General features: G+C 42.2%; 9 protein-coding genes across 9 annotated transcripts in view; 4 read left to right on the plus strand and 5 right to left on the minus strand.

Annotated features, from left to right (window-relative positions):
* Positions 1 to 2,984, minus strand: part of LOC115400239 (caspase-1-like) — a 9,831-nt gene extending 6,847 nt beyond the window's left edge. The window contains exon 1 of the mRNA XM_030107985.1: positions 2,897 to 2,984. Coding sequence (XP_029963845.1) covers positions 2,897 to 2,903 — 7 coding nt within the window. The 5' untranslated portion in view covers positions 2,904 to 2,984. The remainder of the gene's footprint in view (positions 1 to 2,896) is intronic.
* Positions 2,985 to 12,610: 9,626 nt separating this feature from the next.
* Positions 12,611 to 16,649, minus strand: LOC115400240 (caspase-1-like). The gene is made up of 8 exons (XM_030107986.1): positions 16,546 to 16,649; positions 14,824 to 15,138; positions 14,621 to 14,703; positions 14,246 to 14,422; positions 13,922 to 14,162; positions 13,679 to 13,825; positions 13,304 to 13,413; positions 12,611 to 13,154 (listed from the first exon to the last, which is right to left on the minus strand). The coding sequence occupies exons 1-8, from the start codon at positions 16,550 to 16,552 to the stop codon at positions 13,050 to 13,052; spliced, it is 1,185 nt and encodes a 394-aa protein (XP_029963846.1). The 5' UTR covers positions 16,553 to 16,649; the 3' UTR covers positions 12,611 to 13,049.
* A 1,472-nt stretch (positions 16,650 to 18,121) lies between these two features.
* On the plus strand, positions 18,122 to 26,113 carry rabgef1l (RAB guanine nucleotide exchange factor (GEF) 1, like). Its single transcript, XM_030107983.1, has 9 exons — positions 18,122 to 18,259; positions 18,819 to 19,007; positions 19,166 to 19,338; positions 19,939 to 20,114; positions 20,814 to 20,895; positions 20,994 to 21,126; positions 21,204 to 21,295; positions 21,860 to 22,116; positions 22,951 to 26,113. The coding sequence occupies exons 2-9, from the start codon at positions 18,835 to 18,837 to the stop codon at positions 23,395 to 23,397; spliced, it is 1,533 nt and encodes a 510-aa protein (XP_029963843.1). The 5' UTR covers positions 18,122 to 18,259; positions 18,819 to 18,834; the 3' UTR covers positions 23,398 to 26,113.
* A 1,072-nt stretch (positions 26,114 to 27,185) lies between these two features.
* Positions 27,186 to 29,352, plus strand: LOC115400844 (low affinity immunoglobulin gamma Fc region receptor III-B-like). The gene is made up of 6 exons (XM_030108893.1): positions 27,186 to 27,289; positions 27,393 to 27,422; positions 27,794 to 28,075; positions 28,241 to 28,513; positions 28,729 to 28,865; positions 28,937 to 29,352. The coding sequence occupies exons 1-6, from the start codon at positions 27,223 to 27,225 to the stop codon at positions 29,075 to 29,077; spliced, it is 930 nt and encodes a 309-aa protein (XP_029964753.1). The 5' UTR covers positions 27,186 to 27,222; the 3' UTR covers positions 29,078 to 29,352.
* A 904-nt stretch (positions 29,353 to 30,256) lies between these two features.
* otol1b (otolin 1b) lies at positions 30,257 to 32,928 on the minus strand. The gene is made up of 4 exons (XM_030108945.1): positions 32,538 to 32,928; positions 32,370 to 32,459; positions 31,233 to 31,304; positions 30,257 to 31,155 (listed from the first exon to the last, which is right to left on the minus strand). The coding sequence occupies exons 1-4, from the start codon at positions 32,926 to 32,928 to the stop codon at positions 30,257 to 30,259; spliced, it is 1,452 nt and encodes a 483-aa protein (XP_029964805.1).
* Positions 32,929 to 42,826: 9,898 nt separating this feature from the next.
* sptssb (serine palmitoyltransferase, small subunit B) lies at positions 42,827 to 47,507 on the minus strand. The gene is made up of 2 exons (XM_030109428.1): positions 47,370 to 47,507; positions 42,827 to 45,665 (listed from the first exon to the last, which is right to left on the minus strand). Exon 2 carries the CDS (start codon positions 45,655 to 45,657, stop codon positions 45,415 to 45,417), a length of 243 nt encoding a protein of 80 aa, XP_029965288.1. The 5' UTR covers positions 45,658 to 45,665; positions 47,370 to 47,507; the 3' UTR covers positions 42,827 to 45,414.
* Positions 47,508 to 50,909: 3,402 nt separating this feature from the next.
* nmd3 (NMD3 ribosome export adaptor) lies at positions 50,910 to 63,066 on the minus strand. The gene is made up of 16 exons (XM_030108488.1): positions 62,979 to 63,066; positions 62,515 to 62,594; positions 61,311 to 61,445; positions 61,123 to 61,219; positions 60,580 to 60,660; positions 59,956 to 60,084; positions 57,554 to 57,644; positions 56,797 to 56,875; positions 56,221 to 56,317; positions 55,016 to 55,133; positions 53,449 to 53,594; positions 53,086 to 53,198; positions 52,923 to 52,995; positions 52,615 to 52,721; positions 51,375 to 51,445; positions 50,910 to 51,182 (listed from the first exon to the last, which is right to left on the minus strand). Exons 2-16 carry the CDS (start codon positions 62,556 to 62,558, stop codon positions 51,049 to 51,051), a joined length of 1,515 nt encoding a protein of 504 aa, XP_029964348.1. The 5' UTR covers positions 62,559 to 62,594; positions 62,979 to 63,066; the 3' UTR covers positions 50,910 to 51,048.
* A 1,211-nt stretch (positions 63,067 to 64,277) lies between these two features.
* Positions 64,278 to 111,834, plus strand: ppm1lb (protein phosphatase, Mg2+/Mn2+ dependent, 1Lb). Its single transcript, XM_030108070.1, has 4 exons — positions 64,278 to 65,173; positions 101,215 to 101,431; positions 109,976 to 110,137; positions 111,370 to 111,834. Exons 1-4 carry the CDS (start codon positions 64,775 to 64,777, stop codon positions 111,708 to 111,710), a joined length of 1,119 nt encoding a protein of 372 aa, XP_029963930.1. The 5' UTR covers positions 64,278 to 64,774; the 3' UTR covers positions 111,711 to 111,834.
* Positions 111,835 to 118,240: 6,406 nt separating this feature from the next.
* LOC115400289 (ADP-ribosylation factor-like protein 14) lies at positions 118,241 to 120,810 on the plus strand. Its single transcript, XM_030108071.1, has 2 exons — positions 118,241 to 118,596; positions 120,026 to 120,810. The coding sequence occupies exons 1-2, from the start codon at positions 118,282 to 118,284 to the stop codon at positions 120,332 to 120,334; spliced, it is 624 nt and encodes a 207-aa protein (XP_029963931.1). The 5' UTR covers positions 118,241 to 118,281; the 3' UTR covers positions 120,335 to 120,810.
* The last annotated feature ends 1,086 nt before the right edge of the window (positions 120,811 to 121,896 follow it).

Below are 121,896 nucleotides of genomic sequence, written 5' to 3' on the forward strand. Positions count from 1 at the left end.
AAAGCGACACTAAGGAACTTTTCAACCTTAATGAAACATTTTAACATCTTTTGTGATGATACATCGACTTACAACTAGTTGAATGACCCCTCTGTCACGGCCTGAGGGCGTCAGTATTGCTTTTACTTGGACTAAGCAACTGTGAGGAGGGTGGTAGGAACCCTGCACACTTATACCCCTTTCCCACTGCAACTAGCGGGTCGACCCATGTCTGCGACCCGCTAACTATCGCCTTTTTAGACCCGTTTCCCACTGCCAGCAGACCCGCGTCTCACCTCCTGCTGGCGAGCCGCGTCGCTGCGTTTTCCCGCACTGAGGGTGTCCCACGTTGATGACATCATCAGCGCGACGGAGCAAAACGAAAGTAAACAATGCAGCGGAAAACAGTCCCTGTTACCTGCAGACGAATCTCCTCTTCCCCACGGATCAGGGGAAGCTCTCTGGTCTCGCTATCTTGCCAATGCTGGGTCATGTTGACGACGGAAATCTCACGCTGTGTCCAGAAACAACAACTAGTGCGCTAACGTAGCCGCGTTACGTCGACGTCATCATGTAAGTTCCCGGATGTGTCCCTCCCACTAAAAGCCACTACAAACTCACCCGGGAAATTACCGGGTCGATTGCAAGGTCAGCGACCCGGGTCGAAATGCCGGGTCAAACCCTTTCCCACTGCCATGAATTAGCGGGTTTAAACAGGTTTTTTGGCCAGTGGGAAAGAAAAAAATAAAAAACTCCAAATGTGCGGACTGCTTTACGGCACGTGTCACTTCCACCAAATGTAGGCGAGCTCAGTCCGACAGCATGCGACCGGGAGCAGCATTTTTCAACGCCACGCGCTAGTCCTCATGGGAACTGTGGTATTCCTTCAGGCAAAACACTACCGCTTTTGTCCACTGGCACCGCCAAAATCAATGAAAACTGAAAGTTCCTTAGTGTCAAGGAAAAAGGTATGAGATCAATGCATTCCCACTGTTTACAACACTATTTATGGAGAACTGATGAATTCCTTCTCTACTTAAAGCTCGTGTCCGGAGTTTTCGTTCGTTTCCAATGTGTATCATTTTTTAATTATTTTTAATGAAGTGTTATTCTGGTTCGATACTGTAATATAATATTAGCGTAAAACAATATAAAAATGTAGTTATGAGCTCCGCCTTCGTCTCATAGACCCCCATGTTATCCGAAAAAGCGCCGGTCAGCGTCAGCCAATAGATTTCGAGCTTCCGCCTTGTCATGCCATCAATCAACTTGTGCCAGAGAGCACGTGCACTCGCCCAGGCAGAGGTCAGTTAGCTACACAGCAGCCAGCCCGCTTACCTCGGATATATCCATGGTCTGCTGAACATCCACCGTAAACAGCTAAACATGTAGGATGCTGTAGGAGTCAGAGGCTCTCATTTTCACTGGACAGATAATGCGCGTGCACAATTAAAGGGGCGTGGCTTGGTCGCTCATGAAAGCAGAGGGAGGGTGGAACCTCCAGACATTGGATTAAAAAAAACTCCCTCTTTCAAAACTCCGGACCGAGTTTTCATTGGACAGCGGAGCACTTAAAATGCCTAAGCTTAAAGCTAGGGTTGGCGATCTTGGAAAACTAGCATGTAGCACGAATGTAGCATCTCCCCAAGGCTCCGCCCAGCTCCCACCCCATTGGAGGAGCTCCGTTGGGAGCGGAGACGCAGAGACGTTCCGCGCGGGCAGTGCGCGCAGCACTTCCGCGTCCAGTGCGTTCCTGGCGTAACCTGTCCTCAGCGCTTCGTTTCTTCGTTTTTCTTTATTTGCACGATGCCAAGTATGGCGCACTCACCGGTAAGTAAAGCCCCAAACATTCTTCTCCGCCATTCTGCAACGACGCTCCGTCCTTCTACGCGCGCACTGAATCAGGGTCAGTGCACGCCATTGACATGTACGCGCAGGGGGCAGGTCGAACGGCGAAGGGATTTGATTGGTTTAAAAAAAGGTGTCCCGTCAAGACTATTGGTTGCTGTTTTTCCCGTTTTACTCCTGCTGTAGATAGCGGATATTTTCCAAACTACTTTAAGAACACGCTATGAATTGTTTCCCATCGGGTCATAAAGATCATTTTAACCAGTATTTAAAAAAATGTATCTCATTCAAATCGCCAACCCCAGCTTTAAGAGCACCTTCTCAGGAGAACTGCAAAAAAAATTTCCAACATACTGAGATGAAAAATAGAATGTAGAAGAAAAGCAGGAACAAGAAAACAACTAAAGATTAAAAGAATATATCCTTTTTGTTAGTTTAGTTAGTATTTTCGTGAGACCCTTATATTCTTCTAACTTATTACAGTTATTTAGAAATACATTGTTTAAGCTGGATTTTTGACAGAAGAGTTCATATTTACAACATTAATATTTGTAAAGAGTCTAAGAGAGCTATTATTTTGTTACAACTTTTTACACTTCATGCTATTTTGTGAAAGAAGTTAATTTCGCATCATTGAAGCATAACAAAAGGATGTTCCTCAACCTCCGAGAAGCCTAGCATTATCTGAATTTGTGTCTGGAGCACCCCTCCCCTCCCACCCCCACCCACCCGACCCCACCCCACCCCCGCCGGTCCTCTTTTTTGCAATTCAGAATATGGTCACCCTACCTGGTATCTTATATAATGTTATATAAGTGCTGCTGGCTGCTGTTGATGCTGCTGCGGCTGCAGAAAAAATAACTTTTGACCCGTACGTCGTCCGCTTTAACGCAAAGAATCAACCGAGCTGGAAAATCTCCAAAAGTGAAAGTAAAAGTTTAGCTACAAATCTACAAAACTATTGACACTGCTGGCACAACAAACCTCCCGTCATCCGCAAGATTATCCAACATACGATTAACTATAAAATTTTATAACCGATTAATACAATAAATGTGACATATCTTACCAGCCATGGCTCAGGTCTGCTCAGTCTCCTCTCACAAACTAACGGATTTCCCTCTCTCTCTCTCTCTCTCTCTCTCTCTCTCTCTCTCTCTCTCTCTCTCTCTCTCTCTCTCTCTCTCTCTCTCTCTCTCTCTCTCTCTCTCTCTCTCTACATTCACATTGCCAAAGCGTTACATAAAAAAGCACACAATATAAGCAGTTTATCACACTTCACTGTAATGCAAAACAGTGCAAGACAGTGCAAATACTATAAAATAAGAATGAAAATTAAATAGAATAAAAATATACTGTCTCTTGGGAAAATTAATAAAAATATATTATATATATATATATATATATATATATATATATATATATATATATATATATATATATACACACACACACACTCACTGTCTCTTTGTACTTTAAGTGTTGAAGTACAAGTGTGCAGTAGGGCTGTAAAGCGTTGTCGGTGTTATTTTTGTATACACGTGCAGGACCAGTTCCATATGCTTGCAAACAGCTTCATTCACAGAATGGAGGTGGTCTTGGTTCTGGTCCCGGTCTGTCCTCCTGCTCGGATTCATGGAGGTTTCAGTTTTTCAGTTCGTCTCCTGTCGCAGCCGTGTACGAACCTGGCTGCCGTGTTTGCACACTGCTGTATGTCCCCGAGCAGGTGGCAGTTTGAGCATGTCAGGCATGCTCTGAAAGTCAGTGTGAGTAATGAGGGGGAAGTACACAGCAAAATCAGCATACCCAAATTAACACTGTCAGATTTGATTTTAACACTTTTAAAGTGTCTATATGGGTCCACACCCATAGTGTTACTTTAACTCTTTTTTGAGTGTTGGTACTTTAACACTAATTAGGTGTAATTATTGACTCTGTCTGGAGTTAAAATTTAACACTTAACACCGTTAAGAGTTAGATTTTAGATGACTCTTTTAGGTGTTAGACATTAACTCTCACTTAGTTCTTATATCAACTCTTCAAGTGTTACCTTCATATTAACTCTATCAGATATAAAAGCAAGATTTTCTTAAAATAACAAGGCCATGCTTATTTGAAACATGTTTATTTAGCTGGTGTACCACAGAAAAAACATTTTTTTAAACACAACAGTATGGAAAAATGTATCCATTCTCATTGTCATTTCAATAATTTTTGTCAAAAGGCTTAAAGTAAACAAGTCTGTCAGTACAAATCACAGCATATTCATTATTTTGCTCTTCTATACAGTACATGTGAAAATATTCATCAAAGTACATTTCCAACATCGATGTTGTAGACCATGGTTTGAATGATTGTATAGAAACTGGAGAGAGCTTCATCATAAGAGAGACTGAAAACAAAGTCAGCTTTGAATAGTCCAAAAGCAGCCAGTGATGTCAGAGCGCTGCATGGGAGAGCTTTGGTCCACAATGATGAAGAATTTTTGGATGTTGGTCTTTTGCTCACCAACGCAGAGGAGGAAGTACGGTGGCCGACAGGTGCAAACGCGCTGCAAACACAGAAAACACATGCAAGAAAGAAACGCTGCAAGAAAAAAAATGCTGCAAGAGAAAAAAATGCCGCAAACACAGAAAACACCTGCAAGAGAAAAATGCTGCAATCACAGAAAACACATGCGAGAAAAAAAAACACTTGCAAGAAAAAAAACACTTGCAAGAAAAAAAAAAAACGCTGCAAGAGAAAAAACCGCTGCAAACACAGAAAACACTTGCAAGAGAAAAATGCTGCAAATTCAATCCACAACGGAAGTGCGCCAGCTCGCTCCAAGAAGAAGAAGAAGAAGAAAAAAGTACGGAAGCCCTACAAGGACATTGTTAAATACTTTTTTTTTATTTCCTCCGCTTTGCCGTGATAACGAGTTAATTTCAGTGGTTTATCGAGAAGTCGACTTATTTTTCCACGTTGTCTCGATAAAACGACAATACGGTGAACCGGGAGTCCCAGTCTTTCACCAGACAGCGACGCTCCGCTGCCACGGACCACAGACAGAGGTGAGTTCAGCCTGTTTATGAGTTTTTTGTACTGTTACTCATTTCTGAATAACTTATATGATGCACGCAAATCAAACAACTGTCTGTCCAGCATTTGCACAGTGGAACTGCGATATTCAGCCTCCTAATGCAGGACCTGTGTGTTTTCTAGTGTCTGACCCAGACTGTGTCTGTTCTGGAGCAGCTCAAAGAACTGCAACAACCTCACCAGATTCACCAGGTCAGCTTTCTGTACTTATGTAATAATCAAAAACTGCTGTTTCCCTGCTTCCCATCCTGACAACTGTACTGTTTTGGTGTTTTTTCAGTTATATACATATAGCAGAACAGCCACTTTGGCTATAGCCATACGTTCATTACAGAAAAAAAGTCGTTTCAAATGAGTCGATGTTGACAGAATAATCAGTCACAGGTAAAGTTGAGTGACAAGAGCAAGGTGGCTGTAACTTGCTTGATAAACTTTAGATGTATTTGGAAGTCTCAAACATCCAAATAAAATAGAATACATTTACTAATGTTTTGTCTGAATTCATAGTGAAGCAAAAACGGCAAACTTTTTTTGTTTGTTTTTTCACAAAATGAAATTAAAATGAATCAATTATGGGACAGTAAATTAGAAATTGGGACTTGAAATGAACCAGAGTGAAATTTAAGTTTTTCCTGAATTGGGAAAAAAAAAAAAAACGTATTGGACTGGATGCTGACTGCAGGAAGGTTCTGCTGTGTTCCAGCTTTCCAGGTGTTATCCTATTGATGACAAGTAATGCAGCCAAGAATGCTTCCTGATTATATATGTTTTTTTTCTTTTGTAACTTCAGTTTTTGTTTTTACTGTGGCAGGTGGACAGAGATGCTGGTGGGATGAAGGATGAGGAAGCCCTGTCAAAGTCTCTTCCTCATCTGGAGCCGTGTGGAGGCCATCTTTACACTTTCTGCTCTTGCTCAGTTTCATGCCGTTTTATTTTCATGACAAAATCTTGTCAGATCCTCAATAATTTTATTGTAGAATATCATTGTCAACAAATATTCTATTTTTGTATTAAACTGTTTGAAATTCAATCCAGTTTTTTGTAATGTCTTCGAGTCAAATTTTTTTGGTTCCTATCTATGATTTTATGAATCACAGCTGTGCTCCTGAGCCTACATGAGTGTCATGCATGAGGACATTGTCAAAAATGTTTGAGTACATCAGCCTCCATTTGAGGGTATAAATGCATATATATAGAACAATTAAACAGTCTTTTCTGGACAATTTCATCTTTATAAAGAGATACTCTTCATAAAATCTGACTGACTCAACAAATCAGTCAAAACAAGAGATTCAATTCACACAAATTTATAGATCTTAACTGAAATGTGGCCGTGGTGTAAATTTGGCTGTACCATAAACTGAAATGCCTGGTTTTAGGTTTGAAGTTAACCATTTGTTCCATCACACTGTTGTCACACAGGTGTAAGATTCAGATAAACCAGCTGACATCAACCTTTATTAGGCTACATGTCTGACATCTTGGTTGCTTTGATGTGTAAATAAAAATATCTACAAAAATGATAAACATTCAAGCATTTTTTTGAGACTGTCCTATAAAATTAAATTAACATGACCTAATGATGGTTTGACCTTTCAAAATAAACAAGCACGCATGGATCTCGAGTGTTACTTCAGTATTAAAGAACGCCACAGCTGATCCCAGCAGTGTAAGTTAAGCATATACAATGGATTTTTTCTTTAAGAAAATGGATATTTGTGAAGCATAGCTGGACTTAGAGGACATGCAAACATCCCACATTAAAACTGAACACATTTATTTGTTTCAGTGCATCCATGATATGTTTCATACAAACTAACACTGTAAAAAATGAAAAAAAATCAGAAAACAGGGGTGTATAAAACACTGGAAATGGAAGTGTGCTCAAAGCGGTAGGCTAAAGTTTTTAATATCGGCTGTTGTGGCAACAGTTTCGGTAGGTGGGGGTTAATCTGACTGACAGCTGTGTTCTCATTAAGTCTTCGGCTGTCTGTACAGTCTGGTTGCCTCAGCAGCATCATGACCTGCCTCAAGATTCAGTTTATTTATGACCACAAGGCAGAGCTGGTGAAGATCTGGATCACAGACAAAGTCAGTTTTCCAAAGACAGATGTCCTCTTCCAAGACAATGTTCCCTCTGTCCACTGGCTGGAGGTCGTCCTGTGCTCGGTAAAGTTCTGGTACGTGATACAGAGGAAAGGTTTTCCATGGAAGGGATCGTATCTTTTAGTGCCTGGCTGGATCCCGGTGTTCCACATTGTCATCACGACGTCCAGCTCCTTCTGTAAAATAAAAAAGACACAAGGCATCGGTCAGTAAAAGTGAATAAGTGAGTAAATGAAAGTGAGTTAGTGAGCATGTGAGTGAGTTAATGAAAAGAGATGTTACAGCAGAACTGGGCATGACATTCAAACTACTACTATTTTCTTTCTCGCCATTATCAGTGTTCTGTGCATGCCACTTGGTTTTGTGTGTGTGTGTACATGTATGTGCATATATGAGTCATTTGGTGCAGGTCTACCAGGTGTGAATGGGTGTGTTTGTGTTTTGAGCTTTGTTCTTATGCTATCTTTTGTTTATCTTTCACTATAAAACTTGAAAATCAATAAAAGTATTGTGGGAAAAAATGAAACAAAGCAGAACTGAATGAGACCCTTATCAACCACGTCCCCGCTGACGTTTTACACTGATTAGAACTCCTGCAACAGGTTTCTCCAGCAGTCTGCTTGCTGTCCTTGATTTTGTCGCCATCCACTTTTAACTCACTGCTCCACTATTTTTCTTACAAGTCACATGTCTGTCTGCATGAAGCAGCATGGAAAAGCTGACCTGGTGAATTTGGTGAGGTTGTTGCAGTTCTTTGAGCTGCTCCAGAACAGACACAGTCTGGGTCAGACACTAGAAAACACACAGGTCCTGCATCAGGAGGCTGAATATCGCAGTTCCACTGTGCAAATGCTGGACAGACAGTTGTTTGATTTGCGTGCATCATATAAGTTATTCAGAAATGAGTAACAGTACAAAAAACTCATAAACAGGCTGAACTCACCTCTGTCTGTGGTCCGTGGCAGCGGAGCGTCGCTGTCTGGTGAAAGACTGGGACTCCCGCGGTTCACCGTATTGTCGTTTTATCGAGACAACGTGGAAAAATAAGTCGACTTCTCGATAAACCACTGAAATTAACTTGTTATCACAGCAAAGCGGAGGAAATTTAAAAAAAAGTATTTAACCATGTCCTTGTAGGGCTTCCGTACTTTTTTCTTCTTCTTCTTCTTCTTGGAGCGAGCTGGCGCACTTCCGTTGTGGATTGAATTTGCAGCATTTTTCTCTTGCAAGTGTTTTCTGTGTTTGCAGCGGTTTTTTCTCTTGCAGCGTTTTTTTTTTCTTGCAGGTGTTTTTTTTTTTCTCGCATGTGTTTTCTGTGATTGCAGCATTTTTCTCTTGCAGGTGTTTTCTGTGTTTGCGGCATTTTTTTCTCTTGCAGCATTTTTTTTCTTGCAGCGTTTCTTTCTTGCATGTGTTTTCTGTGTTTGCAGCGCGTTTGCACCTGTCGGCCACCGTAAGGAAGTGCTGTGTGGCATCAATTTTCTTCTGGAATGCAGTGAGGCTGGCTCCTTGCTGTAGGTAGAATGACACAAATACATGTACACAGTACAGTTAGCATAACATACCAGATGAGTAGAGCTCATTTCAGCCAGTTTGAGCCAGTATCACTTAAAGCACATATACCTTAACACAAGACGTGTCGGGAGAGGATATTGCAGCATCCGTTTCTGAGGAGAACCTAAGACATGGAGAGGTTGTGGTTATTTATTTATTTTTATTATACAGGTCACCTACATTTGCAGTTGCTACAGTAAAAATCACTCATAACTATAAATGCACATACAATGAATGCAAATAAAGTACAAAAAAAGGCAGTACATCAACAATCAAATTAAATAAAAAACTGCCTTACATTTTAATTTATATTGTAAGTTGAACTTCATGAATAACGGGGCGAATTCTGATGGAAACTGAAGATACATGGAGAAAACCACTAACAAATCAACGTCGGGAGGCCACTTCTCTCTGTTTAGATGTAGTTTGGTGAATCTAAGAGACAGGCCTTATTTTAAATGTGAATTGTATGAAATAAAGTTGATGACATTGTCTGACCGATTAAAAGAGTAAGCGCCATCAACGCATCATGTCCCGGTCTTAGCATCAGCTATGACTCATTCGCAAGAAAGTCCAGGCTTTCAGGATACCGAGAGCTCGCTCGTGGTTGGCGGTCACCATGTTCAGACTGCTGGGTTTTCATCCCACGAGGTTCAGCTTTAGCCACTGCTGAAACGAGCTCCCGACACCGCTCAGTTCGTGTTAGCTAGCTTCTCTGCATAAACAGCATAGCAGGAAAAGTGCCTCAAACCTTTACCTCAACAGATACAATCTTTAAGAACAAACATAAAGCTTTAGCGAACTGTGGAGGCTAACGAAGAAACATCACACTGACAGGACAGTGTAGCAGTGGCTGCGCCTTAAAAACAGATCATATGCCAGAGAGGAGACGACATTTCAAAACATAACGTTGTCAGAAGTTTTATTTACTTACCGAATAATGTGGACTGAACGGAGTAATCCGCAGATTTCCAGGAGCTCTTCAGTCCGTGTCTGACCGCTGTAGCTGCTGCTGGCACAGTACGGGGGCGGGGCCAATTAACACCTGAAGGGTCAGGTGCAGGTTTGGAGTTAAATGGTTCAGAGTTGATGTTAGTGCAATAACACTGACAGATTTGATTTGAAAACACTTTGCTTTGACTCTTTGTTTTTACACCAACGTTTTGTACACTTGGAGTTAAATATAACTGATCTGACTCTGTTTAGAGTAGAATTAACTCTGCTTTTCCTAAGATTTCAGTTACACCGAAAATATAACTCCCCTCAATTTGCTGTGTAGGTGTTCCTGAGGTCCTGGTACAGGGGGCAGGCGGTCAGGAAGTGCAGTTCTGTCTTTAGCGTTTTCCCTGAAAACTTTGGTTTTCACTTTTTTTCTTTCTCACGGATGATTTTTCTCACAACTTTGTTTCTCCTTGTCACAACTGTTGTAAAGAACTATTGTGTCGAGGAAAACCCTGATTTTGACTCATTCTCATCTGATTAGCATGCAAGTGTTGACCCTCCCGTTTGCATTCAACCAGCACAAACGATCCCCTCCAAAAATGGAAAAAATATCCTTTATCCACCTGAACAGAAGGGTAGACTGAGGGCAGCCAGTGTTATAAAGATGGTTCCAGGCCCAATAGATAAGCTGTCAGTCGTGTTGATGACATCAAGTCATCATTTCAGCTCTTCATAATGCCACCAATTCAAAATATTGTTCTTGTGATGATGAATTTAGAGGGGAACCGTGTGTATAGGGACACTTGGGAAGACCTCTATGGGGTAAACTTGGAAGCCTACACTGACCTGATAATTTTAGCGGGAGTTTACAAGTCTAAAGGTGAGGCAGCAATTAATGAATCACGATGGTTCATTCTGTGAGAATCATGAATGCGCCCCCCAAATTACAAAAGATTTGGATGAAAGATTTTCAAGATAAATTATTTGTAATTCAAAAGTTTGGCCTGATGGTGGCGCTAGAGGAGGGATCCAGGTTTCATGATCAGGTGGTTATTTATGTATTCAACAAACAAACAATGTGCCTGACACAAAAAATTGGTCAACAATTTCCTGTAAATCATTTTGTGGGGTCAAATTGACCCCAAGGGCGAAATGTGTGAGTAACATTTGAGGGTAATAGGAGGGTTGAACTTGTCTCTGAGTGTTTTTCTGATTTTGTGAATGACAGAAACATTTTTTTTAGAACTCAGAATCTGCATAACTTCCATCTTCCAAAACAATCTTGAAGTTACATTTACCTCAATTGCCTTCAGCTGCATTAGTTTTAACAATGCATTAGCACTTTGCCCTTGATCCAGTTCATAGACGTATTCTATATCATATATCTATATCAAATCGATGTCAAACTTTGTCACGCCGGCTAACTTCTAAATGAATCTCACACAGATGGATATAAAGTTCGCCGACACTGCCACTGCGTTCTAATAAGCTGTTTAAATGGAGTCCAGTGTGGTTGGATTGATAAATCTGGTCTGTGACAAAATCTTGTTGATATATGTCTTTGTTTCCCACAAACCCCAAGCTTTAAACAGCGCACACTTCTCGTCGAGCTATTCTCTCTTCATTGTCACGAGTGAAACAGAATTCTTCAAGGAAAGCTTCAGCATGAAGCCAGTTTCCCCATCAAAAAAGACTTTCACACCGGTTTTTGGGGACAGGCCAAACGTGCTACCATGTTGCCATGTTTATAAACGTACATTTTCATTTGTGTGTCTGTAATTTGTTTTGTGTGTGTCTTGAAATTGAAGTCTGTCAGACGTGGAGGTGAAGACAAAGACAATCACAGAACAGTGTAGGTCGACACACAAAACACACACAAACGTGTTCACACAAAAGGGGACGCCCGAGGGTCGGCCAGCTCCAAGGATGTCCATATTACATTTGAAAATGTCAAAAAACCCAGACACAGCTAATTAAAGATTTTCTGTATAACAGACTAAAAAGCTGTAGTCGTTCAAAAAGAAACTTTGATTGCAGGTTTTTCTTCTTTCATGATTGATTTTTGTTCCACTTATCGATTTCGAAGCAGACTCATGATGAAAGATTCTGGATTCAGAATAAAATGAACAAAATCCTGTTAAAGAGTGTTGTAAAATTTTATTCTGCACTGGAGTGACACAAAAGACTAAGCCCCTACAATAAAAGCAAATCACAAATCCCACGATTACAACATTAGAAAAATAAATGATGGAAAATAAATGATTAAATAATATCAAAACATGCATAATAATCCTAAAGCTGAAATCAAAACATCCTTCTCATTACATGATAGTTCCTGAGAAAGAATTAAAAAAAAAAAAGTTGTTCCCCAAAGGGTCTCATGATTACATTATCTGTAATATGGACAGTGATGGGTGGATTCAAATGGTTTTAATGTGCATAAAACAACAATAATTATGTTGTTGCAGCTGAGGATCAGGAAACAGGATGTGGAAGCTGCAGTTCATGTGACAGTGGTTCAATCCCCACCTCCACCTCTGGATATGTTCAACTGTTCTTTTAAAAGGACAGGTTAAAAAAGCCCAAATTATTTAAAAGTAGTAAACTTAATTTCCAGGAAAGACTGGAAACTTTTGTGAATACAAGGTTCATTTTCTGTAGCTTATGTCATTAATGTCAGGTCATTTTACACACCTGTCGGCCATTTTTCCATCTCTGGTGGAATTTGGAATCATTTTATACTGGAGTCCATTGATTTTTTTGGCAGAGCCACTATCTGTGGCTATTTAAAACTTTGAAGTTTTTCGGGACAATGTGTCTTCTTGAACAGACCCTGAATTAAAGTTCCAATAAAACTTTAAGCCTATGGACTGGCTCAGGTCAGCCAGGAGTATTTTCTTCGATGAGCTGCAACAGGTTTGACCTGCTGAGATGAAAATGCAGTGATTTCCCCCTTCTTGTCAGTTTCCCTGTATATACAGGACTGTCTCAGAAAATTAGAATATTGTGATCAAGTTCATTATTTTCTGAAATGCAATTAAGAAAACAAAAATGTCATACATTCTGGATTCATTACAAATCAACTGAAATATTTCAAGCCTTTTATTATTTTAATATTGCTGATTATGGCTTACAGCTTAAGAAAACTCAAAAGTCATATTGTATTGCATTTCAGAAAATAAAGAACTTTATCACAATATTCTAATTTTCTGAGACAGTCCTGTATATGTCTGTATATATATGTCAGCATTGCATAGCATATTTTTATGTGTCTCCGAGACGTATACCCCTGCTGGTACATCAAACTGTGCTGCTAAATGCTGCAGAGTTGTTGTCACTGGTCCCCTCAGCTCGTGCTTTGTTGATTATGTTTCTGCAGGTTGTTCTCTCTCCTGCTCTTTTGAGGTAGATGTTCTTCACCTTTCAATCTGGTCCTTTTGAATGAACCTTCTACAAAAACAGTTTTGATTTTAGGCACAGAATGATTTTCGTAACCCCCCTTTAACCTCTGTGCTGGACAACGGTGACAACTGGACAACTTAGATGCCTGGAAAGAGGTAGAAGCGTCTCATCAGCGAGCATCTGTCTGTGATCGCAATCTGCATTTTATTGCCATGTTGGAATTTTTCAGATTGCTTCGAGACCTGCAAGATTGAAACAAACAGTGGATATAAATAAACCAGGAAACTAGAACATCTTATTTACTGCCTTTGCTCCCACAGTGTTTAGCTTTTCACAAAACAACAACAATGTAACCTTTTCTGCATTGTCACGGCCCTTTCACCAAGCTTACTTTTCTGAACAGCTCCTTGATGTCATCTTTATGAGCGTCAGTGTTGAACACCTGAACAACGTACTGGATGAGCAGAGAGCCATGATCCGGCTGTCGGTACGACACAGTATCTGCATGACAAACATTCAGAGACAGAAAAAATAGTGAGGGATGACAACGGCGTGAGACAGACTAGTTTTATCCCACTGATGTGTTGGTGCAATAGTTATCTCAGCGATTCTTGGCTGTTTTCACTGAAGAAGAATGATGTCAGTACGGCCCTATGATTTCTGTGATGTGAAAACCAGAAACCCATTCACATGTAAATAAGGAATCATGTGTTTCACTGTGTTTTGAGCTTGAAAGGAGGTCTGGTGATATCTTAGAGAAACTGACTGGGGGTGCAGGACAAAAGGAAGATGAAGTCTTTCTCTTGGTGCACAAATCGCAGGGCATCATCTTCGAGGTTTACTGAATCTGACTGAAAGGCATCGGCCGCAGCTTGGTTTACACCGTCCCAAACAGGCAGAGATCCATGGTCCTCTGAAAAATAAATGAGACATGTTAGAAATACAAAAGTAAAACTTGAAGTCAAGACTAGGTTTGTGCTCCGGACACTTTGCTGTGGATGAGAATCACCTCCTCTGCAGGCCTGTATGATGATGACCTTTGGTTTGTCCTCCAGGGCACGACATGCCAAGTGTTTGCAAATGTTGTCTATTGGGAACTCATCTGGTTTCTCATTGGCACATACATCCTCTCTATAGTTAACACCGAGAACAAAATCTCGTTTCCCGTGAGACATGATGACCACGAACACACTATCAGTGTCCGTGAGTTTTGGATGTTTTGAGAACTTGATGATAGCTTCATCGATCTCCTGTGAAAGCAAAGAATATCCATCACTGTATGATTAGCTGAACCAATCATGTTTTTGTTGACTTCTCTTCCAATTAAAAATACCTTTGCAGTGAGGTCGGTGTATTTCACCACCTCGTAGCCCAGAGCTGAGAGCAGCTTCTCCATGTTTCTCTCGTCTTTATCAGCTCCTCTTCTGTTGCGCCGCTCATCTTGAAACTTTATGTTAGTGATCAGCAGGGCAACACGCTGTTTTTTGGCAGGTTTGAACACAGGGTAAACCTTTGGAAACAAAATTGAAGGAAAAAAGTTCAAGAATTTTACTTTAACTCTTTAAAAAAATTAATTTTAACAAACTGAACAACATAGGAAACATTTGATTCTCTCTTTGTAAGAGCTCCACTCTTACAATGATTGCAAAATGTTTCTAATGAGTGTATATTCTATGTTTTGTTTTGTTTTTTTTTGCGAATTTCTTACATCGTCATCCATTTGCTGCTGTCTCCAGAATGCCTCAGTGGTTGGAATGAGTTTGTCAGAGAACTCAGAGGGTGGGGCGGGAGCTAAGAACAACAAAGCACAACAGTAATGACTTTCATTTTACTGAACACATCTGTGATCTCAACAAATCACTGTGTCATAAATTATTTTTTAAAACAAAGATGATTGCGAAATTCACTCACCTGCTTGAGCACCTTGAGTGCCCTGAGGACCCTGAGCACCTTGAGTACTCTGTGGGAAAAGCTCATCATAAAGATTACCATCCAAATTCTTAATGTGGTCGATCATCATCCCACTGGCTCTGTCTCCTTTCTTCCTCACTACGTCAATGAGGCTTCGTGCGGCGTCAGCATCGTTGCTGTTCATTAATTTGTGTATTGGGTTTTTCTCTTGATCATTCAGAACTTCGTCCTCCAGAAGCTTGTCGAGGATCTGTTTCAGAAGTTCAGGGTTCACCTGATCCACAAATTTGCTCCTGGCCTTCAAGAGCAGCTTCGCTAGAAAAAGACAGAAGAAACACTGCATGATTGTCACAATCCACAGTTTCTATCGGTCCTCAGCTGAAACAGCCACACCTGTTGCCACGAGCCGAGTCTCATCACCACTTCATAAGCAGCTCTGACCTGCCAGCGGTCAGTAATGTTTGCAAAACTCGGGGTTGACTCCACTCATCTCAGATCCTCCTTTCTCCTCTCTGGCCCAGTAATCGACCCAGCCTTCTGTTCCTGATCACAACCTTGCATGTTTTATTCTTTTCTTTCTTTTTCTTTTTTTTTTTTACCCCTGTCTTTTCATGGCTATTGAAAATTATTCCTCTCAATTAGTGTGGTTATATGGTGTTTTCAATCCAGAATTGAGAACACTGCCAGAACTGAAAACATTGAATTAAGTAATTCAGAATTATATTCCAGAGCGTCATGTTAACATGGGAAAAACGAAGAATTAAAGCTCGGGTAGGCGATGTTGTCCAAAAGCACTTTATGTCATACTGAATGAAATGCTCCTTGCCTCCTGGGAGAAGTCAATACATTATGTGTACGGAAAAAGGTGCGGGAAAAATCTGACAACTGTAGCGGCCACAGGATTGTAAAAACTCTAACCAATCGTGAGGCGCGGACTGCCTTACAAAGGAGAATAAATCTGCCGGTCTATTTGGGTTTAAACTTAATCCTGAATCAAGTTTTCAGGCATTGACATGGTCGCTTTGGAGCGAAATTAGGCTTTATTCGGATTTATAGAGGAATAAAAAGTCTCATGTAAACAAACGGAATGTGATTTCAATAAAGGTACAATATAATTGTGGGAATGCAGTCGGGTGAATAACATCCCCGTCAAGTAAAAATAAGGTGCTTTTATTTCAAAGTTACAGGATTGAATAAAATATACAGCAGTGTGTAACTGTGACCTCAGTTTTATCAAAACTCCTACAACTGTTGGACAATACATGTCAGTGTTAAACATCATTATCACATTTTAACTGTGGTTTCTTTTTGAAACTTACACATAACAAGGAACATATGATACACTTTTCATGGTGGAAAGAATTCTACTGAAAATGTTCACCAGCAACTTCTCATGCAGATCAGAAAGTTGATGCGTGTTAAACCTCTCACAGGCGTAACTTTCACGATGATCTCCTTTCTGGTATCTTATAAAATGTTATATAAGTGCTGCTGCTGCAAAAATTACTTTTGACCCGTCGTCCGCTTTAACGCACAGCTGTAAAGAATCAATCGAGCGGGAAATGTCCGAAAGTGAAAGTAAAAGTTTAGCGACAAATCTACTACAAAAATACTGACACTGTTGGTACAACAAACCTCTCGTCGTCCACACGCAAGATTATCCAACATACGATTAACTATACAACTTTATAACGAATTAATAAAGTAAATGTGTCATCTTACCCGCCATGGCTCAGATCTGCTCAGTCTTCTCCTACAAGCGGACGGATCTCTCTCTCTCTCTCTCTCTCTCTCTCTCTCTCTCTCTCTCTCTCTCTCTCTCTCTCTCTCTCTCTCTCTCTCTCTCTCTCTCTCTCTCTCTCTCTCTCTCTCTCTTTCTCTCTCTCTCTCTCTCTCTCTCTCTCTGTGGGTGTGTGAGTGAGGGGGTGAGGCCACTGGCTGCAAATGAAACTTAAAAAAAAAAAAAAAAACTTATTTTCTGTATTACTCCGATACTCACGGGAGCGTCAGTGCGTAGTAGTTTAGTAATAGTGTAAGTTGTGAGCCTTCGCTAGATGTGTTCATTGCTTTGGAGAATATTAACCCGGGAGTTACGCAAGCTTCATTCCTCATTTGAGTTTCAGTGAAAAAAAAAAAAAAAAAATCAGCAGAGCAGAGCCCCTCCTCAGTTTTTCATATTTATCCATGTCTCCACGCTGAGCATTTCTGATCCTTCCATCGGTTAAAATATCCATCAGCATTACACATCACTCACTTTATATTATCTGTTCTTGCGTTTCTCTGTTTGTGATACTTTTATTGCTGTCAGCCAAACAGATGTGTTGACCCAAACTCACAAAATGCTTCGAACAAAGATGGCCATGAGCATGTTTCACCCACAGTGTCTCACATCTTCCTTCTTCTCCCTCAACCTGAGATCTGGGTCACATTTTCTGAGTGAGCCACAGCCGCCAACAAAGGCCAAGTTTAAACTAATTTGGTGCTTACAGCTATGAAATATTTTTGGACATTCGTGACATGTGACAGTGCTTGTTAGAGGAAGTGCTCGATGTCTTAGGATTTTACACAAGTTCCACAAAATATCACCCTCACATATGTTGCATGGATGGAAAAATTAAAAAAAAATGTAAAGATCTATTTTGTTATTTCTGTTTCATGGATTTTAACAAGCAGATGATATGACTGTAAAGTAGCCCTTCAAAACCATTGACGTCTCAGTTTATTACTCTGTACAAGGTGTACATGTTGGATTTTTTTGCCTGTTATTGATCAGTGTTTTGCAGATTTTGCTACAAATTGCAAACTCTCATATTTGTATTGCATGATGTTTACATTTGTAACTGTTGAAATAATAAAAAATCTAGTGCAGATTTGAAAGCTTCTGTTGCAAGATTGGATGGAGAAATTTCTACAGTCTTTATGTTGAATTGTTGGGTAAACCAGACACTGTACCTACTGTTAAGAGTGGCTTTTTTTTAACCGTTTTTTTTGTGTTTGTTTTTGTCCATTACTACAAACCACTTTGGTTTGATGATGGTGGGTGTACATGGACAATGAATAAATAAATAAATAAATAAATAAATAAATAAATACATAAATAAATAAATAAATAAATAAATCCCATTAAACAACAATGAAGACAATTCACAGAGGAAAATGCTATAGTAGACATTTTTCACAGAAAATGTGTCTTTAAAAGGTATATTGGTATGATTGCTTCTTGTAGTAACGCTGTTGTAACACCGGGCGGCGATAAACAGTTTACCTGCATGTGTTTCCTACTTTGAGGCATCAGCGAAGAAGAAGGACGGGCTGCCGGAGAAAATGGCGGCGGGCAGGAGCTAGCGGTTCGGCCGATGTAAACGTCTTGCAGTCACAGAGTGGAGAAGGAGCTACCAAAACGTTTCCTGACACCGTTTTACACACGAATGAAAGTGTATGTGCTCACAAAATAATCGATGTCGCATGACATGAAGCAAAGACACGCACGGAGCGTGTAAGCTAGCTGCGTTGGTTGTGTGTTTAGCTGTCAGTGGGACGCTACGGATCAGCTCGAGAATTTCGTGTTTTTGTGTGAGAAAAAGACTTTTAGGTACAATACAGCCTTCTTTTCAAAGCGAGACTGATTGGGAGCAGTTTGTTGTCCCACATCCATTCTATGTCCAGTTCAGTTTAGCGAGGTTTGCAGCTCGAGCTAGCTTATGCTAATTGGAATTATTGCTACTTAAAGTAAGCCTTCAGTTTCATTCTCTGGTCCTCAAAGTCACTTTAAACCTTTTGTTGTTTCGTGGATATGTCGTTCTTCACTAAAATAAAGACATCCAGCTTAAGACTAACACAATTGTGATATTTGTTGATATCCATCGATATGGCACCAATATTAAATTGAATGTATTAATTTTACGATGGGTTTGTCTCTACCCCTTTATAAAAGTGATTTCTCTCCCTGTGTTTTTCCCTTTTTATTTATTTATTTTTTTCTGGTCTGCCTCCAGCATCCTGAGCTGAAAGATGATGAGCCAGCGGCGTGGGATCCATGTGGACCAGTCAGAGCTGCTATGCAAGAAAGGATGTGGATTTTATGGAAACAACGCCTGGCAGGGCTTGTGCTCAAAGTGCTTCAGAGAGGAGAATCAGCGAGAAAAGCAAAAACAGATCCAAGAAGACTGGGCTCTCGCTGAGAGGTGTGTCTCCCTCTCTATAATACTGCATTCTGTCTATGTTTCTCTGTAGTTCATATCCATGACAAATGTTGTTCTCTTACCTGTCCATTTTTCCAGCTTTACTCTGGTCCGTCTGAAAAGGTTTAGTTCTTACACCTTGGCTGTCTCGTTCCTTCTAGGCTGCAGAGAGAGGAACAGGAAGCATATGCAAGCCGACATCAAAAGACCCAATCGCAGTCTGCCATCACACCTTTCAGCAAGTTTGAAGAAAGGAAAACAAAGGAGAAGTCTAGCAAAGTCAACACAGTCACCAAGTTTTTCATCCCATCTACAAAAACACCTCCAAAAAAAGGTACATGGCATGACACTGTGCTCACTGCTGGAAACAGTAGTTAATTAATTGCTTATTTCTGTATGGCTGGGTTTCTTCTCTTGTTTTCATGATGGCAGCATCAAGTCAGATCCAAAAACATATACACAATTCTGTGTGTGTATTTGTTCGACTGTTGTCACAATTTGCTAAACAGCATCAACTGCTGTGATTTTCTAAAACATGTATATTCACAGCTCAGTGCCAAAGTATGAACATATGAACAACTGTGCATAAGTGTAGAAGTTGTGGCTAAAAAGGAAACCTTGGCTTTTTCATAACTGCTGTGCTGCTGGTCTGTGAACTTGTACGTCAGCTTAACAGGATCTGTTAACAGGTGTGATTATCTGTCTTTTATTATTTGTATTTTAGTGACATGTTTTACTGTAAATCAGGAAAAAGAATTATGGTTGCCCAAACGGTTTTATTTTTTCCATAAATGTGCTGCTGGTCATGTCTGCACTGTTTGATTAGAGCGCTCCTTCACTCTGCGGCACGTTAACCATTAACGAACTGTCTAAAGAACAATGCTGCAGTCGTCTGCATCACCAGTTAAAGTATTTTTGAATCTCTTCCTTCCAGATACCTCTTTTGACTCTCACTCCAGCCCGAGCCCCAGCTCCTCAGCAAGTCGACATTCCTTCAACGACGGTGACCAGGCCACAAGAGAGTTCATTGATTTTCTCAAGCCTCTGAAGTCCGGCCGTGAGATCTTCAAACAGTGTCGAGCCTTCACTGAGAGCATGGTTTATAAACGGGTAAGCTGCTTTTAGTTCTGCAAGCTCAGACAAGCCATGAACAAAATGTTTCATGCTACGACTTAATTCTTCTAATTTCATTTTACGGCATTTGTTCTGAAGCTTCTTTACCACGTCTTGATCGTGTGCAGCATGTTGAACTGTCTGTGGTGAAGTGTCGTTACTTGACCAACCCTACAGAGAGACTGTGTGATTTCCACAGAGGCTGTGAGGTGACAGTGCTCACCACAACATCATGTTGCCATATCTCCAATTCACCAAAGTCCTTTTCAATTTGTTCCTGTCTTATTAAATTTAGATTTTCTTCTTTTTCTTTCTTTTTTTTTTTTTCACTTTTGCCTTGTAAAGCATTCTTACCTAGCAGCAATTTCTCGCTTCTCCCTGAAAATTGATTGGACATATTTAAGCATTTCAAGATCTCTTCAACTTTCAATATCTGGGAGTTCCTCAGTGTTATTGTTTGTTTCTGACAGTAGTGAGAATCTCCAGTGGTGGTAATGTGTGATACGCTGGTGAATCTTGTTTGTGGACAGTCGCATTGCTGAAGTGTTTTTTCATGACTTGTGTGTTGGCACAATTTCCAAATTGTTCCCTTTGTGATTGTTTTGGAATTTTTTAGACATTTATAGTCCTGCATTTATTGTTCTGAGAAGTATTTAATTAAGTTAATTAAGCTATTATTTTTGATTCCTCGCCCAGGACATTGGAGCAGATGAGCTCTCAGAGTGTGTGCAAGACTTCTACCAAAACCTCTCAGACCGCCTGCACACCCAGTTTAAAGGTATGTCACTCTTATTTATACAAAAAATAGTATAGCCGCAATCATTAAACGGTGAATTATTGCTTTTAGCTCTTTTTTATGAATGAAACTGTCCACAGGTTCAACAGATCATGTAGAAAGTGTCATGGATGAGGTGGAGAAGTACATGATGACTCGTCTCTACAAGGAGGTCTTCTGTCCTGAAACCACAGACGACGAGAAGAAAGACCTGGCCATTCAGAAGAGAATCAGGTTAGCACGGTGACAACTTATGATTGAAGTTCAACAGCAGAGAGGAAGGCAGAGGGTTTGATTGTGTTGTTTTACAGAGCTTTGCACTGGGTCACCATCGAGATGCTGTGTGTTCCCGTCGATGAGGAAATCCCCGAGGTCTCAGACAGTGTCGTCAAAGCAATAACAGGTGAGCGGCATGCTGAATATGCTGGAAATCAGCCGCATCAAAAAGGGAACCTTTGAAGATCCAGACTCTGAAGACAGATTTCTGCTGCTCCAGTTCAGGGTTAGAGTAGGAGAGAAAAGAGAGCTAAGCTAATTTGTATTCAAACGACAAGTTAATGCCCTCGTTTCAGACTCGATGCGTGTCGGAGATGATTATCACAAACTTACTGTTTCACTGTCAGAATGGACAGATGACAGCAGAGAGACAAAATGTTCTGACATGTAACACGTGACAGTGAACGAAGAGTGAGAAGTTTAGTATAACAAAAATTCTCAGCAGTTTCAACCTGTAACAGATTTATGAAAAAACTGTCCAGGGTGATACGATGCAGCCATCACTGTCAGCTTTATTAAATGGGACGTTTTAAGCCTGATATTAGAAGTGGAAAGTGTCAGACTGAAACTGGGAGCAGGATCCATGAAGGAGCCTGACACCTGAAAAACTTTGATCCAATTCTATTTTTACAAGACATGTTTTTCAAATGGACGCTCTGTTTTTTTTGCTTATTTCTCTGGATTATTCCAGATGTGATCGAAATGGATTCCAAGCGCGTTCCCAAGGACAAGCTGGCCTGCATCACTCGGTGCAGCAAGCACATCTTCAACGCCATCAAAGTCAGCAAGAAGGAGGCTGCGTCAGCAGACGACTTTCTCCCCACGCTTATCTACATCGTGCTGAAGGCGAACCCTCCGCGGCTGCAGTCCAACATCCAGTACATCACCCGCTTCTGCAACCCCAGCAGACTCATGACCGGAGAGGACGGCTACTACTTCACTAACCTGGTGAGGAAATGACAGCGTGGTTATTGGTTCATTGTTGCGTGTTGTAGACTTTTTAAACTTGTATCTTAGTGTTTTTCTGGTTTTGTGAATGACAGAAACTTTTTGTAGAATTCAGCATCTGCACAACTCCCATCTTTCAAAACAATCGTGAAGTTAAATTTACCTCAGTAGCCTTCAGCTGCGTTAGTTTTAGTAAATGCATTGGCACGTTGCGCTTGATCCAGTTAATGGGCGTATTCTATATCCAGGGTCGATGTCAGACTTTGTCTGACTTCTAAATGAATCTCACACAAATTCCCGTCAGCAGCAGCCGAGCCGTTTCAACATGTCGTGATGAAATGAGGCTGACGTTTGTGCAACACGTCCCGACATGACATTTACGATAACTTTGTTCCAAAACAACACTGAAGATGTGCTGAATACGGTGTTTTCTGGTGGCATTTTAAAATGATCATACGAGGGCATCCCGTAGGCAGCAAATTGGCGTGGTCGCAATTGCAAGTTTGAATTCCACATTTGACTGCGAGTCCATGAGCACGGATCTCAACCCCCAGCCGCTCCACGGGCAGCGCAGTGGCTGCTCTCTGGGGATGGGTTAAATACATGTGACAGAGTTTCGTTAAATGATAAATACTCACCCAGTACTTGACAGTGCTTTGCTGTGGAGTTCTGGCTTTTGACTGTAGAGAAACTTGCATGAAGGTTTCAGTGTTTTTGATTTTTTGGGGGGGTAATTCTGTTTGACACAAACTGGAGAGTCTAACAAACTTGATGGCTCAAATTAACTCCAAAGCACTGGATTAGTTTTTCCCCACTAACCGTCTCTTTTCACAGTGCTGCGCCGTGGCGTTCATCGAGAAGCTGGACGGCCAGTCTCTGAACCTCAGCTCCGAGGAGTTCGACCTCTACATGTCGGGCCAGGCGTCCCCTCACTGGCCGCAGCCCAGCGGCGCCTCCTTGGGCGCCGCCGCCGGCAGCGCCGCGCTCAGTCAGGTCCACAAGCGCCTGGACCTGCTGACGGGGCTGGGCGAGCGGCAGGAGCGCGTCATGGAGAAGGCCCGCCAGCTGGAGAGCGACCTGATCGACTGGACGGACGAGGTGGAGCAGAAGGTGCAGAGCGTTCTGGACAGTTTCCCGCCGGAGCCGGAGAACCCGGCGGCGCCGGCGGCCAGCGGGACGACAGCAGCGCCTGCGGCAGCGGCGTCATCGGCAATCGACTCGGACAACGTGGAGAACGAGCTGCTGCCTCCGCCGCTGCAGCCGCAGGTGTTCGCCGGTTGATGCTGAGCTCCAGACGCTCCTGTAGAGGCTTCAGTCCGCCCTCAGTCCTTTTCCCAGGTGCTGAACCGTGTCGTCCAAACGCACATACAGCAGCTCTCTGTTGCAGATCCCGTTTCCACTCCAGCCGCCCTGAAACTACCTGATCAGGAACCTACCTGTTGAATGAAAGGCTCGGTCCGGCCTTTTATCAGATGCATGTTGCATCACGTTGCATTAAGTCTCTGATAATTACATTTTGTCTTGAAAATTCATCCAAAAACTGAAGTTTAAAGCTAACATGCCATTTATATATTTATGTAAACTTTCAGTTTATTTGAGCTTCTGTGGATATTTTTTTTTATTATTATTATTAAACACCCAAATTTTAATTTTAGACCTCATCTTAAAGTCAGCTGATCCCTCCTGATTAAAGGTTTTTATTTAACCCGTGTAGCATTAATGTTCCTCCAATCAGAGCAGAAATGTTTTTTTAGATCTTTGACCAACAAAAATTGTTTACTAAAGTGAACTAAAAGTTGCAGGTGCATCTCAAAAAATCAGAACACAGAGGAATTAAATTCAAACAGCAAAACTACATTCTATATTTACTCCTGATAAACTGAATTATATAAAGAATTTTTGGTTTCACGCTTTGCATTTTTAACTAATGTCGTGGAAGTGAAGTGCACATTATGTTAAAAATCTGAAATGATTCATCAGATGATTTTTTTGATATCATTTATTACCAGATGTTTTAATCGTCACAATGAAGACTAAAATCATGCTTGAATGAGTTTAGAAATAATCCCCTAAACAATGAAGTTTTGGATGATATTCTCATATTTTTGAGATGCTCCTGTAGGAGCGTCACAGATTTGCTCATCAGTTGCATGAAGTTTGACGATGTTTGGCTTGTCCTCTGTCCCGGTAAAATTAAGAAGCTTTTCTGCATGACTAGTAAAACAGCTTCAGAAATTGAAGCCACACTAATGTCCTTGGTGACGCGATCAGATACACAAATCTGAACTCAAACAGATCCATCGAATGTTTCCCGTGTCCTGGTGGTTTGACTGTCACCAAGTCAGGCGCATTCTTCAAAATCTCCAAGTATTTCTGTAAAATGAGGTGAAATCAAGAGGAGTGAAAAACCACACTTAAAACCTGTGTCACTGTGCAGCAGCGTTCATAAAGTCAAGTCTGTTCTGCTCCAGTTTTATGATGGACAGAGTCACACTGACATCTTTGATCAGTGGGTAGTACTTGACTTTTTTTTCTTCTTTTCTAAATATGCTCCGTTCCTCGTGGTGACGGCAGGCTGTCAAACAGAAACCTTCCACAGAAGTGGCAAACAGACCACCTCAGCAGCCTCCACGTGTGGAAAATCACTCCACTTTTATGTCTTTGTCACTCATATTTTCAGTATCTTCAGATGAGTTCAGTGCATTTTCCGTTGTTGACATGATGTTTTGACTTGTCGGGAGGCGCAAGTTCAGCATGGGAGGCTCCTAAATCCTGCTCCGGCAACATGCAATAAATTCACAGGAGAAGGCTGTGGGGAAATCTGAATGATTCACACATCAAGTTCCTCTCATAAGGCTTACTCATACATGTGATTTTTGCTGTGTGTGTGTGTGTGTGTGTGTGTGTGTGTGTGTGTGTGTGTGTGTGTGTGTGTGTGTGTGTGTGTGTGTGTGTGTGTGTGTGTGTGTGTGTGTGTGTGTGTGTGTGTGTGTGTGTGTGTGTGTGTGTGTGTGTGTGTGTGTGTGTGTGTGTGTGTGTCCCTGTACTCTTGTGGAGAAATGGTCGGAGAAAGAAAAAAATGTGTGTACAGGTTGCGCAGTGGGGAAGTGGGTGTGTGTGCGACACAAACATGTTTGCACTGATTGCCTTTGAAAGAGAGAGAGAGAGAGTCCTCCAGCTGTGTGTGCAAATGTCCGAGTGTTTAGTGTCCAGTGGCGCGCTGGGTGTACAGAAGTGATTTTATTTTTCTATAGAGTGGCAGGTTTCAATTCTTCTGGGTGCAGTAGGAGACATTAATCCTGTAATATTTACAGTAGTTTTAAGAACGCCGTCTAGACGGCGTGTTACATGAATCCTCATCTCTGAAGCATGTCGACGATACACCAGGAGTCATAAGTGGATTGTTTTCATTTTGTCCGCCAGAGCGGTTCGATTGAACAAACCTGATGACACACTCCAAAGGAGAGCTGCTTTAACGGTGCAGAAGTATCAACATAACCAGCTTAAGTTATTTTTAAAGCACTTTTTTTTTATGTTGAAGCTCTTCATTCAGACTGAAGGAAGTACTCGATAGTTAATCTGATTGCTGAAAGCTGTCGAGGGCCGTCGCTGCGCTGTGTAGCTGTAGTCGGCGCTCTCACATTGAAGGAAATGTTTGAGTAGTGTGAAAGGCACAATCCCCCCTTCCTTCGCTTACAAGTTAAAAAACCTTTTCCGTTGGTATTTGGAGCAGTATATAGTCAATGTGTTGTCCAATTTTACTTTGAGAAAAAGCTTTTTTTTTGCAGCTTGAATAACATCACATCTGCACTGTCTGCAGAAGCCTTTAATCAGGTATTTTAAACCATTTTAAGCTTCCTGTTTGTTTACCCTTTAGGTTTGTTACTATATCAGAATGGGGGAAATGCATTCAATACTGCCTTTTATTTAAATGTAACTTATTGGGACAGTATTGGTATATTTGCATCTATGGGTGTGTGATGAATAAAAATACATTTAAAAAAAACAAAGCCCTGTTCTCCAGTTCCTCTTTATTGTGTATCACATGACTGAGAAAGTGTTGAGACACAATGCTGCGCAAATGTTAGTTATGTAATAATAAAGGAAGGCAGAAAAATAGAGGCTCGAGATCAAAGTTTAAATTGAAACAATAGGACTATAGTTTGTGTGATTTTTTTTTTTTCCTTGAAAACAATTCTTTGCCATGGACTAGTGTTATTTTTACTTTGGCCTGAGAAGCTTCTTGTCTGATTAGTCTGCCCTTCAGCATGATGAATGGATTTCACTTTTAGTGTTTTTCCACTGCTTGAGTGCGCCCCCAAAGGGCTTTAACGCTGTTAATCACATCCACACACCAGCTGCCCTGCAAGGCGCTCAGTCCGTCCATTAGGATTCTTGTTGAAGGATGCCTTGACATGGGGAATCGAACCTGAAACCGTAAAATTGAGAGATGACCAACCAATCAGCTCCTAACGATTCCTCAGGAAATGCTTTCATTATAGATTTTGTTTGAAACAGAGGGCCACAAGGTCAGCCTTTGCCTGCTGGGTGACCCTGGACATTAAAAACAACAAAAAAAGTTAGTATTTCTAATAAGAGCACTTCCTGCTTCTCACATATGTAAATGTTCTTTGTCTTACAAGAGTAACTTTACACACAGTGCCACATATTGAATAAGTAGAAAGCTTCTTTCAAACAGATCTAAAGGTTTGTTTATGTATTAAAAACATCTTTGACCTCATGCAGATGCAATAAGCTGGTATTTCGTTGGAAATGACATTTGTTCCTCTATGGGTTTGGATTTCCTTCAGTGGGTGTTTCCAAGAAAGTTTTTGAAGTTCCTCTTTCTGTTTTTCTGGCACTGATGTTCTAATAAGGAGCTGTGAAAAAAAAAAAAAAAACAGTTCAAAAACATGAAATGGTTATATAGAGAAAGAACAAATTAGTTACTGACAGCATCCAAATAAAGTGTATGTCTTGGGAAAATATCTCCATAATGGTAGGACAGCATTTTTAGAAAAGAGGATATCCTGGGTGGCACGTTGCAGCGACCGGAAAACTGTAAATAGAGTCTCTTTCACTTCCCTACATATTAGAAATAAAATAATGCTGCCCGAGTTTCCATTTCTCACAAACCGAGAAACCATAATGGACAAGGTCATCGCTTTTCTCAGTGAGTGTTCTACACCTCTACCTTTACCTCAGAGCATTTCATATTGATCAAATTTATCAACTAATTCAATATTTTCTCCCAAAACTGTCACCTTTCCTTCCAGTTCTGTCAGCGCTACCACAGCTCCAAACAGGTATGAGTCAAATATTCACCTCCCGATCTCCATGTATCATTCTGTAATGAGATATTCAAGAAGAAACCCAAGAGAGAGGGTTTTCAACACGCAATGGTCATTTGCAAGCTTATTAATATCGCCTTTTGTCCACAGAGTTTCTCAAATTACGCAAACAATAAATTTCTTATATTTTCTAAAGAAACTTTTATTTTCATAAATTAAACTGAAATTCAACCAATGGGCAAATTCAACACAGTCAATAGTTTAACTTCATTTGGTGAAGTTTAGGTAAAATTAGGAGTAGAAATGAGTTTGTGTTTATGATCCAAACTCATGATTTAGTTAAGTTATTTAGGGATTTGAATTCTAAGTATTTTTTCCCCCCATAGTGGCCTCATTGAGAGCTGTGATCAGCGTCGTGCCACAGACCTCAAGGATCTTCACGGGCGAGAGTGTTCGGCTCACATGCGGCGTTCCGGACGACCAGGGGACCGTCTGGGATTACCAGTGGTTCAGGGAGTCTGAGCAGCTGCCGCAGACCGGACCCAGCTTCAGCCTGTGGAAGGCCAAAATTCAAGAAAGTGGGAATTTCTCCTGCGAAGGCATGAGGGACACATGGCGAGGGAAGCGCTACACCCTCAGAAGTCTGCCTGTGGAGATCAAAGTGGATGGTAAGATCGTTTTTACCTGGAGATATTAGAACTATAGACCCTTTGTTCTTCAGCAAAGACCTGGAAACTCTTCCTAACCATGGACTGGATTATAATCCATCATAAAAACCTGCTGCTGCTAGTTTATAATATCAGCTCTAGGTAATTTTTTCCTCTGTTCCTCAGGTGGTTTGGCTATTCTGCAGGTCCTACCTCATCCTGGCCTCGTCGCAAAAAGCATGTCAATGACCTGCCGCGTCCGACGCAACCCTCCAGTCCACGAGATAATCCTGTATAAAGATGGTATTGAAGTTCAGAGAGAACGTGGCCTCAACCCGCAAATTCTCCTGACAAGCCTGAGACCCGAAGACGAAGGGATGTATTCCTGCAGGGCTTCGTGGGATGTGAAGGGTCGCACTATTTCCGTCATTTCAGCGCCCACTTACGTGCAGATCCCGGGTGAGTTTATGGAAAGGACTGACGAGGCGGAGTGCTGTTTTGTTCTGTGAATGGTCAGTACTTTCAGGAAATGCTACCATTTTAGAAAGTTAAAAGAACAAAAACTGCAGGCCCTGCACGGAAACATTTTTGTGTTTCTTTACACTCCCAGTGAAATGTGGTGATCTTCTCAGCCATTCAACCTCTGAAGGTCTCCTTTTCTCCTGACTGAACAGGAACACCGACAACAGAGCTTCCACCGCAGAATGTGGAAAATCAACAACCAGTATCTCCAGCGTCAGTCCCTCAATCGTCTGCGCCACCTGCGACTCCGCCGATAACGATTCAGCCGATAACGACCCAGTACACACAGGTGAGCCCCTGATCATCAGAGCTTCGTCTGAAGACGGCACAGCCACGTGACCACCTGTTGATGTACCTCAGGAACCTGAAGGATCCAGGAAGTTCTACGAGGAGTCCGGTGACTTTTCCGAGGAGTCCGGTGACTTTTCTGAGGAGTCCGGGTCTGGTGACCTTTCTGGGGCATCTAGTGGCTTGACCCCAGACTTTGTTGACTTCCCATAGGAGCTTTGACAATGAACAACAACAACAAAAAAAGATATTTTCATAAGAATGAAGAGATTGCCTGATCTTCAGCTTTCTGACATAAATTATATCCAGCCTCTGTGTTGTCATTATGCACTCACACAACTGAATGTATTTTTTTAATCTGACCTGTTGTATGAATTCATTATGAGGTTATATTATGTTAGAAGAAATTGGCATCATTTTGAAAATAACTGATGATATTGTATATATATTTTAAAAAAACAAATAAAACATCCCATGTATGAGCTGCACTGATAGACTTCATTTTGAGTGAACACACTTCCTTTTACATCTCTAATGCACAGTAACACATCTCACACTTTGAAACATTCATTACCATTAACACTGCTGTTGATGATAATATACTGACCTGCTTGGTGACAGTACCACCAATCTAATTTAATTTAGTTCGGGTGTAACTATAACTACACCCTCACAGATTTTGTGATGTATGGTACTTAAATACTTTTTGTTTAATATATCTGGCAGATATATATATATATATATATATATATATATATATATATATATATATATATATATATATATATATATATATATATATATTACACCTATTATTTTATACTAAAGCTGCTTTCGTGCTTTACTCCTACAATGAATTATGTTCTGAAGATGTGATTTTCAATACAACAGTTACTCGCTATTTATGTCCTCTACGCTTTCTCATGACTCCTTTTTTTAACATTAAGAACACAAAAATCAAAGAAACTGAAAATCCCCTGGATGACTTCCTGCTGCTGTTTCCCCTGAAGCTCAGCGGCGACCCACGGCAGAGTCCCACATGACACTTTTAGAAACCACGCTTTTGAACATCCTCTTTCATAAGAATAGTTTTGCTTTGGTTCCTTCACAATGCGTTACTGCCAGTTTCACCTATGCCTGTTATGCAGTTGATAAATAATTTCATTCCAAAGTAACACAGTTTTTTTGGTTTTCTCATTTTTATTAAGAGGATAAAAGAATTAAAAAAAAAAAGCATGTGAAAAAAAAGCAAATGTGATAATACAAAATGTACAAGGGAGCCTCTGAGAGCTCATTTGCTGTAGTACTGCAGGTATTCGACCTCGTCTCTGATAGGATCAAGCTGGAGCATCACAGTCGGAGGAGAGACGGTCAGTCCGGCGCCACGGCGTCTCAGGCCTTGTCCGAGTAGAGCAGGAACCCGGAGAAGATGCTGTCGTCCTCGCTGCTGGCGTACGCCCCGTTCCAGTCTCTGAGCGTCTCCATCCACACCTGGTCGCCCGCCGCCAGCCGCAGCAGCACCAGGGTGGAGGCCTGGTCGATGTCCTGGCCGTACAGAGAGTCCCGGGTCCTCACCCGCCGCGAGCCGTTCACCACCAGCGTGGCTCGCAGCGGCTGGTTCCGCACGGTGATGTGGAAGGAGAAGACGTAGACGCCGGGGTGGACGCACGTGAAGCTGTTGGACGACGCGTTGAAGTGGTTCTCCTCGTTGTAGAAGACCTTGTCGAAGCGGATGGGGAAGCCGGAGGGCGGGAAGGACTTCCTCGGGGAGATGCCGACGCTGAAGGCGGAGCGTTTCAGAGGGAGTCCCGATCCTTTAGCTCCTTTCAGCCCCCGAAAGCCCCGATCGCCTCTCATCCCCGGGTAGCCTCTGTCGCCTTTCGGCCCTGGCACCCCTCTTATGCCTTGAGGTCCTTGAGGTCCTCTGACACCTGGATCTCCCTGAGGTCCAGGAGGTCCTTGATCCCCTCGGAGACCCACTGGACCGGGCGCTCCATGTTTGCCGTTGATCCCTGGAATTCCCATCACGCCCGGGATGCCAGGAGATCCAGAATCCCCTCGCTCACCTTTTGGGCCCCTTTCCCCAAAGGTGCCACACTCCCCCTTGTCCCCCTTCTCCCCCTTGGCCCCGAGCTCCACAGCCGGTCCTGGAGGCCCCACCGGCCCCTCTTTTCCCGGCTCTCCTTTCTCCCCAGCAGTCCCGTTACGGCCGCGTTCTCCTTTCTCTCCACTTTCACCCTTGATACCTTGCAGCCCCGTTTCACCCTTTTCACCTCTGTGGCCGACGTCTCCTGCAAGGTCACGGACACTTGGTCAGAACTCAGAAATCCAAACAAAGGGATTCAGTGATCACGTGACCGAGTTGTACCTTTTTGACCAGGTTTTCCAGGGACTCCTTGTGGCCCGGCGGCGCCACCACTTCCTCTGTCGCCTCTGTCACCTGAGAAGTTCACGAGATTAGACGATATGTATATTTCATAAGAATATATAGACGTGATGTGCGTTACTTTTAGCTAAAGGTGAAGTTGCAAAAGTTACATCCTGGCGGGCCGGCTTTTGAATTCAAAGTGCTTCACAGGTGTCTTGAATAAAGAGTAACTCTACTGTCACTAACAGTCTGGGATACTCGCTGCAGAGGGAGACACTGAGGGATTGCTGAGGTGATCGTCTTCCAGTAGACAGGAGTTTATTGAAATAATAGCAGGGATGCATGCCACTGGAAACAATAGTTCTGACAATATGCGCTGAGTGAGCAGCACATACAAACAAAGCACCAAATGTTTACATTTCCAATAAAAGACATCTGCTATTCCCATTAAAATCATATTACATGTAAACTAAAGGTGGTACTAACACCTAACTAAATAATTAACTAACTGTCCGAAGGATGATATTTTCTAAGGCATGGTTGAAGGTAGAATAATATCTAATAATGTTTGTCTAACAGCCATCACACCACAGCATCAGTATCAGCAGTATATCTTTATATTTGTACAGCAACGTTGAAAGTTCAACTCATTCAGATAAAAGCTGCATTGTCACCATTATGTTATATTCCTGACACATGTGAAGCACTCATGTCTCTAAATTAAGAAAACAGCAGATAGAACTTAATTTTTCCTCCCCTGAAACACTTACCTGTCATGAAACATTCACAAATTAACTGAGCACCATCACATGCACAGTAAACAAATCAAATGTTCAGTGTGTGGTTAAGTGTGTTATCTCAGGAAAAAGGGAGGTGTGCCTTGTTTTGCTCGTCTGAATCAGGAAGTAGTTAGCAATGGAGGCATAAAGGTTGTGGTCATGTATCAGGTCGGTCTTTCAGTGTCTTACTACCTTGCTATCAATACATATCCAGTCGGAGAGAACATGAAAACTCCACACAATGCGTTCAGGCAAGAATTCCAGCCACTTATTACTAGTTTCCCGTTTGTTTTATCAAGTTGAGACCGTTTTTTATTATTTTTTTTTTTAAACTAATATTCAACCTTAGAACACTCACCTTTGTTACCTTTTAACCCCATTGGACCACTCACGCCAGGTGGTCCGGGTACACCAGGCGCTCCTGCGAGGCCTCTTTCACCAGGCGGCCCTAGGCGAGTCGAAACAAGTGATATTCAAAACACTGAAACCAAACACTATATTTGCACTTTATCGGTGAGGCTGATACCTGCCAAGCCTTTGTCTCCCTTCGGGCCCCTGGGGCCCCTCTCGGGTGGGCAGCATTCACAGAAGTTGAAGTAACACTCATTGTAATCCAGGGTGTAGTTCTCGGGGCCAACACCAGGGGGCTCCGTGTTCTCACTGTGGTGTTGTGGGAAGATGTGGTTTGGGTATGTGGTCTTCTCTGTGGTGGGCTGCACAGGGTTTGCAGTCGCCACTATCTTGAGGGTCTTGGGCATGCTGGTGGTCACGGGGCTGTGCACGGTGACCTGAGGGACGGGCTTCTTGGTGTATTGGTACTTTGGCTTGGGTGTGGTCTTGGCTTCGGCGCCGGACATCACAGTGAGAGTGACCACGAAAACTGCCGCAAGAGTCAACAGACAGGAGAAAATCCTCATGGCTGGCTGGGATCTAAGAACACATGGAGACTTATGTTTCACGGCTCTGATTTCATTTCCAATCTAATTTATTTTTGCAAACAAAGATGTTAAAAAAAAAAAAAAAAAGCACATGGCGATTAACACTGGTCCAAGTCATTCACACAGTGGTACTGAGGATTTCTGCACCCATCTCTTATATTATTTTTTATATCTGTTCAGTCAGATTTGGAGCTCTCTGACTTTACCATGCTCTGGTTGCATTGAGCAATCCATAAATTTAAATCGCAGCTGTTTTCAGTTTCTTGGTAGTTAATCAGTCAATTCAGCACATACATGTTTAATTCACATTCTTCAATGTATTGACTGAAAAAATAAATTTCACTAAGATAGATGCAATCTTATGCAAATGAGAGATTTGATTAAATTAGGTTCCAGGCATGGTGCATTTATGAATATATACGTACATAGAAAAATATCAATTTAAATTGAGACTCACCCAGTTATGCATAAGTAGTATGGTCATTTATCCTCTCTTGCAGCGTCTTGGTGGCAGCACCAGTAGCTCCAGGTCTCTCAGATATCTCGGTCAGGTTAGGGTGAAAGAACATCTCCACCAATGAGGGTGTTTGCTGGACGCACAGGGGGAGGGCTGAAATCCCACTGTGGTGGGCTGGAGCTGACCCAGGGAGAACCACTGTGCTGTGGCCCATTCTCTGTACCCCTGTTGTGTAGAAAGGTGCTTTTGTGACACGGGATACGACGTCCGCCAGGAGCACTCCCTCGCTACGAGCTAGGCAAGGAGCAAAATCTGTGGGGCAAGGAGTCACCCGATATGGGAGGCATTCCTCCAACACCCAAGCTGCTGAGCGAGCTCTTACGGTGGGACGAAATCAAGAGAACATAAGTCAGAGTGACAGAAGCCAAAACACTAAAAGAGCATACTGGGACAACTGTCAAGTGTCTACGTGTAGAATGCTTAACGTTTTGAATCTCGGTCTGTTCTTCTATTCTATGCATAATCCTGTAAACTGACCTATGTGGCAAAATCTGCAGCAATTAATTAAAGCAACCCAATGCTGGAGCTGCAAGCTGGCACGTAGCACAGGGACACCCGGTTTTTCCAATCTAGCAGCACTTGGTGAGTGTCCAGATAAAAGGTTTAGCCTGAAGAGCACTGATTATCACTCAGCAACTGCTAAACCTGAGCTGTTTGTCAAAGGAAGCAGCTTATCTCCTTTAAATTAGCGCAGTTGTGATGCATGCCTGATCACCGTGGCAGACTCTGTGCACATGAGCTTCAAAAGCTACTGGCAGTCACATTTGTAAACCATGATTCACACTGTGTGGCAGTACAATGATTCCTTCTCATGGTGTAACAAGAGAGTAGTGGGGGGGTTTTTGAAGAAAAGTGATTTTCTGGTAGCTGTCTAGTCGAAACTCTCGACTTGCCAGTGACAATGAATGTTTGAGTAGTGGACACGCCTCACTTGCCAGAGACCTCACATCCTCAGAGAGATCCATGACCAGTATGAGAGAGCAGGAAGAGGGGGAAATGAAATTTGGGTAACAGAGAGGGTTGGTGGTGGGTTGTAGAAAGAAGACTGACTTTATTTAAGCTGTTTTCATACTCTTACTTGTACACTTCTGCTGACCTCCTCACCTAGATTTACTCTCTCCTCCTCGCCTTCTTTCCCAGCAGCTCAGGTAAACCGTCCCGAACCTGCCCCTCCGTAAACAGATGGACTGTGAGATACGAAGGTGAGTCCAGAGAGAGAGAGAGAGAGAGAGAGAGAGAGAGAGAGAGAGAAGGGTTCCTTTGGGGTTCTCCATGCCTGAACTCAACAGCATGGTCTCTCAGATCCATTCAGACCACACACAACAGTGGCGGTCATTTTACAGTGCCCAGCTGGACTCAGACGCTGCTCACCTGTCCGTTCATTTTACACTGGCACCAACGCTGCCCTCTGCCTCCGTCCTCACACACACAGACACACACAGACACACACACACACACACACACACACACACACACACACACACACACACACACACACACACACACACACACACACACACACACACACACACACACACACACACACACAGCCCAGAAAGAAAGAGTTAACCTACTCAGCCAGTGCAGCCAAGCAGAGAGCAGGCCAGAGATGACTTGGGTGGATGGAGGTGTATTGACTTACGTTAATGCTACTTTTGTAAAAGAGATCTTGAAGCAACTGTGAATGTGTCCATAAACTGAGTCACGTCTTTACTTTTTTAGTGACCAACAAAGCAACCGACTCCTCTGTTTGATTAATCCCCATGCTCACAGATACAAAGGGGACCACAGACCACGTTTTGTTCTTCCGCTGGGATCTTATCAGAGAAAATCTAGACCTTGCAGAATTAGCAGCTAATGACTTTGGCAAGAGATCTGCTGGCAGTGAAGGCAGGTCTCATGTAGTCAGACAGTGTACAAAAACATTTTATCCTGCCACACTTTCCCTCTCTGGTCACATGAGGTCTTTTTTTTCCAAGATATTTGAATTTGACAGCATAAACTTGAAGTCAGAACTCAATTTGTTTGTGATGAAATGTGCATTTGCTAAAACGTTATGGAACTGCTGCCATTTTGGTCTGATGAGGAATGAAACAATCTTTTAAAGTCGGTATTGTGGTATTTTCATGCGTATTTCATTCAGTTTTATTCCACTACAACACACTGGTATTTCAGTAAGGCTGCTCGGTGGTGTAGTGGTTAGACCTCCCACCTCATTCTGAGAGGTTATGGGCCGTTCAGTAGAACTAATCATTACACTGCTGGGCCTTTATTTACAAGACATGCACCCTGGAGAGGTTTGTCAGACAGCTACATGAGATATTCAGCTGCAGAGGGCAGTAAAACACAATTTTCAAGGTGCAATGCAGAAGTTGCAAAGAGAGAGAGTTAGAGGTCACCAGTCCCTTACGTCTTTAACCAGTGAACATTAGACACAACTGAGATGACGATGGGGCAAGATGGTGTTAAAAAATAGCAAAAGGTGCATTTTTGTAATGTATGAATGAAAATATTGACAACAATCCATGTCTGGCAGGCTCAGTGATTTCTTTAATGTCATTGCTTTCCATAATAGTGGACATCAGCCTCCTTTACGTCTCCATGCCTTCCTCCATTTCCAGGCAATCGCAAACAGTACACCATCCACAGTACCCACCAGTGGTTTTGAGCTAATTACTGGCACAGTTTACCACTCATTCACTGCCACTATATTAATAAAGAAAGAAGGTAAGGAAGAAAGAAATGAAAGATATTCCTCTGTCAACTGACATTGTAATTGATTAATTATTACACAGCATGTACTTGAAAACATGATCAGCACAATCTGGAAAAAAAAGACACGACTAAATATCCTCAGCTCATCCATTAATTAACTGTGACTATTGACTTTAAGACAATTTACTTAAATGAATATGTCAGAGTGGATGCATTCAGTGTCCAGTCTATCAGACAGATTCTTTCTCTATTCAACCACTTGATGGCAGACTTCTTCTTTTACTCCTTCACTGTCACCAGCCTTTCTTGGTTTCCCATCATTTCACTCATATATGGCCACTTCTGCATCTGCTCCTGTTTCTTTTAAGCCAGTAATTGCACTTTGATGACAAATATATTAAACTGTTCTGTTGAATTTTGAGGTATGATCTGTTCTGGAGGATGCACTTAACTTGAAGTTATCATGAACTATGAAAAACTGTGCTTCAAAAAAGCATTGTACAGGCAAAACTACAGCTGTGTTTTCAAAGATACGACCAATAATTTTAGTAAATCTTACTTAGGGTACTCCCTCAATATTAAACCATATAGAATGGTTGTTCTCACTATAGCCAAGACTTTCAGCTATAAATGTGTCATTTAAACATGTCATTTAAACTAAACATATCCTGGACATTAAGTCACTGCACACCTTATATTGCGCACTTTTTTTGCCATATCTGTCTTATTGTGTTGAGGTCTGGGGAAACAGCTACAGAACCACTCTACAGCCGATATGCACGATACAGAAAAGAGCAATAAGGATAATAAACAATGCAGGATACAGAGACCACACAAACCCACTATTCATAAAATCACATTTGTTGAAATTCATGGATCTAGTTAAATTCAAAACAGCACAAATAATGTTCAAAGCAAGAAATAATTTACTGCCAAAAAATATACAGGGGATGTTTGCGGAAAGGGAGGGTGGTTATAATCTAAGAGGAGACCTGAATTATAAAAAACCAAAAGTTCGAACTACACTGAAAAGTATGTGCATGTCAAGCTGTGGAGTGGCTCTGTGGAACAGTCTGGACCCAGAAATAAAACAAAGTAGCAACATAAATCTGTTTAAAAAAAAGTACAAAAAAATATTTCTTAATAAGTATATGGAGGAGGAAGCCTGGAACTCTGGATGATGATAGCAAATGGTGTTGAGTGTTATACATATAGTGGAAATTGATATATTGCTGTTATACTGTAGTTATATTATAATTATTCTGTTATATAGTATATATTTATGGGGATAACTATATGGTATGTGTGGGTATATATTATGTATTTATAGGGATATCTGCACGGTATATGTATACATATATTATGTGATGTCCTATGATGTATGATTTTAAAACTTGTTAATAGTTAAAAAGGGTTAGGAATCTCTAAAAAGTGTTTACTTCTTCCTACTCCTTTTTTCGAACTATGCTGTTATGTTGTTTTTTTGTTTTGTTTTGTTTGTTTTTTTTGTTTTTTTCTTTTTCTTTGATTTGCATTAACTTTCCTTTTTATCTTTTTTCTTTTTATACATGTTCGAAAAATAAATAAATTCATTCATTCATTCATTCATTTGTTGTCATTTCAGAAAGCATAAAATGTGTTCTTTGATCAGAAATTGGCACAAAGGGGTGTTTTACACTGACTTTAAAGCCTTCGAATATCGTTCAATAACATACCCAAACACAAGCCAATGGTATGCATGCAAATATATTCTAGCTGATAGGAAATGCTTGACATTTACTGGTGTGGAAGTTACTTTTAAAAGTGATCAGTTATAGTTATAGTTGTTAGTTACTTATTTAAAAATAATAAAGATATTTTAAAAGTAACTAATTACTAGGCTTTTGACACTCTGAATCACAATATATTGTTAACTAAATTACAAGCATATGGAGTCAGGGGGGTAGTACTAAAATGGGTAGAAAGTTATTTGCAAAACAGAGAGCAGTATGTTGAGTTTGCTGGTTATTCATCTAGCCGTCAAAGAATTTTATGTGGAGTCCCACAAGGTTCTGTTGTGGGGCCTAAACTTTTTATATATTTTATATTTATATTTTTTATATATTAATGATATTTATACAGTGTCTACTATATTACATTTTGTTCTTTTTGCTGATGATACAATTTTTTTTTTTTTTTTTTTTTTTTTTGCTTTGGTAAGTATCTAAATTTATTAATAAAAAATGTGGAACAAGAAATGGTCCTACTTAAGAAATGGTTCAATGTAAATAAGCTTTCATTAAATGTTAAAAAAAAACTAAATATATGTTGTTTACAAATCAAAAAAGTACAGAAAATATTAATTTAAGTTTCAACGGAACCAAGCTGGAAAGAGTTTCAGAACTGAGATTTCTCGGAGTTACCATTGATGATAAGTTAAAGTGGAAGCCACATATTGGTCAAGTCAAAAAGAAAATTTGCAGAAACCTTGCTGTTTTAAGTAAGGTCAAATATATTTTGAATTATAAAACAAGAAGGATTCTTTATTGTTCCTTAATTTTACCATATTTTATGTATTGTTCAGAAGTTTGGGAGAGTACCTATAAATCAAATTTCTTGTCATTAGTTTCTTTACAAAAGAGGGCAATTAGACTTCTTCACGGAGTTTCTCCAAAGGAGCACACAAATGAGCTGTTTCTGAAGTCGGGACTATTAAAACTGAAAGATTTAATTACTTTGCAAACATTGTTGGTTATGTTTAAAGCCAGGCAGAATTTGTTGCTGAGCGGGCTCCAAACTCTTTTTACAACAAAAAGTTTTACAAGTAGAAGGATGTATGATTTTGAACAACCATATGCAAGAAGAACATTTAAAAAAATGTGTATTTCTGTGGCTGGTGTTCAAGCATGGAATGGAATTGACAACGAAATGAAAAAATGTTTAAATATTGATCAATTTAAGTTTAAGTTTAAGTTTAAACAGTCAATTATGCGATTATATGAAAAAGAGTGTGGAAATTAAGATGTATATTTGTGTTCTCTACACAGTGTATGATTTAATTCACATAAGGTCATCTATGTATTTTATGATATGATATTGTTTTTACAATATTGTATTTATGTTATGCGAATGGGGTAGGGGTTAAATAAGACACTGTTCTTCAACCTACTCCTGTTCTTTATTTAATGGCATGTATTTACTTTTTTTTTCTTCATAACTTGTATAAGATAACTGTTTTTTTATGCATACCATGAAAAAATAAGAACAAAATAAACGAAACGAAATGAAACTAGGCAAAGTAACTATTACATTACTTAAAAAAACATGTTTGAATATGTCAAGGAATTTTGATCCCCTCTGAAAGGAACTTTAAGCTGTATGTTCAGTTATTAATTATAAAGCTGAATAAATGATTAATGAAGTAAATAGACACTTGGCAGAATACATTACAAACAGGAAACACTACATTAATCTAAATTATATTATAATTGTAGGTAACATTTCTACATTTGTAAAAGAATAATAAACCCAATAGATGTATGCCAACAGATGTCTTTACCTCTATTTAAAAGCTGCCTTTGAATAATAAGGGCTCTCTATGGCTGTATCTCTGTTATGTGCCTTGATGCACTTTGCACCAATAGTTCCTTCTTTCTGTATGATGATGTCATTTAGAACTGTCCTGACTAAGGAGCTTGCAACAATGTCGCAGTTGTAAATGACATAATCATCTAAATTGAAGGATATTGTAAAGTGAAATCTGTGCAAATGTGATGATGATGTCATTCAGAACTTTCCTGACTGGGGCGTTGGCAACAATGTACTGGTTTTAAAGCAACATTGTTTTTTTTTTTGTTTTTTTTGTTGTTTTTTTTTAACACAGTAAAATGCATCACAGCATAACACAAAGAATTTGGATCTCCTCTTGATAAAACTGTAAGGTGTATGTTCAATTGATTATTTTAAAGCTGAATATATGGTTAATGAAAAATATGGACTCTTGTCATAGTAAATTACAAACAGGAAACACTACATTAACGCTACATTAATGCAAATTATTCAAATGTTGCTGTTTGATGATATGAGACAAGACACCAGTCAAATTCCATTTGAAAATGTAGATAACATTTCAACATTCATTGACATGCATCTGTTGACATACTAAATCAATTAACGTAGATCTTTGTCAATAGATGTCTGTACTTCCATTTATAAGTTACTAAAAACAGTAACTCCTATTAGTTTAAAGCAGTCACTCCCATCACTGCTGGTTGGTATCCAGATGAGGGTGTTAACATAGTTTCCATAAATATTCATATAAACATGAAGTACAGTGTTATGATGAAGGCATGCAGCTTTTTGCATTTGTAGTGCTCATTGACTGAACATGTCAAAGTTTTACCATAGAAATGTTTTCATGGTTCATTGGAGTTTTTTTTTTTAATTCAGGCCAGCCACTCCTGTTTTCTATTGACTGATGCCTAAGTTAGATATGATGCAGAGCTGAAAGCTCTCACGAGGTGAGTTTCCTTCTCCATCTTAGATCAATACAGGGGAACAATGATTGCACAGTCATGATAAACACTGAAGCACAAAGCAAGTCCAATCCCACTAAGATTAGTGTAGATAATAATGTTGCATCATTGTTGAATTGATCAGTGAATCATTCATTACATACTACTTCAAAATCTCAGTATTTTAGGTTTAGATGTACAGTTTCCATTCCAGACTGAAGTTGTTTAACTGAAGAGTCAAAGTGGATTCTGACTTTAATTTGTGCAAATCATCCCCCAAGTTAACATCACCCCAGTTTCTCAAAGATTTTTTCTGAGGTTTCATGTGCACACTGACAAGGACAGCAAGCAAAAACAGTAAAAACAATACTGTCCAAAGCATTACATTACAAAGGACACGGAGACACACACACACACACACACACACACACACACACACACACACCCACATACACACACACCCAGCAAAGCAAACAATGTTCCCTCAAAATAAACAGCACAGTGGTATTTCATTATAGTAGGTCATTATAATAGCAGGGAACATCCTTTTCTTTGATCTTTCAGATTTTTACCAAAGTATTGAAATTACATTTTGAAGAGTCTGGTTTCATAATAATCCCACAGTCCTTTCAGCTGACATTTCTTTATTCATATTCAACAGAAAACAATTATTTATGTGAGAGAAACTCCAGTTATATTGTTTCACTCCTGTCAAATCGATACACTCCTTCAAGTTTAACACTGTCTTGTGAAGTTCACGTGCTTTTTGTGTGTGTATCTTATCTATGATGTCTTTACTGCATTGCAAACAGCAAAATAACCATGGTTATGTTTGTGCTACATGCAACTTAAAAAATATTTTAAGTGACAAGAATTGTGTTCTCAAGGGAAAAAAAATGTTTTAATCATCTCTTGTTAGGTAGTATAGATTCTGTCTGGTGTGACACACACCTGTAGGAAGGCAGAGCTCAACACTCCTGCTGAAAACGGTTTTGTAGCTGAAGACGTGAAGCTGCAGGATGCTGCTGTGGCTGGAAGGTGTTATTGACTGTCTGAAGCCATATTAATATTTCAACACTTTCTGGAGTTTCCTTGCAAACCGAAACCTGGTGGCAGTGTGTGTGTATGTGTGTGTCATGTACATGGACCCAACAGTTGCTAGGAGTTCCCCCTGTTTAAATGGGTGAAACAGTCACAGGTCACGTGTAAACACACCAGAAACAATACACCGGCACTCATGATTGTTTTGAGAGTGTTTGAGTCTGCAGATGGGTTTGTTTGCGCTTGTCATTATGGAGATAGCCTCTGACCTCTCTCTTCATGGATCCAAATGGACATGTTCTGTGCAAACAGTGGACCGATCTTCAAAAGGCCTGAGGCGGATATAACAGCTGCTCAGTAAATGACGTGAGAAAACGCAGATTATCTTCACTTTGAGGGGAAAGACTATCGCAGGACGTCAGGTCTGAAGAAGGTGGTAATGGGATGAAACTGCATGCCAAAGGAAACAAAATAAAAGGTGTAAATCTGAATTTTTGGATGAACTTTGGCATATAAGTTGGCAGCTTAATGTTCCAGCTATCGTGTTGCAACATCCTGGAAGAAAAACGATGTGGAGGTGTTACAACACATAAACACAGTTAAATGAAAGATCCTTAATGAAAACCTAACAATCATCCTGTCTCAGCTATTTGAACCATATTACAGAAAAGAACATTAAAAAAAAAAAAAAAAGAAAGAAAGATCCAGCACCGCTGCTCTCACACGGCTCTCCAGAAAGTTCTGTTGTGTGTTCTCACAAAGGCAGTTGGACGAGGCGCAGGCTTCAGGTCACCAGAGCTTTGTGGGCATGTACAGGTTACCTAGTATCTGCAGAAGAGAAAACAAAGCCTGCGGGCATTCATTCCTGCTACGTTTAGGGAGAACAGGTTTGGCGACTCTGCCTGTTATTGTGTGAATTCACTTCATGTGGTATGTGGCGTTGGGACAGAAATCTGCAGCCTCGGCGCTTTTGTTTTCTTTGTTTAATTTTTTAAAAAATTCTGTACTCTATTGGAAGTGCCACACGCTTCAGATGCTGCCGCAGTGCAGATTACATGTTAACATGCACAACTTCTGTTATAAACCATACAGAAACAAGCATTTCTTCAGATTTCTTTATTTTCTGATTATTACAGTGATTTATTGTTGTAAAAAAAAAACATTCATATGGTGAACGGTGGAAAAGCTGGAAATATTTGATATGACCGCTTAGTGTTTATCAAAAGTGGGAACAATATAAAAGCATTTCATGATTGAAAAAAACCAAGCAAAGTACAATGTATATGCTGTTCATGGCCACAGAAGAACACAGGTATAAATAATCCCCCCCCAAAAAAAACAAGTTTGGTAATTGACATTGTAACCAGCCAAGCATTTACCAGTGTGTATAAATATATAACTTCATATAAATAAAGAGATTATGTTAAATCTGTAACCAGCGAGCCCTTGACCCAAAGCAAAAATAATCAGAAATGATATTGAGAGCAAAAAAGATAAGTGCACAGCTCAGCACCCGTACAGAGACACGACCACTACTTTTCTCTCCAGTTCACGCTCCGCGGATCATCTATAGCAGGCGTGTCAAACATACGGTCCGCAGGCAATATCCGGCCCACAAGAAGATCTCGAGTGACCCTGGGGATGACATTGCAAAAAAAAAAAAAAAAAAAAAAAAAAAATACGCAGAAGACATGGAGCGCAACTTTAAGGTGAAAAATGACTTTGAATCCATTAATTTGGAGATAAACCATCTTGGGATGATTGACAGACATGAAGACAGAACCTTGAAATGGTGAAAACTTTCATGGTGAAGGGCTGCAGAAAATCATATGACTGAATGGGAATCACTGTAGAAAATAAATAAATAAAAAAAAGACTGCAGTTTTGAAAAAGGGATTCCAGGTTGCTAATAGCAGGTTTTATCAAAACATGCATCAAATTTGAACTCTTTTCAAATCTATTTGTATTTCTTTCTGGTAAAAACAACTTAAAAATGTTGAGTTATTTATAGGATATATTATTCCACCTGATGTTCTACATGCCCCCGAACTAAATGAGGTTTGACGCCCCTGAGCTTTCACATCAAGCCGACTCGCCTACAGTAATGCTTGTATTTCCAACTTGACGGCAAACAGTTCAGCTTTGATTGGAGAGGTCGCTGAGTAAACCTACGTCACCAACAAGGCCAAGCCTAAAACTAAAAGGTGTGTCGGATCAATATTTGCTCATGCTCATACAGAACACACCTTCCCGGCATACCAAAGAGTTAAAAAATGCAGATAAAAAGAAGGCTCAGCACATATCTGCGATTATTTTTGTTTTATTACTCACGTTGACTGCAAGACCAGTAAATATAGGCTTGAGACACTTTGTGTTCCACAGCCCCGATCAGGACATGTTACGGTGGATTGCATAGCTTGGACATTCCCTCAGCTACACATTGCGCAACGTGCTACAGCAGCCGGCAACACAGTGCATGAATGCAACAGAAAGGCGATCATGGTTCTGATTCAAAACCGAAGACAGACCAGTAACATCAGCTGGAAATCAGAAATGTTGGACACTAACTCCCCTACAGGATGTTGTTGACAATCACTGGCATCATGGATGCCACACACCAACACACACTTAAAGGGACACTTCGCCAAATTTTACATACAAACGTTGATCTACTCGTGAAAGCTATTCAGACTGTTTCAGTCAACATTCACTACGTGTCTTGAGTCTTTCACTCATGAGTGCGCCTCGGAAAATTTGAACATAATTGAAAAGAAAATGATCTTGTCAGTTATTGCTAATTTTAATCGTGATATTTATGGTGTTTTAAATGTTTAAAATATTTCAGTTTATGTGTATTACACATAAAACATACATACATTTAAGCCCTTGATTCAAATTAAGGGGTAAGTATTTGTTTTTCATTATATTACAAATTTTTGAGACAAACCTGTACTGGCCACAAGTCATGAGCTATTGATAAGTTTACCTCGGAGTCAGCAGTAAAAATCACGCATCCATTCACTTCATCCCTGACTTGTACAGAGTCACTCAAACTGTCATTTCTGTTCACGTGTCCATTTTGGGGAAATACGACGGCAGTAAAGGTAATTACAATGTATCAAATAGTGATGTTGGACACTTCCTGAGTGGAAAACAATCCAGATATACCCCCAATAGTATGATGGCGCTTGGCTACTTTGATCACGTTCATGTTCTTTTCAAGTTAATAAGCCAGCTTTTACAAAAATGACTAATTGAATTGGTCGAATGCCCTTTTAAAAACAACAGCTTCCAAAACATGGTGGAAAGAAAAGAGTGGAGGGGTATTCTGTAGCAAGGCGAGCATGCAAATCTGCCACGCATGTATGACCCTATCATGCAAATCCCAGAGGTGGAGGGATGCACTCACACAGGACACACAGAGAGAAATATATTAAAAAAAAAAAAAAAAAACAGGACGAACAACATCTCACACGACATTTCACAGGGAGGGTGTGAAAGTGATGTACAGCTGTGTGTCTAATACCATGGGGTAAGGCTAGAGGGTGCAAGATGTAAAGAAGATACTAAGGCTCTGATTTCCAGATCGCTCCGTTAAGATCTTCGTGTTTTCAGTCTGGATTTGCTCAGGTGACGGAGGGGGGGGGGAAATGATTCTCGGACTCATGCTAATCGACGTCTCCGTCCCTCCGTGTTCTTTCAGTTCATGAGAGCCATGGTGCTCGCAGGCTGCCCGCCAAAGATCCCAGAGAAAAACTCCAGCGCCAGGCGCACGTGGATGGGCACAAAGACATAGGAGGTGTAGATCACCATGGCGATGGCTGAGAAGAGGATGGAGTTGAAGATGGATTTTTCCCATGGCTCCAGGACGTAGATGCCGGTGATGAGCAGGTACTGGTAGTACATCCAAGCCAGGTACTCCCTCAAGCTTTTGAAGGTCATTCTGCGGGCTGGTTTGAAGAGAAACGAAGTGGGAAGGTTGGGAACGTCAAAGTGTGAGAATAAAATGCCATCAAAGATTTTGTAACCTAAGTAAAGAAATTGACAATTCCAGCTGTTTTATCTGTTCCTCCAGACCCGATTTTAAAAGTGGCATCATGAGAACAAAAACATCTTATATAAACTGTGGTATCATCCTAATAGCTGGTTATTGAAATCTGTGAGCAACAAACTCAACTTTGAAAACATCAAATACTGAAAATCGATTTTCTAACTTGCAACTCAATACAAATTTTCACCACACGAATCATATTCACTTCCCAACAACTGTATCAACTTCAACAGAAAACTGATGAAGTGAAAAGAAAGGTTTCTGGATCTGAACTTTAGCTACACACACGACGTGTCCATACTGAGACACACATGCATCTGTGCAAATCACTGCAGAAACACAGCGAAAGCTTTGTAAAGTGCACGGTCAGTCACTCTCACCCCAACTGGACATACTTTGATGGTCTGTAAAACATCCTATTAATGCCAATACTCTGAAGATAACTACTATATAAGTAGAAAAAAAATAAAAACTCCCCTCTGTGTGTTCATTAATAGGAGGGCAGGATGGGGAATTGGGAGGTTGTCCTCCAGGCCCTCCAAACCCACCCCACCATTGCCCTGAGGGGACAATCAAGCAGGCCTTGTGAAAGCAGGATTCAGTTGCTTGGGCAAAGAGAAACACCAAAGAAATTAAGCCCATGAGTCCAACATGATTCCAGCAGGTTTTCTGTGCACACTTATTCCAGCCTCGGTCACACATGGGACACCTGCAGATAAGTATAGGCCACAGCGAGGCAGGTCGCCTAATGAGAAGAGGAACAGAAGCCCACGGCTCCTATAGGAGGCTGCAGGCCTGCAGAACAACACCAACCTGAAATGTGTTGACGTGCACGATGCCTCCCTTCACCAGGGATTAATGTATGGGATAACAAACACTGGAAGTGAGTTGTTCCCCCAAGCTCAAACTTATTAGCACCATCTAGTCTATTTTTTAACCTGGCGCGTGGAGTTTTCATTTTCATTTTCAGGAGAGACACTTTACTCATAAATATTATAGATTCTACTAGAATCTTTAGATCTAAATTTTGATGTAGATTTACAGATCTACATGAACAGAGGAAAAAAAGTCTACATTTGTGTTTGTTTGTCTTTTTTTTTTGTTTGTTTGTTAAATATGCATCAGATTTTAAGATTTACTGCAAGTAGAAATGTACATGTTTATACGTGAGGTTGCTCCAGTGGAGGGGGGAGGGGTCAAGAACTCGAGCAGGTGTACTCACCTGTCTGGAAAAATAGGAACAACAGCTCGTCCTACAGTGCAGAGCACTCATTCACTACAAGGTGCAACCGAATTAAGCTCCTCATTGGATGAAAATAAATAAATAAAGTATATTTGTATCAAGTTGTCAGAGCAAGAGTTTTAGCTCCCATTCATTAATTACAGAAAGGTCTGTATTTCTATTAAGTTTACTATGCTGATAAACAAAACAGAAGATAAAAAATTAAAGAAAAAAAAAAGCTACATTTCATCTCCACATTGTTAAAACTGAATCAAATGCATCAAAAATTAGGACTAACGCTTTTTAATTAGATTTCTTTAATAAGTTAGAAGTAGGGATGAAAGAGAGAGGTCAGTGTATCCTCGGTACGTCGGGACTCACCTCCGGAGCCTCGGTCGGGCCGTCTGGATGTCAGATAGAGAGAGATGAGCTGAGCTGAGCTGAGGGGAGGTGAGAGGACGCGCTGCAGCCCGCGTGCCGCCGCCGCTCCGCTGCTTTGTGTAAACCAGAAGCTGCCGCTCCAGTTCTGCCCCGGCTCCGCCGCACCACACCCACCGCCCCGCTCACCTGGCTCTCAGCCGTGCAGGTGGAGACACGGACGGTTTGGAACGCACGGGCCAGCGTGCGTGCGTGCGTGTGTGTGTGTGTGTGTGAGAGAGAGAGAGCGTGCGTCTTTACGCAGTCAGGAGGAAACAAGTCTTTGCACCAGAGGAGCGCGTGCGGAGGCGGCGGTCTCGGGTTTTCCTGCAGCTCTATTCCCCCGCTCGGTGCGGCATCCTCCAAGTTTCCTCAGTGCGTGCGTGGCATCCTCCGTGCGTGAGTCCCACCATGCTGCAGCCCCGCTCTGCTGCAGTGTGTCCGTCTGACGCAGACCGCAGCGGGCTGATGCTGCTGCTGCTGCACGGCACGCGCACGCAGCGAGCACGCATCCAGGAGCTGCTCTCTCTTCAGGATGGATGGAGACAGGAAGAGGAGCGAAATTCACACGACAGCATCGCCCATGCAAAAACAGCTCTGTCTAAATCAGGGTTTTTTGTTTGTTTGTTTTAAACGGGGAGGGGGCCTACTGAACCACATCGCGCCCCAGCAAGAAACTAAAAACTCCCTTTTAAAGGTCTTCATGTCTGATCTGCAGTCCTCAGAATCCACACCATGCCACGTAACATGTACTGCTGTGACAATGAAGAATCCTTCTGTCCTAATTTGTGGGGGCATTGCTCTGCCCTGCTGGGGGGCATTGAGACCCTCCAGTGAGGGGCAGGGTGGGTGAAGGGGCCTGACTGGTTCTTCAGTTCCCTCAGGCCCTGGATGGTGCGTCTTGTTCTGCCTGTCCTTGGAAACAGGAGTCTCAAAAAAGTAACCAGCGATTATCACCTCTCTGAGATCTAATTCAAGTTGATGTGGAGACAAAAGTAAAAAAAAAGAAGAAGCTTGTTTTTTCCTGTTACACTTGTTGTAAGGCCCATCCCACACCATCCATGTAATAAAAAAAACCTACATTGGTGGTATGTGGAGAAAAACGGCAAAATTATCAAGTGTTAGGAGTAAACATGTCAACAGCTCATCAGATAATCTTTAGTCACCATGTTCGGAGCGGTCATAGGGATTGGTGCTTGCAGAGCTCAGCAGCAGCACTACAAAATGCTTGAACCATTAGTCTGCTTCACACAGCTCTACTTCTCCTATCAGTCAGTGATGATTACCAGTGTTTACTGTGTCCAGAGAGCTCAGAATTCTGTTAAAAGTATACGATTTTTCTGAGATCACAATGAGATATAACGACTTTAATCAGAAGTGCTTGATTTATACAACAGACAGGCTGAACTCATGACCTCCATCCCGTCTTTGAAACAATATAATTTCATAGGTGACAGGAGTCAAAAGTCTTATTTCAGTCAACATTAAATTTCAAAAAATGAACCAAACTTGATACATTTACAGGCCATAGCTGATATATTTCCTTGCAGTAAGCATGCTCTGTGGTATTTTGTTCCTCTGGTGGTTTACAGAATCATGTGTGTCAAGACATCACAAACACATGGAGAAGAAAAAAAAAAAAAAAAAGCTTCAAGTACAATCCGATGTGTGTTTGGGAACGATCTTATCTCCCAACTGTGAGGTTTGCTGACCTGCTCAGTTCCTTCTCTGCATTATTGATGTGTAAACACAAGCAGGGCCGACATGGCGGACCATTTACGCCTGGATACACTCTGCGATTTCGTTAATGTCAGAAGGATGAAGGTCTGGTTTGAAAAGGCCAGACTCCACAAAAAACACATCCTCTCCCACAGAGCAGGGCTTTGACAAAGACCTGCCCTGAAGCGACCCTGTGTGTCCTGACCCGCCGTGCTCCCGCCGCTGTGGAGATCACTGAAGAATTACCGGCACGCCTCGTATTAACAGTACGGAGCTTCTGATATGGAAAGTGAGAAACTACACATCAAGCATGTCAGCCTCAAGTGTGTATATATGCAAAGATGGTGAGAAAACACACACATACACACACAAACAGAGAGGGTTGGGGGGGGGGGGGCTCACTTCATTCACTTTCCCAAGTAGATCTGATTACCGTTAACAACCAGCTCAGGTTTGTGAAAAACGAAACTGGCTCTCCTCCGCCCTCTTCAAGTTAAAACGTGAAGCAAGCGGAGCAGACTGCTGCTGTCTGGTAGAAATGTTTCCTCTCAGACTCAGAGAGAGGAGCTCTGCTCTACACACACTAACCGGACAAAGCTAAAGTCAATCTGGAAACAAACGGAAGTGATTTGGTACTTTTCAGATAGTTTTTAGAGATTTTAAATGCTTTGCCTTCAACATTTATTCCACACTCAGCGTGTGTAGATGTTCACTTATTAGGGCTGTCAGTTTTGATCATGAGTAATGCAGCGCTGGCAAATTTTATTATTTTTTAATTGTGATTAATTAGCATTAGCATTATTGTTATCAACTGGCTCAAAGAAAAAAAAATAGGGGAGAAATCTTGGAACTGAGACAGCTGTATTGTTGTACTTTTGTCACTTTCAAATTAAGTTATTTAGTTAATTTATTGTTTTTGACCATAATAGACAAATAGACTGGCCCTTGAGCGTCTCAACTTTGAAATATTAAGTAGTTCGAATTCCACATTTGGAAGTTTTTTCTAGGCGAAACTGTTACAATTACAATACATGTTCTACTAAAGATAAAAGATGCAGAATCAACTATTTTTGCACATTAAATGAGTGATTTTGTGGGTTGAACTTCACAAATTATGTGATCAATCCCGATGAACAACTTGCAATTAATTTGGTTGACATCACTAATACTAATAATTTAGCTCAACAAGTAATTTCTTCAAAACTAAGACACCCAAGTCTAACAACTATCGTTATCTCTTGAGTCAATTAAGTCTTTTCTTGGTTTCCACTTCATAGCATACACAACTGATAATCGCTTTTTGTGCCTGACTTGTCTTGAAAGTTTACATTTAATCATAAGAAATTGAAAAGTACAAACCCTTTTCTCTTAACTAAATATTAATATCTTTTGAAAAGCCGCTGATTCAACAGCATAATTGTGAGTTTGTATTTTTTGGAGAGAACTTCCAGTTCTAAAATACCGCATACCAATTTGGACAACTGAGCCACATTACTGAAGTTTGCATCTGTTTCTCGTAACTACAGATCACACGACGACGCCGCTGCGATTCATTTGAAGCTCCAGTCTCCGCTGTTACCAGAGCAGGTGCTGAAAGGCCCAGAGAGGATTTGAATATCTCCCACTCTAACCAAATGACACCATTCACAGACTGTTGGCTGCAAGTGTGACTATTTGACTGAATCAAGTCTCATTTGTTTATGATGCAGAGCACCCTCTGGTGGGCATTAACAGAACTGCACGCAAAAAAACCGTGAAATAAATTCCAAACTAAAATCCAGTTCATGTATTTGGATGTTTATTAATTCATGTTTTCGCCCTGCGAGGACGACTGGATGTTTAGACGCGTCAGTGCCCGAATCAGTCCTCACGTCCAAATCGGATGTTGTGCCGTCGGCAGTTCGGTGTTTCTCGGCGCAGACATCTAGTCCGTCATCATGTCTGCACCCTCTCCTCCTGTAGCATCTGCCAGGCTGAGCTCCTCCATCATCTCCATCAGGGAGATGCGAGGCGCTCCGTCGTCGTCGGTGTCGCTCTCCACCGGGATCTTTGACGCATCTGAAAAGGAGAAAGTCGGCACCTGCTGGTGAACTCCGCAGCCGATCAGCCACAACAAACAGCTGGAAACGAGCCGGATCAGGAGCCTCAGCAGCTGCCGGCTTTCACTACAACCTCATCTCAAACCCCTGAGCGTCTGAAACCTCTGGGTCATCACTGAAAGAGGAAAGAGTGCAGTGACCAGCTGCTCACCTCTGTAAATGTTGACGTTCTTCCTCAGAGCCTCATCTTCCTCCAGGTCCTCCAGGAAGTCTTGGTATTGTCTGAGGGCAAAAAACAAATCAACACGAAGCCATCTGGCAGGAGGAAACATTCACAGGATATCTGGCTCCTTTGGCACATGAACTATTCACCATGTCCTGCCTTCAGTCCCCATTTGAAGATTCTCAACTGTTGCTTTTGGTAATTTCCCCTCTGGAGACGTCTGTGTTATCCTCAGCATTTTCTTTTTTTTTTTTTTTTACTGGTTAACAATAACCCACAGGGGGCAAAAAAACCCCACCCATTTCCTCTTTTTAGGTTTTAATTGTCAGGCCCTGAAGTGGTGTACTGGTTAGCGTTCTTCCATGAGAGGGTTTGAGCGGTTCTGCTTGGGGAGAGTTTGTTTTCTCGGCATGGAAGATGAAATTTTATGTTCAACATCAATTACATTTTTATTTCACAGCAGAAAATCTGTTAAAATTGGCTTTCCGGGAGCTAAAGTGGGAGTGCGATGATGAGTTTCCTAAAATTTCTGTTCTGTTCCGTCACCTTTCATTGTGACAAAAACCAGCTGTTAAGTGTATATTTCATAAAGTTTTTACTTTAAAGATTTCATTAAGTTGCCTAAAACTTGTGAAGAGGACTTTATGATTATATGAAGAAAATATTTTATTTCTGAAGAAAACAAAATTCAAATGAAATATGATAAATAAATTAGATATTTTTACACAACCCAATACATTTTTAACCTAAGAGATAAATATTTGGCTGATTGTGACATACACAGGAAACAGTTCTAAAAGCTGGATGCCGTACTCCCTGAACCATTTCACACTAAAATCATATTTTCTACTGGTGTTCCACATATTCAGTGTCAATCATAATCTTATGAACAACAAACAAAGATAAGAGCTCAGTTAATTCGGCCTGCCTCACACAGCCTCACACGCCTGTCTGGAGCCTCACGATGGTCTGAAAACACATTAGTGAGCAGCACTAGTTGTTCTGACCCGATGGCTCTGGACATCAGTAAAAGTCAGGTCTAATTAGACTGCAGCTGTAAATATTCACAGGAAAACTAGAAAACACATTCATCTGTGTTTAAAGACAGATGTATTAATCTACTGTTGACTTAAAAGCAGCATTTAAAGCATCGCAGGCTGTGAAAGAGGGAAGCATTTTGAAATTACATCTCAAGGGAAAAGGACTGAACCAAATGCTCCTGTCTCACCTCTCGTCGTCGGTGTCCATGCCCTCACGGTCTCTGGCCATCTCCTGCAGCTTCCAGTTCCTGCGCTTCACCCTCCGGCTGCGGTCGTAGCTCTTCTTGATCAACACCTCGGATCATACAGATCGAGCATGTTACAAACAGGCTACGGATTCTTCTGTTGATGCAATCAACATGTGAAGAGCGCGTTTATTCTAATAATTCCATTAAACTGCATTCCGGGACGCCACTAGGGGGCAGTGTTACACAAGTCAGAAAATCCATCACAAATCCTGATTTAACTGAGCGGTTCAATAATCCAGGCGCCTCACCACATCGGGAACGTGGTGCGGGTTCATCTTATTCAGGTGCTCGTCGTTGATGTTGGAATTGGCAAAGTCGAACCTGAGGCGGGTTGAACGGAAATCAATTCAATCAGAGCCCTGATGACGATGTGACAAACACGCCAACTGCCCGTCAGCCCTCAGTGCTCACCCCAGCACCAGGTCTCCGATGTTCAGCAGGTGTCCCAGGAATGTGCGGCAGTGATACTGCTGGCTGGTGTCCATCTCCGACGTTTTCTGCACCCACACCTCGGCCAGCGTGTGCTGCAACGCACACATCTCCAGCTTATCACACAGTTGTATCAATAATAACAACAACAGCACGGAGAACAAACCGCAAACTCTATTGTCATCAAAACAAAACACGACAGTGTTTCTGTCGCTTTGGCTCGACTCCCACATGGCGGTTCAAGGATAATGCAATGGTTTGCTATTGATTTTGCTTTCAGGGAAAGAGCAATGTTCCCCCATAATGCAATCTGTTCTGCACCAACACACACGCGTACATACACACCTTGTTGGATCTCACTCCAGCTCCAGCACCCAGCTTCTGGTCCCTGATGATGTCCAAGTCCATAACGATGAACTCCTCCAGCTGGCGTGGGTTACAGAGGCTGTTGAAAGGGTATCGCCAGTACGTGTTTCCGTCCACCTCGGCAACTAGCGAGCAGAATAACACAAATGTATTATTAACAGGACGACCCCCGCAGGACTCACCTGTGAAACCCAGGAAAACAAGAGCAGAATGCCATTAATAACGCACATTTTACCTATTCTCATCTCAGACACATTTCCAATAATTGGCTCATTTATAACAGCAAAAAACTCAAACTCAGACATTTAGAGTTCCTGTTTCAAAAAAAGGGGTTAAAAATAAAAAGGAAACCGACTTTTCTGGAAATGCATTTTTACTTCAAATAAACTCGACGGGAGAAATCCATTCTTGTCTCGGCTGCAAATAAACCTCACCAGCAGATAAACAGAAACACACATTTCAAATACGAGACTTAATTGCCAACTGCCGCTGAATGTGCCGAACAGCCTTGAGGCCTTCTCCGCCGCGCAGCCAGCTCAGGAAAGAAGAAGAAGAAAAAAAAAAAAGTTGTCTCACAAAAATAGCCAGCTCTTTGAAGAGTAATCAAAAGCGCGTGTGCTGGCTCGCAAAGTCAGAATTCAGCCGGGGAGCATCTCCGCCTCTCACACGGTGACTGACTGCCGCTGATCCACAGGAAGCACGTCGTCACCGGTGAACTCTGTACTGGAGTTAGTCTTAAATTCCTCCAGACAGAAGGACTTAAGCATGACGGTGCACACGATGTACCTGACACTGAAAATATGGACGGCTTCCCGGAAAGGGCATCTCCCGCGATGAACATGTGGTCGCCAAGCTGAGGTCAGCTCAGTTCCACTCACATCACCGCAGCCATGAACAAGACGTGCTTTTTAACGCTGAACACTAACCGGATGGTCATCCATCATCCAAGAACCCGCTCTTGGCAGGTGATAAAAGGATCCATCTATCCATCCATCTATTGCCGTCTACAGTAGTCAGATTTCATCGAAACAGATCAATAAGCCACATGATCGCCACTTCAAGTGGCTTGTTAATTGGTAAAGAATTCAGTCACCAAAGCTGCTGACTGGGCTGAAAGACTCCGTTTCACCCAAAAGCTCAGACGTTTGATCGATTCCATTAAACCAGCTGCCAAAGGCCTGCAGAGACGGAGTCATAAATAATCTGTGACTGAGTTTCCAAAAAAAAAAAAAAAAAAGGAAATTCTAAATAACTATTAAAGTCTGTGGAAAAGAAGCTTAGCGCATCCTTCTTCCCGAATCAAGTCGCATATTTCATGTCGATCATTGATGCCAACACATTTTCTGCTTACTTGACCAGGTCAAGTAGGTTTAAGAAAAGGAGGAATATGAAATTAAAGTTTTGTTTTAAGCAAGAGTTGACTCTGGAATTTGTGAGGAAAGGACTTGTGACTTTCTCTGGGTCCTTCTTCCCGTCGGGGTAACTTAAAAGTAGACACTTTGGGTCAAGGAAGACCTGCCTCAAGTCTGGCTGTAGGAGTACTCACCCTGCAGGGTGGAGGGATCGATCAGATGGATGGTGCTGGTGACACGGACGCACACACACACCTGACCCATGTTCCCCAGGCTCTGCGCCAGCCGCGGCGAGAGACACACCACGTTGTCCTGGAAACCAGACGCAGTCAGATAAAAGGTCAAACTGAGGTCGGAGAGAAAAGTAAAGGACTTCAAACTCGCTACGGAAGAAACAAAAGATTTTTCCGTTGGAGAAAACTTTTAATTCGCTGTATATGTCCCTGCACGCCCTCCATCGTTCCGATACGCCGTGAAAACCAGCTTAACTATTTGAGACGGGACTAAAGCTACATGTCAAACAGGATTATGCAGCTATTGAAAATGACAAACACACACCAAACAGGAATCCCGAGTCCTGCCTCACTTTCCACATTATAATATTCTCACGCTCGAGTCAGTCACTTAATAGCGCCTGTCAAAATCAGGTTTTGGAGACCGGCGGGTTTCTGCCTGCAAAATCGGCAGAAATACAAAAAATTTCCATCATAATGTTTAATTAAAATAAAGGTTAGAGTAATGACGATGAAAGTGACATTACAGTTCTGGCTTGTGTAATGAAGCGAGCAGAAATATAGAATGTCCGAATGACGGCAGTGAATTATCTGATTAAAGCTACACTAATTCAGATTATTATTATTATTATTATTATTATTATTATTATTATATCACCTCTAAATTATGAAACAAAGATCAAGAAAAGCAGCTGAAATAGCTGAAAACTACGGTTTTCATGTTCTTTCACAAACAAATTAGGTTTACAACTGAAAAGTTGAATTTGTGAAAGGGGGTATGGCGTTACTGCTTCACAGCAGGAGGATGAAGGCTGGAGTCTGGCCTGAGGCCTGACAACGCAGAGTTTGCAGGTTCTTCTGCTGCCAGCAGGACGTTTTTAATGACGCTCCCATTTCTCAATTTCTCACCAGAGTCCATAAATATGCTTAAATCAGAAGGCATCGGCGTAATAATCCTGATAAGCGTTTATTCTGCCATTTACCCAATACCCATAGAGGGTGGGAAGATCCTCTCTCAAGGTAAAATAAGTACGTTATATAAAATGGGTGGAAAGATATTTATCATTATTCTAAGGCAGGTTTTGACAGTCTTAGAATTTCGGATCAGAGAAAAGCAAGTTTTGACTGAAAACAGTGGTGCGCTCATGAAAAGCCAAACTGCATACCTTGCAGACCGGCACGATCTCCACAGAGAAGGTGCTCTTATAGTTGTATGTGTTTGAATGGATATCATGAGAGATGAGGCGCTGGGACGTCTTTGACCTTTAGAAATGAAAAGAAAGCTTTTGTTATTGCCTCATACATTATTCACAGACGCGGCCCGGTCCACGTCGGACAAATCATAAGAGTACAAGAGCTTAAATGCAATAAGGCGCACCATGCTGGTGGATCAGAAGCACATTGAGCAGTTTAACCTGTCTGGAGGTCAAATCAACAGAGCTCCACGTTCCGACGACTGATTATACCAACCCTCTTTTTTTTTTTTTTACATTTGTTTGATAAATTCATTAAACACACTCATAAAAAAGTAAAAGTGACAAACTAAGATATTTCACAGGTTTGAAACGGACACTTAATCACAGCGATCGATACAACCACAAGTTGTAGGAATCGAATTATGTCCACATTCTTTTTTTTAATCTCTATACCGCTGGATGGAAACATGAGATCTGAGCGCATGCAGCATGAATACTAATGTTGCGTCCTGTGTTTTCACAGGCCGGGGCTGAGGTGGCGCTCACCTGCAGGGCACGGTGCATTGCAAGAAGTCCACCATCTTCTGAGCGTGCTGCTTGGAGCCGTAATAGAAATCAATCCCGTCTGAGGGAGAAGAGCAACACCATCAAACACACTCGGCCAATAAATTCATCACAGGCGTGCTTCACGGGTCGCCGCCGCCGCCGCCGCTGCACAACACACACTGCCGGCACACCAGAAAAGCACATGAAAGAAAAATATGGCGGCCACATGTTGTAACCCCCGTAAAGCTTTTAAGTCGTGCCGAGACATGGAGATGATTTAAATTTTAGAGCATCGGGCCAAACACCCCCCCTCCTCCCCCTCCCCCTCGTCACAGCTCCGTCCAAAAGTACAGAGGGCTGCTGCTGAGCAGACGCTCGGTGCAGAGTCAGTGTGAGCGTGGAGCAGCAGTCGGGTACTTGACAGTGCAAAAAAAAAAATAAAGCAAACTTGCTCTGCAGGAAACCGGTGGAGGCGACCGGCTCTGATTACAACAACACACTGATTAGATGCGTGACTCGCGGCCCCCTCTGCGGCCCGCACGAGAGGCGCTCGCATGACTCGCCGTTCGGCACGGGGAGAGAGAGAATTAACAGTCAAACACGTCGTTATATTCTGCCTCTTTGGAATCCGCGTTAGTTTCACGACATGAAATGATACCAAAAGCTTCCCGGTTTACAAGACAACAACTGAAGAGACGTCTTTCTCTCAAAGACGAGCACGCTGACATTCATTAAAAGAGCTCAGATCTGGACTCACCGTGGATTTCTTTGATGTTGAGGGAGTTCTGGTGGAGTTTGTGCTTCAGGATGAGCTGCTCCAAATAGTAGAAGGTCTTTTTATGAACGGTCTGTTGGAAATAAGAAAAACCTTGGTCACATAATCATCGTCCCTCCGTTTCTTCAGTCGATACAGAGGTGTCAGATATGACTTCTGCAATTATTACTCCCAGCTGTATGCTTTTACCATGTAAACTGGCATTTATGTTTCTGTCAAACGTGGATTTACAGGTTTATTTGCCTCGATTTGAAACAGTCGGGTGTGATGTGGGTAAAACTGTATTCAGGACCACAGGTCAGCTCGGGACAAGTGAGGAAAAGAAGCAAGTTCTCAGATTTCTTGCCGCAAGGCTTTCCAGAAAAGAAAGTGTCTATGACTTTTACACAAAGGTGCTGAATTAAATGCAGATACGAACGAGGCATATTAAAACTGGCTCTCTATAGCAGTGGCTCAATAGATCAGTGAAGCGCAACCGAATTATGTTTGAGCTGTGGAATTTGTCTGATTAAAAATAAGATCTAATTCATGCGGCCCGATTGCAAGAAGGTCAAACAGGAAGTACCGTAATTAAAAAAATGGATTCAAACTCTTCCACGAAAACTGGCCTGAAGTGAACATCAAACAGACCTCATTTAGCCATTTTTCAGGGAGGGAAGTTTATTCTGTTTTTTTTAACCTTTGTCCAATCTAAAAATAAGTTAATGACGATCACATTATACACAACAGCTGCAACGAGGAAAATCATACCAATCAATGCAACATTTAAAAAAACAGACTAACAATTAGAGACTTAATGAACCTATTAGCTGTATTCAGGATACTTTTCTTTGTAAAGAATTCATTGTAAGGCAGTAGCACTAGTTGTTGTATGAGCTGTGTCAACAAGGTTGTTGACATTTCATAGAAATTCTCTTGGGAATATACACTACTGGGAGAGCCATTTAAGCGAAAAAAATCTAACCAATTTTAGTCAGTTTGATACTTATTTCAAGGTAAGCAGGGTTTTCATTTTTAAACAAGATGTTCAATCCATTCATTGAGAGAAATATGCTCAAGGACACTTCAAAATAAGCGGAGGAAGATGGAGGGTCAATCCTGCAACCTTGCGGTTGAGAGACGACGATCGATGATCATCGATGATTTTATATAATGACCTCAAAAGGTCAGAACACGCCAGCGATTAGCCCTCAACACCATGTTCATTATGTTACCCTTCCAGGATCGTCAAGAATTTTCCTATAAAAAGTTCACATTTCTGCTTCTGCAGTTTCATGGAAACCCGTCCTGCATTGATCTTCAGCTGCACCTTTCACACAAGCTGCCAAACACTGTGAGGCTCGAGCGGTTCGAAATACGCTCAAACAAGTGATTCTACTTCCCTCAGAAAGGAATGCTTCATCAATCAAAGCTGAGCATGAAAAGAGAAACAAACCAAATGAAAGTGAGGGAGAAACACCAGTGTTTGACAGCATGAGATGAAGCTGCAGATACTTCAAAAGTTCTTTCAAGTAGGAGAAAAAAAAGACTGAAGTTGTAATCAGAGTCAGTCTCCTCAAGCTGCTCGATTCAAAGTAAAGACAGGGCACACATCAGGGACGGTTGTTTTTTATGCTTTCACTTTTCAGATGAATGAGTGTGATAATCATTTATTCAGGTGAAAGCAGAATCCCAAGTTCCCAACTATAAGCAAACAGCTGTAAATCACTTGATCTACAATTGGACAGTCATGATATGAGGAGTTATATTTTGATAAATCAAGTTGTTCGTTTGTAGGCTTGCAGTAATCACAAGCAGAACTAACAGCACAAAAAGATCGACGACGATGTCCTAAAATGTGAAGAAAAAACTAAAAGGAATCTGAAACTAAATACAAGGCAGCATTGCAGCAACTGCAGCTTTACCAAAGTGTCAGCTGACAGGAAAACTGAAATACGTGACATGAAGACATTAGAAGACTTTCAGTCCTGAAACGATTCCTCGAGTAATTCCATAACTAAAATGTCTCCAGGCTGAATTCTCTGCCTCGAGGCTTCCTTTAATTCACTGCTATGAACACGGAGCGCTCACTTACGTTTTTGATGCCGTAAAGCGCAAAGCACGAAATGCTAAACGGAGATGTTTGTTGTTTCCTCGGGCGAGCAGCCTGGCGGCCAGTGGGGCGGGTCGCCAGGAGTCGCTTGGCCTGCGCCGTTGTTGTTTATTGACTGACTTTTAGTATTTCTTTTTGTCATGTATTATTGTTAAAGTAAATCAATCTCATTTTTTATCTGATTACTTGATTAATCAACAGAGTAATTGATAGCCGCTGTCCTGACGTTTTGCTTAAACGGCAGCAAATGTGAGTCTAACCGGAGTGTAACGGGAGATGGCCAAACACCGACCTTCTGCCGAACTTGAACCACGGCCTTCCAGAAGTCTTTGGCCTCGACGCGGTGGCAGTCGTCACACATCTGGTACTGCACGACAAACTCCACCACAAACACCTGCTGGAGGATCGCGCCGTTCATCACCTGGAGAGGTGGCAGAAAAAACATGTTATAGCTTCAGGCTCGACACTGATCACAAACAGTGACCGAGCTGTTCAGAGAAACAAAAAAAAAAAAAGAAAATCTTTTGACAGCAATCGAGGACACAGATTTCTAAAGGTTCTACAAGAGTCTGGACAAAAGAAACGGCCCCGAGAAGCTCGGGAATCAGGTTCTCAGTAAAGGTCAAGGAGATGAGATGACAGCCGGCAGATAGACTGCCGAAGTCACAGAACTCAGCGTTAAACACACCTAGCAGTTGTTCTTCCCTCAGATGTGAGCAGTGTCTGGATTTCACACTGTTAGGCCATCCCAACGAATGACCGTTTAGGAAGCAATTTTACAGAAACAGATGGCAAATCAAACGGAATCCACTGCCTGATAAACCTTTGGACTGAATGCCCCTTGGTTATCTGATGGATTTTAACACAGTCTGAATGTCACCTTCCCACACTGATCACTTCCGCTCTGTTTGCTCACCTCTTTCTGGATGGTCAGCTTAATCTTAATCCTTTTGGAGTGTGGCTCTGTCCACAGGAAGCCGGCATCGATGAGACGCACCTGGGAGGGAAAAGAGGCGCCGTTAAATGGATGAAGTGGCAGAGAGTTCCTGCTGATCACACACATGTGGGAAAGGTCAATATTATGAAGGCGGCTTTTATAGAAAGAGTGATATGTTTAAAACAATAAATACAATAACGACGCTTTTGGGTGTTTCTATCTTCTTTTTTTTTTTACTGTTGCTTTCAGGGGCCACCAGTGTGAACAGTCTCTCTCCACCTTTCTCTTCTACTATATACATGAATCTCTCTCGTCTACTCCTGCCTGGGAGCTCGATTCCCAACAGGATTTGTTCAATATGTACACCAACTGAATGCAGAAATGTAGGAGTTAAACGTTCCCTCAAAACATTTCACTTTAAAATGCAGAAAATAAGTAACAGTCTGAAACCTTGAAAATATTCAAAGTCAACCTGTAATGTCAATTTAACTTCATTTGGGAGACACAAAGATTCAGACTCACTTTGGTCATCGAGCTCTTCAGTTTTTTCAAGCAAAGAGCCAGAAGCTCCCTGGACTCCAGGGCACACTGCACCCAGCTGGCTGGGGGCTGTAAATACCTGCAGGGGGAATAAAGCGCATTAGCGCCTGTTCACTCAAACTCAAAACGAGAACAATGTCATGTTGAGTGCTGTGCTGCTAAAAACTAACCGTTCACACTGTTTGCAGAAGTGCACTGTGACTTGTTTTGGGATTCCCTCAGAGATGTCGACCTGAGTCCGCAGGCAGGCCACACACATGTTGGCTGGGTTGGGAGGAATGGGGACGCCACAGGTACAGCACAGGCTGAGGAAGAAAGAAAAAACACAAATGAGGAGAACAGACTGGAAATTTTAGGAAAGATGGCACCTGAAAATCATCAGTGCTGAGCAGGAACAGACTGACTGTCAAAGCAAAAGATGGAATACATTACTTACACATGTCATATATATGTACATGTGTCAGTTAAGTCAAAGTTAAACAATACATTTACAAATGTAACTATTTTGTTGGCATCTGACATATGGAATATACCTAATTACTATTCCAATAGAGGCTTCATTCTGTAAGGTACCACTCTTATCTGCCACTGAGCAGGGTCCAGGAAAGATTTTCCATGAAGACAATAACATAAATCAAATCGTAATTACTAGATTTCTGTTCATTTGAAATGATTTCAATTTATCATGCTATCTAAACTCATCACAATATTAAAATCATCACAATACTAACTCAAATGTCTACATTTTTTAAAAAGCGTCTTGCAAGCAGTGCTTCAGGGAGTAACTAGAAATGACAAAACAGAAATATATTGACACACATACAACTCCACGATGTATTAGTGTTTCATTAAACTTTTACCGTATTTTTGTTAATATCCAGAAATGACACAACTTCCATTTTAAAACTTAAAAACTTAGCTTTTTGCCAAAACATAATAATATTTTTAAGATTTATTCTGCAAAAATACAGACTCTAAAACTTCAAATGTGTTTTTTATTGAGATAAACTCAAAATATTTTGGCTTCTGTTGAGACATGAAGTCCCTACTGACAGCAGTGTGATATTAGAAGTTTGTTTCTAATATTTACAGCTTTCTCTAATAGTGTTTTTCTGATTTATTGACACGAACCACACTAGAACCATGAATTAAACATTTTTATTGACCTGATTCGTATACAAACCAGAAGCTAAAAGCAGCACTTCAACCTCAATGTGCTACCTGTGATCAAGATGAAGTGGTATAAAGCTAAAAGATAAAGGACAGATTGTTGCTGATGATGATTGGCAACTCATGGTCAGGAAGCTGTTATACTAGAAACACACATTGTAATAACACAAACTCTACTTTTGTCACGGCACATTTCTCACTCACATATGTCCCTGGCTGCTTTGGGCAGGGGCCTGCATGTATTCCATGGTTGTCAACTGTCAGCGGATCAATTCCAGCGATCTCTGAAGGAAAACACAGAACATGAGGTAATAAGACTACAAAAGTTCAGACAGCAAAAAGGCCACTGTAGCAACACCAAATGCTAGCATGAGAAGTTTGATTATCAGTATGGACAAAATATTATTTACGCTCGCAGACATTTGTTGATCCGAGTCAAAACAACAACAACAACACAGAATTGAACAACAACATGGCAGAAATATGTAATTTAAAGTAAAAGCGAACTGTTGATGGTCTTCATTCTCCATGAGACCGTTAGCATCGCATGCTAAAGAATCACTTATCGACTGAATATTTGAGATATTCGAGAGGGAAACAATCAGCAATAATCATCCTAAAGTGTTCTAGAACAACCAAGGCAACAAGCGAGCGATGACAGAACTCACAATAATAGTTAAGATGTGAAATCCACAACCAAAAGTCCTGCTAAAGCCTCCACGTTTTCCCCATCGAGGAGCCACGATGACGGCTGCAGGACCCCAGGACTGTCTGTGGCGCCTGAGTAAAATTCTGTGAATACGTTCAAATGATTTACGCAAATATCTAACTCTTATTGTTTACAATGCAACACTTCATATAATCCGTGTTTTATTTTGCAAAGACAAATTATTGTATACAGGTCATGATTATGGAATTAAGACAATCATTTATTTTCTTTATATAAAGTTCCGTCACGTTTTAAATGTGCCACCGAGGTGGACTTGGCACTGCAGGTTTGGATTTTTCTTTGTTTTACTTTAGTTTCTCTGTCTCTCTCTCTCTCTCTCTCTCTCTCTCTCTCTCTCTCTCTCTCTCTCTCTCTCTCTCTCTCTCTCTCTCTCTGTGTGTGTGTGTGTGTGTGTGTGTGTGTGTGCGTGTGTGCTTTGTTTGATTGTTTTTGCTCTTTTTATTGTTTTATTCCTACTGTGATTATAACTGACCGAATGAAAGTACTTTTGCACAAAAGTTGTGTGTCTGAACATGAGCTGTTGGACGGCCCAATAAATCCTTTTCCCTCAGTGTGAAGTACAGTTTAGTTTTGTTGTCAGCACTTTCCATATATTGCACCAATTTTTTGTTTTGTTTATGTTTTTATATATGTGGAGTATAAAGCAACTGTGTGGCATTATTCGTTCATTAACAACACCTGTGATTATTTTGTTTTCATGTACCACGTTAACTTTGACAAACTGGATGCAAAAAGGATAGTCGTCTTTATGGGTTTATTAATTTATCTTTCTTACAGACCTTGGAGTGTTGCATGACCCCTGGTTTTGTTTGAACAATACCCAGAAATGATCAGTGACTTTCTTAAGACCCCAGAATTTTCAGATGAATGAGATTTGATCCTCATTCACACTTGTCTCAACATGTACATGATACTGTAATCACTGTTGTAAATGGGTCTGTAATTACAAACTTGGTGCAGCTGGAAATCCAGTGGCATAGTTCGCTGAGGGGTTACTTTATGGAACCCTGAAAAGTAGGGAGTGTGGTTTTAACATTTTAGTGTTTTCAGTATCTGCGTGCACCTGTGGTATGACTCTTCCTTGGTTGCCTTCAGGTGCCGTGGGAAATTTCCACAGCTGGCGCTCCGTTTGTCCTGTCTCTCCAGTAGGAATGCCATGTGACTGAGAGCGCTCGGACTCAAGTGCGCGTCTTTCCGAGCCGCACCTGAAGGCAGCAGCGGCGCTCGGAGACGCGGCCGCGGACAGTCGCAGCCAGTGTGGCAGCTGAGAATGTGAGGGCTCCTGCTCACACCGCTATTTTCAGGACCGGGGACGGCGACAGTCTGCCTATACCCACAAGTCGGCTCCAGCAAGCTTTCTGGCGCTCTGTCAAGTCCAAACAGGAGCGGTGGGATTTTCTGTCCGGGGGTGTCGGTGCTCCTCGGACGCATCTCGGATGGTCAAGCCGCTGCTGGTGGCTCAGCGCGGGGCTGCGTGCTAGAAGGAACCATCCCGGAGCAGCGGGCTGTGGTGCGGTCCGCTGACACCGCGCTCCCCTCCCTCAGGCCCGGCGGGTCCCGGTTTGAAAATGCAGTGAAGTGTCACCCGGACGAGTCACTGCGATCCCGAATGCTCCCCCCGGTGTAAATGTGCCAGTTTCGCCGCGACCGAACCAAACGCGACGATGGAGTGAAATCCGCGGCGGGGGCGAGCGACACACAACCTGCCGCGATTTCCTGCATGTAAACAAATAAATGATAGAGGATACGATGACCCTGCTGTCTCTGTTAGGTCGGATCATGCGTTATTTTCTGCTCAGACCGGAGACTCTGTTCCTGCTGTGCATCAGCCTGGCCCTCTGGAGTTACTTCTTCCACACGGACGAAGTGAAGACGATCGTCAAGTCCAGCCGGGATGCGGTCAAGATGGTCAAGGGGAAGGTGGCCGAGATGATGCAGAACGAGCGGTTCGGCGGGCTGGACGTCCTGGACGCGGAGTTCTCCAAGACCTGGGAGTTCAAGAGCAACAATGTGGCCGTGTACTCCATCCAGGGCCGGCGAGAGCACATGGAGGACCGGTTCGAGGTGCTCACCGACATCGTCAACAAGACTCACCCCTCTATTTTTGGGATTTTTGACGGCCACGGAGGAGAGGTGAGTGTGGAGGAAACGCAAACTGTAGTCCGTGTGTTCGGATCCCTAAAGGGCGCAGTAAACGGCGCAAAAGAGTGCTCTTAAGTGATTTTCCCGTGTTTCCGTGTGTTTTGTACCTGAGCTGTCAGGTCTGGTTTGAATTCTGCTCCAGGATCTGCTGCAGTTTTAATGAAAAGCATGAATGAGACAGGAAAAAAAAAAACGGGGTAAGTGTGACTGCTGAGCTTTCCTCATGTGGATTCAATAGGAATGAGCTTTCCTTAGAACTAGCAATTCATTTTCTCCACAACTTAATAATCAGTTTGGTAGACAGTGTCAATTATTCACCACAAGCAATGCATCCCCAGCCATAAGGATTCCTTATATCCTTACATTGCATCCTCAGGGAGTTTCAGAGTGTGGGAAGATGTGGAGCAGACCGTGCATCCTCCCACTCCACACTCAAACGATGGACGTGCTTAGTCTCAGGCCAAGGACTTTGATTTGGTCCTAATGTTTTTCACACCATAAGATGCTAATAATGATGGCCGTTGGAGTGCATCAGAAATGCAAGTCTTTGGAAAGACTCTAATAAATCTTTATTGTCTGCAACTGTTGTAGCTATTATGCACTTTACAGAAAGGCTTGTTTAAAATTTTTATTTAGTCTATATAACAATAATCAGTTCAGTTCTAAAATATAAAATAAAAGTCCTGATGGGAGCCCTCCACCCTTTATTTATTGGTGTCAACTCATAAACCTTCATGGATCATTGTCCTGCATGTTTTATGTCCCCACAGAGCCTCAACATTCTTGATTTTAATTACTGGCTCATTTTATGGCTTTGTGCAGAACTTGATAAAGGCACGTTCAAGGGCTCTGACTTACTTGTCCACACACTTTACCGGTTTTGGTAACGAACTCCAGAGCTGAGAACTCGTTTTTCATGTTGCTGTGTCTTATTGAGTCAGATCAGAAATGCGAGTTATTGATAGGTGTGTCAGCTTTTTGGCGCTTCCTCCTCCTGTTATGAGAACAAACAGAACACATTAGACACATAGTGGCTCCAAGTCGAACCGCCTCCTCAGCATCCAGGAGTCGTGATGGTCAGTATGTTAGTGAAGCGAAGTTTAACCCTCAAGTCCCTGATGTGAGTAATGGATCGGCAAAAGATTTAAGTGGGGAAAGTGAAAGCCAATGCTTGTCTCCACTAATCACCGTCTCCGTTGGTCCTTGAACGCGGCCTCTAAACCGCTGATTGCTCCTCGGGTGCCTAACACTTTCAATCCACCGCTCCCGCGGGATGTTGAATAAATCTCCCTCAGTGAGTCACAAAGCGTACACACTTCCATTGAACAAACATAGCATCAAAACCCTACTGCAGTTAGACATCACGGCCCCCGCTAACAGAAATAAACTGTGCACACACATCCACAGTACTTGGTGATACAGATGTCCCGCACCTGATTTGTGAGTCAACTCACGTCAACATTTTCCCGTCTGCTGCTGAGGTGCCACGGTGAGCGTGGCACGCCGCTGAGGAGCCACTTTACGGGAGCCAGCTGCTGACAAGGTGCCACAGGGTGCCAGGGCTGGATGCGGGAGGGCCTTGGCTTTACTTTAAGGCTGGATTATCCTGTCAGGGGGCACAGATGACCTGCTGTGTTCTCCTTTTATTGCTCCTTGTTTTTGTCACTGCTAAGACAATATATGATCCTATTTTGTCTTGAAGTAAGCCTTCTGTCTTGCACATCATTGTATGTGTGCTTATTTTATTCACCAATTGATTTAGGATCAATACATGCAATTAAGAAATGTAGCGTTTGATTTTTACAGACAGAGGTTCAGGTCAGGTTAGAAGACAGGATTCACTTTAAAGTAGCGCTCTATGACATTTAAGTAAGGTCACTTTTTTGCAATGAGTGGCAGTAATGAGTCACGGGGCTTCAGAAATGCTTTTGTTTTTGGTTGAAATTTTCAGTGGCTTTAGCTTGTGTTGAGCTTATAACTGAATTCATGCTTTTATTCTTATTGGGCACAAATGGCTGGATTTACAGGACTGGACGGGCTGGAGCTCGCTGCGTAGCCTGATAAATCTCTACACCTATGATGAAGTAGAAGAAGCACAATGAAAACCCCCAAACGCAGTTTAACCGCTTGACGGACCCCATAAATAACTGAAGAGGGCCATTGATCGCTGATGGGCTGTTCACTGTCCTCTCTCCGTCCGTCCGTTATTCAACTTGCTCCTCATGCCGGGACTGAGTAATGTTTGGCACGAGCGCGTTAATGTGACGCTGCACTCAGAGTGACAGTTTTGCATCGCAGCAGCTCACGAAGAGACCTTTTAAGATGTTTTAGCAGCACAGACAATCTGAGACGACGCCGCAGTCAGATGGAAACACAGACTTATGAAATCATTAGTACAGACGAAGCAGATTCATCTGCTGAAAACACACACCCCAGCTGAGCAGACGGCTCTTCTCTTGGGTCCTGACAATCGGCTGTCTTCATTCTGATTTCGACTGCCGTGGTCTGATTGAGGCTGAACGATAGCGTGCTAAAAATAGTCGGCCAAGAGGATGGAGGTGGCTGTTCTTTTAGGGGAAATTAAATTTTGGGCTGCGTTGCTGACTGCTGCAGCTTTTGACCAAAAGCGGTCATTGGATTGTTTTTCCCAGCGGCCCTCTTCCTCATGCTTCCTCCCGCCGCGGAGTTCATTTTTAGAGATCAGTGACCTAACCTGCTATCCCCACCACAGCGACCACACGCATGTTTTAGGCTCTTGAAGAAATCCTCTGTGAGGAGGCGAGATGTGTGTGTTAATCTGACAGAGAAGAATGAGAAAATGAGTGGGTGAGCTTTGGTGGTGAGAGAAGCAGAAGGTTAAGATTTGCATGTTTGAGAGGGAGAGTTTGTTTTATCCTTACATGTCCATAGGCAACAATTTACACTGTTTTCATTTCCACACCCTCTTTTGAAGTGTGTGTGAAATTGTTTCCAGCCAGCAGCCTTTAAAAACAACTTTCTCTAATTTGGATTTTTGATTTTTTTCTTCTTTTTTTTTTCATTTTCAGCCAGAGGGCAGTGAGGGAAGCAAAGGGATCTTGCGTGGCTCAAGGCAACACCAGGAATACTGGCTGCCTCAGCTGGCTAGTTAGTGAGGTGTCACACGCTTGCATTTCTCTCTCTCTCTCTCACACACACACACACACACACACACACACACACACACACACACACACACAGCCACACTCTGCACATCTAAATCATGCACAGGGTGCTAAAGCAGTGTCACACTTCTGTCAACATCTGTCTCGCATCTGAGATTTAATAAGAAAATCGACACTCCTTAAAATCTCGCCTGGAATCCTGCAATAGCTAGGACTGTATTTTTACAGGGATATGAGTATGCCGGCTAATTAGAGCAGTGATTTAGAGAAGAACCTTAAGGGAAGAGGTAGTGAATCCAACTGCAATTAGAGCTGCACTAATGATTTTTTTTTTTTTTTTTTTTTTACATTGATGAATCTGCTGATTAATTCATCCACGTCAGCTTCTCAGCGTTCACTTGGCTGGATGACGAGAGGAGAACCGACAGTGAGAAACCTCGCGTCATATCAGAGTCGAAAACTTTCATTATTTTGAGGGACACAAGAAAAAAAAAAAATCATCCCGACCAGCGGAGGGCTAAATTGAAAATGAACAATTATTGTTCTTATATCCTATTTTTTTTTTTTTTTTTTTTTTTTTTTTTTGTATTTACACTTGGGAAATGGTTGTATTTGATCTGCAATTATTTGTGAAATTTTTGTATTTATATTTTGATTAAGTGAAATGGTTGTATTGAATTTTGCTTTTTTTTTTGTGATATGTTAACAAATCTTGACAAATTGTCATTTATTTTATGTTGATAGGGGCAGACATCATAAGTCTCACTTCTTTCTGTTCCTTTTCATTTCTTTCTTTTAAAAAAGAATGAAACAAATAAAATCAATCAATCAATCAATCAATCCTGTCTAATAGCATAACAAATAAGTATCACTACTAATGTAATGAAATTCCAAAAATTCTATGATATTTGTGAAAAGCGAAAAACGAGCATAAATTGAAATTGACGACTAAATTGACCTTTTCTTTTTCCCATAACTTGGGAAAGAAATGATTTATTGACTTAAAAAAAAGGCTTGCTGGCCATAGACACTGCGAATGAGGGAAACGTGGCAAACAGGTTAGGTAGTTTCACTTGCTGGTCAACACTGGATAGATTTTTGAAAAATCTTCTTATCCGTCTTTGTCATTTAGAACTGGAGATGAAAAAAAGAGGAGCTTTTGAAAATTTGGAATCAGTCTGGCTAGTGATTGAACTCCTGTCTTATTTGCACTGACAGACAAAGCAATTGCGCTCATGTGAAAAATGACCACATAAATGGATCGTGAAAGCTTTTTAAAACGGCCCATATTGTAACCTCCAGTGACTGCAGCAATTACAAGAGAGCAACTAATGAAATTTAAAATGTGATCAAAAAAAAGAGCAAGAAAACCTAAGGATAGTGTGGGAGACTATCAGCCATAATATTACAACCACTGCCATCAGGTAGCGCTTGTTATTGCACTGGATGGAACAGGCAGCAACATTTTCTTCTAAAAGAAGCAGAAAAACTCGTAAAGCGTCTGGATTTTAATGAGTTTACTGTGAACCTAATCGATGGCAAGACGTCTGGGTCATTTGCCGCTGAAGACCTGCGTTGGTCAGTCTCGCTCAAACGTGGCCTAAGAAAAGAAAAAAAAAGCAGCCAAACAGCAAAGTCGAGGCTCAGTGATGCCGGCGGGGAGTGAGAGCTTACCCATGTGGTCTCATTCAACAGAATTACTGTCACTCAAACTGCAGCAGAAGTTGATGTTTGTTCTGGACGGTGGAAATACACAGTATCGGATCTGTGGTTGTTGCTGATACTGTTTATTCACCAAATTGTTGCCCAACAAACAGATCATACGAGTATGTTATCATGTGTTGGTGCTATTGAGGGTATTTAATGTACAATTATGTATAAGATTTTGGGAATCAGTAAAAATCATGAGGAAATTGTTGAAGGTACTGTATTGGTAGATTCTTAGTGCATGCTTTTAGACACTGCTTTCATGTTAGACCTAGAAATATGAGGAATCCACCTTTTTTCCTTTTGCTAGTAAGTTGTTGATTAGTTCCATTTAATTCTCATGACTGTTGCGAGATGATAATGTGCTCGGCTTGATGTGAAGACTGAGAACCGGTGCAAACGGCTAAATTATGTCTTTCCTAAAAACTCACGGCATTAGGATTAATGTGCGTTTGTCGAGGTTGCAGAGGTGAAATGATGTGATTAGATTAGCGAAGAGGGAAAACCGCATGCTTCATCAAGTTACACTCTGTTCTGCTACCTGGCCAGAACCAATCGCTTCACTACGAGATAAAACATCATTCTGGGCTAGATACTATCTGGAAATCTCTTTCTTCCCTTTTATTCATTTCTTTTTCTTTTCACTTTGCAACAGCGTATAACACAGTAGCCCCCCATTCCCTCGAAAATGATGAACAAGCAAAAAAACAGGAAACCAACAAACAAAAACAGGTATTTTACCAAGCTACTGGGTCATGTTCCCCAGCAGGCCTGTTTTTTGAAGATAGTGGAATAAGGGGTTCGTCACTGCAGAGGGCCATTATTTACCCATCTCCGGGTAGTTGAAACACATGCGATAAATCTTTTTCTGATATGGAGTTGATGAAAGGGTTCCATATTTGGTGCAATTTATCTTGCTGATGTTTTATTGTGAATGTTATTTTCTCTCAGGGAAGATCTGACCACAGCTCACACATCCATCCGTTTCCTCTGACTCTTAAAATACTTTTTCTGTGTGAGGGCTTTTACAATTTCTGCCATTAAAATGCTTGAATCTATGAATCTCCAGTGATTCATTTTAATTCTCAAATTTTTAGGGCGCTAAGCTTAGTATAAATAGCTGTGGAAATCGGGGTACTTAAGTCTGAAGGATGTCTTGAATACATAGTTTAACTTCCTCTGAGAATTCTTATGTATTTCATCTGCAGTGCCAGAGTGTCGCCTCCCTGACTGTATGCTTTTATTATATCTATTGAGGTTTTCTGGAATCGTGTATGTTTGCATTAAAGACTTTTATTGCGTTTACGTCAGGTGAGTGTAAGTAGTTCTCGGTTGCGCGTTCCTCCACAGAGATGTTTTCACCTCGGCCCTCTCTCCCTGCCTCCAGCCTCTTCTCAGGTGTCTCTGTCCGCCTGTCAACCAGACACTTATGTATTTTAGAAATCAAGCTCCTCTCCAGTCATTAGTTTTTTTCTGTTTTAGATTTTGTTGGCATGTCTGGAGTTTGATTTTGTCGTGCTTTAATAAAGCTTCCTCATTGCAGGTATTTAAAAAAGAGGTTGCGGGGTATGTTCAGTTTCGTCAGTACCTTTTGTGAATTGTAACGATCTGCTTTCCATAGCCCAACATTTAAAACCTCCATCTGTTTGTCCTGGGGAGGAAGAGTTATTTACTCCATATTGGGCTGAAGACAAAGAGAAAGTTGATTTTCCTTTTTCCCCCCCAGATGTTTTTTGACTTGGTCCCACTCTACAACCATATTTCTAACAATGAGGGATTTTGTGTCTTCTTTTTTTTTCCATTTTGTTTTGTGACATCGATATTGTTCTCAACTCTAATGTTGATTTTTGTTGGTTTTCGTGGCAGAGCAGACTCACACGCACCCTTTTAGCAAGTCGCCATAACCGGAAATAGAGATCTCTCTCTCTCTTTTTTTTTTTTTTTTTCTTTCAACCTGTCTTTGCCCCACACGCCGGCTCACACATAACAATGCAGATTCAATTTTCAGACTGCGTGAAATCCGCCTTTAATGTGAGGATATCCATCTGCAATCTCGGCCGCATTAAATGTTGGCCCAGTCGGGGGGGATTTATCTGTTAAACGGAGGCTGGTTTTTAGCTGACACATGGGAATAACCTGCATGAAAGCGATAACCTCGGGCTCTCCATCCATTAAATGGCAACATGAGCCATTTGTTCCTCACTGGGATGGAGGGAGCCGGCCCGCCCCTCCCCGTCCCTCCGCCGGGCTGCGACTCCAGGCCCTGCTAAATTACCTTAACTGTGGAGCACAGAGAAAGTCATTGACTGCGAGTCTGGTTAAGTTAAGAGCGTGGGCCGTTCCTCTCGGCCCGTTTTGCCATCCTATTAGCTTTTGTTCTACAGACTTCTTCTGTCATGTCTCACTCTTTGATGCGGTTTTCGATCAATGGTGTTTGTTTGTGAGTGGGATGGTCTCTCACTGTGATGGAGGCAGCAGGAGAGTTAAGAGCACCCCCTCCCTCCCTAAAAAAAAAAAGAGCAAAAATAGTGCTGAAATCAAAAGCTCGATGGCCAATTTTAGAGGGTTTCAGTTTGTCCTCGGCTCACCTCTGCTTCACGATGAAGCGAAAGTGAGCTATTTCATTTTCAGCTTCATTATTCATGTCTTGAAGTGCCGGGTTGGACATCTGGGAGTGACTGAGCAGCATAATTCATCAAGGACATTTTATGGAGGAACTTATTTGAATTTCAGGTATTTTTTTTTTTTAATATGTTTATGTGCATGTTTGCAGTTTCCTGCAGGAGCACATGGTGGGTTATGTAGCTTAGATACCAAGCGGTTTGAATTTCTCCTCAGCTCATTTTCACTGGAGAGATGAAAGAAAGACCCGGCATGTGACTAATTGCACTGTTGGCATTACAGGATTAGAGAGAGAGAGCGAGCGAGAGAGAGAGAGAGCAAACAAGGAGCAGGCGGGTGGGAAGACCAAGGACGGCAGTGTGTGTGCCCGAGAGTATGAATATTTATTTTGTGTGTGTGGCTTGGAAGCATACAGAAGAAGCCGTTTTCCCCTTCATGAGGGTTCGGACGTCGACGGTTCAAACGAGGATGAGAGGGCCAGTCTGGCGCCGCGTTACAGGCGGAGATGACTTCAGTGTGAACGTGAAACGCTACGGGCCTATCAGGAGCAGACACCTGCTTCACACTGACTGTGCCCTCACCAAGGTGTATAATTGGCTTCACAGGCAGTCATTTTGAAAATAAATTGCATTAGCTAAATAAATTTAGATGGAAAATTCTGGCAGCCAAATAATTACAATCGTTCTGTTGATACTGAGCCTCAGTAGAGTGTGTGGAAGTAAGAGAAAATTAGTATACTGTCATCAGAAGAACACAGATTAGACGGCTTCTGTGCGTGCTCGGATTTCAGATCCTAAAGGAGTCGGCGGACCAGCGATCTTTGAAGAACAAACTCCAGCAGAGTCCGACAGAAAACCCCACAAAAACTCTCACAGCACGCCAAGTGTTGTCCTAAAATAAAGCACTTCCCTGGGGCGTGTTAACACGATTCGTCCCATTAAAACAACCTCTGGCGCACGTGCTTTGCTGTGCACTTTAGGGTATCGGTCTGCGTTTGACCCACGCTATTCATAGTTAACCCGAGCCAGTAACAGTGGCCTCCTGCGATGCAGTGCCCGGGGTTCCCACTAGTCCACCCATCCGTGGAATTGTAGCCGCTGCCTTCCTGGTTGTGCACCTGGTGTGCTTGGAAATCATGGTCCACTTGCAAACACGCTGTAGTGCAGAATGATGGAGGTTTTAATGCAGCGCAGACAACAGAGCTATAAGCGGACACATGGGTCTGAATGAATCTGAATTCTGAGGCTTCCATACATTCTGTCAGCTGGTTATGAGTTTTTATTTTGTGGGGGAAAAAAATAAAAAACACACAACTGGGATCCAGCATTTTGTAGTATTTCGTTGAGCACACACAGCATTGATTTTGAAGGTAAGAGGATATAGAATAAAAATAAATCACAACATCTGCCCAGAGGTCGTCATGAACAAACTATTGGCTCCGATCATAAAAATGCTGGACCAGAGTGCAATTGATTTCCTTTTTTTTTTTTTTTTTTTTTTTTTTTTTTTTTTTTTTTACCCCAAGTGTGAACACTGCTTCAGCTTTTCAGCCCAGTACGAGTACTTCTCTGCTTTTCCATCAACCCCTGCAGTCCTAAAGAACTTCCTCGTCCCGGATGCAGACTTCAACTTGAATATTTAAAATAATCTAGAAATAAAGCGATTGTGAGGGGACAGGAATAGGTTTTGTGTTTTGTTTTTTCAGCCAACTCAGCTGTTCATCTTTGCTCCACGGAGCTTTTAAATCATTTTGATAAATGCTTTGGTGTGTTTTGGGCCGTAGTAGGGCACCGTTAGAAAATTGTCTAACTCATATACGCATTTCCTAAGTAGCACCAGTGGCAGACTGACAAAAATAACACCTGACTGATGAGTAAATTGGCACGTTTAGCAGCTCAGAGAGAGAATGATATTTCTTCTGATTTATTTGAGCCGTGTTACTTTCAGCAAGTGTCATCCAAATAAGAGGTTGGGGAAATCAAACACTTTGTCTGGCTCACATATTGTTGACATTATTTCACAAGTCACAACATTCCTCTTCATTAACTGCGACACAACAGTCTGATCCATAATCATAAATTCACGGGAGAAGCTCAGTTCACAACCTAACTGCAACAAGTCGCTCACGTCACACTGGAGTGTCCTTGTGTGGCGCTAAGTTCTTGGCAGCTCCAACAGTTTACGCTGCAGTTTGACAGTGCAGGGAAAAAAAAAAAAAAGCTGAATTCATCTAATGAGGATCCGCAGTATTAGCCATAATTGCTATTATCCTTCTGTTCTGCCATTTGTGGCGAAAGCCCAGCACTTGACATTTCAGCCCTTCCTTGATGTCAAACGAAGCAGAAAGCAGAGGACACATGGGAGGTCATGTTCTGTTGGAAAATACTTGTGCAGCTGAGGAGAGACCAGAACATTGGAGAGCTCTGCTGAAAAGTCTTCTGACCTTTTTAGTAATTTGTCCCGGGTGGTGAGCTTTGCTTTTTCAGCAGAGAGAAGACTGTAAGGGAGCGACTTAAAAAGTGGATTCAAGAAGTGAAAAACGGCACATAAATGTATGAATGGTTCTGTTGCCTGTCAAGAAACCTTAATGTTTTGCCCTGGAGTAAACATCTGTAATCTCCTCTTTTCTGCCTTGAAATAAATGTGACTTTTATTTTATTTTTTTTTCCCCAAATCCTCAAACTTTAATGTCATTTTTTTCTATGTATATCTTCACAAGTTAAAACCTTCTCTTCTTTTTAAATAATGAGAGCATTTAGTAAGTTAGGTGTTTGTGTGTGTGTGCGTGTGCGTGTGCATGTGCGTGTGCGTGTGCGTGCGTTTGCCAGCAGCATGCAGCGCCCGATAAGAGCGCCTTCCGTAACCTCAGTGTGCCGTCCTTCCCCGCTGGCACCGACTGCTCGATAATTTAACACTCTACCCGTCAAACACTTCTGCTCAAGCCCCCCCCCCCCCCCCCGACTAAATATACATCTTCCTTCAGGCACAGAGAAGCCACAAGGTCATTGTTCTCTCTCTCCTACACACACACGGCATCATGCTCTGTGTGTGTGTGTGTGTGTGTGTGGAGTTTTGTGGGAGGAGGTCTTGTCTTCGGAGTTGGAGCTTTGTGGTGCTCCGCTCGTCTTTGTCCTCCCTCACTTCACCCACTCCTCCCTGTGCGGGGCGAGTCTGAGCCTGGTAATGAAGCTGTAGTGTGTGGTTGCCAATCCCGTCACTCCCGGCGCCCTGCTCTCCTCACCCCTCTTCTTTCGGTTTAAGTTGTTGGGTTAGAGAATTCATTTGCTTTGCAGTTGAATGTACGTTTTTTTTTATTTTTTTGGTATGGGTGAATGAATGGATTAATTGAATTTTAATCATGACATTTAAGTGAATTAGCTTTAATTGTACCAAATTGAGTTTAATTGAATCATCTAATTGATCTGCATTAATTTAAAAAAAAAAAACATGCTCCCTTGATTCCCCAGGAGAATCACTTATGCACTTATCTGCAGTTATACTAGTTAACCTATTAAGTATATTCACAATTAACTAGAAACCAGTTTGGATCAAAGACTTTAAATAGGCAACCACAGTGGGATGAGACCCTGTTAACCTCTAATCCCAAATTCGCTTCTCTAAACTCCGCCACCCTTAAGAGGAAGTTCTACACACAGTCCAGAAAAACAAAATACAACAAAAAAAAATCACTCTCTCTCCTTATCAAAACCATTTCATTATTCAATCTACTGAAATCTTACAGGCTCTGTTGTAAAAGTGAGACCTGTGGATGGCTTCCCAGAGAGAAAGGAGTCCAGCATTTCTTTGTTGACCACTCTCTGGAAAACTGCCCAGTCTGCTGATAAACCGTTATCGTCGCGGAGCCGTGATGGAATACGCCAAGATGCTCATAGAAATCCTGTAGTTGTCCTGCATCTCAAAGGAGAACAGTTTCTGTTTGGATTTTTACCAGAGCAGTTCAATGTGCACCCGAGTTCCTCCTCCATTTAAAAAAAACAAAAAAAACACACAAAAAAAAAACAGGAGAAATTCTCCACCTCCCCACATTTTCCGTTGCCGTTTTTAAATCGGCAAGACATCGCTCAGTTTTAAACTAGTTCTAAATTCACAAAGAAGAAGCTAGACGTTGTGGATTTTTCAAGTGGACACCTTGTTGTGGATGAACAGATGGTGTCCAAGCTTTGATTCCTCATTGAGACGCGAACTGAAATTAACAGTTTAATGATGTGTTTAAGCACCTGTTTACACTGCTGCTCTCCTTCAATGCTGAGGAAAAGTTTTGTTTTTTTTTTTCCTATACAGACACACACGAACTGAACCGACACACCACAATCCCCCCTCCATCCCACCATGGCAGCAACAATCTTTAATTGCAATACCAAAGAAAGGTGGATTTCTGGAGGCAGGGAAGTGAAATCACTAAATACCAACAAACTTGTGTAGACACATTCAGGTTTCTAAATATATAAATCAAAAAACTGCATCGTTCCATCAGTTTATTGTTAAAGCGAAGCGTTCTTTTTCTGTTTCTTCAACGTCGCCGTCGTTTCAGCAGCAGCAGTAGTTTACATATCCCCATTCATTTAATTAAATGAGTTATATTTAAGCCGCACGCGGCTTTGAATTGGAGTAACTGAGGGAAACGAGGCGTGTAAGCTGAAACCTTAAAGCCGTCTTTACATGTGTTGAGCTTACAAACAGCGACACGTTCGGTTTCGCCTGTTTTAAATGCAGAGTGCGATGATTGCGGTGCATGTTGAGAATCACGGTTACAGTGTTTTTTTTTTTGTTTTTTTTTATCAAGGCTAGGAGTCAGACCCTGAATGTTTAACGCTCGCTCACACTTCAGTCTTCACAAAGTGCTGATATTCCACTCTGTCTGGTTTTCACTCTGTAGCTGATTAACAGTCTCTAAATCTAATCACATGGCTGGAATCGACTCAGCTGCTGGGTCTAATCTACACTTTGTTTTGGGAAAAAAAAAAAAGGAGCATTCTTTGGTTGTATAAGATTGCTGACATGAAAGAGAGCTTGTGCGGCGGCGTCTACATTTTAAATCTTAACTCCAGGAGCCGGGGTATGCGCGCCAGCTCCGACTTCACAATTGTTTGTTTGTCAGTGTGCGATTGAGAAAATAGATGAGTCAGTTGGAGTTTGCCTGCTCGCTGTCTTGGCAGTGAGGGAGGGCAGGAGAGGAATGTTGGCCGAGAGAGGGTTGTGAGTTGCAGCTGTTCGGGGTGAGAAACATTGGCGTGATTGTGTACGGGAAGAGGCCGAACTGTGATATTTGTAGTCCACACAGTTGCGGCCCTTTTCCTATTCACGCAGGGCAGATGGACCTGCGAGGAGGACAGGTGCATTGTGGTAAATAGAAACAGACCTCCCGGGTGTGTTTGTTTGTCTGCAGCCGACTCTTATCAGTATAAACACCCAGAAGTGAGAAAACCCATTTCAGATCTTTTTTTTTTTTTTTTTCAAATATTAGAGTCTCTCTGTAATAGATCATCTCATGCTGCTGTTTTCATTGACATAATTACATCATTTCTGTTGTCGTTTCATGTTTTCATGTTGGAGTGTGTGCTTGGAGCCGGCATGCCTGAGCCGGCCTGCGGGACACATGTGCCGCAGACCTCTTCCAGACGCGGATCCATCCAGACGGAAGGAATGTAGCTGATATGAATGTTTGATATTTGCACATGGATTCTATTCAGAGGAGGAACTGAGGATCTACGGAGCCTCAAATAAATTTTAGCTGCAGACCAACCGAGCAGCAGGTTGTCTTTAATGCATGCTGTAACAAAGGCTCAGGGGATAAGAGAAAGGATCAAACTGCACAGAATGTCATTAATTTCTGCTCGTGAATGAAAAATTGGGGGAAGAAGAAGTAGGATGTGCTTACAGATGCATCCTCAGGCAGTATCTGCGTGATTGCTCATTGACCAGTGTCCTCCTGGATCGCTGCCATGTACTGCTGATTACTTCCCTGAGAGATTTTTGATCCCGAGGGGATTATTTTGCCCTCTTTTTATTTATTTATTTTTTTTTTTTGTACGTTCGTCTCTTTTTTAAGGAGCTGATTGAGGATGGAGACACTGGGACAATGTAACATCAGTGAAACTTTCTGGTAAACCGTCTGGCGTGCAAGGTTTGGATTAAATTGTTTGTCCCGAGGTGAAAACGGATGAAGCTGCAGAATGAATACAAAAGCCGAAAACAGGGGAACCGATAGAGGCAGATTGAGAGTTATTTGTAAACAGATTGAAGGCAAACTTACTTAATCTCCCAATGGGATTTCAAGTTGATTACAATCTGGATTTGTCTGACCCTTTTTTATTTGTAATCTGAAAGCATGTCACCGCGAGCCTGTAGGTCGCAAATAGCACAACGATTGTAAACACTGCGCTTTGCCAGAGCTTTGTGTTCAAGACTGCCGGAGATGTTGACGGTTTCATTAGAAACTCAGAAAGGATGTTTCCACATGCTGGAACTCTTAATTACTTCCACCAAGCGCTTTTCCATGAGATGCATGTTTATGACGTGTGCCAGTGTTTCATGCAGAAGTTGACGATGCATCTCAAATAGAATTGCAATCAAGAGATGAAATTCAGATTTTGAGTGTCCCTCATAAATTAAGTTTCATGATTGTTTTTATGGGATTTCAATGTACAGCTTGACATGCGTGTGATGTTGTAAACTGAGCTTTTGTTGGACTCTTAACGTTTCACATTATAGGCAGTCCCCAAGAATGCTTTTCCCTTTTAATCCGTTTCGTAATATCCATCAGTTTTTTTGCAGATCATGACAGGATTTGGCCTGCTTTTCTCCAATAACCATAAATCTTTTACTTTTATGACATTTGGAAGATTCAAAAATGAGTAAAACACTGAGAAATAGAGCTTTATTTCTGTGTGTGATGACAGTGCTACCAGCAGTAAGAACATCCAATCACAGACAATCCTTTCCAGTGAATAACTGTCAGATATTGAAAGTTGAGCTTATCTTCTAAAAAAAAAAACATGTGCAAAGCACTCACTGCAGAATTCTGTGTAAATACTCCTCACATTGTGGATTCACCATGCATTTGAATCTGCACAGAATATTGTGGTGTTTTTGCTAAGAAAAGAAAAGAAACCAAGAAAACTTGCTTATCTAATTGATAACAAAACTAATGTTATGGTTAAATCTGGGATTCTCTCCAACTGTAGTAAAAGCTAAAAGATCCAGGCTCTGCGACGCAGTGGAGGTGTAAACATGGCCCTTTCAAGGGTATTTCTGCTGGCCAGCTTCTGGTCTTCATGCTGACAAATTCAAACATTTTTCTCAAATACGGTCATGGACGGAGAATGTCTTATTGCTCTGAAACGGCTCCGTTGTCAGTTTTATCTGGTTTGCTTTCAGCCGTCTGGATGCAAGCTCTCTCGCTGTCACAGACATCATTTCCAGCAGGCGCCTTTCCCCCGTGGTCTCCATACAGCCGCAGTCATAACAAACTTTCAGTCGCAGCCACAAGAAAAAGGCCTTTTTCCTCGCAATTACTGAGAAATAAATGTACGATAAAACTGAAGTAACTCATTATTATAATGCACATTTTCTCCAACTGTTTAGAACTATTTAAATAATAAAAGAGCATCTGTATTTTTCCTGCAGTTTCTTGACGTTAGCACCGCATTTAAATCCCAGCCAGCCTGTTGGTAATTGCGTAGTGTCAGTCATAGGCGCTTATCTGCGTGAGGGTCACAGGCCGCCGGTGGCTTTGGGCGGACGGGAAGTTCAGTGGCAGATAAGCAATGCCGGTAATTGATTAGTGTGGTCCAGAGGACGCCTGTAAGTGGCGGGGACCTAATGCTAACAGCTCAAGGCTCGTAAGCATCCTGCTCTCTTCCTGATACAGCCTCTAAGCTGAGGCTGTCCGGAGTGGAGGAGACAGTGGGGCAGGTTAGATTTACACTAATCCCACTGGGGAGATTGGGACGGAGGATTTCTTCCCCAGTGTTCTCCTTTCCTGTCATCTGTATGTGTTTAACTCTTCAATTAATTCATCTTTCATCTGATATATTTTTAGATTTCCCTGTTGCCATAGTGTGCGTCTTTACGTATCTGATAGCAGCGTGTGTTTATCGCCCATCTGTCCGTCACCGCAGCCCTGAGTTGATTTAATGAGCTAATCTAGCAGCAGAACTGGCAGCTATACTAATGCCGCTCAAAGGACAAGAGACAAGCTTTATTGAGAGCGAGAGGAGAGGAAAACGATGGATGAGAAGTGCCCTCAGTAAGAAAAGGAGATAAGAATTGAGGAGGGGGAGATGCTGAGATGAGAGGGACTGACAGAGCAGCAGAGAAATAAAAGTGCTACATGCTCACAGAAGTGCAAGTGAAGATAGTGGTGGAGGGAGCGTAAAGCTGCCGTTCGGAGGTAGAGAGAAAGGCGTGGAAGAAGTTATTTCTTTCAGAGGCGATGAGGATAAAAATGGATTCCGAGAAGCAATGCCTTTCTCATAGCCTAAAGATTTTACGGGGGCTGCAGCACAACTCCGATTAGTCAGAAGGCTCAGTGTTTGTGTAGGCTGAGAGACTTAAAGAATCTGTGAGAAGGGAAAAAAAAACTGACAGAGGCTAAATATAGTTTAACTGCACAGCGCAGTGCAAGTCGGATTGTGGATGAAGTGGCAGTGAGGCGTTATCGTCTTTTGATCGCCGGTCAGCCAGACGGTAAACCCAGGCACGGCGGGGCAGTCCCTCCCTCGAGAGAGCATGACATACTTTCCCCCCTCTTTGGTCTGTTTTCCGTCTTCGTTCTCACACTTGCTCTCTGTCTCTGTTGACCTTTCCCTACAGTAACAGTCTCTGTTTTCTCCCGCTCTCATCTCCTCCCTCCGATCACCTCTTCCACTCCCCTCTCCTCCCACCTGATCGTCTCATCCCTCCCTCCCTCCTCCTCCTCCTCCTCCTCCTCCTCCTCATCCTCCTGATCTCTTTTGTCCTCAAAGATCAGAAGTCTGTCATTCAGCCGAAGTGTCCTCGAGTTAGCGCTCCTCTCCCAGGGGAGTCCAGCTGGAGATAGGTGTGAGGAAGTAGAAACAGAGGTTCTTTCCTCTGGTTCACATTTGTGATTCATTTAATGTATTTTATAAAGCAGATTTTTTTTTTTTTTTTTCCTAAACGTGTCTGAATTTAACTTTGTACTTTTTTCCCTGTCGTTTTGCTCTATTACCTTTTGTATCTCTCTCTCTCTCTCCTACATCCTTTATCTGTTTCTCCTTCTCTTCTTCTCCCCTGTCTCCCTCCTTCTCACCCCCAACACACACACACACACACACACACACACACACACACACACACACGCACACGCACACGCACACCCTATCCACAGAGTCACCTTATCTCTCTGCAGTCTGTCTGACTTATTTATCACTGCTCTGAAATATTAAAGAGTCTGCCTCCTCCAGTCCTGAGGGGAGTCCGCAGCTTTTTACTTACAACACATGCATGTGCAATCACATAGACACACTATGCAAATCAAAGAGTCCTCTGATAATGACACACACATTGCAGCTCCCACCGTGCACAAACCACATTTAGTTTTTTTAGAATCTTCTTTTCGCTCCTGAATAAATCTGCCCCTCCTGGGACCCTGTAGATACATGTATGCTGTCAGAAAGACCTGGCATGTGCACTTGAGTGACTGCCTGTCAGGTCCGGGACACCAATTAACATCAGTTGATCTTGCAGAAACACGGAGGGCTTGACTCAGATGAACAAGTTCAATGGCTGCTGCTGGTGGCTCCATGGAAACTAAAGAACTAGATTCAAGGCTCTGGGAAAAGACCCAGCTTTTCTCAGTTGGCGCTCTTTTCCTCGAGAGTGAAAGGTGTCCGTGTATTCTAGCCGAAGTGCATAGATTGAGCTGACTATATTCAAATAACCCATGAAATTCCAGGAACTCCATGCACCTTTCTGGTATGGAGTCACTCGGGTGATGTGATTGAGCTCACATGATTTGTCCGAATATTTCAGTGGAGCGATTTTTATGACCGCATGCCGTTTACTTTAACTTCAAACCCAGTGTCAGTTGTAGAATGCTGCAGAAAGCATGCAGTTTGCCAAGTTTATTTTGCAGTTTTAAGATATGAAATCAGTGGTTAAAGCTGCACAGCAGATATGGTACTTTTTATAATCTTAACCTTATAATGTGATAATCTGTTCCCAAAGTCTGACACATTGCGATTGTAATTCTTCCTAATAACTTGTTGTGTTGCACTGTCAAGATAGTCTTTTAAAACTTTGGTTCAATGAGAAGTTGCACTACTGCACTAAAAATAATTTTACTTCTGGCTGTAAGCAGGAAGTACAACATTTTAAAGTTTCACAGTTTAAACAAAACACCAGTACGTATGAAGGAGGGTATGTGCACAGGGCCAACCAGTTTTCTCTCTGCATCCAGAATGGTGCACCCTCAAGACAGCAAGTCAATACTCCACCATGGATGCAAAACCTGGTTTTCGTTGGTCAATAGAGTAATCCCTTCCTGTCAGGTGATAACGGCAGCTCCACTGAAGCGGCGGCTATTGACATTACAGGTGTAAATCAATTTGAGGACTTACAGGCCCATAGAAGCACATAAGTGCACAAATAGATTTGCCTTTTAAACATCTTGAGTGACTCAAAATAAAGAAGAAGAAGAAAAAAACCCTCTGTCTGAAACCAACAAAGACTGTTTGTGCCAATTTGAGAGCAGTGTGAATGAAGTGACATGTTAAACATGCACAAAATTAATTAGATTAATTAAAACATGCTAGTTTGTGGCCAGTTGTGGTTCACTTGGAGAAGTTTTTCGAATCGTCGCATCAGTGGATATATATGGTCTCAACAAACAGACCCAGTGAAGGACAGAGGCTCATGCTGGCTTCTGTTGTTACCCGGCAGTCCCTTGAGGAAACGGTGGTGTCTGAAGCTGGACGGGGAGAACAGGCCAGATCACAGTTGTTCCGCTCCATGATGGCACTGCACCTGCCGTGGAAACTGGGCTGCCTTGAAGACCCGTGGCCTGATGCCTCCTGGCTCTGCCGCTACACCCACAGCCCTCCCCTCAACAGGCATGACAGCACATGTACAAGCTGTCAAGAACAAGCAAACCAGAGTGAGCTAAAATGATTAGAAGCACCCAATTCAAAATGACTGTCAGTGTGGACAGGCTGATTCAGTGCATAAGAATTCTGTTCATTTTGAAGATGGACCATACTGAAAGCAGAGTTCTTGGACGTCTTCCATGTGGAGCTTATTGAACGTGGCCAGCTCGAATGGCCACAATATAGTTTTCAGCATTTGTGGGCAACATTTAAAATTGTTTTTGGAAAGTGGGCACAGGGTTCGGCGTTTGGCTACACATCCTGTCCTCATTATGTTGTAAGGGAACTTGGCGGCACTGGCGTTATAAGCCATCATGGAGCGGCATGTGTCGTCCTCACAACCTCATCTGTTTGGAACTCGAAGCCGTTTGATCTTAGAGATGGAGTTACATTGCAGTTAAAAATAAAGAAAAGCGAGCATCTGTGGGGTCATCGAGACACTGAAGGATTCTGTTGTCTCCAAAAAGTGTCTCTCAGCCAGTGCCTTGTTTTGGAGAGTACAGAAGACTACCGTTACAAAGCGCAGAGCGCCATCCTCCTTCCTCAGCTGATATCTCCCTGCGCCAGTGTGTGGGAAGAGATGGCGTGGTCTCCTGTCATCCAAACTGAAGCGATGCAGGATCTGCCACTGTCTCTCTCCTCGTATCTCGAATGACTCACAGGCGGAAAGTAGCTGCTTCTCTTTGGTTTACCCAGATCCCCCCAGTCCTGCTCTGCTCTGCTGCTCCTGTGTTTGCCATGCAAAGTCCTTTCCCAGTATGTGCTCAGCAGCCCCGGTGTCTACAGGCCTTTGTATCAAGTCAGTGTTCTGATTCACAGAGGTCTATATGCTCCTCGCAGAGTGACGCACGCAGGCGTGCACACCAAAGCCTTTCTTGCTGTCAACAGGCATTATGAGAGCAGCGGCGGCAGATGGAGCAGATGAGTATTGATTTTTATGAATGTCTGTATGTTTATCAGCTCGTGCAGTTTTGTTTTGCTTTGCGAGAAACGCGCGTGCACGCACTCATAAACAGGCCTGCACTGATTGTTGCGTGTGTTTTTTTCCTCCCCCCCTCCCTCTGGTGAATGGGAGCGCGGCGTTGGGGAAATGCCAGGAAACCTGCTTTTCGACTATAGAGGGAACATCGCGCTTCCCAGCATTGCACATGACTCCCCAAGCTTTAGGCTTCTGTCTTACCGGGCTGTGATAAAATGTGAACAGAGAGTTCAAGAAGGAGTTTCCAAAATACGCCGCAACACTCGCAGGCGATCAGAATTTCTGCGGTCGCGGTCGAACCCGTCAGACGTGTTCCTTGAAGTCGGAACTTTTTCAGGAGGTTTTTAAAACGTGGAAACACTTCCACAGCCATGGTGACTGCCTGGAAATATGTGTCTGTTGCAAAACACATAAAGTACACACAGAGTGACTTCAAGTAAGAGTGTTTAATGTCTAATTTGTTCATTTTTAATGTATTGTATTTTCACCTACTGAGTTGTAGGCTACAGAATCAGCACCTTTACCAAGTTTTGTGTCGAGGCAACTACTTGCACACCTGCACACATCCTTGAAGGCCGTGATGTAGTACTTGTATTTACAGCTTTTTTTTTTTTCCCTCAATGCTGCTAATCAGACTGAGATAGAGGAGGCAAGCAGTTTGTAATTAAAGTGATAAATGTAACAGCTGTCTCCAGAGTGACAGCCAGAGAAAGAGGGCGAGGTTGAGAAGTGGGAGGAGGAGGATATAGATTGAAACTCTGGAAGACGGGCGGAGGGAGGCGTGATCATAAATGAGAGCGCGAGATGATGATAAGTGAAAGAAGTTACAGTCGTGAGCTGGCGCAGCAAGAAGAAAAGGTGCGAGAGAGGAAGGGATGAGACCAGCAGACTGCGGCATTATTAAAAATGAAAAGCCATCAGTTTATTCACACATGCATCTCCCACAAAACAAATCAGCAGAAATCCAGGCGTCGCGCCGTTCCTTATTTATGGGTGCCCCAATTATAGGCCTACTGCCTGCTGCTTCTCAGCGGGCTGTATGTGTATGGAAATGAGGCGAATGTTCATGTGAAATATGGAACGGTTACTTTGCACCATATGCCCGCTGTTGGCTAATTTTTTTTTTTTTTTTCTCACGACTGCAACGTTGTTAAATTGGGAGAGTTTGCCAAGGAAGCCAGCTGTATGGAGATGAGAGCGGGCATGAATGGGTGGACACAGGAAGGGATGAATAGAGACCAGGAAGCTGTTGACTCAGGATGGCAGGAGCAGCTCTTGGCACTTGTAGCGAGCTGCAAAGTGACACGTTGTGCGCACTTTCAGAATGAAAACAACTACAGTGACTCAATCTGCATCTCAGTGATCGAGTGGTGTCTATATGTTATATTTAGCATTGAAGAATATATTAATTATAGCAAAATGACTTATTAATGTTTATAGTTTAGGCTTCTGTATTTTTTCAGAGCTTGAATTCAGCAGGAGACTGCATCGTGGCACTTAACACTCTGGCACCATATGACTGAGAATGCTTACAGTGTGGGTTAGACCTCCTTACATGGAGGATTCATGTTCTCCCTGTGCGTGCGTGAGTTGTCTGTAACAACACAAGAAACACTTGAAAAGACACAAGATATCGTCACACAAAGGTGCAGTGCCGGTCAGGCGACGAGTCTCGTTGGGAAAGGGGTTTGAGTTCACTGGGTAGGAGGAAGACTTATGTGAAGCACATTCACGTGATCAGACGTTGGTGCAGGGAGGAAGACGAGACAGGTGAGCTTCAAAACAAAACAGGAAAGGTACGAAACGGGTAAGACACTCAGACTTGATTAAGACACTGACCTGACAGAATGTGAGTGTGTTATCCGTCTCTGTACGTTAACCCTGAGATGGACTGCTGACCTGTCCAGCTTCGGCGCATTATTGGATAGATGGATGTCTATGCGAAACTGAATGAGATGAAACACGGAAGCGATGAGCTGTGAAGCCATCGTAAAGAAAGTTTGTGAGGGAATAAGATGAATGCGCACTGTCAGAGGTCTTGAATCATCTCGCCAGCAGCAGCAGCACCAGTGTCCCGATGGCTTCGTCCCGACAAAATAATAGTGAAGGGGATTTGTGCTCCTTCTCTAATGAAGCTGACAACAGCTGGCTTCCACGAGTTCAGTGCTAGTGAGACTTTCAGGAGAAATGCAGCTTCTGCTGAGGTCTTGTAAATTATTTATTGTTTGCGTAATGGCTCCTTTTTTAAAAAAAAAAAAGCAAGACAGTCTTCCAGTTAATGTCTTGAGTGGCTGAAGAAGGGCAGCTGAGGACAAGCCGATGCTCCCTGTTTGTTGTCACATGCACATATTTCAGCCTCCTCTGCGAAGCTTATCAAACATAAGAAATCTCTCACCCAGATGCTATTCATCTGCCAGGAGATCCGCTTTGCCATTTACTCAAGCAGGAAATGATTGATAAGAGGCTTCAATCATAGACATTCCTTTTATGTGCGTGTGTGTGTGTGTGTGTGTGTGTGTGTGTGTGTGTGTGTGTGTGTGTGTGTGTGTGTGTGTGTGTGTGTGTGTGTGTGTGTGTGTGTGTGTGTGTGTGTTTGCTTGTGTATGCCACTGTTTGCACATGGGGTGACAGAGAGACACTGACTTGGTTCATTAGCGGATGATGAAATACCCCACTGTGGCAGTTCAGTGTTCACACACTCGGAGTGCATGCGGAGGGTTAGCATTGTTTAGGAATGCATCGCCATCGTGTGAGTGAAGTTCGTGCGTGTGTGTGTTTGTGTGTGTGCGCAGTCATACTTGCATAGAGAGAGGGGGGCTGATGAAGCTTGCCACCCTGACTAGAGCATGAATATTTATGCAATTGATATATCAGTGTCTGCCAGAGAACACAGACTCCAGATAGCAGGAATACAAATAAGAGCACTTGCCAACAAGTTTGTGTGTGTGTGTGTGTGTGTGTGTGTGTGTGTGTGTGTGTGTGTGTGTGTGTACGTGTGTGTGTGTGTGTGTGTGTGTGTCAGGATGGGGGTGGGGTGGAAGGAGGGGATTACTGGCCTGAAAGTACATAAGCACACATAACTGGGATGGTGTAAGATTGAGATAGGTGTGTGTCTTTTGTGTGTCAGTGAGCGTTTGGGTGTGTGTGCGTGTGTGTGTGTGTGTGTGTGTCAGGCGTAGCTGACATTTACTTAGCTCTTCTCCTCCAGGCTTTTTGTGCCCCACATTCAGAGGAGGGAGAGAATCACTCTCACACTCTTGTTTCTAAAACTTTTGCCCGCTGTCTTCACCTCCCAGCCTCTGTTATTCATTGTTACTGTTTGTTCCAAAGACACGGATAAAACAAGACCCGCGTGTTGCAGTGAAACAAGAGGTGAGAGTGTGAGTGAATCACCTGAAGAAGCAGCAAGATTCATGGAGCGGAATCATCAGAAGTGAATACCTTCTCTTTGTTTCTGCTGTCACCGCAAAGGTTGTGTGTAAAAAGAAATTATGACTTTATTTACTGTTTTCCACCACTCTCTTACAGCAATAAAAGCATAGACATCATGTTCACAGTAGCTGCTCCTCCCTTTAATAGTGCCTGTAAAAACAACCCCAGCATGCAGCTCCAGTCAGATGGGGAAACAAAATCCACCGCAATTTCAAAAGTTCCAGTGTTTTTAGCATCGAATCCCTCTGCAGCGCGGCAAGGAAATATTGTCTGGAGAGGCCCCAACACTTTTAGTACTTAAGACTGCAACTTGGGAGTACACCAGCTTAATTTAATAATTCAGACTTCCGAATCCTCACTTGAAGTTCGGCTCAACTTTGCAGTGCATTTTTGGATGCAATGAGCTTTGTGGATTACCTACCACTGAAATAGCTTCAAGAAGCAATCTTTTTTGTGTTATACTAAGGTTTAAAAAATGTGGACCTGTCATTTAAATCAAATTAAAGTGGGTTGAATGACTTGTTCTGTTACTGGAATAATCCCAAACTTGAAAGCTTAGGCACAATATTTGGGACAAAACCGAGAAAATGAAGGCTTTTCTTTAGGGTCGTGGTTCAACTTTCCTCGAACTCACTGACTCTCAGGATCACACAAAGCACAGTAAGACTGATGAAGCCGTGAAATACGGTCTGAGAGCGAGGCTTGTTTTTATTTACCCTTTGAATTTGAGTCGAGTAATTGCTCACTTGGATACCTCAGCTCAAGAAAGGACGCAAGGGTCCCCTGAGTTTATCTGTTGGCAGAGAACCTGTTTTAAGACATCTCTGGGAATATGTCTTCATCTCCATCGCTGTACGCATTAATAAGATCAAAACAAGCACGACGAAGTGAGCAACAGAACAAGACGCCGTTTTAACTCGGCGTGTGGGGAGGGATGCTGCTGATTGGTGTGATGTAAGTAAACTCCTCCGGGTTCTTCCGCTCTCATCAAGCAAAAGGGAAAATGAAGACGAGTGAATGTCAGCGCTATTCTCCGCGCACAGGCCCTGCAGAGGTGTGTGTGTATAAATATACTGGAGGTAGGTGTTGGGGGTCTGAAGGACAAATGAGATTCTAATGGATGGCAAAGGACAAGCCTATGGAGATCTCTTCCCTTCTCGTCTCTTCTGCACCCTATATAAACATTTTCTTTTTTTATTGGATAGAAATGTGTTGTACAAACTTTTAATGGTGCCGTCTGTGTCCTCGGCACAAGGACACATGTGAGCCGATGGATATCTGAGAAGTGCTTAGCCAAACCCTCTGGGTCCGGAACACAAACAGTCATCATTTCAACACTACTTCTGTTCTTTTAGGAAAACTGCAGACGAGCAACAATTTAGCCTGCTTCCTGTCATATTTCTGCATCTTAAATGTTTGGCGAAACGTTTTTGTATTGATTGACATATAATTTTTAACATTACACTGATAAAAATCCAACTCCATATCCTACTGATTTGATCTTTTTGCATGCCCATGTCATTATTGGCTATAGTCTTTCTGCTTTTGTTCCATCAATAGTTCTCAAGTCTTCAGATCCAAGACTTTTTCTTAAAACCGGTTGTGGTTTTCTTTACATCCCAGAAACTTTGTTTGATCAGTGAATCATCAGGACATATTAAAAAAGTGTTCATCATAGTTTTCCACCAGCTAGATTGATGCCATTATCATTGTGCAGCTTGTTCAAATCAAAGCTGATCACTTTTAGATCAGTTAATAATCATCTGACAATCAAGCCAACCACTACTTAATTGTTTATCTCTATTTGACAGGTTTTTTTTTTTTTATCGCTATATGACAGTTAATCACGTAGATTTCTTAATTTCAGTCTTTGACCTGCTGTCTTTGATTGGAGTATTTTCATTGTCAATGAATCATTTCATCATTTTGTTACTCTGTTGCTTTTTTGGTTCTATTTTCTTTTTCCATCAGCCAGAAAAGACAAACAAATGCGAAGCTTTTCTAGACGAGCGGTCCTCATTCCTCCTCTGTGTGGGAGTTTAGATGCTTTTCGAGGTTGAGTTCTAAAACTCTCACAATAATGACTCAGAGGTTTAAATTCTGATTTAGGGTAAGCTGACCTTTCTTCTATCAATTTCAACATCCGAAATAATAAACATGGTGTCTCTGCAAGGCCTATGAGGCGACAGTGTTATCTTGGTTTGAGTAAACTGTGTATCCTATTTAGGCTTTACCTTGAAGGATTGCTTTGGAGTTTTGTTGACTAACAGTTTTCTTCTTGTGGCCTTCCTCCCTCTGTTTGGTCTATAAGAGTTTCTGCATAGGACACAGAACTGGCTCATGTCCACTCCTGCCCATCAAATTCAAGGTTTCCCTCACATTCATGGGTGTGATGCCTGAAGCTGTCCTTATCAACTGTAATTTAGCAAAACATTATACTATTACAATATGAATTCAAAATTTTTAGTGAAAGAAAATTTGCAAATTAGCAGGAATTTTTACTTGGAATCATACTGGAAAAAGTACAGGAACGCAATACCTGCTCATATCAATTAAATCTGCTTTGACTTTGCCAGGTTTTTGCACGAGTGTTGCATGAGACTGGCAGACCGGCGCTTGTGGCTGACTTGCAATGGACGTATCAATGTTATGTAAGAGAATTAAGAATTTTGGACCGCATTAATGCAAACTCTGTTCACTGCCAGGCAGTCATTTTGTCATCAAAAGCAAAAAAATGAAATAAGATAATGGAGAAGCTGGAAAGAGATCACCTGATCTACCGAAGACTCCTCCCTTCACTTTATAATTCATGGAAGAAATTAAGATCGCTTTTAGATATTCAAGATGACTCAAAAAAGTTATTTTGCTAAATAATTTCAAACATGTTCAAAATCACATGGCTTTGAAGGATCATGCAACTTGTGTGAGAAGAATTTGATTTATGTGTGTTTAAAAAAAAAACTATACAAACTAATTTGTGATTGTTATCACTCAGTGTGAAAGAGGATTTTAGTCATTACAAGTAGTGGAGGCCAACATCAGTCAGCAAATCTTGATAAAAAAAACACACCTGTTCAAGGTGTTTGATCTTGAATTTGACTCGTAGGACAACTTGCTTAAAGGGGCTGCATCATGCTTTTTTAGCTAGTCCAAACCCTAGAAATGGCATTAACATGGTAATAGTTTATTTTTGGCGCTAAGTTAAAGTCATTTTGTGTGAAATAAAAGATTCTCTGGGGCTAATTCTGAAACCCGGAAGAGAAGCTCTGTTTCACTGAAAATCCCGCCTCTCCCCCTGTGGACTTTGACTGACAGCGTACTTCAACCAATCAGCGCTTCAAAACAAATACGCTAGCTAGCTTTAGCTCTAGCTTCTCTACATGCAAATACACGCAAAAACGTCTTTTCCTGTTAGAAACTCACCAAGCGCAGACCCTTCAGATTCTTGCTCTTGCTTGATTGTTGCTTTCAGACGATGGTTAAAGTTTATCTCCGTAATCGGAGTTACAGAAAGCGGCAACGCTGTTTGCCGAGGGCCTGCGGGAGGGGGGCTCAGGGGAGCCGTCTTCACCGTGTGACGTGAACGTGGGAAACAGAGCGTTTTCACGGGTCCGGGAGGGGCTGTCTCTCTGAGCAGCACAAACGCGAGGAAAGCTCAAACATGCAGGCATGAAGGAAAAAAAACCCTTTGGGGGTGTTTTTGGTGAGTACATAGCTATATGACAAGGTTAAAACATACAAAAAGTGAACATTGCATGATACAGCCCCTTTAATAGATGATGTGTGTGTGATTGTGGAGATCTCCCTGGGTGGGATCACATGCTGGAATGCAGCCCGACACACCCACAATGTCAAACCCTCATGTGTTTTCTTCCTGTCTCCTTTCAAACTGGAATTAAAAACTAGCTGGCATTAGAAAGAGGTCAGCTCTCTCACCTCACAGACAGGATATTCATAGTTCATGTCTGAGTCAGAGAGGGCCTTTCTTAATGGTGTGCACGTTCTCCCTTTCCACATACTCCAGTTTCTATAGTGTGTGTGTACGTGTGTGTGTGTAACCTGCCTTTTGGAAGGCTAATATTGCAAAATGTCATTCACAAGCTTGATGCTTTATACAGTTTTTTTTTTCTGTTTAACCAACCCCCACCAGTAATCACACCACTTTAGTTACTCCAGTTCCTCTTGAGCCAGGAGGGCATCTGTGCTGCTGTCGGAGCCGTAAAGTGACTCAGAAAAGATCGCGTCCCCAGTTCCTCAAAAAGAAAAAAGAAAAAAAGAACAACCTCTCAGAAAGCTCCTTCAACCCAAAAGAACTTGGATAGTCCTACCATTCTTTGTGTATTATACCCCGGCTTGCACTCAGCAATCAATAAGGCATTTTGCCTGCCAAAAGACAGAGATTTATCTGTGCAGTGGAAATGTTGATCCTGCAAGTCAGTGACATTGCTCCTTTTATTCCTGCTTCGCCCTCCTCGCTCTGTTCAGCTATTCCGATCACAGCTTCTGCAGAGATCTGGCCAAAAAAGAATCGTGGGAAAACATCGATTCTCAGCAGTGTCGAAGGAATGTTGTCATGTTTGTTCAGATCCGCCATTTGTTTTCTTGCGGCAGGCGGTTGTAAAACGGCGTGGGATCACGCGTGGTTGTTGGTAGCTGCTGGTAATGTGGGACCCGGTGAGAGTGGAGGGCGAGAACGTGTCCCGGGTACTGTCAGTGTTGCAATCACAACACAAGAAACGCCACCCTCCCCCAGGGATGCCATTCTATCATCCACACCCCTAATCATAGCTCAGGTGTTGCCTTGATGAAAGCTTTTTTTCTTCTTTCTTTTCACAGCAGAAGCCACCCAGCCAATAAATTTCAATGCAAAAGACGCCTGCCTTTGTTGGTGCCCGTTCTGACCCGTCATATAGCACCCTGTGGCTGCATGCCAGTGATAATGACCGTTGAAAGAAAGAAGCCACACCTGTAAAGACAATATCTCCACTTGTCTGTGCATTGCAGATGTGTAACAAAGAGACATGAATAAGGATTAAAGGTTTCAGTCGGTGCAAAAAAGTTGTCTTTCTGATCAATCCCACACTTCCATGAAGTTCTGAGGCACGTCTGAGCTGGGAGCGATTTTCTATTTTCTAACTCGTTCCCTCTTGCTCTCTCTCCCTCTTTCCATTTTTTCTTCCATTTAGCTCATTTTTCTCACCTGAATGCTCATCCAAAATGACTTTTATCACCTCGGCTCTCTTCTTCCCACTTCCTCCTTTCATTCCTTGCTGTGGTGTTTATGGCCCGTGCTGATTTATGCCAGTTGGAGTTATTCTAATTGCCACCTCTCCGCTCCGTGAGTTAGACGTGCGATGCGCGGAGCGCCCAGGCCAAAGGTAATGACTGTTTCCCTCTATCTGGAGCGCACACAGGCGCGAGCGCTGGCACCTGCACGCACATGCGTACGCGGCGCCAGGCTGCGCCTCGGCGATAATGCTGCTTAGCCGTCAGATCCACGTTGATTATTACCCAAGAAATTATAGGGCTGCCGCCACCGAGTGCCTGGCATCACATTTCACGGGTGCCGCGCTCGCACTGTGGCAGCTGCTCGCATGTTCGGGCGACGCGGAGCATGTGTCGGACGTATGTTAAGAAAAGCAGCGGGTCGAGATGAAAGCCTGGGCGTTATTTACAGCCATGCTGGAGATGTGTGAGCATCGGCGCCTCTGCACCTTCTGACTGAACCTTTCCTCACATCTTTGGTTTTCATTGGCTGTACAGGCGGCTGCAGTTTTCCTGCTGGCGTCTCGGGGAATGGTTTTTATACTTTATTATTGTGTGCTATTTAAACTGTTTATACTTTCTATGCATCTGTTTTTAAAATTACTGTACATCTTTTTGTGTTAATATTTGTATATATCTCTAGAGGACATGGGTAATTTCATTTTACACTCTATAATGGTAATAAAGCAATTCTGATTGTGATTTTGAGAAGGCTACTTGATTTCATTTCCTGCTTTACTTGTTGTGTGGTTCATGTTCTGGCCAGGATGCTTCCTTTAAAGTAAACGTCAGTCTATTAGGATGTCCATTTACAAGCCGTAGACGGTGACAGGGGCTCCCTCCACCAGATGAGGTTATAGGACGTTATTGATTAACCACATGGCCCCTTTCTAATAGACTCTTTAAGTTTAATATATGTTTTCACCCCTTCTAATAGACCAGTCTGTCACAGGAAGGTCACACGGCGAGGCCTCACTGCAGGATATGTGAATTGTGAAGAGAGATGTAGACTGAGGACTACCGAGCCCCTTCACTGCCTGAATGTGAATCGCCTCTGTAATGGGCCCCCTTCACTTTATGAGCGAGATCTGTCTCAGTGTGACTGTGTGTGAGGGTGTGTGTGTGTGTGTGTGTTTAGAGTGGTGTAGTCAGTGGACGGTCACCTTGGCAGTAAAATCTGCTTTATTGGAAGTGGAACGAGCCAACAACCCCACAGTCTGTTGTCCTCGTGAGTAGGACTTTATGTGCTGCCGCCGCAAGTTTGGGAGGAGACGGGACAGATGTGGAGCAAATCAAAGCCCGAGGCAGCCGTAGTCATGGTTACCAGATGTTGTTATCGTGCAGTCTCGCACCTTTTCTTTCACAGTCAGTGAAAGAAAAGACGTGAGGCTCGCGGTGTTTTGGCCAGTAGGCAGTATTTCATGTAGATCTCGCTCTCTGTGAAAGCTGAAGGCACTGAAGCATTTCCAGCCACTTTTAATGGAGTTCTATTCAACTTTCTGGGTTTTCATCCAATTTTATAGCGCCGGCTTTTGCCTCATTCACTCCACAGAAGCCATTTCTGTGCTCTTTACTCCGTCAGCCAGACGGCACGCTGCTGGTCATTACATGCACCCTCTGTGACATGATGGCTATTTGAATATGAATGTTGCGCAGAGTGCTTATTTATGAATGTTTTTTTTTTTTTTTGGAAATCAAGTAGCGACACATATTTGTGTATATGTGTGTGAGCTCCACTGGTAGCAAAAAGAGATTTTAAAGTTCACAGTGGCATCGCCCCGCCCCGGCTCCTGCAATTGCTCTGTTTCTCCCTGCCTGAGCCCATCTGTGCTCTCAATGTTTGTTGTGGTTTTGAGTGAGATTTAATGACTGGAAGAGCAAAATACTTTTGGAATGCCAGAGTAAATCTGTGCGTCGGGCACCAGGGGGTGTTTTCAAGGCCACACAAACAAATCCAATCTGGCTCCAGGCTCACACTGCACAGGAAGAAACTTATTGAGTCAAAATAGGGAGGCTGACAATGGTTTTTCCTCTCGTTTGTTAACTTGGTTTTTAATATCAATGTAAGAAAAATTTTTAAATTACGATATACTTGCTTACTTTTCTACCTCTTTATCCAGCTCACTGAGCAGATCCCAGCTGGCTGAGGGTGACGGCCTTGACGGGATGCCAGTCTATCACAAGGCAATCACACAGAGACAGACTCCCACTCCTGCTCACATTCACACTGGTGTTTGGGAGGAAACCAGAGCACCTAGACAAAACCCGCACACAGGGCTAGCATGCAAACAGAACGGTGTCGTCCCGCCCCCCCCCCCCCCACAAACAAGCCCAACCCAACCCGGATTTGATCCAAGGACATTCTTGCTGAAACACTACATCCCTGTGCTGCCCCAGCGTCAGCATGCCTCTTTATTATCTGCATTCCCTGATCCTGAAACCTGTCATCTCAATCAGCCTTACCACCAAAATAATCACCAACTTGGTAACTGAAATCAAGCTTCTTCTTGTTTATTGCTCACTTCCCGTCCTTGTGCACATCCAAATTAGAAAAGTGGTGTTTGTCACATGCAGCCAATTCCACTCATGAAAAAAAAACAAGAAGAGCTGCTTTTTCATTCTGAAAGAGCAGCTGATTGTTTTAACAAAATGTGATGATGATGACAAAGATCTCATCATGGCAGAAAGCAGCTCTACTTCAACTGCCACATAAGGGGAAAATGAAGTAGCACACTGTGTAGATCAATCGGTCAATCGGTTTGATGACAATATCAGTTCTTTACTATGAGACGAACAGATCTCATCCGAGTTTCAAAGGTTGTGTACGGTAAAGCTCTTGTAAGCATTTATAATGTTAGTGCACCTAGTATATCCACAGGATCCTCAAGACGTTTACAAACCAGAGCTGAGCGGTCAGTCGGTGGTGTTTTGTACCCGCTGAGCTTTTATCCTGAACATAACCTGCACAACCTGAACAGCTTGGGCCTTTTAGCCTTGCTATGGCAGCACAGCTTGATAACAGCTTCACCACCCAGGGTCAGTTCTGGTCACAATGCAAAGCTGAAATTGTGCTTCGTAATTCAGAGTAGAGCATTTTCTGAAAGTGTAATGGGTCTGTAAGATTTGAAAGAAGCGCAGAAAGCTTTGAGTGGTCCACCCTACTGAAAAGTATGAGGTTTGTTTTTATTTTGAAGAACCGTTTCCTGCAGACCTTGTCTGTGTGACCTCAGAACTCCTCATATTCCTCTAAAATGACAAAAGAGAGCATTTTCATGTTCCAGGGAACATTGACCTGAACTAACAGACTAACACAGTCTTGATAAATATAAATTTAATGTGTGAGAAAATACAGCCAGGGTTTTGTTAACTTCCAGGTGTCATGACCTAACTGAGACATGCACTGTGTTCATGAGGGAAAGCACATGTTTGTTTATGAGTGCCTTTATTACCCACAATTCACTAGTACAAAGTGTAATTGGATCAGTGAGTATTGTCCAGTGAAGAAGACTTTTTAAAAATCTGGCGTATGTTCTTTGTGTTTTATTCATGTGTTTGAAAGATTCACTAAGCACGCTACAGTCCATCCATCCATCCATCCATCCATCATCCATCCATCCATCCATCCATCCATCCAGTTTCATCCAAATTCAACTGCCTGGTGCTAGATCCCAGCTGACTGTGGGTGCGGGCAGGATACGACCTTTTCAGGGTTCGGGTTAGGACACCAATCCATCACATTGGAAACCCAGGGAGAACCATGCACCACACACACTCACTGCAGCACCGACAGGTGATGAGGAAATTCAACCAGGCTCAGTTAAAACATGCAGTGTTCACACCGGAATGCCTCCAGCCTATCCTTCCTCTTTTTTTTGCACATAAAAAAATGGTGTCACTATCACTGTTTTCCTAGTGATGGACTTTCTGATTTGTTATTTTAAAACTCATGATTTGAAAAAAATACCAGCAACTTGAAAATTTTGTGAAATCTTTTTTTTTTTTTTTTACCAGACTTCCTAGTGCTTTCTCAGTATTTCTTCCCTTTGATGGTTTTCTGTCACTTATCTCGGGCCCTGCCTTTAAACTGGAGCTTCTCTTTCTCTCTCTCTCTCTTTTTCTTTAATGATGTGCTTGAGTGATGCTAATGAATCGTCCTCACACCGCTCCTCCGTCTCTCCCGCTACATTCCTTTATTTCTCCCTCTCTCCATCTGCCTGGTTGATCTGTCAGAGAAAGAAATTTTAGTACTTGGGTTATGAAACCCCCTCAGGGTGACACTAAAGGAAAACTCAGTTGACTCTCCTCATTTCTGCTGGCCCTCGCATCCTGATGGATGGAAATGTTCAGCAGACTTGACTGCTTCTGGTGGACTGTGTGACAGAGTTGCTCAAAGTTGGTAGTCAGGAGCGAGGGTTTGGGTGGCGGGGTAGGTGAAGCGGCGTGCGTAGGCGGCCCTGTTTAGATAGAAAGAGCGGCGTGTTTGTGTGTGTGGGAGCAGGTGAAGTCTTGTGTGAAGGAGAGCTCAATGTGATGCTCTGCACTGAAATGGCTGCTCAGAGCCAGGGCTCCCATGTTGGGACTGAGAGTCAATGAAAACACACTCCCAGACTCGTAATCTGTGTATTGCATTGCGTGCACATTTAAGCTATATGCTCCAAAAAAATCTTTTAGAATCATTAATTCCTTGGATTTTTATATATACATAGTCCACTTTCAGTGGTTTATCCATTGGCATAATAATGTATCGAATGATGGATAATTCAGGGAAGATGAAATAAAAAGACCGATATTCGAAAATGAGGTTTAAATTAATTTCAGGCCCTCATAGCTGTATGAATTGAACTTTTGAATATTTAATACTGACAGTAAATCAAATGGCTGTGCAGAAGTTGGAGCTCTTTTGAGGTTTAATTGCCCGAGACTATTGTCAGAGAGCTCCCAGATTTATCTTAAGTTTTCAACTGGCTGTCTTTAAAAAGTGAAAGTTGTCCATACGGAGTCTTGTTCTGATTTAGCTTTAGATTTTGCGTGACGCTTCAGCAAACGGATTGAAGTTAGATCGGTGTTTTAGATGTTCTTATGCCAGTCTGTCCCTTCATGAGCAGGCAGGTGATTCATATCCTGCTGTGAGTTTCACACTGCTGTCGGTTGCGGTAATGCCCAGAGAAAAGGAGCGGTGTGCCAACACGGCCTGCATCTCTGCCTACAACAAACAATATAAGTGACGGTGTAAAAGATTAGATTTAATCTGTAATCGCTGCAATCTGTTGTGTCTCAGACTGCATTCTCTTCTTCTTCAAAAAGATCCGTAACCTGTTAATTCATGCCTTCGTCTATTAATCTATTAAACTCTTCATTTTATTAGCGCTCCATTCTTATGCTCTTTACTGCTGTCCATTGGGCACGAAAGAATTTTAGTTCCTGACCCTTCTCTGGCTCCTTCTGCAAGAATAACTCTCCCATGATAGCCAGCCCAGTTCGCCCCATTTATCCTGCCTTTGGCCTCTCATCCTTAAGCTCTTCTCGCATACCTTCGCTGTGCTTTTATGCCATCCACTAATCCTATCCTTCAAATTTTTTTTTTTTTCTTCACCCTTGTGTTTTAGTCTTAAATCCTTGGTCTGCGTCTCTGCGGTGCACAGACTTTATCTCATGCATCCCTGTTAATCCCTCCTGCATCCACTCCTGGATGTGAGAGGTGCCCGTCTGGCTGGTTAGACCATCAGATAGTGCAGACCTGACCTCTTCTTCTTCCCAGTGTGCGGTTCAGACACGCATGTACAACGAAATGTTTGAAGGAATGTAGCGGGATGAAGGGTCTGTGACCCCGCGGCTTTGTTTGAGACTGGCGGGCAGACCGTTAAGGAGCTCAGTTAATTGGCACGGTATATCACCAGCAAACAAAAGACTTCCTGTTCTGTTTGTTACCTTTGAACTCAGTTTGTGACTCCTGCCCCTCGCATGGCACCCACAGCATGAAAGCACGTCGACAGGGATTGTTTTCAGACAAGAGAAAGGCCGGAGTCAGAGAAAAGGGATGGAGAAATGGAGCTGGTGTGGTTTTGGAGAGAACATCGCTGTGGGAGCAGAGGCGGGGGGGGGGGCTGTCTGTGGGAAATGAAAATGAGAATAGAGAAAGACAGACTCGCACGTCCATGACTGAAAAACACTGAGGTTGTTTTGGTTTCATAGCAGAAGATCGAGGGAAGATTGGCAGAGTTTACTGGGGAAAGCTTCAACAACACTGACAAGATATAACGAGAAATGAGTGGAGTTGTTTTCATGCGTGGAGGAAAAAGTGAAGCCGGCAGGGTTACCCAAGTCCTTGAAAGCAATTTCGCAGAGCCGAATGAGATATAGACGGAGAGGGAGGTATAGACCTAAATAGGGATCCAGAGAATAAGCTCATGAGACACCGGGTTCATCTGTGAGTTTACGTCATTTGACCTCAAATCGTTTCACTTTGTACCAATGAGCTGCTGACTTTCTTCTCCTGTGTGGTCTGTAATGATTTTTTTTTTCTTGATTCACTGCTTTCTAAAATCTGAAGGTATTAGACTTCCTACAAGTGAAAAGCCAGCATGAAATATGAGCCGTACAAACTTGGGATGATGCAGATAGCGGCGGTATGTCAGCAGGATATTATCTGACATTTGTACTTCACGACCTTGGGCTGGCCGGCCCTCCCCGAGTCTCAGGCTGCAGCGACTCTGAACCACCTGAAAAAACATGTTTAGTCAGTGTAGAGGTGAGAATATGTTTTCCTCTGCTGTATTCCGTGGGGTAAGCATGTGTTCGTCTGAGTGCCGATGCACTTTGTTTATCTGTGATTAATGTGCGTCGGGATGGCAGAAAGGACAGGCAGGCTACTGTGACTTAAATAAACCGCTTCCTGCAGCCTGGCTGTGTCTGCAGGTCACTTCAACTGAATGACACTGATAGCGTTCTCCATCATGAATGTACAAAAAGTAACGTTTTAACTGATTATTTACCATTTTCATCATTTTTTGCCCCCGAAGGCCGTGGCATTTATTATTTCTCTATTGGGATTTTGCGAAGCATGGAACATGCAAATTTAATGTGTCAGCTTTAGAGTTATGGTTGGCAGGTTTGTATTTATGTTTTGAAAAAAACGGACAAGCTTTTCTCCTCATTTCCAATATATTAAACTAAATGTTTATCCACCATTCTCTCTCATAATAATAATAATAATAATAATAATAATAATAATAATAATAATAATAATAACAAAAAAAGAGTTTTCTTTTAAGTGTTGACCGTTTTAAAGGTCTGCTCTGCATCCTCAATGGCAGGTCATTTCAAGTGTCCTTAAAAGATGCAAAATGCAGTCATATGTTTCATGATGGAATGTTTTAGTAGCACGTTTTGGTCCAAAACAGCAAAACAAACGTCTCAACATTGTAATTTTCATCCTGACATAACAGGATCTCTTTAGGCTAACTCATTTAAATTCATGTCTCCTTTAATGAAAATGAGATGTCCTATTTTCCTGTAACATCTAACAGTGATATCATATTTTTCTAAATAAAAATTGGCTCATTAAACGTCTGAAATTGGCAACACAAGTTGTCAGCTTGCTCCCGGCCAGTTTTAAAGAGAAACACACTCATCCATATATTCAGACTAAACTCTGCTCATCTTCTCACGGTGTTTTTGACCGACTCGTCTTCATGTTCAGCTATCTAATTCTGCTTTTTTTTTCTCTCTCTCTTTCTCCTCTCTGCTTTCCGTTATCAGGCTGCTGCTGACTTTGCGAAGGCCCACCTGCCGGAGGCTCTGCGCCAGCAGCTCCTGGCCTACGAGCGGGAGAAAGAGCGAGACCGAGAGAAAGACAAGCAGAAAGACGAGAAAAAGGAGAGGGTGAGCCTCTCCTACCCGTCCATTCTGGAGCAGCAAATATTGACGCTGGACAGAGAAATGCTGGACATGCTTTCCACTACGTACAATGAAGCAGGTGTGTATTTTGTTCGTTGAGCACAGAAAATGCACGACTTCACATTATACCTTCAAGTTGAAGCTCTTTCCAGTGGTTTTACTTCCTATCTTCTTTATTCAACATGGAAACCTATTATCTTCTCGTCCATTGAGATGTTTTTGTTGTTTTAGCAATACCAAACTATATTCAGCCACTTTTATTTATTTATTTTTTTTAATCAGTATCAGCTGTTTTAATGATAGACCTGCATTACATGCTGCAAATTCGCTGCTGTCATGATATCAGCATGAAGCAGAATGGATCACGAAAGACCTAGTTGTAGTGATTTCAGCTGTTTTATCTCTTCTATGCTGTTTCAAGTGGTTTTAGCTGCTGTAGCCGTTTTAGCTCTTTCAGTTATTTAATATTTTTGACATAACATTTTGTTGTTTGCTCACTTCTTTCCATATAACTAACAGGTGAAGTGCCATCATCATCAGTTACTGTTGTTTGTCCACTTTCAGTGAAACGCTTTATTCCCCTCAGACTTTTCTTTATTTGGATTTATTCACGGTTAAGTTTAGGAAAGTGTGGTTGTGAGGATAAAAATGCTTATTTGCACATGATTCTGTAAAAGCTGCTGGGAGGCCGTTGCGGATGGGCTCCAGAGCTCTGGATCAGCGGGTTGCAGACCCCTGGTGCAGGTCTCCCATTGGTCCATGAGCGTATTTGTGTGTGTGTGTGTGTGTGAAGTGCAGTATATTTCACCGTGTGGACACAAAAAGCAGAGGCCATAGAGATGGATTCCAGCCACGAGTGTTTCTCATTACTGGAGTACTTGGAAGAAAGCAGCCAGTTGTTTGCAGCAGTGTTTTTTAACTGTCTCCTGTAATGGTGCACACAAACTATTATTTTCTACTCCGCTGTTTCACTTGACGGTTGTTGAATAGTGACTGTCAGCAGCCCAAGGCCTTGCTTATTCAGCTGTTTAAACACAAGTGGATCTTCACAAGGCTTGTAGTAATTATCTCTGGAGGGATATGGGGAGAGAGGGGCAATGCGAGAGAGGGAGAGAGTGATGGATGGAAAGAGGTAGAGGAAGGGTCAGAGGGAAGATTGCATGCACTGCAGGGGGCACGGCTTCCTTTTAAGAGATATACAGCAGAAAGAAGAGGGGAAGTCGGTATGACAGTCAAAATGAGAGGGGAACAATATTCGGGAGACTGGATCAAGCAGGCAAACAAAGCAAAAACACTTAAGCGCGAGGAGAGAGAGAATCCCTGGAAATAAGGAGTGACGACAACACACAGTCTGAACGCACCAAAACAACCTTGATGGAAACAAAGAGGGGGCAAAAAATACTAGATAAGAATCACGGAGCGAGCGCCATTCAGAAAGATAATTGACTTTCTCCCAGCTTCATAGGATAGGAAATTAGAGTAGGCCAGGAACATATGTTAACACTGGACACTGAGTCATTATTGACTTATTGAACATGAAAGAGAGCAGGCTGGAATACAGATTGCAAGATGATTACAAGGACTAACTGTAGTTACACGCCGCAACCTCGGAAATTCAGCATTCCTGTGGGAAGGTCACCGTTTTTTTCTGATGTCCTGAATTAAGTATCCCAGTTAAGTGAATAAATAGAGGCAAGAAGGCGGTGCAGCGAGAAGCTTTTGGCTTGAAGTGTAATTAATATTTCAGATACACACCACTCAATCAGAACACACAGTTTGCTGTCCAAGCAGAAGTCGGGCATCCTGGAAGGAAGACATCACTTTTGGAGTCTTCCCCAAGTCTTTGGAGAAGAAAGCATTTATTTTTAAAAGAAGTGAAAGCAATAAATATCAGAGAAGGCAGTAGCTTGCAGCAAACAACAAAACATCCGGGCAACCATCCTGAAAAGAGGCTGAAGTTGTTCCTTGAGCAGACACCTGAATCTTCCAACAAAACTCCAAAATCGGTGTGTACAAAATCAGTCTTTTTTAAATCCAGTTATTAAATATTCCTCAACAGTTGACAAAATCAAACCAGTATGTTAAAGGTTGCGGTCAGATTACAGGGCTGACCAGGACGTGGACTTAACTGAAAGCCGCACCGAGAGTTTACATGTGACTCACATGTAAGTCGGTGAAGGTCAGGGGAAGAAAGAGCCATTTAGAAAGCCCCGGACCCCCGTGACAGTGACGGGTCGTATGACACACTAATTGTTAAAGGGGAGAATTAGACTCTGTGGACCCGGAGCCAGTCTGGAGGCGACAGCTGCTTATTCCCTCTCGGAGATGTGCTGCAGCCGCATTACCTTTTGTTACACTCACTTGCTCTTGAGCGCCGCATCCTCTTTTAACCTTATCCACCTCTCCTCTGGTGCCTCCGCAGCTGCAGATAAGCATCAACTGTCTGATCTATGTTTCGCTCCAAACAGCCACCTCAGTAAACCCCCCCTCCCCCACTGATCCCTCTGGTTTCCTCTGTTCTGAAGCGACGTGACCTGTTGCATCCAGGCTCAAAACACTCGTTCCACTCTTCATCTCTCTGTATTATTTTCTGATCCTTCTAGATTTCTTCTGTCGTTCATTTACACAGTGCAGCAAAACTCATAAACTTCCAGCCGAGCACCGTTACAACAGAAGCGCTCCGGCGTCATCCAGTCTCGGACAGTCAGGAGTTGAATGCGCTGCAGCGTTTTACTCTCTCATCAGGTCAGCGTCTCAGGGGAATCTGCTGATCAGGTATTTGTTGTGCTTTTTTTTTTTTTGTTCCTGTATCTGATTCGACAATCGCGTCATTTGGGGCGTTCAGGTCCCAGCTTTCTGCAGTAATCGGGCCCTAAATTAAGCCGGCAGGGAAGGGTAGGGCGAGGGAGAAAAAAAGAGATACACTTTCAATTCAGGTTTCCGTCGTGGGGACAGCAGTGGATCAGATTTATTCCCCTGTTTGTTCATCCCTCTGCCGTTTATCTGCGAACATAAGCGCTCGAGAGAAAGATAAGGAATAGGTGGCTTTGATGCAATGCCCGGGAGCTCAGAGTCTATAATGGAAACAGTCTCCTTAATGCTCTGTGGTATTTTGCCTGTGCTGACCTTCATGTCGCTGTTTGACGTGTCTCAGCACATGTTCACAAGCACACAAGAACCCAACGGTTGAGCTTGAGTCCAGTCATCGTCAGCTGAAGATGACGGCGACATAACGGAGACGAGACAAGTAATTTCGTCATGTGTAATATGCGCCTCAATAGTTTGTGGGCAATGTGTTGAACACAGCGACGTGAATTCAGAAACCCTCAAACGTCACACTGGCCGAAGCAGAGCGCGATGGAAATCAAATGCAGACAGGAAGAAATTCAGTTTTTCAGCAGTAAACACAGGGACCTTCTGTTATTGGCGTCACACTGTTGATATTCTAGTGCAAGAAATTGTATCAGTGTGAAGTATATTGCGTCTTCATCCTCTAGAAGCTCCCAGGGACGACACAGTCATTCTCAAAACACACCATTTTTCGGCAGTTTTGCACATCCGTTCACCTCCGATGTAAAATCCACACAGGATAATGTGTTTTCTTGGCATTTTTAGCAGAACATCATTCCTGTTGGTTGTATCTTCATTGCGATGAGTCATTTTACTTCAGTGTTTTTGCTCCAGTGTGATCACTTGAAAAAGTATTTCATACATTCTAATCCCCTTCAGCTAAAATGTTTGTTCAAACTGACAATGTTTGCAGCAGTTTGTTTAAACTCCTCACTGATTCCCTCTTTAGTCGGCTGTTTGTGAGGAGCAAAGCGTGGCGCTGTTTGAACTGTAGTGCCTCCAAATATCAATGCCAGAGATTTGTTTTACGACTCCAGTTGTGTATATAAAGAGATATCAAACTTGTTTTTCCGCACTTTCGCAAGTTATCGTCTACGCTGTGTGACTTTAATTGAAAGTGATCGCTGTTCTTTCTGGTGCGTGCTGCTGTGTGGTTCACTTGCTTTCATCACCGTGTTTAAAAAATAGGTTTAAATGAGGTGTTGCAGACAGCTGGTGTTCACAGCTGCCACATAAATGAAGGGTGTGTAGGTGTAAAGTAAGGCAGGTATAAAATAAAAGACTGAAATTCCACAAGTTTTTTTTTTTTTTTTTTCCTTCATGGAACTGAAAGCCATCAATTAAAAAGTGCCTTGATTATACTGATTCTGTTTATAGCACATCGGATCAGAATATATTGTGCTTTGGGTGCTGCTTTACAGCCCAAGTCGTGCGGCCGTCAGTCTCTGCCGAGTCGTTAATTAATTGTAAACGCGAACCGAGAGCTGGAACATGAAAAGGTTCAGTGGAATCAAGTCAAACTAAATACAGGAAGAAAGCACAAAAAAAAAAAGAGTGAAATTAAATGATTTTAATATTGTTGCGGCACGGATGAGCATAAACCGTGAAAACAGTTGGCCGAAGCCTTAACATATGATTGTTGAAAATTTGACAAGGACCAAACATGTTGCACAGCCTAAGGGATGTGAAAACTACTTTTATTGTGACAACGGAGCTCGTCTTTGGGTATTTAATTTTTTAAATGCAGCCTCCTTTTGCTGTGTGCAGCTTCAACTTGAAATGACACACAAAGATTGCACATTTAATTTTAAAGGTGAGCAGGAAGTTGAGAGATTCATTATACTAAAGACTATAATTACTTCTCTTTTTTTCTTCTCTGAAAGTCTTTGGTGACTTTTGTGTCAGTTTTTTTTTTTTTTCTTTTACCTCTGCATGCAAAGTGTTTTTTCCCCCAAAAAAAGAGGTGCATTACGCTAACTGGTTTCTCTAAAGCACTTTTGTGTGTTTTGAAGCTGTTGTGTGAACCATAGGTGCCTTTCACCAGCAGTTTTCAGCTGGGATCAGCTATAGTTATGATTCCCGAAGTGTGGACTGCGGCCCACTGCTGGTCCCTGACGGTATTGAAGGTGGGCTGTTCATTACAGTGAGCTCATAAAAACTTTTGAATATTCAGTTTTTGATTTGAGTTTGAAATTACTTAACATTTATACATATTTTATGAAGAAAAAAAAAATCATAGATTTTTAAAAATCTGAATGATAAGCCATTTTTTTTTCTCGGAAGTTTGTTTCCTATTAGGAGGCATGTTTTCCAATGACCATAAACTGCACCTTGCATTACAAGGTGAAACAGACTTCTCAAACCTCTGACACATTGCTGTATAGTATATCCTGTGTGTGTTCTGTGACTTTAGACTCTTGAAATACATCGACATTATAGTCTCATGTTTGGATTGCATTGCGGGTTATTTTAGTTTGGGCTGTTCCTGGGAGGATTTTATGATTTTCAGTGGCATTCTGGTACTTGAAAATAGCTGAGCTACAACACCACACACCCCTGGGTTAGATAAAGATGTATCGATGCACTGACTTTCAGCAGAGGTAAAATCAATTGGACACACACCTGAGATGAGAGGCGAGCCGCCGAGGAGCTCAGTCTGCCACAACATGAAACGACACAAAACACAACAATGGCATCGACGTAAACTCAGATAATCAAATTGATAATCAAACAAACTTGAAGTGTACGATGTTAATGCGGAAAAACCAACATGCCACATTGTCTTTTATCTCCGCATCTCCCATATCGCTCTTGAGATATGAAAAGTCCCGACAGGAAGAAAGTTTGCTCTTGTTAAAGCCACCTTGAGACAACAAACCAGTGTGTGTCTCTTGAGAGCGAGACAACGTGGTGTTAAAGACCGGGGGGGGGGGGGGGGGGGGGGGACTGTCGATCTTGGACGGTTCTCCTTCTTCCTGCTCTTGACTACTTTTATCGCTTTGAACATAACTTATCCAGATTATAAGTGTTCAAGGAAGAGCTGCACTGTGGATATCACAGGCAGCAGGTTTTGACAAAGAAGACAAAAGATAAGTCAAAATATGCAATATCCTTGGTTAAGCTGTATTTATTTTAATCCCATTTTTGATTATCCACCATGAATCCCACAGTGTCCCGGCAGTGCAAGGCTAAATTAATACAGCACTCCTTTAAGCCACTTCCTGACCCACATAATTGATTTTGTCAATTTCCCAAATGACCTTATGCAATTAAAAGAGACGCTTAACTTCAGAGTCCTGTCGGATCAATGTTCCTGTAGTTTATGATCATAAAATGAAGAAGAAGAAGACGACCACAGAAACAACAGTATGTGTACTTCTGATTTCGGGAAGTATGGGAAATAATAAATGGAATAAATAAAAAGATTAGTCTCTGTACATTTTTGGAAAAAAACAACAATAATGCACATATTTGTGTGAAAGGAAAAGAGCTTGAAGGATATTGAGCTGAAGCTTATTTTTATAATTCCAATCTCTATTTTCCTGTTTATACAAGAACAATCAGCTGGACGCCACCCAAAGAAAACCCTTCACACATCCAGCGAGAGCATGGAAAAACGCCACACCGAAAGGCCCGTCCCATTTTCAGAATCACCGAGTTTCAATTCCACTGGCAGCAGGAAGGTACAGAGACAGAAGAGACAGGCAGCTATTTACTGCAACTGCATTTTCAGTTTAGAAAAATTAAATAACAATCCTCCCTGACTGCTACACCTTCCTCCCCGGGCAGGGCGACCTGGTCGAACATTCTGCTCTAAATTAAGTTTCTTTTACTGATCTTTCTTGGGGAATTTGCAATCGAGCATCTCTTGTGTATCAAGGACCTTGCTCAGGAAGACTTGCCAGTCCACTTCTCCAACCTCTGGGTCACCATTGCCTCCATTTTAGCCGTACTCAGAAACACCGGCTCCGTCACAGTTTGCAAACTTTGAGACAAATGTGAATTTGTGTCTCGACAGGAATTAAAGTTGCAGGACTAAAACGCCGCCGAGGTGTTAATCTTGTTGGGTTCTTGAAGGTGTGCTCGGCCAAACTCGGCCGATAATTAGCACGAGCGCGGAGTGCATGTGGGCCGCGGTGTCAGCCTAATAGGGAATGCTGAATGTATGCCTGGCATGGTCAGGCTAATTGGTGAGGTTGTGCGAGGAAAGGCACCTCGGTCCATTATCTCCATCACCATGGGAACGAGATAAGAGTAATTAGCCGGACATCCTGGCACGGTGCGGCCGCAGTTATGCGCAGAGCAGGACTCGGGATGCATACAATGACGAAACTAATAGAAATTGATTTTTTGCAAACTCAATAGAGTTTATTTAGCGAGTCACTTACAATTAGGCGACATCCATTTTACCTTCATTCATGCCGTTCACCCTTCTAGCCCGTGTTCTTTGTCATAGTTTCTGTCTTTTTTGTACATTTCATTACTTTTCTTCTCTGTGAATGAGAATAATAAAGTCTTTGTCCTCTTCAGAAGTAATCTCCTATCTCCATCTTTGATAATTCCCACTCCTTTCTCCAGCCTTCCTCTCTTGTTTTTACTCTCACTTTTCATTTAATATGATCCACTGCAGCCTTTCTGTCACGTCTCCGGCTCCACATGTGGACAGCGTCGGGTTGGGAATGGAGTAACTGTGGGCCGAACGGAGGGATCCTCGGGAGACATATTTACATTGTTCATCTCAATGTGAAGCACCTGAGACGAAAACCTTCAGTCGTACCAGGATGTGAGACGTCAGAGGAATATTTTGCAAGTCATCCTTGCGAATGTCTGCATTTAAAAGCAGCTTAGTTTTCAGTCTTTCCTCTGTGGCCTGAGGCTGTTTTTATTCCAGAATCCTTGGTGTGACTCCACTGTATGTTCCCCACAGCTCCCGCTGGACGCCTCTCTGCCCGGGTGGTCCTGACCAGTAGCACCCCCTACTTTCTTCTTTTTCTTTACCCCATCTCGCCCCTAACTCTCTTTTTCTCTCTTTGCAGTCCTTTTTTTCCTCCTTCTTTACTCTGTGTGAGCAGATGGCCAAACAGGCAGATCTGTTCTTTCTCTACAGGACTTTGGATCCCATACAAAAGGCCTCAGATCCCAAGTCCACACTCTGTTCTGCCTGGCTGGGAAGCTAAACAAAGAGAGGAAGGAGAGGCAGAAATAAAAGCATTTTGGAAAGTGATACGAGGACGAAAAGTGACTTCAAAGACTTTCTCGCATTGTTTGCCGATGGCTTCACGTGTTTCACTTCGTGCATGATGGACGGGTGTGTTCTGGAAGGGTTTCCGTTAGATGTTTTATAGAACAGAAAGAAACTTTCCCAGGTTTTCTATTATTCTGATGATGTGAAAAATATTATTTTACCTTTTTTTTTTTTTTTTCAACTTGTAATTTCCCTTCTGTTCTCTTGGTGTAAATCAGGGTCAGATTTCTGTTGTCTACATACAGTGTGACTGGATGCTGAGGATTTCAGTCAAACCTGAAACACACTGCCGTGACACTGAAGTTTTCAGCAAGGAAATATACATGAATATGTAGCGATCTAATAGCACTCCAACTTCATTTTAAGGTGTCTTTAAATACAGTACTACATTACTATACCTAAGTTTGTTTTCAGACACGTGACGAGTATTTGTTTTTGTAATCTTGCATATTCCATCACCGCCCAGACTGCAGTCAGCACGACTGTCCTCTGATTGATCCCCCTCTGTTGTCTCCGTCTCCGTCTCAGGTACCACGTGTCTGGTCGCCTTGCTGTCTGACCAGGAGCTGACCGTCGCCAACGTCGGAGACTCTCGCGGAGTTCTTTGCGATAAAGACGGCAACGCCGTCCCTTTATCGCAGGACCACAAACCCTATCAGCTCAAAGAACGCAAGAGAATCAAGAAAGCCGGTGAGAAAACAGCTGCGTCCATGTAGACCACCACACTTTATTCAGCTAGCTGTAAGAGGAAGAGTTAGGCTTCAGTTAAAAGTTGGGGGAACATCAAAACTCAGATTGCCATAAAAGCGTAAAATAAGTCTTCTTATGATCAAAGCTGAGAACCATTATCCTTTTTTTTTTTTTAACATCTTGTGTCTCCGGCTGACATCAAACCGTTCTGCCTGATAACACAATGTGCTTCTAAAGCAGCATGTTATCAAATGCTGCCAGACAGTGCACAGTGTTTAAGGTGTGTTTGTAGGCATAATTCCTCCTCCAGCTCTGTCTTCATACTCTGTGCTGAGCAGAGTTTGATGGCAGATTTCCAGATTAGTCAGCGTCAGCACAGCCCACCATCTCCATCTAATGGTCTAATTGGGTACTGAAAGGAAAGCTCTGGGATGAGTTGAATGTTGATGGTAAATTTATTAAAGTGGCATGTTCTGATGCAGCAGATGATGAGATCTTCTGGTGTTTTTATTAAAGGGGGAGTTAGTGTTATCGATCTGGTACAGAAACCACTATTTCACAGCGAATGTTTAATGCGCAGAGGCCACTTCCAGTGTCCCTTTTATTTCTTAGTTGTGATTTCTTCATGACATTTCCTGCAAGTATTCACAGAATAAATTAGCCGACTTTCTGACTTTTTCTGGAAATCTGAGGATTTATTTTTTCCTCAGAAAGGCCTGAACTCCTCAACCTCTCTCTCTCTCTTTTTTTTTTTTTTTTTTGTAAATACTACTCAGTTGGAACTGAAAAGGCATCCTGACCTAGTATGGAAGTCTGCGTCTTATCTTGTCATTTTTCCAGTACGACTCTCTGCCTGCAGTTCAGCCGAAGCCTCGGAGAACACACAGCTGTTCTCGCAGGATGTAGCATGAATTGAAACGTGTCCAATGTAAACAGTTTGGTCTTTGGGACCGATGACAAGCGCAGAGCGAGCGAAAACATGTCAGTGGCAAGGATGCATTTTAATAAAAAGTTTAACTCATTAGTTAAGAAAATGAGGAAAATTGTTGCCCGTTATCCCACAGAAGCAAGTGATTCTGTTTTCAGTGGGCATCAGAAAACATTAGTTTCTCTGGCTTCTCCTCTAACCTTTGACCTCCCGTTTGGATTATTATCATTCTTCTTCACATTCTTTCTCATACTTCCCTTCCCGATTCTCATGGTCCTCCTTTCGCTCCATTGTCACCTCCCAGGTGGTTTCATCAGTTTCAACGGTTCCTGGCGCGTCCAGGGCATCTTGGCCATGTCCCGCTCCCTGGGCGATTACCCTCTGAAGAACCTCAACGTGGTCATCCCGGATCCCGACGTCATGTCCTTCGACCTCAACAAGCTGCAGCCCCAGTTCATGATCCTGGCGTCGGACGGCCTGTGGGACACCTTCAGCAACGAAGAGGCCGTCCGCTTCATCAGGGAGCGACTGGATGAGCCGCACTTCGGAGCCAAGAGCATCGTCCTGCAGTCCTACTACCGCGGCTGCCCCGACAACATCACCGTCATGGTGGTCAAGTTTAAAAGCAAGTCCGGAGAAAAGTAGATTTTCTGTCTGTCAAGCACAGTGTCAGTAATATGTTTGAATAGAAGTGAGGCTTAAAAACACAGGAAATCTGAAAACAAAAAGAAACAAAGAAAAACGCTTTTGGAGCAAGAACAATTTCTATCACAGATATTTTCGGCTATTTGCCGCCACCCCCACCCCCGCACTTCAGGACTGCCACTGTTCAACATGTCTTTGGTTCAAGCTTGGCCATATTTTGGGTCACTGTTATGCAAATAAACAGATTTAGGTGTGTACAGCTCCCTCTCTCTCTCTCTTTCTCTCTCTCTCTCTTTCTCTCTCTCTCTCTCTCTCTCTCTCTCTCTCTCTCTCTCTCTCTCTCTCTCTCTCTGTTCGAAAACTCGAAAAATGCTTCCGAGTGAAGGTTTCTGGATTAAGGTTGCATTTCTGTTCAGCTTCAGCCACTCAGCTGTGATGGTTACTTTCAGTGGGGATCAGGGGCTTTAGAAGTGTGGAGCGGGACTGACAAGGGGGAACCAGTGAGCTTCAGGGAAGACAGCAGGCTGAGTCTGGATTTAAAGGTGCTGTAGGCAGGATTTTGCTAGTCAATGCTAATTTTTCTGTGTTTTCTTTGGATTAAATGTTAGAGTATCCATTGATAATCCTTTTCGAGTGTAGCATAATTGCACTACCGCGAGGGCGCAGCGTTTCCATCTGTCTCTATTCTAAGCTGAAAAGGAATCTCGACAGCTCCAGGTATCTTTGACCAATCAGAAGAGCCCCTGAGGCTCTAACCGTGATTGGTCGAGGGGCGTTCGTCACGCGTTCTTGTGGGAGGGGCTTAACTTGCGTAAGGGCGTGATGTCAGAGAAAACAGGACCGGATTGGCTGTGATGGATTTCAAATTGCCATCTTAGATGGGTCAAATCGCCATCTTGCTTAGGTAACCCTAAGCAAGATGGCGGAGATGCGGAATCCTGCCTACAGCATCTTTAAGGGGAAATCCCTTATTTATTTACTGTTCATCATTTTAATCAAACACACATTTTTAGTCCAATGTGGTTTAAAGTATGTCGAGGGTAAAGGCTGTGATCAGTGTTGGGCCTTCAGTCACGAGCGTTGATGCTGGAGTTAGATGCAGGGAAAAGCTGTCATAAAAAATTAGCATGTGACTGATTGAGAGTTGAGGCAACGATTAATGTCTTTGTGTTAAACCTGCACACAGCTCTCCCATCAAAAACCATTTCTTCGTCATTAATGACACATTCAAAGAACAGCAATGCGGTGACTTTCACTCATCTTTGTGACCACTGAATTTATATTTTTGTTTTTCTAACTCTACCTGTAAGAGAAAATAATGAAACATTCTGTCACAATGCCTTCTTTTCTTTTCTTGTTTTAGATACATTTTGCAAGAGTAAATCCTGGATAGCAATTCGCCTCTATACAACGACACAAATGATTAAAAGTCTAAGCTGGTTATATTTCCATTCATATTGTACAGCAATAGAAATGACTATGTTGTTTTATCATACTTGCTGGACTCGGGAAACCTTGATGTAAGAATGGATGTTGCCCCATTTTTATAACTTTATTTGTAAAGTGTTTTCATTTTATATATATATACGAAAGATAGCATATTCTCTGCTTTGTTGAAGTCTCATAATTTGTTTTGATCCGTTTCAAGACTTTTTTCAATCTGAGACTTGCTGATAACCTGCTCTATCAGTCTGTTCAGACCCGTTTCTCGAGAGTCCGTGTGAGTACTACTAATGTCTATGTAAGACCTGTTGGATAATATTGTCGCTTGTCATAGTGAAAGGAAATGTCCCTTTAAGTGAATATACCCTTCCTCATATTAATAGAGCGAAGATGTAAAGTCTCAGCCTGACTAACTGCTAATAATGAGCTCAAGAAGTCTGTCGCACATTGTAACCCTGACTGTTGATCTAAACTTGTGAGAATAAAGTAAAATTTGAGTTAACATATCAGATAACTGAATTAACAGCTTGAATTGAGGCATTTATGTGTTTTTTTTTACTACCCTTGTAAAACTTGTTTGCGATTCCTTTTTCTGACTTTTCTTACATTATGATTTCTTTTTTTTTTTAATATTCAGTTAAGATATGAAATAACCGGCACTGACAACCAACAGTTATATCCTCATCTTTTAACATCGTCCTCACCGAGACAGAAACCCTTCATCTTAATCCAGGACTCCGCGTACCGTTTGGTTTTTCTGAGCTGTATCTGAAACTGTAACAGGCCTTTGAATGAGACGAGTTATTATTGCCTTATTTTTTTAAGCCGTTTATTTCCTGTTCTGAAGATCTGCTGCCGGAACTTGCTCTCGGTCTTTTGATGTGATGCAGTCGACCATGCCATGCACAATGCACGACCTCGGTGTCATACCTTGTTAATTCAATCGTAGGATAGCATTGTTTGAGAAAAAAAAAATGTCTCCACGAGACATGAACCTGTAAGATGAATGTACATACAGTCCTGATGTTAGTATCACGCCTCCATTGTTTAATAAAGCAATGCGCCTGTTCCTGAATTGTTTCACTTCAGAGAAATATAGCAGATTAAACTGTTTGTGCTTTTTAAGTTGAGATTCTTAATCGATAATGTATGTTACAGAATGTTTATGTGGCATTTGTACTTGTTTTTGTTGACTTTATTAAACTGTAAAAAAAAAAATGATGAAGATTTTAAAATGTAAATCACAAAGGTAACATTAAAATGATAAATGATAATGACATTTTTGTCTGTTCTTTTATTGGACATCAGTGGTGGAAGTCTCGGTTTCCGAAGGTTGTTGAGCCACACTTTTTCAGTTTTATTTATATTTTGTGAATTACAGCATCATCATGGAAGAATGTTGATAAGCAGTGAGAGAAAGAAAAAAAACTCCCCTTTTCCAGCAGATCCAGACTCGGAGCTGCTGCTTCTGCTTCCTCTGGTTGAGTTTAGAGAATAGTGAAAAAGAGAAAGTTTGCTTAAACACAAGCAAATATAGAAGTTAGATGATATCAGACACCAGAGTTTGCAGACTTGTGTGAGAAGAAGGTGAAGCTCGTAAACTACCGCAGTCAGATATTCAGCAGGAAGGAGCAGGGAGAAGCCTGACACTTGAGGTGATTGATATGTGACGTGTGATTCTACTGGGAGTGAAGAGAAGGATGAAACTCTGTGGAGCAGAGAAGGTCTCGCTTTTATGTGTCAAAGTGCCCTTGAGCAAGATACTGAACCCCGAGTTTTTCCTAACTGATAACAGCCACTCTGCACTGGAGCCGTCCTCACTGGTGTGTGAGAGTGTGTGTGACAGGTCACATAAAGCACTTTGAGACTTCACTTCCGGTAAACATCATCCATATCAATAAAGTCTATTGAGAGTTTCCAAATGTAATAGTTATTCCCTCAGAGCTGCCTATTTTAGGACCATTAAGCACAGATGCAGTCTGGATACCTATTATTTATTTATCATGCACTGAAAGCTCAAACTTCCATCTTAAAGTTTCCACCGAATATATCAGAAACAAGCTCTTTTGTTTCAAAGATTGCCATAATTTTTTACTTTTCCTATGCAAATAGATTAAATACAACAACTCTAAATCAGATAACGCCCCATTAACCTTTTAAAAGTTTGATTTTAGTCACGTAGCGGCACCTGCTTGGTGAAAGGAAACTAAACTACAAAAGCAGACATTTATAATTAAGTAACATATATTATTTGCTACAGTCATTGTGATACATACATGACTTACAGGGTGTGCAGAATTACTAGGCAAATGAGTATTTTGAACACATCATTCTTTTATGCATGTTGTCCCACTCCAAGCGGTATAGGCTTGAAAGCCTGCTACCAATTAATCATATCAGGTGATATGCATCTCTGTAATGAGAAGAGGTGTGTCTAATGACATCAACACCCTATATCAGGTGTGCATAATAGGCAATTTCCTTTCCTTTGGCAAAATAGGTCAGAAGAGAGATTTGACAGACTCTGAAAAGTCAATAATAGTGAGATGTCTTGCAGAGGGATGCAGCACTCTTAAAATCGCCAAGCTTTTGAGGCGTGATCATCAAACAATCAAGCGTTTCATTCAAAATACTCAACAGGGTCGCAAGAAGCGTGTTGAGCAAACAAGGTGCAAAATAACTGCCCATGGACTGAGGAAAATCAAGCGTGAAGCTGCCAAGATGCCATTTTCCACCAGTTTTGCCATATTTCAGAGCTGCAACATCACTGGAGTGCCAAAAAGCACAAGGTGTGCAATATTCAGGGACATGGCCGAGGTAAGGGAGGCTGGAAAACGACCACCACCGAACAAGACACACAAGATAAAACGTCAAGACTGGGCCAAGAAATATCATAAGACTGATTTTTCTGAGGCTTTATGGACTGATGAAATGAGAGCGAGTCTTGATGGTCCAGATGGATGGGACTGTGGCTGAGAGCTCCACTCCAACTCAGACGCCTGCAAGGTGGAGGAGGGGTACTGGTACGGGCTGGTATCGTCAAAGATGAGCTTGTGGGACCTTTTCGGGTTGAGGATGGAGTCGAGCTCAACTCCCAGTCCTACTGCCTGTTTCTGGAAGACACCTTCTTCAAGCAGTGGTGCAGGACGAAGTCGGCATCGTTCAAGAAAAACAGGATTTTCATGCAGGACAATGCTCCATCACACACATCCAAGTACTCCACTGCGTGGCTGGCCAGGAAAGGTCTGAAAGAAGAAGAAATAAAGAGTTCACCTGATATGAACCCCACAGAGAACCTGTGGTCCCTCATCAAATGTGAGATCTACAGGGAGGGAAAACGGTACACCTCTCTGAACAGTGTCTGGGAGGTTTCTGCTGATTGCAATGTTGATCGTGAACAGATCAAGACTCTGACAGAATCTATGGATGGCAGGCTTTTGAGTGTCATCATAAAGAAAGGTGGCTATATTGGTCACGGATTTGTTTGTTTTGTTTTGAATGGCAAAAAGGTATATTTGTAAATTTTAAGTTATTAAATTGGTTTCCCTGGTGAAAATAAATAAGTGAAATGGGTATGTATTTGTTTTTTTGTGAAGTTTCATCATAATGATGCACAGTAATAGTCACCTGCACACATACACACAGATATCCTCCTAAGATACTGAAACTAAAAAAGCCACACTCCAACTTCCAAAAATATTCAGCTTTGATATTTGTGTCCATTGAGAACATAGTTGTTGTTCAATAATAACATTAACCCTCAAAAATCCAACTTGCCTAATAATTCTGCACACCCTGTATGTCCATAACGTCACACTCAATAGATCATATAATATCCATGATGTGAAGGCGATCAGAATCTGAACTACCAGTGATTACACTTTCAAAACAGTACGAAGTCATTGAAATGTTCTTTTTCATTCACGATGACATCAAATGTCTTGAATGGACGCCTACAAAATCAAATTGGCTGTAATAAGTTTAAAGATACAATCGCCTATCAAGATCAGGAAGAAAGAACAAGGATGTAGCTCCCAACAGGATATTACTTTTTTTTTCTGTGACTCCTTCTCATCTTCCTTTGTCTGTTCTACATTCTTTAACTACACATGTTGTGTTTGTGAAGAAAAAACGAAAAAAAAAAAAAGTGAAAAAAACATACCAGTACTTAAAGTAGCAAAAAATATTCACATCAACTATAAACCCCTTGACTAAAGAGCCAGTAGAGTGAACACCATCTCTCCTGCTTTCATGTTCCGGGCCATTTTGATTGCTGCATAGCCAAACTGTAAAATGATCTTCAGCTGATGGACAGTCACCTTGACATAATCTGATGGAATTTCCACTGGAAATTTATGAATTATTCATTCAGAATTATGTGGTTATTTTACTACCTCCTCATCCTTATAGTGCCCTTTTCACACCACAGTATGTGCTGTGTGTCCTATCTCAGCAATTCCTCGTGTGTTGATTCAAACCACATCATTTTACCCCTCCATGGATTGTCAATGTTTTCTATAATCTTTAATAACCTCATTAACAGAACAGCTTCCCTGTTGAACTTGTTGTTACAGATTAAAACATGCAGGGTACACACATGTTGGATGGATGGAGGATTTCGTTCGTTCAGTCATTCTCTGACTGACACATTCCCAGAATAATTTATGTAGGCAGATTTCAGGAAGTTGCTCTCACAGCAGCCGTAGCTTCAATGTACCGATAACACCACACTACGGTAATCATCTATCAACCAGGACACCCAAAAAAATGCCTGAAGCGTCACTGCTGTGGACGTCCGGTCAAAAAGAAACTGAAGCTCGCCGTCGGGACGTCCTGGCTGCGGGGCAGCGTGACGATCTGAGCCAGGTGTGATGTGAGTCCAGGGACTGTGCAGCGGTAACCGGAGACCAGCATGCTTCCCCTCTGAGTTGCATCGTCACTCGGGGTATAAATAGCCTTCCTGAAAGCTGCGCAGAGACTGGAGGAATCCTGTCACAACAGAGGGGAGGGATCACTTGGTCTTCATAAGCGACCAGACACACTAAGCTCTCAAAGCTCTCCAACAGCAGCTGGGTGCAGACTGCAAAAGTTTACACGAGAAGAGGGATAGCTGTGCTCGCTATAGGACATGGGCACGCGCGGATCCAAGCCTCAGAAACAAGCCCAGGTGCTGATGCTGGGCCTGGACGGCTCTGGAAAGACCACCCTGCTCTATAAACTCAAGTACAACGAGAGCGTGGTGACGGTGCCCACCGTGGGCTTCAACGTGGAGACGCTGGACACGGACAGGAGCAGCCCCGGGCTCACGGTGTGGGACGTGGGGGGCCAGAGGAAGATGAGGCCCCACTGGAAGCATCACTACTCGGACACGGCTGGGCTGGTGTTCGTGGTGGACAGCTGCGACCAGAAGAGGCTGGATGAGGCACGCAAGGAACTCAGCCGGGTAACTCGAAAGACACTTCATCTCTATTAATACTTCAGCATCCTGTATTCAGAACGTATAGGCAGGTTGTGGATTCATCCACATAAAGGTCATCTGTGGCCGTCTTCATCCTCAATGAAAACATTGCCTTACATTTGGAGCTATTGCAGACCGTTTTCAATCCACTTTGGTTCAAAATACTACAGAGATGCAGCTGAAGGCTTTTGCTCATGAATAACTTTTTTTGAAAAGAAGTTGAGAAAAGAGTAATCTTGTACAGTATCTTATATTTTTGTGTTTAAAAAATGACCTCAGAAACTTCATTGCTCAAAGCTGGATATTTTTTCACTCTGAAATAAAATCAGTCAACAATTTTTGGCATGAAAATTACTTTTAAAAGAGATATTTATCTGAAAAAGTAACAAGTTGTAAAGCTGTTTTGATATATTCATATAATTCTCACTATAAAATACTATATACTATAAAAAAAAAAAAAAGATGCTTTCTCAAACATGTCTCAAGGCCAGGACGAAAAAACAAAACAAAAAAAAAGAACATTGAGAATATCGATCGACTAAAACAATCTTCTTTACCCCTTTATCCAGTTCAGGCTGGATCTGTTCCCAGCTTATACGGTAAGAGACAAAGGCAGGATGCAGCCTAACAGGTCACCAGTCAGGGCAAATGCAGAGAAACAATCACACATACAGGTAATTCAGAGGAGGGGTGCAAAACTATGCTTCTGACCGGGAAAGAAAAAACCCTGAGTCCAACCATGACGGACAGGAAATACTCTCCCAAGGCGAGAGTAACAACCATTAAACCTCTGAGCAGCACTCCAGAATACTGATGTCAAAAAAAAAAACCCTATTTCAGACTCATTCACTCACATTAATCAAACAAAAGAGCAACAACTTAGAAATGTTTGTCAGTCTCTGGTAAATGAGCCAAACAGAAAAAGTAGAATCAAACTCAAATCAGAAATCATCATGAAGTTATACTTGCTGGTTTCCATTTATATTTCATGATCAATGAAATCAGAGAGGATATATTTCCAGATCTTTCTAGAAATAAGGTTTAAAAGAGAGAGAGAGAGAGAGAGAGAGAGAGAGAGAGAGAGAGAGAGAGAGAGAGAGAGAGAGAGAGAGAGTAATTGTTACATATTTAACTGAAACGGTTCATTGGTTGTTTAAACAGCACTTAATTATCTTCATTTTTTTATAACAAGGATTTGGAATATCTCCCTCCATATATACTACATGTGAAATATACGGAAGTTTATCATTTTAATTGGATTATGGGAAACATAAAATGTTTCCATTAATTTCTCAGTTTTTAGATGCATCTGGAAACTCAGCATATCAATGTTCATTTAAACACAGCAAGCTAACTGATTGTTGTCAGAAGTCCTTTTTGCTTTGTAATAATGAAACCTTCCTCTGTGTTTCAGGTCCTGAGGTACGAGAGTCTGAAAGGAGTTCCTCTGGTGGTCCTTGCCAACAAGCAGGATCTGCCGGGGGCTTTAAACCCAGAAGAACTCTGTGTGAAGCTGGATTTGATGAGACTGTGTGACAGCAGAGGCTGGTTCGTCCAGCCCTGTTCGGCCACCACGGGGATGGGTCTGGAGGAGGGCTTCAGGAGAATCGTCTACCTCATGAAGACGCCGCTGAAACAGACTCAGGAAGACATTAAAGTTAAAATGAGGTCCAAAGGCCTCAGTGTCACTGCGATGAAACAGATGTTTGGCTGTGGCAGCTGAGGGACGACTTCTTTGGGGTGTGTTGACATGCCATGCGAATGTTTCTGACCGTCAGTCAGCGAAAGGCCCAGTTGAAGGACCGTTGAGGTCGCAGGATGACGCTTACACAGAGATTTCCTTCAATCTGTGCAGTAACGTTTTTTTGAGGAATTGCAATGAGGACGGAATGTGTTTGGATGATGATGATCAACAACAAGGATTCTGGGAGAAATCTTGGATTATCACGTTGGTTTTGAGAAAACATTCACAAGCTGTTAGGAGCAGCAGCAGAACTTCACATTTGAGATGAAAAGGATTCATGCTGCTCTTTTCATGTATTTTCTGAATGCAGTGAGCACAAAACCTGTGCTTTTTTTTTGTATCAGACATTCTGAATCACTTTATTAAATGATCAGTTTACTGATGTTTTTCACTATTTTATAATAAGTTTTATTTATTTGAAGTGACACTGCCAGGATCGTCAAAATTTTGCAACATTTCTTCAGCAACACAAACATTTTTGAAATCATTTAAACTTGTGCAATGCACATTTGATACCGATGTAATCGGCACAGTATAATCAGATGTCTTCATGTGTATGTTAATGTTCTTCCAGAAATGTTTTATTTATTTATTTATTTATTTATTACACATGAACACATGAATAAAGAAGTATCCAGAACAGAAGTGTCTGAGTTTTTAATTCCTCTTGAGTGCAGCAATAATGTTGTGTTTCACATTTGTTATTTTCAATATATCAGTTTAGTCTGGCTGATGATGGCGGACCTGAAAACCGAAATTCTCACCTCACTGATAAATGATTTAACCTTTACCCTGTGGGCTCAGCAAAGGTTGAGTAAAGATGACTGAGGAGACTGAAGCTGTCAAAACCAAACTACAATCAGGGAAAACGGAAGTAATATGGCTGCAATCCACTCCGAGGAAACCATGAAGGCAACAATATGCAAAATGGAGCGGGGTCCACCTTCGCACGCAGATGACATGACTTCTCTACAGGCTGAAATATACAAGCTAGAGATGGATTTAACCAACCAGCTGTAAAAACTGTCTTACATGGAGGCGAGGAGGAGGCGCTCCAAAATCCAGTTAATGTCCCGGAGAACCCTGGTTCTGCCACTCCAGCCACTGTCTTGAAAGATATTCTGAACATAAATAAATAATAATAAAGCTGTTCTGATTGACAGGTCACACAGGTGTCTCCAGGCAAGAAAACCCTGTGATATTGTGATCAAGATTGCTTCACAATTGCAAAACCTATCCTGCAGCCACACATCATTTTATGGCCTGCTCCATTCAGAACTTCCCCTGCCTGAAGCTCCTGCTAAATCCAATCTGAATGTGATGTTTTCCCTGAAAATATGTCCACAGTTCAGGAGATCCTTCTCACTTTTTGACAACTCAATCCATACTCCTATAGCACTGTTCTCATTATTTTGTTTTTACTGTGTTCAAACTAAAATAAAACGAACGAACAAATGAACAACTTTCTGATGACAATTGAAAAAAATAGAAGACGCTCTAGACAGAATCCTTCTCAATCAGTTTATAACATAGAATCACCC

Source organism: Salarias fasciatus, chromosome 14, assembly GCF_902148845.1.
Source record: "Salarias fasciatus chromosome 14, fSalaFa1.1, whole genome shotgun sequence".
NCBI classification, from domain to species: domain Eukaryota; kingdom Metazoa; phylum Chordata; class Actinopteri; order Blenniiformes; family Blenniidae; genus Salarias; species Salarias fasciatus.

Coding starts and splice junctions, on each gene's coding strand:
- LOC115400289 (XM_030108071.1), top strand. CDS start 118,282: ATGGGCACGCGCGGATCCAAGCCTCAGAAACAAGCCCAGGTGCTGATG. Junction 118,597..120,025: donor CACGCAAGGAACTCAGCCGG/GTAACTCGAAAG, acceptor TCTGTGTTTCAG/GTCCTGAGGTACGAGAGTCT.
- ppm1lb (XM_030108070.1), top strand. CDS start 64,775: ATGATAGAGGATACGATGACCCTGCTGTCTCTGTTAGGTCGGATCATG. Junction 65,174..101,214: donor TTGACGGCCACGGAGGAGAG/GTGAGTGTGGAG, acceptor TTCCGTTATCAG/GCTGCTGCTGACTTTGCGAA. Junction 101,432..109,975: donor CACTACGTACAATGAAGCAG/GTGTGTATTTTG, acceptor TCTCCGTCTCAG/GTACCACGTGTCTGGTCGCC.
- LOC115400240 (XM_030107986.1), bottom strand. Junction 14,163..14,245: donor ACACCGACCTCACTGCAAAG/GTATTTTTAATT, acceptor TTGCTTTCACAG/GAGATCGATGAAGCTATCAT. Junction 13,155..13,303: donor TCAAGGAGCTGTTCAGAAAA/GTAAGCTTGGTG, acceptor TCAATCTTGCAG/GTCTCGAAGCAATCTGAAAA.
- otol1b (XM_030108945.1), bottom strand. CDS start 32,928: ATGAGGATTTTCTCCTGTCTGTTGACTCTTGCGGCAGTTTTCGTGGTC. Junction 31,305..32,369: donor GGGGTTAAAAGGTAACAAAG/GTGAGTGTTCTA, acceptor TGAACTTCTCAG/GTGACAGAGGCGACAGAGGA. Junction 31,156..31,232: donor TGGAAAACCTGGTCAAAAAG/GTACAACTCGGT, acceptor GTGACCTTGCAG/GAGACGTCGGCCACAGAGGT.
- rabgef1l (XM_030107983.1), top strand. CDS start 18,835: ATGATGAGCCAGCGGCGTGGGATCCATGTGGACCAGTCAGAGCTGCTA. Junction 21,296..21,859: donor TGTCGTCAAAGCAATAACAG/GTGAGCGGCATG, acceptor GGATTATTCCAG/ATGTGATCGAAATGGATTCC. Junction 22,117..22,950: donor GCTACTACTTCACTAACCTG/GTGAGGAAATGA, acceptor CTCTTTTCACAG/TGCTGCGCCGTGGCGTTCAT.
- LOC115400844 (XM_030108893.1), top strand. CDS start 27,223: ATGCTGCCCGAGTTTCCATTTCTCACAAACCGAGAAACCATAATGGAC. Junction 27,290..27,392: donor CAAGGTCATCGCTTTTCTCA/GTGAGTGTTCTA, acceptor CTTTCCTTCCAG/TTCTGTCAGCGCTACCACAG. Junction 27,423..27,793: donor GCTACCACAGCTCCAAACAG/GTATGAGTCAAA, acceptor TTCCCCCCATAG/TGGCCTCATTGAGAGCTGTG.
- nmd3 (XM_030108488.1), bottom strand. CDS start 62,558: ATGGAATACATGCAGGCCCCTGCCCAAAGCAGCCAGGGACATAT. Junction 55,134..56,220: donor AGATCGTGCCGGTCTGCAAG/GTATGCAGTTTG, acceptor TCTGGTTTCCAG/GACAACGTGGTGTGTCTCTC. Junction 51,183..51,374: donor GAACGTCAACATTTACAGAG/GTGAGCAGCTGG, acceptor TCTCCTTTTCAG/ATGCGTCAAAGATCCCGGTG.
- sptssb (XM_030109428.1), bottom strand. CDS start 45,657: ATGACCTTCAAAAGCTTGAGGGAGTACCTGGCTTGGATGTACTACCAG.